Below are 136,236 nucleotides of genomic sequence, written 5' to 3' on the forward strand. Positions count from 1 at the left end.
GCGCAGGCTCAGTAGTTGTGGTGCACGGGCTTAGTTTCTCCGCGGCATGTGGGATCTTCCCGGACCAGGGCTCAAACCCCTGTCCCCTCCATTGGCAGGCGGATTCTTAACCACTGCGCCACCAGGGAAACCCGGAGGCACTTTTTAAAATCATGGAATATTAGGGTTGGGAAAGTCTTATAAGTCTTGCCTTTCATCAGTTTGATTCAGGTCAACAAATACCTACTGAGCACCTCTCTGTGCCAAGCTCTCTGCTGGGAATCAGTAGTGTGAGAGGAGCCTGGCAGGGAGGGCAGTGTGCACCCCAATCATCAGGATGTGGACGCCGAGGGAGAGCTGCTGTGATGGAGGCGAGTCACAGGCACTATGAGGCCCCAAAGGAGAAAGTCACTGCTTGAGAGGGGAGTTCTCAGGGGAAAGGGAGGATGTTTTACCCCAGGGAGAGGGAATAGATGATCTGTGGTGTGTGTTCATAAGGGGCTGGACTTGAATGGGGCATGTGCATCTGCCTTTACAATGCCTCTGTGTGCCTCACAGACCCAGATTCATAGCAAAACCCCCAGACAGCCCTTCTTAAACCTGTGATGGCAGGTGAAGGGCTGGGAAATCTGGAATCCTAGATCCAAGGACAAAGGCCAGGATGCTGGGCGGGCTGCATTCCCAACTCGGTAGCATCTCGGAAGGCCGACACATGAAAAGGAAACCAGGAAAAAGGACTCTTCATTTGCTGAATCCCCCAAAATGATTATGGCCTGCCATTTAGTATAACCATGCTTTGATTTTAAATGTCTTGCTTTCTTGCAATAATGCACGCCTATCAAAAGAAACAAGTTGGAGACTGGTTACAAAATGAAAAAAGATGCTATTTGGATAATTAAGAGGGAACAGAAGAGAACAGACTTGATTAAGCACTAATTGGGTCCAAGGCTATTCTAAACACTTGATTCATATGATCTCATTTTATCACAACACAAAGGTAAGGTATAATATTCCCCATTTTACAGTTTCCGTGAGCAAACAGAGATTCAGAGAGGTTAAGTGCCTTGCCTAAAGTTGCACAGATTAATAGTGACAGAGCCAGAATTCACACTTGGGTTTGAGTGCCACCTTCTCTGGCTAGAATTACCGCAAAGAAACGGAAATGCATGATGCGTGTGAGGCCTGGTTATTTCACGGCCACATAAAAAAGGACAAACACCCCAGGGAGGAGAGGGTGACAGCTTAGTGTGACTTCAGGGGACCTATAGCTGGTTCTATGAACAGGTCTCTTCTGGCCAGAAGCTCCATGCTTCTCCATGAGCCTGCCCTTCCTCACGGTCACATAAGAATACCCCTGTCTTTCTGCTGTCCTGCCTCCAAGTGTTCCCATCTTGACCTCTCCTTTTAGATCATCCTCCAGGCTTCTAAACAGATTCTCTTTTCTGTTGATTTAAAAATAATATTATTAATAATAATGATATTATTAATAATATTATTTTAAAGGCTTTGATTCTAGGCCTATAGCATACAATTATCCTTAACTGGGCTGCATGATAATTGGTGATGATTCACTTATTGGCAATTAGGGAGTGTCCTTACATGCCTGCAAGCTTGGAAAATATTCCCTGAGAGCCTTTCCTGGTTTCCAAGTCCATTTATTATCCTGGCGTTCTCCCCCAGCCCTTTACTCCCTCTGTCCTCCCTGGTGTGTGCCTTGCTCAGATCAAAGAACTTAGGGATGTTTCAATCAGCCAGCGTCCCACAGCTGCCCTGCATCTTAGTCAGTGCTCTGATGGATTTCTGCACTCTCTTTGCTCATGAGAACTGCCAGTTCAGTGCCTTTTTAGGAAAAGATCCCTCAGCAGGAAAGCAGGAGACCTGGAGAGGTTTCCATCCGAGGCCCTGCATATTAAATAGGGCTTGGGAGGAGATGAGCCAACATGATTGAGGAGCTGGGAGAAGAGGGGAAGGAGCAGAGATTCAAGCACGTAAAAAAGGTGGCAGAAAGCTGATAAGGGAGGAAAATCCAGATCAAGGCTGTCTTAAAGGAAGCCAGCCTTGGAGGGAGACAGACTCGGAAGAATGATTTCACCCTGCGTGGAGAAGGTGGTGGTGGGTATATTTTCCAAAGATGGGTGCAGCAAAGTCTTCCACCTCTCCTCAACCCCCACACTCTTCTAGAACCTTGCCACTCCCTCATCAAGAAGTGGGGCCTAATTCCCTTGCCCTTGACATTAAGTGAGCTTTTGTGACTTTGAATTAGCAGCTCACCCTTGAAGTGATGCTACGTGAGACTTCAGAGGCTTGGCCATAAAAGACATCCATATTCCACCCGTGGTCCTCACTCGTGAAGCCTTCAGCCCTCTGGAATATTTTGAATGCCCCGAGGCCTCCATGCTGTGAGAAAGCCTAAACTAGGCCACATGGAGAGGCCACACAGAGGCCCTGACAGCACATGAAGAGACAGAGGTGCCTGGCCAGCTGCCTGCTGCTTCAGCCCAGGCTCTCTGAGCTCCGGCCACTGTCTGACCGTAACCACATAAGAGACTCAAGCCAGAAACGCCCAGGTGAACTTTTCCCAAGCTCCTCACCTATAGAGATCACGGCAGGTTACAAAATGATTAATGCCTTAAGGCGCTAAATAGTGGGGTGATTTGTTACAAAGCATTCGATAGCTGGAACAGTGGTTCGGGCCAAGTTTGGATTAGACAGGAAATGAAGTGGGGAGGTGAAGTCATTGCAAATCATTTCAGGAAAGAAACGTTTGCCTGCCTTTCCTGGACCTTTCCATAAAATAAATTGATAGAATCCTCAGCAGCCTATGACTTCAAAATGATGCTAACCTTCTTTATCACAGCCAGATGGTGACGGACCAAGCTCCAGCAGCTTGATCACTGGCTATCAGCAACCTGTGGTTCAACCTGCTACTTCTAGGCGTCCCAGAGGGGTGTCCTCTTGGTCTTGCTAACAATGCTGCAGTTCCTACCCTCCACTGCCCCACTTCCTGCCCCAGCCCCCACTCTTCCTGGTCAGGAATCACTGCCCACAAGGCCATCTGATAACCATCAATATCAAACACCAAGGTGCAGGCCAAGGGCATACCCTCAGTGGTTCTGGGGCAGAGGCAAGGTGACAAGTCCGCCCCACAGCCAGCTCCCTGCTGTACTCCCTGGACCCTAAGGCAATTGTGCTTGGATCCAGGGTCTTAAAAGCTCTCACTTGAGCAGCTACAGTCTTGAATCCCTTTCTCTATCATGGTTCAAAGAACAGGTGCCATAACATTCCTCCTGTAGTCCTTCTGTTTCCTTCAGCCCATCCCCCAAATAAAACTCATCCCTCCTCCCCTCATTACAGATCAAAAGCTCTTATGTATCCAAAGAGATGCTGGGTGGGAGCAGAGTGTTTTTTTAGACATTGAAGCCCTGAGCAGCCCACCAAAACTGCTCTCTTAACTGGAATCATCTCAACCAATGCCCTCATCTCCACAGTGTACATCAGACCTTTGATGAGCCAGAAATTAAGAAAAGGACTATTTAAATTGCATTTCAGTGAAACAAGGGTGAAGGAATGGAGACACAAAAGCTGCTAGCAGTAAAACTCTTTCAGTTACAGGAATCTTTCCTAGCAGATGTTGTGGGAGCATTATTGCAAGTTTCATTCTGGACTTGAGCAGACACCAGTGCCATTATGGGAACATATAACAGCAGAGTTATTTGCAAAACACTTTGACTTAAAAATGCACTTGGGGGCTTCCCTGGTGGCACAGTGGTTAAGAATCTGCCTGCTAATGGAGGGGACAAGGGTTTGAGCCCTGGTCCGGGAAGATCCCACAAGCCACGGAGCAACTAAGCCCGTGTGCCACAACTACTGGGCCTCTGCTCTAGAGACCGCGAGCCACAACTACTGAGCCCGTGTGCCACAACTACTGAAGCCCACGCGCCTAGAGCCCGTGCTCTGCAACAAGAGAAGCCACTGCAATGAGAAGCCCGTGCGCCTCAACGAAGAGTAGCCCCCGCTCGCCACAACTAGAGAAAGCCTGCACACAGCAACGAAGACCCAACACAGCCAAAAATAAAAATAAATAAATGAAATTTAAAAAACAAATGTACTTAGGACTTCCCTGGTGGCGCAGTGGTTAAGAATCCGTCTGCCAATGCAGGGGAAACGGATTGGAGCCCTGGTCTGGGAGGATCCCACATGCCGCAGAGCAACTAATCCCGTGCACCACAACTACTAAGCCTGTGCTCTAGAGCCGGCGAGCCACAACTACTGAGCCCATGCGCCCAGAGCCCGTGCTCAGAAACAAGAGAAGCCACCACAATGAGAAGCCCGCGCACCACAATGAAGAGTAGCCCCTGCTTGCTGCAACTAGAGAAAGCCTGCACACAGCAACAAAGACCCAATGCAGCCAAAAATAAATTAATTAATTTTAAAAATAAATAAAAATGCACTTAAATTATGCCATGCAGACGGAGATGACTTTATACCACAGGCTGGAAATCGGCTAAGAGCTGGTTACCTGAGACAAGGTCTACATGATTAGTTGAAACCATTAGTAGAAAGGTATTTCCACCTGGGCACTGGGGGCAGTCTGAAAGGACTGGACATTTTTATAACTATGCAGAACAGAATCTGAGCTGAAATCTGCAGCTGTTTCCCTACTTAGAGTGTCCAGAGAAAACATTAATGTTGAGGAAACTACTTCTTGAGAACTTATGAAAATTAAAGACTTGGTAAAAAAAAAAAAAAGAAAAAGAACAGAAAAGATATAGCTTTAAAGATTCTGAGACAAGGAAAGACATGCGCCGTGTTAGAGCAAGTCAATGGAAAAGGAATTGAAATGGAAACGTTGAGGCAGAAACAACTGCCATCCCAGCATGCAAATGAGATCTTATCAGAGATTCTCCCAAGAAGCAGAGTATTCAACAGAGCTTATACTCATGGCCACTCAGATAATACTTTCCCCAGCCACATTTGCCTTGAGGTTTTTTTAGGGAATCACCAAAATGTCCCAACTGACAGCAGTATGACAGCAGTACATCACCCCAGAAGAGAGATCTGTCTGACCCACCATCTCGTGCCTCCCTGCCAGGGAAATGATACCCTTCTTTGGCTGTGCCCTCCTTTCCCTCTGTCTTCCACGACTCAAAGCTCAATTAATCTCAATTGTCTCACAGTGGCAGACACATGGCTGCAAAACCAGTCACTTGTCCAACAAACCCAGTTTTACTCTGGTATCCACCCTCCACTGCGGTAGTTAGAAGATCTGTGGGGTTTGAGTTCAGCCTTACCCCCAGGAGTGAGTCCTAATTAGTCTAAGCCCAAGTTGGTTGTACCATTACCTTGCCTGTGCTTAGTTTAGACAGGAACATATGATAAAACAATTCTAATGAGATATTAGTGAGAGTTTATGGGGGTGGCTTTTGGGAACTATTTCTTTGAGGAAAAGAGACACACAGGAGGAGATGCTGCTCCCTTTTGAACGACAACCAAGTGGAAAGGGGAAGAAGGTCTGGAGCCACCCAGACGGCAGATGGTCGTGGTGTGTGACGAACTCCTCCATATAACCCCTCAAATCCATGAAGTTTCCAAACTCAGGAGATGTTGAGAAAGATTGGGTTTCCTGTGGAAAACGAGTGATGGGGCTAAAGTTCACATCGGGGTTTGATGTGAGGCAACACACAGACATGGAATGTGGGGAAAGAGAGCAGCATCAAGGAAAATGTTTTTTTAAAAAAACATTAGGGATCAGAATTTGCAGAAACGATGAGGAAAACTCTGAATTACCTAATCCACTACACAGGATGTTTAAGTCAAATGTGCCAAATCTCCAAGGGGCAGGAAGGCCCCATGGGACATTCAGATCACGCACAGTCTTGAGTTAAGCATCATGCCCAGAATGACACAGTCAGTAAGAGATGAGCTGGATCCCAAGCCCATTCTAACTCAGATCCATCAAAGTAAAGAAACATGTCTTCCATGTTATTTTTTAAACTACTGGTATTGCCACAATATCGTCTGCTACTTTTATTATCACTGGCAATAATTCAGCTACATTCATTATACTTTCACCCATATTAATCAAGAGTCTAGGGAATTCCCTGGCGGTCCAGTGGTTAGGATTCTGTGGTCTCACTGCCAAGGGCCTAGGTTTGATCCCCGTTTGGGGAACTAAGATCTCGCATGCCGCGAGGCACGGCCAAAACAAAAAGAGAGTCTATTACATATGTAAGGTATTCAACGTTTGGGTTCTCCCTCTCTGATTTCTCGCCAAAGGAGCTGTACTCCCCAGGAATGAGAACCGAATGGGAAATAAAGTACTACTGCATGAATACAGAGCAAGAGCCTGACAACGAGGGGGCCCAGGGGCCCTGGTTGGCCTGGAACGTGCCCTGTTTGTGACTCTTTTCCCAAGGTCAATATTAATAACCTCCCCTTTCATTCTCAAAATGCCTGACTTGGATGATGGATTATATGGTGTCCCAAACGACAGCCTCAGGGACAAGCTGGTTTGGAGAAAGCAGTTCAGGTTAGTGGTCACTAAGTGTGGTCCCTGATTCTCACTCACCTCCCAAGCCCTGAATCTCAGGTACCTGCATCTGCAGCTTCCAGCCTCAAGTGGAGAAAGTGGACCAGAAAGGGAGGCAGACCTTGCCAGGTGTGAGGTCTGCGTGGAACAGAAAGTGAAAGAGGACAGCTGGGCCTGCCCTGAGAAAACAGGTTTTTCTTTGTCATACTCATCGCCCGGAGACGGAAAGGGCAAGAGGAAGTTCACTAATGTGCCCACACTTCTAACACCCAGTGAGCCTGCCCACCAGTAAAACTTGGCCCAATGGATGTCTCAGGCTCTGACCAACCATTCTGCCAATACTTCCTCACTTGGGAGGAGCTAGATGGGGAGACAGCTTAGGAAGACCCCCCTCTCCCTGTGACAGGTATAGAGTCCTGCGAGGGTGCATTCAAGATAGAATAAGGCAGGTTCCTGTACCCTAGAAGCATCTATGGTGCAGCCAGGAAGTCGGAGGTGTAGATCATATCTCATTATTTTACACATTGAAGACCTCTTGGTGCTGTATCTCTTCGCTGGGCTTCCTGACTCTATGGACATCATGCCGTTTATCTGGGGAGGGAAGGCTTGCGCACAAGCACCCAAAGTGTGAGGTGGACAGTGGGAAGAGGCCTAAGGGAGATTCAGACCCTGCTCTGGGTGCTTAGAGGTAGAGATGTCTGACGAGAAACCCTGGCAGACTTCACAGAAAGAAAGGCTCATGTAGACTTGAAAGAGAGGGCAGGGCTTCAATGCATGGAATTGGAAAAGGGGGTTGTTCTAGACCGACTTTTTTGGTAGCAAGGGAAAAACCCAACTCAGAATACTTCATGAAAAGAGTTCTCCTACAGGAAGTACATGGACTAAACTGAAAATGGGAGACTTGGTAACTGAAACAATTCTAGGGACCTGTCCTTTTCTCAACAAATTTCTTCCTTTGCAGATTTTCTGTTTTCCCCTCTAAGCCTTCCGACTCCACTCTGTCACATTTTTTTCTTTAACAGACACAGAGCATGGACTGGGTGCCAGGCACTGTTCTAAGGGCTTTAAACAATATTAACTCATGGAACACTCCTAGCAACCCTCAGAGGCAGGCTCTATTTTCATCTCTTTTGTATAAATGAGAAATGGGGCACAGAAAGGTTCAATGACTTGGCCAAGGACACACAGCCCATGGGTGGTGGAGCCAGGACTGGAAACCAGGCAGGCCAGCCCCAGATTCTGCTCACACCCGCTGTACTCTGCTGCCTCCTGGTTGGCCCAATGGCAGCTGATACCCAGTCTGGTCAATAGCCCAGGATGTGGTCTGATAGCAAATGGCTTCCCAGCAGTGTAACAGTTATTAGTTGTGCCAGTCAGATTTCCCTAGCTGCCAAGTATGAACAGAAAAGGCCAGTGAATGGAGAGGAGAGAGGAGGGCAGGCCCCATGCAAGCACCCAGATCCCAGGTGGAGATTCACAGCTCCTCCTGCTGTGGTCCCAGAGGTACTTATAAGGATTCTGGCCTCAGTAGACCCAGTTCCATGGTTTTCCCAGGACTGGATCTTGGGTTTCCCTGGCTTTCTGAGCTCATGAATCCTTGCAGTAACTATACTTTCCCTTAGTTGACGTCATTGGAGGGAGTTTGCTTTTCTTAGAATCCAGAAAGCCCCACCTCTCCCCCTACCCTGTGAGGCAGTCGAACCAGAAGAAGGACACTGGTCCTGGCTTGGTTATCCACTCGCTGGCTGAACCGAGCAAGTCACTTCCTCCTTCTCTCTGCCTGGTGGGCTATAACTGCACAAATGCTAAGATTTTCATGTGTGGTTCATTGGGATGGGATACGGGTGGAAGGGGTGCAGTGGCTCATATTATGTCTCAGGCATGTGAAAAATATGGGGAGAGAGAGGATAACTGTAAGACTGTTGCTGAACACCATTCATGCTTTAGAGAGAAAAAATAATAGACTGAGGGCAAGTATTAAGTTCAAAATGTGAAAGCCAGAGGGCCTCGTTGGCAGTGGTTAAGGCAATCCTCATCTCCTGTAACCAAAGGGCAGACCAAGCTGAGGAGCAGCCTTAGGCTCTAACTATAAGAATAGCAGAACTTCAGAGAAGTTGATTTCTCCACCTAGTCAAAGCTCTGGTAGGGAAGGAGTGGGACTCTGAGGCCCGGGATGGGAATATCTAGGTAGAGGTACTTGGAAAACTTGACCTCTGATTCTCCTGAAGCCTCTGTGCCTGCAGGGGTGGCTCACTGCCCCTTGATAGAAGTACCTCTCCTTGCTCGGTGACTGTGCAGAAGCTTCAGATGAGACAGAGGCCACACAAGACAATGTCTGCCCTCCTCAGAACCTGCCCCACCTCCCCTCCTGGCCACCAGACGTACAACTAGGGTTAACTTTTAGCCTTGCTTGAATCTTAGCATAGCTAGTTTGTTGGGATGGGGAAGTTCTGGCCACGCTAAGGAAGGAGACAGATTGTGTTGAAGGAGCTGAAGTTCTCGCCTAATATGTACGAGCAGGATCTGGGAGAATATGCCTGGAAGGAGATCCTCTTGGTGCTGGATCAAGGGGGCCAGAATCTAAACTAAATAAGGAAGAGTTTGTTGATATGAGCACACTCTCCCATGACACAGGATTTAACACCCAGAGAAGGTCCTAGGAGCTTGTCCTGATACTCTGCTGAGATTAAGACAGGCTGGGACCTGGGACCTGGGATCTGGGACCCTTTGCTGCAGTGCTTGCACCTGGACAAATGTCTCCTCAAGCAACAGAATATAAAAAAACTAAGAGGGACTAAAAATAACTGCGTGCATGCCCAGTTGGGGCAAATTATGAAAAACAAGATACAAAAAGACCAAAAACCCAACTGCTGCTTCTGAAGAGCCGGGAGCATAAACAGGGTATAGGGAGCAAAAGCAGGGTATTATCATGCACTCAACACCACCAAAAGGGTGAGCAAACCACTTAAGTCACCCCTCCTGCCTGATCCCTGGACATACCACATATAAGGAACCAGCTCGCTCCCCCCTTGGGGAGCAAGCAAGGGAACCCGTTACCTGTTTTCACTCCCCCCTGCTGCAGCAGGGGCCCCAATAAAGTCTTGCCTGAATTTTTTGTCTGGCCTCTTATCAACTTCTATTTATTAAGGAGGCCAAGAACCCTGGTTGGTAACAAGATGACCCTTGGAAGCTTGGAAAAAGCAATACCTAATACATTAAATTAAGTTGGAATGCCAAAACTACCAGGGAAGACTCTAGGGAAATGGATCAAAAGATTCAAAAAGTGGGCAGCTAGAATGGGATTAATGTATAAGACTGAAAGACCCCCTAGCTAATTGTGTTCCTTGGGAGGGCCTGGAGGTCACTCCATTTACCAAAGCAGTGCCTTGGTAAGGGGGCACCAGAATTGTTGAAAATCTCAGAGCTGGTTGTCTGCCACAGGCAGGGGATAAATGTAAGAGGAACTATTACAGAACTGGGCTCCTATTAGTAACTATGAGGATGCAGGGATCTAGGGATAGCTGAGGTCAGTGACAACACATAACCATCAGAGTCAAGGTGGGAGTAATTACCATAATGGATGACAATTTTGAAATAGCAGCCAGGGGTGCCCAACCTGCACAGATCTATGGATATGGATAATATGAGATGATGCTCCTAGTGGCAAAATAGATGGGCATCTAACAAGGGTATTGATTCATACACAAAATCAAGAGTGATCAGGATGAACAGAAGGCCAAGTTTAGATACGTCAATATACAGTCACAATCCTTTGCTCAATTTCCAGACTTGAGCCAGCTCTTAGACCCAGAACCCGTCATTTGAAGGAGATGCCAGGTCTCTATGAGGGAGAACCCTGCAAAATTATGCCAACTGAATACAGGAATGAACCCCCGAGTCCTTCCCCAAAGGAACCCATGGATATTTACTCAGGTAATACACAATGGGAAAAGGGAAATGCCCAGATCTTTTGGCACCAAAGAGCCATCATGCTCCCCCTATGAGACTGAGGCTTGTAGGGGGTCAGTTAATAAATGGAGCTCCAGCCCAGGTTCATCTCACAGTGGGTCCAGTGGGTCCTTGGACTTATCCAGTGGTCATTTCTCCAGCTCCCAATTGTTTAATTGCAATGGATTTACTTGAAAATAAATCCTCTCATTGATTCCTTGATCAGTAGAATAAGAGCAATAAGAGCTATGTTTCGTAGCAAAGACTAAGTGAAAGCTCCTAAAACCATATCCTCTCCTGACAAGGCAGTAAGTCACAAACGATATCATGCTTCAGGGGGATGACAGAGATCAGGTCACCCACAAAGACGAAGGTCGTCCCCAATCTATCCCCATTTAATTCGACAGCCTGGCCTCTGCAAAAGCCAGCCTGGCCTCTGACCACAGTCTGATGGCAGTAGTCTACCACAAAATTACTTAACAGTAGTCATATTGCTGCTGCTAAACCTGATATGGTACCTTTATTTGAGCAGATTAACATAGCCTCTGGTAAGGGGTGTGGCAAATGCATTGTGTTCCATACAGATCAGTTTACGTTCACCTGGGACAGACAACAGTGTAGACTCAAGGTTTTGCCCTAGGGCTATGTTAATTCACCTCTGCCACAATAGAGCCTAAAGGGACCTAGACTAGCTAGATATTCCTGAGAACACCATATTGATCTACTCTATAGATGACATTATATAAATTGGACCAGATGTGCAAGATTAATGGCAAGTACCTTGGATGCACAGTCACTACAAAGAATGGGTCATACAAAGACTCGAGGGTGCAATGGTTCTGGGACACAGGGAGACATTCTGTTCAAAGTAAAAGATAAAATTTTGTCCTTTGATCTTCTACCTGTGTGAAAGTAGCACAATACTGCATATGCCTCTCAGTTTTGGAGGTAGCATTTTGAGAAAAATGCTATGATCCATCTTTGGGGTGAAAGATGAAAACTGACGGTTATGAGTGGGGCGCAGAGCAAGAAAGGGCCCTGCAGTAGGTCCTGGCTATAATATATACTTGCAGCCCTGCTTCATGGGCCATGTGACCCATAAAATCCCATGCTGCTAGAGGTATCTGAGGTAGAAAAAGATGTTATGCAGAGCCTCTGTGTGCCTCAACAAGAGATGCACAGCACAGACCCATGGGGTTCTGGATCAAGGTCATACAATTGCAGGAAAGAACTACATGCCACTCAAAAAGAAGCACCAATCATATTACTGCACCCAGGTAGGGACTGACCAAATAGCCATGTGGCAGGACTGGCCATCACGAGCTGGGTAGTGTCAGACCCACCAATTCACTAAATGGGCAGGCCTAGGAACAATCCTTCATACGATGGAAGTGTGACATCCAGGATCAGGCATAAACTGGGTTGAAGGGGAAAACTAAGCTGTGTGACCAGGTGGCACGGACTTTCAGGCCACCCATCACTGTTGCACAGATGTCTCTCCCTCAGCTCACCCCTTTGGCCCCATGAGGGGTCGCTATGGCCAGCTGAGAGACAGGAAAAGGCCTGAGCTTGGCTGCTGGGTGATGAACTCAGTGCGTGGGTACCATACGGAAGGTACTGCTGCCGTGCTAACACAAGGAAAGAAAAGACAGGAGAGAAAGGGAGTGTCCCTGATGGGCAGGGCCTTGGGCAAAGGGCACCTGGTCATCCATCCACCTTGCTTGAGGTACGAATGTACACAGATGCATGAGAGGTGAAGAAAGCCTTGGCCAGTTGATCAGAGGCCTGGGAGGAGCAAGACTGGAAGATCAGGAACAAAGAAGTCCCAGGAAAGGCATATGGTGGAGACAATTTGTGAAGGCACAAATTGTGAGGATTTCTGTGCCACCTGTTAGTGACCATCATAAAGATCTGCTCCAGAAGAGGCACTAAATTATTAAGTGAACAGGATGACTTGGCAAGTAGATGAGTCAGTCTCTGCCCCTGACCATCCAGTGTTTGCACCGTGAGCTCATGAACGGAGTAGCCATGTGGTGGAGGTGGAGTCTGCAGGTGGGCCACTAGCATGGGCGTCCACTTAACAGGCTCACCTAGCTCTTATCACCGCTACTGTTCCTACCCGCCAGCAACAGACACCACTGAGACCCCACCACGACAAGCCCCATCACACTTCCATCTATTCCCTCCCTTGTACAATGAGGGTTATACTTAGCAGTTCCCATGGCCTCCGGCATTACTAGCTAATGATTGTCTTCACCAGCCAGAGATTCTACACTCAGTGGTAATTACAAACTGCAAGTTATTTCTACAGAGGCCTGCTCAGTGCAGCTCACTTTGTTTTTAAATAAATAAATTTATTTATTTATTTATTCATTTTTGGCTGTGTTGGGTCTTCGTTGCTGTGCATGGGCTTTCTCTAGTTGCAGTGAGTGGGGGCTACTCTTTGTTGCAGTGTGTGGGCTTCTCATTGCAGTGGCTTCTCTTGTTGCAGAGCACCAGCTCTAGGTGCGCAGGTTTCAGTAATTGTGGCACGTGGGCTCTAGAGCACAGGCTCAGTAGTTGTGGCGCATGGGCTTAGTTGCTCCACGGCATGTGGAATTTTCCTGGACCAGGGCTCAAACCCGTGTCCCCTGCATTGGCAGGCAGATTCTTTTTTTTTTTTTTTTGGCTGCATTGGGTCTTCGTTATTGCACGCAGGGCTTTCTTTAGCTGCATCGAGCAGGGACTACTCTTCGTTGCAGTGCGCGGGCTCCTCATTGCTGTGGCTTCTCGTTGAGGAGCATGGGCTGTAGGCGTGCGGGCTTCAGTAGTCGTGGCACGCAGGCTCAGTCGTTGTGGCTTGTGGGCTCTAGAGCACAGGCTCAGTAGTTGTGATGCACGGGCTTAGTTGCTCCGCAGCATGTGGAATCTTCCTGGACCAGGGCTCGAACCTGTGTCCCCTACATTTGGCAGGTGGATTCTTAAGCAGTGTGTCACCAGGGAAGTCCCCCAGCTCACTTTTTAAAAGGACAGGAAATTGTCTGCTCTCCAGGGGTGTCTGGGAAAATACCAACATGGTGGAATTAGGGGTCCTTTCATTTTACCATATTCTGAAATGGTACCTTTTGAGGAGTGTTTGTGTGACTGTGACTTAATTTCCTGAAATGCGCCTAGCAGGGCCTCAAATGGCTCTGTATTCCCCCTGCAGAGTGGAGTCCCAAGATCCTGATCTTCATTTTCCTGGAAGGCAGAGGGGAGCTAATTGTAGTGAGAGCCCCAGTACCTGGTACCTGGTATACTCACACACGCATCACCCCGGCCTTGGGACAACTCCACAGAAGACAGATTTTCCCTGTGTTACTGGGAGGACTTGAAGCGACTCGCCCAGGGTCATCGGCTCCTGTGGGCCAGATTTTGCCAAATCCCCCAACTGCAGAGCCACTGGCCACGGCCTGGTTCTGCTAGCAGTGTCCTCCGGCCACCTTTGGTTTGGGCGTAGATACCCATTTATAGTGTCATCACTCCTGTGTCTCACATTTAGAAGCCTAGGGTTTAGGGGTTGCTTCTCTTTCTTTCAGTAGGTGAATCCCCATTTGAAGCCCCTCTCGAAAATGGACCAAATGAACCTGCTCAGAACTGAACCTCTACTTCCCCAGCCCCAGACCCTTAGATTTGGAGTTCTGTTTAAAAGAAGTGCATGTCCCTAGGGCTGATGAGAACGCTGGCCTTGGGACTTCCACAGTGAAAGGCAGGAGATCGGATGCAACACAGATGCTCCTGGCTCCTAAGCAGGTGGGGTCACTCTGGCCAGTTAACCCCTTCTGGGGGTGGCTCTGAGCCAGCAGCCCAGGGCTGGGCACATGGAGAGATGCCTGGACAGGGTCTATTCCCACCAGGCTTCTATCAGCATGTCCAGCCATCACACTGCCAGTGGAGGAGGAAGTGATGCCAGCATACGAGAGGGAAGACACTGGGACTCAGAGCCCCCTGCCCTCCCTGCCAACCCCATGCACCCATTCAACAGATGGAGCTCAAGTAACCTGCCCCATGTCACCCAGCTGAGGCTAAAGAGCAGGGAAATGGGAGGAAGGATGCCTGAATCCTAAACAAGATCCTAAAACAAGCACTTGGTGGCCTGAGTCTCTGGGGTGGGAGATATCCTGGGGCCCTAAATCCAGCTCCTAGTACAGAGCTACTCTTTGTAGGTCTTCAATAAGTGGTTAGCGGAATGAAAGAGGCCTTGAACCCTTGTGGCCAGGGCTCCTGTTCCCACAGACTTCATATTAAGCCCCCTTGTCCCTCTTTTCCTTTCCAGATTCCTCAGCCCCTGGGGGCAGCCCTCCACCCTAAGAGAAACCAAGAGAGGGATGAGTCAGAACATTCCTCCCCTGCCAACTCGCCCTGCTGCATGGGATCCGAATCAGCCAACACCCATTCCAAACACACTGGTTACACCGGCCAGCCACCACCCTCATGTTGATACACACCCAGCTCTGCCTTTAAGGGTGGCACCCGGCTTGCTGTTCCTTGGAGGCCCACACCCTCTCTGCAGCTTTACCCTCTACTTTAAAACTCCCACAGAAACACAGAAAGAGATGATCCTGGCCCCTGGGAAGCACCTCCAGTTCTCAGGAGTCAGGTAAGTGAGGACTGGTTTGTACTTCGCATAATTCTGAAAGGACTGGGGGCCGCTGTTTAAAATGAGAAACAGACAAGTCCACTATTACTGCCAGGAATGAAACCACAGTAACAGTGTAATGAAGTCCCTGTGTGTTTACTTGGCAGGGGGCAGGAATTTCTTGTATCAGAAATCCTGATTTAGGAGGAGTACTGCCACTTACACAGAAATCTTGCTCAGAGCCTCCTAGCAGGCAAGGGGAAAAGTGATTTATTATCACTTTTACTATCACTCTAATTATCAAACAAAAGAAAGTCTACCATATCTTCTCAGGGACCCAGACTCTTGGCAAATTTTTCTAACCCAGAGAGAGCCTTCAGAAAAGTAAGCATGAAGGGAAAGAAAGGAAAACAAACTTACTCCCAGCTTTGACACCTTGACTACTAAATGCTAACCAATTATCACCTGGAGAGAGCACTGAATAAGCATGGGCAGTAGCATTCATTGAAAGTTTTACAAAATATGCCAAGTTACCTTCCCTGTGCAGTTTTAAAATCAGTTATGAATCCTGCAAAAAATGCAAGTTTCTGACCCCAACCGTAGACCTATAGAACTGGAATTTCTGAAGGGAGGGACCCAAGAATCTGCACTTCCCTTGTATTCCCCATGCAGTTCTTGAGCACCCTGAAATTGGATAAATGATTTAGAGCTTCCTTACACTTGGAAAGTGCATTCCAATTTGGACCAAAGAGTAGTTCCTCTTCCCCTACTACTACAGCTTCGAGCAGCAAAACATGGCCCCACTGCCAGGACCATGCCGGCTATAATGAAACGAGACGTCTGTAAGCCAAGGCTGCCTACTTGAGCTCCCCACTCCCAGCCCTGCCCTGCTGTATTAGTCCAGGTCCTCTGAGATATAGATGCCAAGAGGGATTAAACATGCAAGGATTTTATCAGAGGAAATGCATGTGTGACAAGAAATAGAGAGGGAACAGAGGAGGCTACAAGGTGAGCCTGACCCCAAGTAGGGTTACCAGATTTAGCAAATAAATAGCCAGTATGCCCAGGTAAATATGAATTTCAGATAAACAACAAAACTTTTTTAGTATCAGCATATCTCATGCAGGACTGGGGACATACTTATACAAGAATTGTTTGTTGTTTGTCTGAAATTCACATTCACCTGGGTGTCCTGTATTTTATCTGGCAGTCCTAACTCTGAGCAAAGGAGAAAGGTAGGTTGAGTGGGAACATCCTAGATTGCTGTGCTGTCTAAGGAGGTTCAGCAAAGCTACTGGGGAGTCCTTGAGCTAAAGTTAGGGGACATCCGAAGAGTCTCCCCAAAACGGGCTGGCCTTAGTATCCCTTTTGCACTCAGTATTGATGGGTCATGGGAAGTGCCATGGCCTCAGCACAAATGAGGGGGCAGATTCAGGATCCAGGATCTGTGGCCCTGGGTTGGTTAAGCTCCCTTTTGTTGGAGGTCTTCAAGGCACATGCTCACAGCTGCCACACCCCAATACAAAGCCCAGAGTGGCAGAGGGGTCAGCAGCAGCTGCCACTGGACACCTGTCTTCCAGCCCCGGCTCAACTTCTTTGAAATGAGGTCACGAAAAAACATCTCTGCCCCAGTTCCCTCCCCCTCCCTCCCCACCCCGCCTCGCAGGTGCACTGGAAAGAGAAATGGATGATGTGGTCAAGTACTTCTTCATCCTCAGATCAAAGGGTGGGTGTGTGCTGAGTGGATCAGGCATCAGACAGGCTCAGATCTCTCATGGGGACTGGGACACTCTGCCTCAGCCCCACAGAGACTCCTCCCTAGCATCCTTGGCAGATGTGACCACACTGAACACCCCTTTCCCACAAAGGTCAAATCACAGGTCTTAGAGCAACTCACATCCGTCTCTGGGAAAGCAGAACGGAGATGCCTAGAGAATAAGAGAAGAGATTTGGAGGGAAGAACCATGAGTATTACAGGTCTGGGGAAGGGTGGGTACAGCAACAGGTGGGAGAGAGCCTCCCCAACCCCAGGGGCAGAATTACACAGGGGCCTTCACCACCCAGGGATTGAGGACAGCAGTCTCCAAGCACACCTGCAAGGTGGGGAGCAGCTGTATAACAATGCAGTGGTTGTAAAACATGTCCCTAAATTCTTTGATATTTCTCCGTCTAAAAGGCACTTCCCCTTCCATTGAGCATGGCTATACTTAGTGATTTGCTCCTAACAAATAAGATATGGCAGAAGTGACGGTGCGTGATGGTGTGTAAGACAGGGAAATAAAAGACATCGTGGCTTCCTCCTTGCTCTCTCTTGGACTGCCTGCTCTGGGGGAAGCCAGCTGCCATTTCGGGGTATACTCTAACAGCCCTATGAAAAGCCCAGTGGTAAGGAACTGAGGCCTCCAGTCATCAGCAGTGTGAGTGAGTCTGCTTGGTATTGGATCCTCCAGCCCCAGTTGAGCCTTCAGATGACTGCAGCCCCAGCCAACAGATTGAGTACAACCCCACGACAGACCCTGAGTCAGAACCACCCAGCTAAGCTGCTGCCAGATTCCAGGCCCACAGAAATGGTGAGATAATAAATGTTTGTTGTTCTAAGCCACTAAGTTTTGGAGTGATTTGTTATGCAGCATTAGGTAGTAAATATAAGCACTGCAGTCGCAAGTTCAAATCCCAGCTCCACTTAACACTTCTGTGTCCTTGGACAAGGTATCTAAGCCCTCAGTTCCCTCTGGCTGCCCCCAAACAGCAGAGTAAAGCCTCTGCCTGATCCCCACATCCCAGAGAGAGCGCCAACCTGGAGTCAGATCTGGCCAGGTGCCTAAGGGCAGGCAGGCGGCCTTCCCAGAGGCTGGCCAGTTCTCTTGGGGAAAGGAACTCAATCACATTTCCTTCCAAACATCTTCTGTCTTACACCTGACAAAGGCTTCCAGACTTAAAAGTCAAGATTTTGTTAACTTTGTTCTTTGGCAAGGGAATGGGTCCTGGTCCCAGCAGCCTGGGCTTCAGAAAGCACTTAGAGCACAAGCGAGGAAATTCAAGATTGCACAAATCTCCTCCAATCCTTCCCCCAGCTTCTGCAGGCTCTGCCCCTTGGGGCTGGTCCCTGAGACTCTCAGGAGATTGCACTGGAGCTGCCTCACCCTTACAGAGAGCTGGAAGGGCCTGGGAGCTCTGCATCCCCCCACTCCCCAGCAGCCTGTGACCAAGAACTCTCTACATGAGAGGACAAATGCCAGCTCCTTTGCCTCCAGCTCCCAGGGCTCCCTGATGCCCAGGATCAGGCTGAGGCTGTGCTTCACCTGAACTCTCTCCCTTGGGCAGAGGGAGGGTGGGGTTGGGGGAGTGTCTCTTTCACCTCCCTCTCCTGCTTTCCCCACTGCCTGACCAGGTTCTCCTGAGAACACTGCCTTCAGAAACTGCTGGCATCAAGTCCTTGGCCAGGTTCTAGAAGAATCTGACCTGAGACTGTGAAAACACAGGACCTTCCAAGAGTCATGCAAGAGTTACCATCACTGGACACACACTTATGAGTTGGGCTGTGCCCTCCATCTTCAGAGCCAGATGTCAACAGGAGTATTTTGGGTGCCAAGTCACATCTGGAGAAACTGGGAATTCAGGAGATTAAGAGACTGGCCCAAGCCTCATGGCAAAGAAAAGTGTTGGGACTCAGTCTCAGATCTGTTCCTCCAAGGCCACACTCCTGGCTGTACCTCTCTGCCACCGCGATCTAGGCTGGTTAGGAGGTGCTTCTACTTGTCTTTTTTTTTTTTTTTTTTTTTTTTTTTTTTTTTTTTTTTTTTTTTTTGCGGTACGCAGGCTTCTCACTGTTGTGGCCTCTCCCGTTGCGGAGCACAGGCTCCAGACGCGCAGGCTCAGCGGCCATGGCTCACGGGCCCAGCCGCTCCGCGGCATGTGGGATCTTCCCGGACCGGGGCACGAACCCGCATCCCCTGCATCGGCAGGCAGACTCTCAACCACCGCACCACCAGGGAAGCCCTACTTGTTTGTCTTTTTAACCCAGAAACACAGACCCACTTACCCAATTACCACTAAGACCACACATGTTCCAAAGAAGAGGCAGCCCTCAAAGCTCACCCATCAATGGCAGTGCCAGGATTCCAACCCAGAGTGGTTGGTTCCATCCCAGGCAGAGTTCTGGAGGCAACGCTGCAATGGAGCCTGGTGTAAAAATGTGGCTGGTGGTGACGGTGGATGGTTGAACACTGCCCCACAGGTCCTGGCAAGGCAGAGACATGCACTTTCAAAGGAAGCCAGAAGTCCCAGTTTTAGACTCCCAAAGGAAATGTTCTCAGCTGGAGGCACTGGAGATGACTTGGGGGATGAGCTAAGACTTCTGTCACCGGGTCTCCCCAGGCCATCCTGGTCCATCCCGTTCTCATCTCCATGACCTCTCTCCCACTTTGTGCTCCAGTGACCCTGAACACACAGAGCTGCTCCACCCCTCTGGGCCTTGGCTAGGGCTGTTCCCCTTGCCTGCAGAGCCCTCGCCATGCTTCTCTCTGTAAACAAATCTTAAACCATCTATTATATGGGTGGCAGTGGGTCATAGTGGTTAGGGGCTTGGGATCAGGTTCTGAGATCCTGTGGCCTGGGCTCTGTTCCAGGCTGTGCTGCTGAAAAATGTGTGAATGTGGGCGAGTTATTCAGCTTCTCTACAGCTCTCGTCATAAAGTCCTGGGTAGATGCAATGTAGACAGGGCTCTCGAGACACAGAGTAGACTCCTAATGTTTAATCGTAGTTGATACGGCCTGACTCACTGTACCTCACCTAGAGTGGCAGAATGTGCTTTGGGAGACAAAGACTAGACGGTGTTGGCGTTAACCGCTCAGACTGCCTCCAGCTGACAGCCTCTTCACGGACAGTGTTGGGTTCAAACCCCAGCTCCTCCCTTTCCAGCTAAGTGACTTTGGGCGTCTCTGACTTACTTCCTAGGGTGGTTGGGACGACAGGTAAGTGCTTTGGACAGCAAAATGCAAGTGCCATACAAATGGCAGATGTTAGTGCCAAACCGGTGCTTCCTGGAGATGAAAAACAGGCAAAAGTATGGCTTTCTAATGGTGAAGTCTCAAGCACAGGCAGCCTAGAATAGGAGCTGCCTTTAGAAGCAGGCGACCTGCAAGTTCTGGGGGATCCAGCTTGGGCAGTCTCACATAAAGCTGATTCTGGGCTCAGCCAAAGCACCATCAGTCCTAAAGGCAGAGAACCCTGTAGAAGTTGGGCATTCAGAATGAAGAGTTCTGGGTAAAATAAAGCTTTCATTCAGGAAAAGCTGAGTGTGGAACTATGCCAGACACTTACATGTTTTGTAGTGGCTCATTTACACTTATGACAACTTTGCAAGGCAGATGTCATTATACCCATTTTATAGATGAGGAAACTGAAGCTCAGAGGTGTGGCAACCTGCCCAAAGGTACACAGTCCATTAACGGTGGTGCCAGGATTGCAACCCAGAGTACCTGGTTTCAAAGTGAAAATAACTGTCGCCTATTGCATGTTACAATCTTCCTCTCCTATATTATCTTATTTGACCTTAACATCAACCTCTGAGATAAATAAATCCCTGGCCCAGGTCCAGCTCATAGTGGTGTATCCCTGGAGCCAACTGGTGGTCATTTCTCTAGTCCTCCAATGTGTAATGTGAGTGGATGTACTTGGGAGTAAAATCCCTCCTTGATTCCTTGGCCTGTGGGATGGGAGCTACCATGGTGGAAAAGGCCATATGGAAGCTTCTGAAACTGCCCCTACGCACGTCACATCCCTAGGAGAATGGTGGAGACTAGTGCTCTCTTAGTATCCTAAGAGATATAAGGATCGTAGTTCCCTATCTAAGTCAGAGGGTCCTGGAAGATGGCAGTGAACTATCTCAAACTTAATTAGCTAGTAGCCCCAACTGCTGTTAGCAAATGTGCTATCTTTGCTACAGCAGATGAACAAGACTTTGTATACATGGTATGTAGCTATTAACCTAGCAAATCCATTTTATATTTCCTTCCGTCCTGTATCAGAAAAGGGGATCAGAAAAAATTCACTTTCACTTGGGATGGACAGCAGTACACACTGATGGACCTGCCAAGGGCTATGTTACCTCTCCTGCCCTCTGTCATAGCATAGTCCAAAGGGATCTGTCTCACCTGTATATCCTCCAGAGCACCCTTGGTCCACTGCATTGAGGAGATCATGTCATCAGAACAGAGTGTTGAGGGCTCCCCTGGTGGCGCAGTGGTTGACAGTCTGCCTGCCGATGCAGGGGACACGGGTTCATGCCCTGGTCCAGGAAGATCCCACATGCTGCGGAGCGGCTGGGCCCGTGAGCCATGGCCACTGAGCCTGTGCATCCGGAGCTTGTGCTCCGCAACGGGAGAGGCCGCAACAGTGAGAGGCCTGCGTACCGCAAAAAAAAAAAAAAAAAAAGAGAGAGAGAACAGAGGATTGAGAAGTGACGGGTATGTTAGACACTTTAACAAGTGGGTGGGAGATAAATCCTAGGAGGACTCAGGCACCCACCAGACTGTGCAAGTATTTAGGGGTCCAGTGGTGTGGGGGCATGACGGAACATGCCCTCCGACATCAAGAACACATTGGAGAATTAATGGAGAGGGTGCCCTGAGAGGATGGGGTGCCATCCTCCAAGAGGCACTGTATACTCTGCCATCCTAAGTCAGTGGGCATTGTATGGGGCTGTGTCCCCATCAGGGGGAGATACACAGTCTGAAAACCAAGTGGGAAGAGCCAGAGTGGCTCCAATTACTGTCACTTCTGGGAACCCAGATGGAGAATTTCAAGCCCCATCCCCAAACTGTGAGTTTAGAAATCCTGGTTTCTAGAGGAGGAAATGCTTCCACTGGTGACAGAGTGAGAATTCCATCAAACCCCAAGCTTCCCAGTCACTTTGGGCTCCTCTTGCCAAGAGACCAGCAGGAAAGGAGAGGAGTAACCTTCCTGGCATGGGTAATAGACCCTGGTCGTCAGGAGACAGTCAAGTTGCTGATACACAAGGCGGGCAGGAAAGAATATGTTTGGCACCCAAGTGGTTCACTGGGATGGCTCTTGGTTCTCCTGTACCCAATTTCAACAGGAAATAAACAAATGCATGGACCAAGAAGGACCTGGTGATGAGGGGAGCAGACCTCTCAAGGATGAGGGTCTCAGTTACCCCATCCAAGCCACCTAACCAGTGGAGGTGCTAGCTCAGGGTATGGGGATACGAGGATGGTGGTAGAGGAGAGGATGATGGGTATCAGTTACACCCTCAAGACCAGCTGCAGGGAGGAAGGAGCTGAATTCCATCCCTCTAAGCTTCCCCCTGTAAGAGTCCCCTGGAAAAGAGGTCCAGTGGAATCCGGAGGAGCTGCTTCTCAAAACTTATCATATGAAACTAGTGAATCTGAGTAGTGCGAGGGACAGTGGACACTGTGTGAACCACCCAGATACCTCCTCCCTCAAGGACTGGAATCTCACTCCTCTGCCTGCTGATGGCTCCCTCTGAGTCTCTCTGGGACTTGCCTTCTGCTGCAGAGAATCCCCTTGCCCAAGGCCGAGCTCTGTTCACAAGGGCAGCCTGCATTCAGTACCTGGTCACTGTGGCCCAGCAACCTCTTCCCCATCCAGGTCAACTTGGAAGACCTCGGAGGAACCCAGAGCTCTCCACAGGCTGGACTGAGGTCTTTGTCAAGACTGAATCATGTTCAACCTTGCCCTCTGGCCAGGTCTGCTCTCTTTATCTCCTAGAGGTCTTGATCCCAAGAGCTCTCTCCCACAAGCCTGGATTTTGCAGATGAAACTATGCCAAATCTGTTTCCCTGGGGAGCTGACTTGAGACAGGGATCCTCGTTCAGTGAGCCTCCGCTGAAGGCTTTGGAGTATGAATCTCACCCCAAACTCAGGGGAGCAAGAAGTAGGATTTTATTTTTCTATAACTGAACCCAACTTCCACAGAAGCCTCATTCTGCTGAGGTTCTGTATGCTTCCCCTGGTGTGAAGTCCAAGTTCAGAGGGTAACATTGGACTGAGGCCCCTTGAGAACCCTCCAGAAGTTCCATCCTCAACAGCCCCCTCAACTCTGCCCCCGCCTGGGGAGTCCTCTCCAGCCTCCTCCCTCCCTCCCTCCCAAACCCTTCTCTCTGCCCCAAATCTTTTCAGTCAAAAGTTGTGAACCGAGGTGGGGCAAATGTGGCCCATGGAATTAGCTTGAATTCTAAAATTTTAAATTAATCAGCAATAATTACAGATTAAGAAATCCCACATAAAAACCCATATTTTTCTGCTTCTCAGGAAAGATTAGATGATCTGTCCTTCAGTTCCCCTGGTAACAACTCGCTGAAGCAAGAAGGAGCTGCCCCCTTTGGTAGACCAGTTGGCTGTGGTCCTTCCTGTGGTCTAGCTGGCCTCCAGCCTGCTTCTCTCAGCCTCCTCACCTGCCTGGTGCCAGGGCTTTTGTCTTTGCTGCCCCTGGGCCTCCTTAAGGACTCAGGACGGCAGCTTTGGGAATTAAGCCTGCTTTTCACTTCTCTTGCCGAGGAAATGGTGGGGAAGAGGTTGGTGGTGGTGAGAGGGAAATGCCAAGAGAGAAAGTTCCTTGAGCTGGGTCATGAAGGCTGGGTAGCAGTTGGAAAGTATTGATAGAAAGAAGAGAGGGCATCCCAGCAGATGAACCCACCTGGGCAAAGGCTGTCCCCACTGGGACAGAGTGAGGGGACCTGTCTGATTAAAGCATGGGATTGAGTTTATGGAGCAGTGGGGGAAAGGCTGGATGGGAAAATAGGGGCAGATGACAGACAGCAACCTTGACCCACCCAGATCTCAAGCCTGTGGGCAGCCAGAGGCAAAAAATTCATGGCTTCTCCAAGTGTTCTGTGTTTCTGAACAACATAAACGGGAAGCAAGTGGGTTCACACCAAACTATCCTCTGCACCCAGGTCTGCACCAACCCGAAAGGCAATTCAGCTCTACCAACAATTCTGGCTAATGTTTAGTTCAAGGCTCTGTGTCAGGCACAAGGAAGAGTGGGGTACAAGGAAGGCCAACAGTGGTGGTTAGAAAACATATGTGCAAGCTCTTGAACATTCCTCACATCAAACGGCGAATTCCAACTCCCCTTCCCTTGTATTTGGGTCACCTTTAGTTACGCGATTCTATTCGGTAAAATACAGTGGGGGTGACACTGTGTGGCTTCTGAGGCCAGGTCATAAAAGGAATACAACTTCCTCCTGTCTGGCTCTCTCTCTCTCTCTCTCTGTCTCTCTACCACCCTGCTGTGAGGAGGCCCAGGCCATACAGAAGGAGGCCAACTGTGGGTCAACAGCCACAGCTGTGGTCCCACCCAAAGCCAGTATCAACCACCAGAGTGTGACTGAGAGTCCTTCAGACAATTCTTGCCCTGCCCCAGCTATCACCATAAAGGTGAGCAAAACATAAGTTTCGGGATGGTTTGCCGTGCAGTAACAGGTAAGTGGGCACAAATACTCAGACCCAGTCCTCGGGGGACAGACAAGCCCATCTCAGGACAACACGCAGCCAAGGACAATATCTGGCACATCCTAAATGCTCCCTTAGCTGCCAGATGTTTATTCTGTTTGTTTTCAGATGGAACAAGTCAGTTCTGAACTGGGTTTCACACACTGTGGACACACAGACTGATGGATGTGCAGTCCAGGCAGGGGCAGGGAAGGAAGGTCCTGCAGGGGTGAAGGCATTAGTGCCACACCTTGGAGTATGAGGAAGAGAATTTCAGGAGCAAAGGGCAGTACAGATCACAGACACTGGGAGCTGGAAGGGGCCTTGGAGCCCCCAGTCAATCCCGGGATCCTTGGTTCAGGACTGGTGGTGAGGACCCCAGAACCCACGTCTCCAGGGCCCTATTCTGGGTGCCTCCTCCCCTCTGCAGGCTGCCTGCATGCTGTTTCAGCCTGGGCATCCATGACCACAGTTCTCTCCCTGACAGGTGTGAGGGCTTTGTTTGTTAGCTGGACCTGGTCAGTGAACTGATTGTTTTAACTGTGTGCTCTGCACTCCTTATCTCTTTTTTTTTTTTTTTTTTTTTTTTTTTGCGGTTCGCGGGCCTCTCACTGCTGTGGAGCACAGGCTCCGGATGCGCAGGCTCACGGGCCCAGCTGCTCCGTGGCATGTGGGAGCTTCCCAGACCGGAGCACGAACCCATGTCCCCTGCATCCGCAGGCGGACTCCCAACCACTGTGCCACCGGGGAAGCCCCCTTATCTCTTATGCTTATCTCATTCCCCACCTTGACCCCTACAGGGCCCAGCAATTTCTATTACCTACTCAGTGCTTCATCAGCCCTGGAGTAAATAACTCAGGCTTCATCAGGCCCTCATTGATGAACACTTTCCTCTTGTCCTCCTGCCAACATCGGGGCTGGGTCTCCACCCGCCTTCCCTGTGAGATTGTGGCTTAGCAGGTACAACTTGAGAACCAACTTCCCAGATGAACAGCTATTTATCGTGTTTTTTAAGTTACAAAGGCAAGGTAACTACATTACAGAAAATGTTAGAAAATCAAGAAGAAAAATTATTCACGATTCCACCACCCCGTCCTGCCAGCTCATCAAGCTCATCTTTGTGTATTTTCCCCCCAAACCTACACCTTTTTTTTTTTTTAAACCTGTTAGAGTCATATTTTACATTTAATTATGAATCCTGAGTTTTCCATTTAATGTTGTAGCACATACTTTTGTCATAAGTTTCTTTCCTAATGAACACGTAGCAGCATCGACCAGCTGAACCACATTACTCCACTGTTTGGCATTTAGGTGGTTTCCAGCTTTTCCCCCCCGCAGTAAACTTCTTCCTGCCTAGAGATTTGCCCCAAAGCAGAATTAGTTTCCAGGGCAGATTCCTGGAAGAGAAATGACTGGGTCAGAGGTGTGGAATTGTATGGTTTTGGATATGCATCCCTCGTCAAATTATCACAGTGACTTTTAAAAATCTTGAATTGTGACTATTATAGTTGATGCTGTTGTTATTATGAACATATTAGTAGACCAATGTAGAAAATCTGGAAATGTTGAAAGAAGCAAATCAAAATCACCCATATTTCACCCAGCTAAAGATAATCATTATCAGTAACATATTGGTATATTCCTTTACTATATTTGTTTTTCTTTATGTAACTTTAGGGTTTTTTTGGTTTGTTTCAGTGCATGTGTGAATTAACATAATTCTAATGATACTCGAAATAAACTGGAGGTTACAATTTTACTTGACATTACAGCTAAGCATTTTCCAGTTTATTGTACACTCTTCATAAATACCAAGTTTAAGAAATACATAATTTCCCACTGGATAGATGTATCCTCATTTACTTGCCCATTATCCTATTTGGGGACACTTAAGCTGATACCAAATTTTGGCTTCTAAAAACATTTGTCACGAATAAATTTGCAGATTATGATTTAAAAAGCAATTTGTAAGTGAGGGAAATCGAAAAATTATGGAAACTCATGACAGAAGAGCTGACTAATTGGTCCTGATTGTGGAAAAGATTAATTTTAAAACTTTCCTATCTAAAAAAAAAAAAAAAGGTTCTGAAGAACCTAGGGGCAGGACAGGAATAAAGACACAGACGTAGAAAATGGACTTGAGGACACGGGGAGTGGGAAGGGTAAGCTGGGATGAACTGAAAGAGTGGCATGGACATATAGACACTACCAAATGTAAAATAGATAGCTAGTGGGAAGGAGCCACATAGCGCAGGGAGATCAGCTCGGTGCTTTCTGACCACCTAGAGGGGTGGGATAGGGAGGGTGGGAGGGAGACGCAAGAGGGAGGACATATGGGGATATATGTATATGTGTAACTGATTTACTTTGTTATAAAGCAGAAACTAACACACCATTGTAAAGCAATTATACTCCAATAAAGATGTTAAAAAAAAAAAACTTTCCTAGACTCATGACTGGAATTTAAATAACCAGGGGTGTTTTTGTTTTGTTTCATTTTTGACAATCAAAGCAAACCCAGAGGAAAGAACAGTGATTGGGAGTCGGGACACCTGGTTTTCTGATGGCTTTGCCTCTTGCTGTGTGACCTTGGGCAAGTCACACAGCCCCTCGGGACTGGATAAAATGAGCAAACTAGATGGTGCTGGCCCTGGTGCCCTCAACCCGGGCTGGTTCTCTGTCCTGCACCCACACCTTTGTAAACCGCACCTTCCTTGCTCACCAGGTTTGAGTTGCCACCTGTTTCCTGCCCCCTGAGTAACAGAGCAGCCTGGGGACATGCATTGTATAGTCTGCAGGCTTCAGGGTGGGCTGGCAGCAGTGCCCTAGAGCAGAAGCGTTTGATTAACCATTGAAAACGACTAGGGACTCCCCCAGTGGTCCAGTGGTTAAGACTCTGCGCTCCCGATGCTCCCGGGTTCAATCCCTGGTCAGGGAACTAGATCCCGCATGATGCGACTAAAGATCCCGCGTGCCACAACTAAAAGATCCTGCATGCTGCATCTAAGACCCGGCACAGCCAAATACATAAATAAATATTTTTTTTTAATTTTTTTTGAAAAGAATAATCTAGTGAAGTGGTTTAAAACAAAATGAAACAATTGATGTTGCTTCCTATGTACAGACACACTAAGATAATCGAGACTCTTGTTAGGATGAAAGAAAAAAAATCCCGAGGGCTAGAACAAGGTGATAATATGCTACTATTTGTATAAAAATAAAATATAGAGCCAGATACACATATGAAAAATATATATGGAGCTCGGGACCCAGAGAGCAGCAAAGGGCTACACAATGACCAGTGGCAATCACGAAAAGTGTGGATGCTTGTTCCCCAGATAATCACTTTATTTTACACATGGGTAAGAGTTTGCTCACTGAAGAGGCCACCTGGTGAATGACACAGACATGGTTGGATGAAGTGAAGCCAGTTTCCCCAAACACTTCCTGGGCCCCCAGGCTGACCTGTGGCTGAGACCTCACCCGCCACCCCATCACCCCTGACCCCTGCTCAGCCCCATCAACAGACCAGCAAGGACTGAGCCCTCAGAAGCCAAAAAGAGAGATGGAAGAAGAGCGAAGGGACAGGGATACAGAGGGAAGGGAGTGAGAAAAAGAAAGAGTGGCCATCTTCTGAACAACCAGGAAGATCTTGGCAAAGTTCTGATGATGTTCCATTTAGAATGAGCCTTTAAAAAATGATATTCTTTAAAGCAGCCTGCCTCTCGGATGTCTTTCTGTCTCTTAGCAACTCAGAAAGGCAAAGGACTGTCCTGCCTGGGATGGAACCTGAGGTCCCAGATGGCCCCGCCTCCAGTCCCAGCTCTGTCCTTCCAGCACAGCAACAGGTGGCCAGACCCTGACAGCCACCAGCCTCCAGGAGCGCTGGGCACCAGAACCCCCGAGAGCTCATCCCCTGAAATGAGCCACTCCAACAACCTGACAAGGCATTGAAGCGAAGCCGCTGAAAGTGTGAAGGCCCTGGGAGGGACGATAAGAAGGAGCAGAGTCAATATTTCCAGATGTCTTTTTTCTTATCTGTCGGGATTAATCTTTGGTGACAGAGCAATTAAATTGGATGGAACCCGTGGGGGAATGAATATGAAGCAAGACGCCCTGAATAATAAGGGAAGGAGGAGGAAACTGCGGAGATTGCATAGAGTGGACAGAGTCCTGCCCAAGGCGACGCACATGGCAGCAGGCAGCGGGGACCCTGGAAGACAACCAGTCGCCTGGGGCCTGAATGCCACTCACTGCTTTTGAATCTTCAGGCTGTTATTTTGCCAGGTTCCTCTGTTCTAGAGGCTGGGCTGGTTGGAAGAGAATCACTTTCTTGCTCTCTCCTCTCCACCTTCTGGCTGGGGTCAGTAACTCCGAGCAGCAGGCCAAGGCCAGCTTGACCACAGGCTGTGATTTATTACAGGAAATTTCTCTTCTGCCCTCCTACCAACTGCCTCCTGCCACCATTAGTACCCAAGCTAGTCAGTGTCTCCAAGCCTTTTTTATTCCTGAAAAATGACCCAGGAACCAAAGATAAAAATGTTGTCTTTCTAGTAATAGCCGATGTTTTAGACTAGCTTGCCAGGTGCCAGGCCCCGGGTTCAGTGCTTTACGTGTAATATCCCATCTGGTCCTCACAACAACCCTATCAAGTAGATGCAATTATTTATCCCCAGTTTACTGGTGAGGAAATGGACACAGAGAGGTTAACTGACTTGCCCAAGATCACACAGCAGGCTAGATTTCAAGCCAGGCAGTCTAGGAATGTGTTTCCTTAAGGACAATAGTGCACCTCATTAATGATAAAGCTGATCAGAGTACAGAGCTTAGATCTGTGGCCAAGGGACTCCTTAATACCTCACTCTTAAGTTAAACTGGCCTAGCCAATCAGTCACGGCTGGCCGTGCCAGAAGCGGGTGGGGAGTGGGCCCTGGGGCACATCTCAGAGAGGAAGCAGAGGACATCTGTACCCCAAACTGAAGAATACCTAAAATCAAGGAGGCAGGTCATCCAAGTAGGAAGAGGTGGGGTTTGAGGACCTGGCAGGCTGAGTTTCTTAATTCAGTTTCCACTTTTCAATGGTTCTGAAGAATATCTATAGATGTGCCGTGAATACTGTATGTCCTCAAATCTCAAATACCATCAGTGTATCTGACACCATTATTGCAGGTACCTCTAAGAAGAAACATACTATTTTCTTATCTAATGATCTGTAAGATGCAACCCAACTTCAAAAATGTTAATATGTGAGAAAAAAAAATGAGTGTCTCTGAGTCAATGAAATACGGTAAAAGGTTTCAAGGTGAAATAGGCTTGAGAAACCTTTGAGTTAATCAGGCCTCTTTATTGCCACTCTTGTCAGACCTTTTATTATGCTCATGTGAGCTCTGAGTCTCTAAGAAGGGGTAAGGAATGAGCGTTTTCCGCATGCATTGGTCCAAAGAACCTTTTCTACCAGAGTGTCCCAGAGAAAGGGCGATCTGTAGCACCAACTCAGAAAAACCTACTTTAAGGAAGAGAGGAGCATGTGGGAACTGAGCCCCAAACCCAGGAGTATTTAAATCTGAAGAGAAAAACATCAAACAGACATTGGAAGAAAAACCTCGGAAGAAGACTTTGGGAGGGAACTGAGGTGAGGGCAAGGGAAGAAGAGATGAGAGAAACATAGGAGGTTGACTCTTAAAAAGAAATCCAAGCTCCACCCTAAATGAGAGGAATTGTAACTTTCCATCACCTAATGTGGGACTGGGCCTAGTGACCCCCTTCCAGAGAGTCCTGTATGGAAAAGTGGGGGCAGGGAGAGAAACCTGATGAGCACCACCCCAGCCACTGATCAAGATTAATATCAACAGTGATAAGTCATGTTGATAGTTTGCACTCTTGATGAGATGTGATGAAAATGTCATTACCTTGAGGTCTTCCTCCCCCAAACTCATAATCCCAGTCTAATCATGAGAGAAACATCAGACAAATCCCAATAGAGGGGCATCTTACTATATACCTGACTAGACTCCTCAACACTGTCAAGATCATCAAAAACAAGGAAAGGGAGAGAGACTGTATCAGCCAAGAGGAGCCTAAGAGACATGATAACTAATTGTAATGTGGGATCCTGGATCCTTAGTGAAAACTAGGGATGTCTGAATATGGACTTTAGTTAATAATAATGTGTTGGTATTGCTTCATTAATTGTAACACACGTACCACACTAATATAAGATATTAATAGGGGAAACTGTCGTGGGGGGTACATGGGAATTCGCCATACTATCTGCTCAATTTTTCTGCGAATCTAAAACTGTTCTAAAAAATAAAGCCTATTAATAAAAGAAAAGAAAGAAGGAAAGAATCCAAAGAGACAATTATCTGTCCTGTGGGGAAAAAAAGAAAGGGTAATGTTGCTTGAATTTAACTGGAAATCACCCATCCTGACACGGACATTTTGTGGTTCAGGCAAATCTTCCAGCTGATTTGTCAGGAGTCCATGGAGGAAAATGAACTAGAGGGTGGTCATGAACATGACCATGTTTTCTGATCCCCAAATCCATTCAGGTGACCTGAAGATGGGAATCAGGACTCTTGCAGAAAATCTAAGATAGACAGTTGGGTGTATTTATTACTCAAGTGGAAAAGAAACAGAAAGCCTACCAATATAGTAGTGGAAGACTTCAACCTGGCTGAGAACAGCTGCAGAAATGTGATGAGAATGGGGAAAAGCAAATTAACATTTAAGAAAGGGAATTGGTTTGGGTTCTCAAGTATTTAACCCAACTAGACCTTGTTCCTGGTAAATGCTCAATAAATATATATTGCTTACTGTTGGTTTCATTCCTCCACAAATATTTTTGAAATAGTTGTAAACACTGAGCTAAGGTCTGGGGAGATCACCCAGATAAATAAAATGGGGTTCTTGCCAGCCACTTAACCAGAAACTCTGTGTTTCATCAACTGCAAGGCACATATCTTAAAAACTTTTAACATCTCTGTAACTGGGGCACATCTCATAGTCGTTGCCCACCAGTGGCAGCGCGGCCATCATGACTGGACACACTCACACTTGACCATCACTGTTCATAATGCATCACCTTCCGTTGCATTATATGCATGGTTGGTTCTACGCATACGGGGTCTAACTATCATTTAAAATATCGTCAAAAAGATGACAATATAATTCACCGTGGAAACAAACAGTTGGCATGGGCACAGGAAGGCATGGAAACAGGGCAGTGGGACACAAATGTAACAGCCCAGTAGCAATTATCTGCCTTTAGAGGAATGACTACAATTCCGTATTTTCTTGCAAAGCTATAACCAAGTGCTTACAGGACTTAAGAAAGGACCTAGAAGAAATAGAATTCCATTAAGCTGTTTTGTCACTGAGAAGTGTGCAAAAGGATGGCAGACCACACAGCAAGCAACAACGCAAGGGAGTGTAGAGGAAACTGAGTGCCAGGGATTGATGAAGGCAATGTGACACCTGAACCACAAAAGCCGGTGTGAGCGATGCCCCTGCAACAAGGGCTGCCCAAACATCCATCCGCCAGCAACCGCTGACTTTGACTGAACTTCTACAATTCAGCCGAGGAAAGAATAAAACTATGAGGTTAGTGGAAAAGGAAAACACTACCTTGGTATTCTATGGCTGGCAATGTGCCATAGGTGAATTCTCAGCATTTTTTCTTTCTTGGTTGTACAGAAACAATAATGTTTCTTACCATGGGTGCTATCTTTGATTTGCTGAAATCTATTATCTGTATTGAAGGAAGAAAAGGAACTGTCTTCATGTAGGAAAGGTTACCTGCATGATAATGTTAGTCCTGAGGAATCTAAAGGTATCAGAATTGAGGTAACACAGTGGGCATCAGTAGTTGCTAACGTTACAAAAAGGAGACAATTGGTGCCTCCTGACAGAAGCCCACAGCCCCACCCGTGCAGTGGCCCTGCTGAAAAAATCAAGCATGAGGCAGATGAGGCCTCGAGATCCAGTTTAAAGGAACCGCAGAGGGCAAAGGAATAGGATAAACGGCCCAGTTTCTTCAACAAATAAATCTTGAGAAACAATTAAGAGACAGGGGAATCTACTGATTAAAATGAATTTGAAAGACATACCATGAACTTAATGGTTCACTTCCAAGGAACAGAGCAGGGAAAGGGGGAGATAGTAACTTTAGGACGGAGAAGCCAAGAGACACCACTTATCCCAGAAATGAAGGTGAGCATCACCAGTGGTGTCCTGTGGATGTCACCCACCCCTGATGGGATGTGATGAAGTGCTCTGCCTCTGTGCTGTCCTTACCAAAATCCATATCCCCAGTCTAATCATGAGACAAATATCAGACAAACCCAGACTGGGGAACCCTCTAGAGGATACCCGGCCAGCACTCCTGAAGACTGTCAAGGTCATGAAAAATGAAAAACTGAGAAAACGTCACAGAGCAGAGGAGTCTAAGAAGACATGATGACTAAATGCAATGTGGTATCCAAGATGGAATCTTGTAACAGAAAAAGGATATTAGTGCGGAAACTGGTGAAATCCAAGTAAAGTCTAGAGTTTAGTTAATAGTAAAGTACCAGTGTCAATTTCTTAGTTTTGACCAATCTCTCATGTTATGGAAGATATTAACATTAGAGGTACCTGGGTGAAGAGTACATGGGATGTCTCTGTACTGACTTTGCCACTTTTCTGTAAATATAAAATTATTCCAAACTAAACAGGTTATTTTATTTTAAAAAAAGGCATACCAGGGCTTCCTTGGTGGCGCAGTGGTTGAGAGTCTGCCTGCCGATGCAGGGGACACGGGTTTGTGCCCCAGTCCGGGAGGATCCCACATGTCACAGAGCGGCTGGGCCCGTGAGCCATGGCCGCTGAGCCTGTGCTTCCAGAGCCTGTGCTCTGCAACGGGAGAGGCCACAACAGTGAGAGGCCCGCGTACCACAAAAAAAAGAAAAAAGAAAAAAAAAAAGGCATACCAATTGCAATACAGGAAGGATGTTTTGATTTTGATTCAAACAACTATTAAAAATGATTTTAATGAGACAACTGTAAATTTGAACACTGACTAGATATTTGATGTTATTAAGGCATCATGATCCATTTACTTGTAGGTGTGGTGACGGTTTTGTTGTTACCATATATCAAGCAATTTTGCTCTGGGTACATAAATAAAAGGACTGAAAGGAGGGATTCAGATAGATACTTGTACACCCATGTTCATAGCAGCATTATTCACTATAACTAAAAGGTGAAAACAATCCAAATGTCCATTGATGGATGAACGGATAAACAAAATGTGGTATATCCATACAATGGAATATTATTCAGCCTTAAAAAGGAAGGAAATTCTGACACATGCTACAAAATGGATAAACCTTGGAGACATTATGCTAAGTGAAATAAGCCAGACACAAAAAGACAAATATTTTATGTTTTCATTTATATGAGATACCTAAAATAATAAAGTCATAGAGACAGAAAGTAGAATAATGGTTGCTCAGGGGACGGGGTGTGGTGGTGGTGAAGGGAGAATGGAGAGAGGTTGTTTAATGAATACAGAGTTTCAGTTTGGGAAGATCAGGAAGTTCCGGAGGTGGATGGTGATGGTTACACAACAAGTGCAACCTGAGCCACCTGAGGATATGGATTGGATTGGATTCTCAGCCCATTAAGTTAGCCCTGTCTTTGCCCGTCCAGCTCCCAAGCCAGTTCTGGACTAGGGAAGTCTCAGAACCTCAGCCCACACCCCTTCCCCATCCTCTCCTTCTTCTGAAACCATCTTCCTGTCACCAGGCCTGGTGTGACCATGGGGAGGGGCATTGGCCATTCTGAGGAGAAACATTTCAGCAGAGCAGTGGGGGTGGAAGCCAAGCTGCCAAGGTCAGAGGCAGGTGGTAGTGTGGTGAGTGGGTGGTGGGCATGAGGATGCCGGCAGAGTTGGACCAGGTTTTTTTTTTTTTTTTTTTGCGGTACGCGGGCCTCTCACTGTTGTGGTCTCTCCCATTGTGGAGCACAGGCTCCAGATGTGCAGGCTCAGTGGCCATGGCTCACGGGCCCAGCCGCTCCACGGTATGCAGGCATGCGGGATCTTCCCAGACCGGGGCATGAACCCGTGTCCCCTGCATTGGCAGGTGGACTCTCAACCACTGCGCCACCAGGGAAGCCCTGGACCAGGTTTTTTTAGGAAGGAGAGCTCACAGACTCCTGGCTGGACACCTGGCTTCCGCTCTGAAGGTCACTTGCTATGTGACTTGACGGTGTCACATCCCATCTCTGTGACTCCATCCAACAGGAGGTGACAACCAGATGAGCTCCAAGGCTCCAGCTCAGTGGTTATGACTCAGTTCCCTCTCCTGGGGGAAGAACATCTCTGAAGGCATTCTAAAGACCGTTTTCCTCCCACACTCCAAGTGAAAATATAGGAAAGAAAGAAACAAGGCTGGCAAGCACAGGCCTGACATGGGTATGGGTCATATCCGAGGGCGGTGCTCTCCAGGGAGGGCAGGGTCTGGCTTTCTTCACCCTGCGGGCAAGAGACTTACAGGGAGCTGGCTGCACAGGCTTAAAAAGGGAGGAGAGGAGAGCTCTGTCTCCTGCTTCACGTTTCCCCTTTCCTCCCCTGTCATTTTACCGTGACCTCCTAGGTGCCATGATTTGGGGAGGTGATTAAGTGCGGATTCCTGGGCTTCAGGTAACTTTGGGGTGAGCACAGAAGGTGCTTGGCGGCCTGCTGGCGAGTTCCTGAGTCACGCAGATGCACGTTCACACAGCCCTGGTCCGCAGCATGACTAGTTGCTCCTTGAGGATTTTCCTTGTCTTACTCATCCCAGGACTGAAATTGTACCACATGGTTCCCCCTTGGGCAAATTACTTGGCAAACTGGGCTTCCCTGGTGGTGCAGTGGATAAGAATCTGCCTGCCAATGCAGGGCACACGGGTTCGAGCCCTGGTCTGGGAAGATCCCACATGCCATGGAGCAATGAAGCCCATGCGCCACAACTACTGAGCCTGCACTCTAGAGTCTGCGAGCCACAACTACTGAAGCCCGCGTGCCTGGAGCCCGTGCTCTGCAATGAGAAGCCACCGCAATGAGAAGCGTGCGCACCGCAACGAACAGTAGCCCCCACTCGCTGCAACTAGAGAAAGCCTGAGCACAGCAACAAAGATCCACCACAGCCAAAAATAAATAAATTAAATAAATTAATTTTTAAAAATTACTTGGCAAACTAGGAACACCTATCTCATCCCCAGACCACAGCCAACTCCTCTGTTTCAAGGCTCACAAAGGGGCCTCTGCCCAAACTGTGACTGGGAGGTTTTCTCCTTGAAACAGTGGTTGGCATTACAGTGACAGTAAGGGCTGTTTGTGCACCGAAAGAATCTCCCCGTTGTTAACTTGCTTAATCCCCTGGAAAGCAAAGTCTCAGAGAAGCTGCCTGATGCAGACAGATGTTCTTTCCACCCCTCTGTTCAAACCAGATGAAGTCCTGGCCCACCAGACACTGGCCAGTCCCACAAGGCCAGGGTCTCTGCCAGACACCTGGCATGGGCCACAATGGCCTCTTTCTGGAAGCCAGGGGCCCACCCCTTTTTAAAATGAACACTTGCCATTCATCTTTTCAGGGTCCCAAGTTACAAGGAGCTCCCCAGGCTCAGCTGGCTGGGTTAGCAGGGCCATCCACGCATTCATTGGCTTGATGAATCCATTCATTCCCCAACTATCTGCTGAGCAGTGACTACGTACCAAGCACTGTTTTCAGCACTGGGAACATCCAGATGAGTAAAGTCGAGACAACTTCCTGTCCTGGGGAACTGACGCTTTCGTGCTTGAATGAGATCATGAAGAAGTTGGTCTCCAGACCTCTCTTTCCAGAGTCCTCCCCTCCACCCCCACCAAGCTGATACCCTCTCCTTTCATACCAACCCCCATAGCAAAGGCAATCTCAGCCACCTTTATTATGCATTCACTATGTGCCAAGCATTGTGCTAAACCTGTTACATGTATTATCTCATTAATCTCTACAGCACTTTCTGAAGGACGTCCTCTCATAGCCCCAATTTGCAGGTGAGGAAACTGAGGCATATATAGAGTTGCACAAGCTGGTAGGTTGCAGAGCCTGTATTTGAATCCAGGACATCTGACTGCAGAATCGCATTGTTAGTCATTGAGCCATTCCACCTCTCTCATTTAGGTCAAATTCCTTTTTGCAGTGAATCACTTGGGGCTGCTTTCCCTTAACATTCCATGGCACCGGAAAAATATCCTGTGCTTGCCTAAGGATGAGGTTCCATTACAAGGGACTGGAAGCCCCAAATCACAGAAGCTTAAAAAGAAGTTTATTCCTCAGGGCTGCTGTGTCACTCCACGGTGCCAGCTCCTTGTCTCCGGTTGCTCAGCCACGTGTGGCCCGAGTGCATCTGAAGAGCATGGGTATGCTGAGGTGTGGAGTAGGCACATCTTGGCCAAACACTGTTATTATTTGAGGATCTCATCAACAAATGTAATGACTCCATTTGATTTTATTCTGTGCAATGGTTCGCTCGGGAGGGACTTCCACAATCCTTGGCCATACATTTTACAGCTTGACTCAATCTGGTCTCCAGTTTCTCTAAGCCTAGTGCACATCAACCTGGAAATTCCTTACCTCTCCCTTGAGCTGGATCTTCTGCTTCTTGTGTCCAGAGGCGAATACATCATAAAGATAAGAAAGCTCAAATATCACTGTGCAGCCCTTCCAAAGGCATGTGCTCATCTGGTCATGTTTCCTGTAAAATTTGCAAAGGCATGTATTTCAACTGCAAAAAGAGTTTTCCCCCACCTCCCCTCTATCCCACCTCCCCTGATGCAATGCAGGATTGAGTGGCTATGGGCATTTTGGGATCTGGCTAAGGAGAAGTTGAATTGGAGATACATTTAATTGGGGGTTGCTAGGATATCTTTACATGATGCACTATCACTTTCCTGTTGTTGCTTGCCCTCATGCTGTAGTAGCGGCTTCCAGGAATACTCCTCCCACCCACTGGGCTGACTCATCAGGTGAGGTGACCAAAAGGAGCAAGGTCAGAGATGGTATTATATTATGAATGTGTCCTACAGTGCCCAACCAGAAGTATGTGGATAGTGGAGGAGGAGGAATCAAAGAAGCTAGTCTGGAAAATTCTTCCAATTATCAAAACTAAAATTTGAAGCAGAACATGCAGTTCTCATCATGTCTTATCAAAAATGAAGGTTTCTATTTTCTGTCAGAAATAAATGGATAATGCAGCATATAAAATTATAAATGTCCCACACTATTTTGGTCTTTAATAAGAATCACACATATAGAATTTGTAAGAATTCCTGTATTTGTAGGGCACAACACTGTAGTGTTTCTATAAACACTGAGTATTTCTGTGTGAATTCACATGTCTAAGGTGTGTCAACAAATAAAGATTCCATCTTACCTTATCTGATACATCTTAATGAAATCTGGAAGTTCCAGAACAGATAGTACACACATCAGTGAAGCAAAATGAACTGAAGAAATGAATGAATGAATGATATAGAGCTGTACCAGTGAGTTAATTGTGAAGACATCACTTTTTTTTTTTTTTGTGACATTTGGGGTATTTTTCAATTTTTTCAAGTTTGTGATTTGTTGTCATTTCTTTACTTATTCTAAATAAATAATCATTTTCCCCACTTGATTTTCTATTTGTAATTCTGTATTCTTTTTCCTAAGGTCATTAAGTTCAGCCCCACACACCTGCATTCACTCCTCTCTGTGTCTCATGCATTTCTTGTTTTAATAGAACACATCCTCCAGTATTTTCCTGAGAAAGGTGTGTGGGAGTTTGTTGTTTGGAGGTTGTGTTGGTTTTGTTTTTGTTTTAGATTTTGAATGTCTAAATCAGAACCTTACCACTTAACTGGTAATTTGGGTGGGTATAGAATTCTTAGTTGGAAGTTATTATACCTTCAGAATTTTGAAGGTATTGCTTCATTGTCTTCCAGCTTCTAGTGTTGCTGTTGGGAAATGCAAAGCCATTTTGATTTTCATTTCTTCTCATGAGACCCTGGAAATTATCTGGAAATCATAAAATGTTCTCTTTGTTCATAGGTTCCTGAAATTTCACTGTGATGTACCTTGATGTGAGCCTATTTTATCCATTGTGCTGGATGCTCCATGAGTCTTTAAATCTGAAAACTCATGTCATTCGGGCCTGGGAAATTTCTTGAATTATATTATTGATGATGTCGTCTCTATTTCATCTGCTCTCTCTTTCTAGGAAACCCATTATTCAGATGTTGGATCTCCAGAACTGGACCTCTAATTACCTTAATTTTTCTCTCCTATTTTTTATCTTTATCTTTTTGCTTTACTTTCTGGGAAATCTTCCAACTTTTCTATTTATTTTTTAATGTCTACTATAGTTTTAAAATTTTTCTAAGAACTCTTCTGTGGGTCCCTGAATATTCATTTTTTATAAAATCCTGTTCCTACTGCATAGATACAATGTTATCTGCTACCTTTTTTTTTTTTATCTGCTACCTTTCTAAAGAAGTTAGTAATTGTTTTGCTTTGATTTGTTTGTTTTATTCTCCTTATATAGTCTCTCTGCTCCAAGTTGCTTTTTTCTGTTTAGTTAGTTGGTTGATTTTGACTCTATCATGTTAGATGCTTTCCTCAGATGTCTTGAAATCCTACCACCTGGTCATATTTAAATGTGAGAGATCAAAAAGCTGAATTGGTGGGGCTTACCAACTGGAAACAACATTGTAGCAATATGGTCAGCCTATTGATGGGGATAAACATCTGTATCTTTAGGTCTTTCCCCTTGAGCTGGTCAGATTCTCCAGAAGAAGACTCTATCTCCAGAATGGACTGAGACTATTGCAATCTGGGAGGCAAGTTGGGGTCTGGCGGCTAGGGAGCTCAGCATAGAGAATGCATATGTTCCTTTTATCTACCTATTTTTCAGAATGTTTCCTAGGCCTTCAGCTATGCCTGGCACTCCTCAGCCCAGTTCCCTCAGTTTTAACCTCTTCAGAAAACAACGCTTCAGACTTCTGCTGAGGGACAGTTGCCCAGCCAGAAGGAATGGAGTACAGTTTCCAGAGAGCTAACTATAGTGTTTTTCAAACAGCTTTCTCCCGGGCTTCATTGTTTTAGCCTCTCCTTCACCCTCCCATTCCAGAATACCTTGTGCTGCCAGTTCCTTAGGGTTGGTTTATTGTTTTGTTTTGTTTTGTTTTTGTTTCTTTTTGAGAATTCTATCATATAAATCATGCTACTTCTCAATTTTCCCCATTACTGGCTTACAGTTACCACTTGTCCATCTGCTTTCCATCTTCCAAGAGGATCCTGCTGTTGTCTTCTGTCTGTTCTCCCTGTCTTTGTTATCTTATGTCTTTTTTTTTTTTAATTCCTGTTTTGTAGTTTTTGTAGGGTTTCCAGAGGGGTCAAAATTAGATAGAATAGTCTGTTTTAAAACTCATCTTTCAATGTCATTTTTCTCTGGCAACAGACTGCAGCTGCCTGGATTTCTGCCAGTTCAGAAATAACCTTTTAAAATTGACTCCTTCCATTCAGCCAAGTTTGTAAAGACAAGACATTTCCAAAATTTGGCAATGCTTTGATTACACTCTACTCCAAGAACCAAGCTATTACCTCAAGACATCTTGAATTCAACTATGTAGCTGGGTTGTCATGCAAAGGATGCTGAAGTGCCTCCCCACTTTCCTCATCTCTTTCTCTTTGCTGCCATTATCTGGAAGCATCACTAATCCTTCACATCTGAGAATTATTGACTCATGTCATTTACAGAAAGTTAGTTTCACCCTCCCAGGGAGACCAGTTAAGCAAACTTCAGAAAATTATACAGTAAAGAAATGACTTGTTCCTTAGGCTTAAAGTTGTCACAAAATATTTCCAGTATTTTCAATTCAACACGTTGCCATTATCATCATCATCATCATCATATGTGGAAAACAACGGTGTTATGGATGCTAGGAAAAGATGCTGGGGTATATATGCCTGCTTAGAATTAGGAAAACAGACAAAATCTGCTTTACTCTCCTGTTACCATAAACATATTTGAAAGATGTTTAGATTTTCTGAAAATTTCTTTCTCTTGATGAAGCTGCCCTCAATTCCTTGGGGAGCACCAAAAGCTTTCCTACTTTTCTCATCCTCTTCCTTCCTTCTAGGCCTCAGTTTCCCCATCTGTCTGCCTGAGGCAGAAAGTGAACTGGAAGGTAAACTCTGATGTTCCCCCCAGCTCACAGTCCAGGCCCTGCCATAGATGGAAGGGTGGGGGGCAGTCATGTCCGCAGCCTGGACATCCCTGCCTCCCTCGTGGACTGTGGGCAGAGTTTGCTTTATTCTCATCATTGAAGATACACATAAGGAGGGGATGAAGCTCCTAAGAGATGGTTTCTCAGCCCTGCTCCCAATGAGTATAGGGACAGCCTGGAGAAGCTCAGTTCCCCCAAGAATCAAACAAAAGTGGGAGCTGAACATAGACCAATGCTTTTTCATGTGTTCTTCTTCCAGGTTGTTCTGGGTGACCCTGGCCCAGCCTCTGGCTGCCCACTGGCACAGACAGACCCAGGGGGGCCCTTGGAGTCATTCTGGCAGAACCTTGGTCTGCTAGCTGAGAGTCCCTGAACCATCCACTGCCTCTCCTTGTGGCCCTGTGACCCTGGACATGGTGTGTGGTCTGCAGGGGGTAAGGAGAATCTATAGGACCTCGGAAACCAGAGAAAGATGGCACACCAGCAGCTGGGAGGAGGAAAAGATACCCAGCGCCACTGATTTACAGCCCAACGACTGGAGTAAATGCCTCACGCTAGTACCATACATACTATTCACAACTCAAGGAAGGGGCCTCTGTGGACCTGTTCAGGTTTCTTCTCTTGGCCCTCTGCAGCCTCATGCATTTATTCACTCATTCATTCACTCTTCAAAAATGTAACAAAGCAACCCCGTTTGTGGAAACCCCTTCAGGGGCTATCAAATCCTGCCTCCATAAATTACTAACTGGCCTGGTGACCTTGGGCAGGTTGAGTGACTCAGTACATGTTTCAACTGTTACATGGAAGGGTTGCTATGAGCACTAGAAATACTGTCTGTGAAGTGCCTGGAGTTGGCTTCAGGCTCACAGTTTTGCAAAGAATAGCTGTAGCACCGGCGTTAAAGTCCAGCAAGCCTCCAGCCCCAATGAGGAAGCACAGGCAGAAGCCAGGACTTGATGATCCACAGACATGATCCCCCGGAAAAATGCGCGGCACAGTAGCCTCCTTTGTCGCCCGGAAAGTAAAACGAGGCCTGACTGGGTTCCCCAAGGGCGACCTTCGCGCCTGTAGACAAAGCCTTGAGAGAGGCGCCAGCTAGGCCTCGGAAGGTGGCTACAGGTCCCACTGCTCTGGACGAGAGAGGCGGGTGTAGAGGCAGGAAGGGGAGGAGGAAAGGAAGGAGGGGACTGACCCAGCCAGCTAGGGCTCCCGCGGCGCTAGGCGGAGCCAGGGCCAGTCCGGCCCGCGCTCAGGTGAGCGAGACGGGACGGAACTAACAGAAGCCCGTGCCAGGGTCGGGCCCGCGCCCGCCGCTCCGAATCACGGGCTACATTCGCTTTCCCCGCCGAGACCGAGGCGCCACGGAGCCATGGCCGGCCTGAACTGCAGGGTCACGGTCGGACTGTTGGGGGTCCTGCTGCTGGGCGCTGCGCGCCTGGCCCGCGGATGGGGTGAGTGCGGCGCTGCCTGTGCGCGGAGCGCTGAGGGGGCACTGGGCTTTGAGGGTCTACACCGCCCGCCACGGTGGGGCGGGGGCGTTGCGGGCGGGGGGCACAGACGTCTGGGGCCCCCCGGAAGCCCGGCTCCGGGGCGTGCCGCGTCGGGAGTGCTGGCCGTACCCTCCTGCATTCCGCGCGACCTCGCCCAGGGCTCAGACCACGGCAAGTGGAGGTGTCCCGGAGCGGGGAGCACCGCGGTGGTCGGGGCCACAAGCCGGGCACCGTCAGAGAAGGAGAGAGGGGCGCGCGGACGCCGGGCCCAGGGAACCTCGCTGAGGTGGCGCGCCGCGCGCTCGGGGGCTCTACCTGGATTATTGATGGCGCCGGGCTGGGCGTGAGGAGGGAACTTCACTCCCTGGCGCACCCTCTACCTCAGCGCCTGGGCCAGAGAGACGGGGCGAGAAAACGGTGGTTTGGCGCCACAACATCCCACCTTTTTTCTCACCTTTTCCCCTGTCCGTCCGCTCCTTTCTCGCTCTCCCGAAGTTTAGGAACATTTATCCAAAAATGAAAGCACTTCTGTGCCGCGGAGGCTGTGCACGCCCCCGCCCCTCGCACCTGTGCGTAGTGGACTTGGACAGCGGAAGAGGGTCGGCAGAGGGGGCGGTCCACAGTTGTGTGGGAATTCCGAGTTCCGGTGGGGGGCAGGGACCGCCACATCCCAGCTACCTGGGCCTACGAGGAGGTGCCCTGTGGGCCCTGGAAGCATTAAAACCGTACTGGTCTCTTCATGTAAGAACTTGATTTGAGGCCTTTCCTGAGACTAGTACAACTTTTGTGTTTTTAAAAGAGCTATCCAGGAAGCGATTTGGGTTTTTGATTACCCTTTGCTGCATCTAAGGGGACGTTTGTGTTTGGCAGGCAGGTATATTAGAGGAAATTAAGTTAAAGAATCAATCTAAGCAGATGAGTTGAACTTGGGCGTTCCGGCAATTGCCATCATGACAAATCCGAGACTGGAAAGCTTCCTGGTTCTTTTCTCCAACAGCAGTGAGGTGACATATTGCTGCACAGAAGATGGGACGTTGAAAATATTTACTGTGTTTATTGTAATTTGGACTGTTTTCAAGATTCCCTTGAAGAAAAAGTCCGTTTAATAATAAAGAGTAGGGGCTTCCCTGGTGGCGCAGTGGTTGAGAGTCCGCCTGCCGATGCAGGGGACATGGGTTCGTGCCCCGGTCCGGGAGGATCCCACATGCCGCGGAGCGGCTGGGCCCGTGAGCCATGGCCGCTGAGCCTGCGCTCTGCAACGGGAGAGGCCTCAACAGTGAGATGCCCGCGTACCGCAAAAAAAAAAAAAAAAAAAAAAGAATAAAGAGTAATTTAGCTAATGAAAGTAGGTGTAAATGTATGTGTGAGGAAAAATAGTGTGCCCATCACACTTGAGAGCTGTCTTGAAACTCTGGGAATTGTCTGAGATGTTTCCGGTTGTCTGTGATAACAGTTGAGAACTCCTCCAGTAAGAGTATGGTGTAAATCAAGGCATCAGTGCATTACTGACAACTATGACAGCTTATCCTGAACTGGCTTGTATTACATGTCTGATTCCTCCCTGTGGCCTGGAGAGGTTGCCGTTTTGGTCTCCGGTGAGTCCAGTGGAGTCTGTTCTTTCCAGAAAGTTCTTGACTGTTGGAGCCGTGTCTCTTGGTTCATTGTATAGATACAGGGAAGCCCAAGAACTTTCCTATTTTACCTTCTTAAATCTTTCCTGTGGTCTTAGGAAGTGGACCTGTGAGGCCATATCTCTGGGCTGAACTAAAGGTTATCCCTTTGTGGTTGGAGCAGTCACAGAGTACATTTGCTTTGCCCAAAGTCTTGGGGTTGATCTAACTGGTGGAGGCCTTCGAGAAGTTAGTAGAGTCTGTCCTGGAAAGATGGAGAGAACCAGAGAGCCTAGCACAGTGGATTTATTTTATAAATCCCTGAACTCTCTTAAGACTCTGCAGAGTGAAAATGATGTTGGTGTCACTGCAGAGATGAAGAGTAAAGGAAAGTTTGCATCTTGGTGAGGTGTGTTTGTTTGAGTTTGGTATTCCCACCAGCTCTCCCACTTTTAAGAATGAAAGACTGGTTAAGTTAAAATGGCCTTGTTAAAAAAAAAAAAAAAAAAACAAAAAACAAAAAAAAAAACCTCAACTTAGGGACTTCCCCGGTGGTGCAGTGGTTAAGAATCTGCCTGCCAATGCAGGCGACACAGATTTGAGCCCTGGTTCTGGAAGATCCCACATGCCACGGAGCAACTAAGCCCGTGCTCCACAACTACTGAGCCCATGTGCCACAACTACTGAAGCCCACGAGCCTAGGGCCCGTGCTCTGCAACAAGAGAAGCCACTGCAATGAGAAGCCCACCCACTGCAACGAAGAGCAGCTGCCGCTCACCACAACTAGAGAAAGCCTGTGCACAGCAACGAAGACCCAACACAGTCAAAAATAAATAAATTTATTTATTTTTTTAAAAAGTTTAGTCTAAGAGATTCAAGTAGGATAGCATTTAAAAAAAAAAGAAAAAGAAAGAAAGAAAAAAAACCCTCAACTTAGTGGCTTTCCAAGAACCACTCAGGTACCAGAGTCTGGGTCAGTGACCCCATTCTTGCCGCCATGATTTCTTGCCAAAAATATGAGTAGGCATTAAATGACGTGTTCACTCACCCTGGGTGAGTGTGTGTGTTCATCATTCTTCAGATGCAAATGTGTAAGTGGCAGAACTGATGAGTCCTCCCCCCACTCTAACCCCCACACCCACACAGACTGTTTCTCTGCTGGCTGTAGACATGTGCCCGGGTGCTGACCCATCAGCCTCAGGGGTCACTTCATATGTTACCGTTTTGTCTGCGATGACTGTACCCTGCCCCCCCACATTCTTCTAGGGGTTCTCCCAGGCTATCAATGTGGCAAAAGGAAGTTGAAATTATTTAAATGTTTTAAGTAATATATATATATAATTATTGTAGAAAAATTGGCAGCAAATATAACAAAATATCTGTGAGCAAACCACCTTGGTCATTTTGGTGCACAATTTGAGTGTGTGTGTGTAAAACCAAAAATGGGACCATCCCTTTGTATAGCTTTAACTAGTCCCCTATTGGTGGACATTTAGATTGCTTTCAATTTTTCCTACTAAAAATAGAACATGTCCAGAGTTTCCCTTGTGGCGCAGTGGTTGAGAATCCACCTGCCAATGCAGGGGACACGGGTTCGATCCCTGGTCCGGGAAAATCCCACATTGCTGCGGAGCAACTAAGCCCGTGTGCCACAACTACCGAGCTTGTGCTCTAGAGCCCGTGAGCCACAACTACTGAGCCTGCGTGCTGCAACTACTGAAGCCCGTGCGCCTAGAGCCCCTGCTCCACAACGAGAGAAACCACTGCAATGAGAAGTCCACGCACCACAATGAAGAGTAGTCCCCACTCACTGCAACTAGAGGAAGCCCACGTGCAACAATGAAGACCCAACGCAGCCAAAAATAAATAAAATAAATATATATATATATTTTAAAAGCTTTAAAAAAAATAGAACATGTCCAACAATAGGGGTCTGTTCAGTGAAAAGACATTAAAAATTATATAGCACAGATTCTATAATGACATGAAGTGATATTATCTTTGCATTGCTAAGGTTATAAAATAGTGTCAACTGGATTATCCCATTTTGATATATCTGAGAATGTGTTCCTGTGGCTCTATTCTGCACATTCTTGACTATTTGCTCCAACTAAAATTCTGGAAATAGAATTGCTGGGATGAAGAGTGGAGAAGAGGTTAAGGTTTTGGATACACATGTCCATGTTGCCCTGTGGTAGCTTGTCCTGTTGTTCTGGTGTACCTTCCTGCCAACAGAGTATGAATGCCCTTTTCCCACACTCCCTGGGCTGTCATCATTGTTGTTTCACTAGCAACTATGGGAGAAGCATTCCTCCCTCTAGCTCAGCAAGCAGGGTCTGAACGGTATTGACGGGTATTCAAGAATCTTAGGAGTGCCCCAGCTAGGTGGTGCTAATAGTACAGCAGCACTTTTTTTTTTTGCTAAAAACAAAAACCCAGAACTGAGTCCCTTGGCTTATAACACAAGCCTCACCTTCGATTTTGCTCAGTGGTGCTGACTTTGGATGGAGGAGAAGGGGAGTTTGCCGGTCAGAAGGATCCATGATTGAGGTCAAGATGGGTGGGACAATGGGGCGTGATATGGGGGAGCCATAGCTAAGGCTCTCCACCTGGGTGATTAAGAAAAGTTCACACCCCTTAATTATCATTCTAAATTATAAAAATTATTCCACAATCAAATTATTTCAAACCACTTCCTACAACCTTGTAATTAGCCCATCACCTTCTCCTGGGCAGCTGGCAACATTTTAGAGAAACCAGCAAGGAGAGCCAAGTCCCCTTCCTCACCTCTTTGTAGCCTTGGGTTTGTATTCAGTACACAAGTTTTTTGTTTCTTTGTTGTTGTTTTTTTTATTAATTACTAACTACTACTTGTAATACCTAACACATATCGAGCTTCTGCTCTGTGCCAGCCACTCTTCTGAGTATTTTACGTGTAAGCATCTCCCACTTAACATCAGTAATTCATCCCTAAAAACCAGACATACTGCATGAAAACACTAACTGATGCCCTACATCTCATTATTTCATGTGGGACAAACTATAAAAACCCACTGCACAAAACCCCAACCCCCAACAGTTTCCAAAAGCATAATGAAACACCAGAAGATACCCATATATAATTAACAACCAATTCTATTAAATGTAAAATGCATGACATCCCTTATGGATTGTCAGACCGTTTACTGTATGTGGCTCTTCACAGACAGTTGCTTTGTGTGTAATAACTTCCTGCACCCCTTTTGTTGGCAGTCGTGGCGTCTCCACCAGATCCTCGCATTCTGCCTATTTTGTTTGCAACATACATTTTTTTCAAATGTTGTATTGTGTTTGGAGATGTAAATATACATATTTCCTAAATAGACATTGGCCAAAAATAACTGTGATAGATGACATAATGTTTGAGTAATAAAAACTCAGCTGTTTCCTCTTGTGAAAATGTAAATCCAGGAGGCATTCTTGAGTAGACCTGCTAGTCATTTAGCTCTCCAGCCTCAAGCAAGTACTCCTATAAGCCCTTAATAGAGGGGCACAGAAAGGTGAAGTAACTTGCCCAGGGCTACCCAACAAGTATGTAGTGATGCTGAGATGGTAGCCCAGGTAGCCTGACTTCGGAACTCAGCTGCTGTCACCAGTGTGCCATGCCCCCCGTGCACAGTGGGACTCCTAAGGACAGCATTTGCTGGTCATCTTAGAGACAGTGTCTGCACTCCAGACATTTTCTTTCATTTTTTGAAAAATCAGCCAACACTTACTGAGGGCTGTGTTCATATTTGTTCTAGGAATGTGTGTTTTTTGTTTTTAAAATGTTTTTTTTGAGTTCACATTGGTTTATAACATTGTATAAGTTTCATGTGTACAGCATTGTATTTCAACTTATGTATACCCTATGGCGTGCTCATTACACGTCTGTCACCGTGCAGTTGATCCCATTTTCCACATTTGTGCCCCCCAACCCCCGACCCCGTCCCTTCCCCTTTGGTAACCACTACTCTGTTCTTTGAATCTACATGGTTTTTTTTGTTTGGTTTGTTCATTTATTTTGGTTTTTGTTTGTTTGTTTTTTATGTTCCACATATATGTGAAATCATACAGTATTTGACTTTCTCCATCTGATAGCATAATACCCTCAAGGTTCATCCATGTTATCGCAAATGGCAAGATTTCATCTTTTTATGGCTGAGTAATATTTCATTGTTTGTGTCTGTGTGTGTGTATCTATCTATCTATCTATACATATATATCATATCTTCTTTATCCATTCTTCCATCAGTGGGCATTTAGGTTGTTTGCATATGTTAACTATTATAAATAATGCTGCTATGAATATCTGGGTACATGTGTCTTTTAGAATTAGTGTGTTTGTATCTTTGGATAAATACCCAGAAGTGGGATAGCTGGATCATATGGTAATGTGTATATGTTTTTAATATGTAAACAATATAAAAACTGTACTTAGAAAAAGAATTACCTGTACATGGTAACAAAATTTCAAATAGTACAAAATGATCTGTGGCGGGGAGAGGGGAGTATGTCCCCTTCTACCTCTGGCCCCAGGCCTCCTCCCAGAGGCAGCTGTGGTTTCTTGTGCATTGTTCCTGAGCATGTACAAGTTTACAAATATACATACCTCCCTTCTTTACACAAAAAGGAGCACAAATATAGTATATAGTATAGGATGCATCCCATATGCGTCTTGATTTTTTTCATGTAGCAATCCATCTTGGTTCTAACTCCATACCAGAACATACGGAGCTGCCATGCTTTTTGACAGCTGCATAATATTCCTTGTCGTGGGAGCATCATGTTATATTTAACCAGCCACTTGTTAATGGATTGTTTCCAGTCTTCTGTTGCTATGAACAGAGCCTCACTGACCATCTTTACAGCTGACTTTTTTGGGTATATGGACAAGTTTATCTGTAAGTGAAATTCCTGGATGAGGAGTTACTGGGTCAAAGCATTTGTACAGAAAATGTCAAATAGAAGAAAGTGAGTAATAGGGGAAGCAGCTTGCCCAAGAGCCCAGCTAATAGGTGGTAGTGCCATCTGTAAATCTGGGCAGTCTCGTTTCAGAGTACAGGCTCTTAACCACCCCAGGCTGCAATTTACTCCTTTCTTTATTCTTTCCAGTTGAAACTAATCATAAACTTTAGGCAAGGGAAATATTTTGAATTTCCTTTCAAATATTTACTTTCAGTTCCGTGATCAGAATGCCATGAGCACTGTGTATTGAGAAGGCTGAAGACGGGCTTGCACTCTGATAGCTCCTCATGTTTGCATTGAGGACTGATTAATTCTTTGTGACTTTTTACGTTGATAAGTCTAATAGTTAATGTGTAACACCCTTTGAGCTGCTATAACACAGACCCAGATGTGTCTAATGGCTCAAACGCAATAGATGTTTATTTCTTACTCACAGAAGGTCCTAAACAGGGGATCTCCTCCAAGCAGCGATATGGGGACCCAGGCTCCTTCCACTTTCTGACTCCACCATCTTCAAGAAGTGTGGCTTCTGTGTTCATCCATATCAAACTGATAGAAGATAAAAGAGCAGGAGGGGGTCTTACATGGAGGGTTTTATGGTCCAGGAATGGAATTTGTTTCATATCAATTCTGCTGCCACTCTGTTGACTAGAACTCAGTGGCATGGCTCTATCCAACTGAAAGGGAGACTGAAATGTAGTATAGATGGGAACCCAGGAAGAAGTCATCGTTGTCGCGGGCAGAGTGGTAGGAGTACCAGACTTAAGGGTCAGGACACCTGGTTCTAACTTCAGGTCTTGTCAACAGTTAGCCTTATGACTCGGGAAAAGTTGCCCTGTCTCCTTAGGCCTCAGTTTTCCAGTCTTTCATGTAGGGGCTTGGACCGTGCGGAGGAACCACCAGCCCTAATGTCTTACGAGCTGATTTACATCAGAGCTGATTTGTGGATCTTCTAGAGACCCCCGAGCTATTGGAAGAGCTCAGGCAGGGTCATATCCAATCCCCATTAGGAAAGTGGCTGGAATGGTGCTTGGCACATAGCAGGCACTTAATAAATATCTGTGGAATAAACAAATGGATAATCCAGGTCAAGGCCAGTTCCTTCTAGGAGGGGGTACGAGCTTATAGACGTTAGATGACTTCTTCAAGTCACTGTGAGAAGGTGGCAAGAGCAAGAAGGTCTAAAGCCCAGATCTTCTGGCTCCAAATCTGATGCAAATCAGACAGAAGAGGAGGAGAGACGCACAGTCCCAGTGACTGCGGGTGTGGACTGGCAAAACTAGAAAGTAGAAAAAAGAAAGTGTGGATTGACAGATGGAGCCACAGCTTTCTGTGTCCCTTCAGGGTGTGGAAGACACCTCCTTGGTGGTCTGGGTTCTCTTCCTCACCCCAGGGCCCAGGATCTTCATTCTGTCGAACATGCTTATAAGTCTCTGCTGGTCCACTTCCAGGAGGAAGTAGATGGGGGTGTGGGTGGGTTTTCGGGAATGCAACCCCACTCCTGGATACTTGCAAGGGAAAAACTAGAAAATTATGGCGATACAGCGAAAGAAGCAAGGTGTAAAGTAGTGTGTGTATGTACAGTGTGACTCTAGTCATAGGAAAAAAGACTGGAAGGAAGAAGTTACACCAGAAGTATCTGGCCTACAGTGTAGCCAGCAGAGCCCTCCTGCGTGAAGGATGGTTTGCTGGTAGCCGTGATGATCATGACAAGGACTTTGTATTGTCCTGCACATTCTCCCATGTGAACCACGTTGCTTCACAATATCCCAGCTTGGTTCATTTGGTTTGGATTTCTCTAAACAGTAATACTGAATTTGTGATAGAATACAGTAGAAAATCAGAATTTGTTTTATAGACATATACTTCACAAACTTTTATAAAATTTAAAGTTCTTTCTTCAGTTACTGTACTTAAAAAATAATCTGCACTTTTCAGTTCTCTCCCGAGTACAGCCCAAGCCAAGGGCACCCCTGAGAGCCTTGTTAGTCTGACTTTGCCAGGGAGAGGCTGTGCTCTTGGACGGGCCGTCCATTCTGCCAGATGGAAATGCAGCTCAACAATATACTATGAGGCCATTAACCACCTCACCCTAGACTGTGAACATCTTTAAATAATAAATTCGGAAATATTTTGAAAAAACAAATTACAACTGTTCCACGAGCACAAATGGTATAACTTTCTTTGTTTTAAGCGAAGTGCAAATATTCCCTACCCTCAATGGCAGACAACCAAAGCATTCTGGGGGAAATGTGCCACTTCTGTAAAAACTTATGGGTACCTACGTGCTGTCTTTGGCTGGGACAATAAGACAGTCTCCAGAATTGAGTTCATCAACTTTCTGCATCCAAAAATTACACAGAGTTCAAGTCAGGCTGTTGTTTTTGTTTTGGGGTCTGCCCACTTGGCCATCTCCAAGTAATGTCACACAATGCTTGGAGCCCTGAGGAGACTTCTCAACACTTGACAATTTGTGGTCCAGCTGAGAGCTGGGCTAGGATGGTGTATGTCCAGGCACGTGCCAAATTCCTTCAAGCGGATGCTTTATCTTCCATCATTGGGCTGGTGGTGGGGACATCAGGCTATTTCAAACAAGGATGTTTGGCTAAAACATTTTTTAACCTGAGAACAACTCACAAACATTTGGTGAGAGGTCCCAGGACATCATGGAGGATGCAGAGATGGTGAGATGAAGCCCCTGAGCGTGAAGGGCATCTCCTGGACCCAGACAGACGCCTAACTCCGGTGCACAGTGGCAAGCCGGCCATGGAGGAGAGTCCAAGAGCCAGCAGCACAGAGGGTGAAGTTATCAAATGCTGCTCCTCCTGCTAGAAGTCTACGCTATGCTGGAGGCCCCAGGCAGCTGGGGACACTGTCTCGGGAGGACTTAGCCTGTGGTGATGGGCTGTCTTTACCACCAACCGCCCTGCTGACAAGTCTTACTGGAGTGGGGCCCTGGAGTATCTTCGAGGCATAGACCCAATGAAAATAACGTCTGTAAATCACTCAGCACAGTGTCCAGCCTCGAACAGATTCCTCACTTAATAATTGTTATTACTTTGATCATTTGAGTTGAGCCCAAGAAGAACATTGAAATTTTCAGCAGCAGACAACATGGACCAAACTGCCAGGCCGTTGTCTGTGTAACCAGGTTGCTTTTGGGAGACATTTTGGTTGTTTCAGCCTCTGCTACTACATACTATGCTTCAGCCACTATCCCAGTGCGGTCAGCTTTGGGCCCTTATGAGGAAGGGGAAGCTCCTAGAATCGAAGCTGCTGGATTAAAAACTGCAAGAAATTGTTCTCAATGACACTAGAACATGTTTTTAAAAATTGTTTGCAGGTGAGCACCAGCGCACGCCAGTGCGTGCGTGCATGCACACACGCACACGCACAAACACACACATTTCCTTTTAGCCAAGGAACTGACCATACCGGTTTTATGTAACTTAAACATCAGGCCCAATTACACATGAGAAGTGAAAAGAACTTCCTAGTGGGCTTCCGAAGATTACAGCTGTCCTTGTGAGCAGGTGTCATAAACCGAGACTGGGCTGGAGTGTGCCAGGCCATACAACCAGAGCTGGATATTCTGTGGAGTCTGGCAGGGCCCCTGCTTTCATCCCTGCTGAGAGGTGGAGGATTGCCCAACTGCCCTGAAGTTGCTGACAGTCTTATCAGGCACTTCAGCCCTGGGCTGTCAGGAGCAAGTTCTCAACTTATCACAACAAAGAAGACATTTTTTTCAAATTGTAGACAGTGCTTGGGTCATTTTGCAGAAGCCCATCCCAACACAATGCAGCCAAACCCTTGAAATAACATCTTCCAGCCTCCCTAGTCTCTGCTTCTGTGGGAATACAATTCCAGTTCCAGCCAGGAACCGTGGGACACCAAGGAAGGTATGTCCCACTGGCACCTTGAAACTCCAGATAAGCATCTTCTTCTTCCCCTGGTTACTGGAGACTGGAAACAAGCCAAATGTCCATGATTAGAAGACTGGTTAAATTAATGATGGTACATCCAAACAGTGGAATGCTACACAGCCATTTAAAAGAATGGGGTGGCTCTCGGTGTACAGACATGGCATAACCCCCCCAGATATATTCTTGAGGGGAAAACAAGATTCAGAACAGTGAGGATGGTATGCCACCCTTTGGCAAAGTGAAATGAAATAACATAGGGGTGCCTTATAGAGATATGCTTGCATATTTTACTTTGTGCTTCATGTATTTTTTATCTAAAAGTAAAATATATTTTTCAACTTTATTGAAATATAATGTACATACCATAAAATTCACCACTCAACTGCACTGTTTGATGAGTGCTGTCAGGTGGTACAACGTTTCAGTCACCCTGCAAAGTTCCTCCAGACCCCTTTGCAGGCAGAGGCCCTGCCCTTTGGCCCCTGGAAACCATTGAATTGCCTTCTATCACCACAGTTTTGTCTTAAAAATAGTTTTAAATTAAAAAAAAAAATTTAAAGCCAACTATGGGTATAGCAATGATTCTGTCTTCAAAAAAGTCTACAGATGCTTCCTGCAAGAATTTGGTGTATAGAAGGGATGGAGTAGAAATATTAAGTCACTGGGAATCAAGGAACTAATGACCAAAACTGCCTTCTCCACCTGGAGCAGCTTTTCTTGAAAAACAATTTGCTGCATTTCCCACCCCCCCCCCCCCCCCATCCACTGTTAGGGCCTAGCACTGAGCAGGCCTAGAGAATCTGATTTTTGCCTAGACTGTCTTGAAAAGATCTAGCCTAGTCTTGGGTTATTTGGTAACAGATTCCATTCATTCCCCAGATGTTGGAGGCCCCTTGTGCTGGATGCTGGACATTGAGAGGTAGAAAACCCTAGTCCCTTGCTCTCTGGGGGCTCACCACCCAGAAGGGATTCAAACATGTAAACCAGGAGCTACCAATGGGTGGCCTGAGGGCCTTGGCCCAGTTCTGTTTGATGTGTTTTGAAAAAAGCTGAATTACAATATATTTAGTAGAGCATGTACCCTCTGATTCAATAAAGACCCTCCTCACTGTGTTGGCTTTTCTCATTTATATTACCTGCCTAGGCCCTGAAAGCATTTGAGTTTGAGACAATATGCAGTGTGGTAAGTACAGCAAAAGATGTATGTATGAGAACTGCAATAAAGGTTGAGGATGGAGAATACCTTCCACAGGCAGGAAAAGAGAAGGAGGAGGACAGGTGTTCTGGTGTCTGAGGTCTGTGGAACATCATAGCAAAACCCTAAGATAGGCCCTGGAACAGAAGTATGGCTGTGTCATTCATCACCAGTAATCCCATAGTGTTGTTTTGATATTTTAAAAGTGTTGGGTCATTTGTAGAGATGTGGATGGACCTAGAGACTGTCATACAGAGTGAAGTAATCCAGAAAGAGAAAAGCAAATATTGTATATTAACGCATGTATGTAGAATCTAGAAAAATGATAGAAATGAACTGGTTTGCAATGCAGAAATAGAGACACAGATGTAGAGAACGAATGTACGGACACCAAGGGCTGGGATGAATTGGGGGATTGGGATTGACATATATACACTAATATGTATAAAATAAATAACTAATAAGAACCTGCTGTATAGCACGGGGAACTCCACTTCGCTGTACAGTAGAATCTTAACACAACACTGTGAAACAACTATACCCCAGTAAAAAAAATAAATAAATAAAATAAGAGTGTTCTCCCACCATCTCTGAAAAGACAGCTTGCAAAGTGATCCTCTATCTGGAAAAATGTAATGAAGAGTAATCCTTCAATTTATGATTCATGACTGGAGACCAGCCATAGGCGCGAAGCAGAATGTAGTTTGAATGATGATTAAATGCCTCATTACTCTGGGATTTTCTAACTGAGTTTTGTTCCCATCCTCCTCTTCCTTCCTTGGCAATAGCACTTAGCAGCAGGACCAACTCCTGCTGTGAGGAAGGAATACGGGTCATGAAAGGGAAAGTGCTCTGAACCACAGCCTCTCTCCCTTTCAGGAATAACCATCTACTTTTTCTTCCACCTGCAGACACAATGTGCCTCCTCAAAACCCGTAGCTCAGCATTCTTGGTCCTTCAACTCAGTTTTTCAACCTCCCTGAATTTATGGCATAATTATCTTAAGATCATTAGCTAGTGCCACCACTGGCACTGTCCAGGTGCCAATAGCGGCCATCTTAGCTGATGTAACACCCTCCATAATGATCATCCTTGTTGATATAATTTCGTCCGTGATGGCTGAACACCTATAATGTCCATTCTAACTGATTTAACGCCTCCCATGTTAATACCTTCTGTAACGGCAATTCTCGTGGACATACACCTTCCGTAACAACTGTCCTTGTTGACATAGTACCTTCCATAATGGCCCTCGTCATTGACATGACACCTCCTGGGGGCTGTCCTGACCCCTCTGGATGAAGAAAGCATGTGTCTTTCTGGCCCCAGATATCTCCTAGAGTGTGCAGGCTTCCTTTGCTGACCTGTTTTACCATGGGGTTACGTGGTTTGCTGGAGGAATCACTGTACTGACTGGCCCATGGTCGTTTGAGAGAGCTTCATTCAAAGACTTACTCTCCAAGTCAGGCTATGTGGATGGATCACCCCCACCCCCACCCCTGTCTTTAAGGTTGCTGGAAACAATGGTAACTAGACTTATCATGATGATCATTTCATGACGCATGTAAGTCAAATCATTACATTGTACACCTTAAACTTACAATGCTGTATGTCAATTATATCTCAATAAAACTGGAAGAAAAAAATTTAAATAAAAATATTAAAAGATTGCTGGAGATAACAACAACAAAAGGTACTAACCCCTACTCCCTAAAACAAGAGGTTTAAACAGAAGGATGTATTCCCAGTTGACTGCAGCCCTGGCCCCTGGGATAGGGCTGGCCCACACTCCCCAGTCCTGTCCCCCTAAGTGATCAGGAGGTTGGGTCTCTGCAGTCAAGAAGCAGTTAGACATAGGGCTTCCCTGGTGGCGCAGTGGTTAAGAATCCACCTGCCAATGCAGGGGACATGGGTTCGAGCCCTGGTCCGGGAGGATCCCACATGCCGCGGAGCAACTAAGCCTGTGTGCCCCAACTACTGAAGCCCGTGTGCCACAACTACTGAAGCCTGTGTGCCTAGAGCTTGTGCTCCGCAACAAAAGAAGCCACCGCAATGAGAAGCCCTCCGCACCGCAACAAAGAGCAGCCCCTGCTCGTGCAACTAGAGAAAGCCCACGCACAGCAACGGAAGACCCAACGCAGCCAAAAATAAATAAATTAATTAAATAAATCTATAAAAAAAAGAAGAAGCAGTTAGGCCTGATGAGTATAGATTCTTATTTAACCATCTCCCTGCTAGCTTTTTATCAGAGAAACTTGAACAGCTAATCTCTGATGGCAAGGTGAGACCATTGGCAAAGGACTCAGGGAACACTAAAGAAATGGGAATTTCAGTAACTTCTGAACTTCTGGCAGACGGAGAAGGGGAAGGGCCCTCATTCTGTTCGTGTCCCTGAGCCCACATACAGATGGGTTTTTTAACTCTGCTCCTTTGGTTCTTCCCCATCTGTCCTTGTGATCCTCAGTGACTTTCAAGTTCATCATGACTCACACTTCAAGGTCTGGCAAAATGAATCTTTTTAACATTTCATAAAATGTTAATGTGATTTACACTGGCCCTGTGGCAATTTAGCATATCATCCTGACTTATTTGCAGTGGTCATAAACTCAGTTATATTTGTTGTTTAATTCTGCAATTCCCACATGCAAAGTCTCTTATTATGCAGATTTCTCTACTTCTGTGAGCCTCCTTTGAAATCATCCCTCCACGCAGTACAATTCCATTCCATGTGGAGTGAAATGTTAAAGTCCGGGTCTTATCGTGGCAAGAAGCCTTAAAATGGCCACAGTCCCAGAGGGGTTTGTACATAGATGTGTTCATTTGCTCCAGATTGTGGCCCAGACAGGGCCCATGACCTCGTTATGCATCTCTAACATACATCTCCAATATGGCATGTGTCTTTGATCATAAAAGGGAAAGATACAACAGAAGGTTTGGATGGCTCCCTGCAAACCCATCACCACTTTTAAAAGTAATTCAAAACACAAGCCCTGCAGACAGTTGATCGCTAGTGTCCACTTTGGAGAATCATTCAGTTACTTTAGAAAATTAACTTGCATCATTGCATATAAATTTCTTTCCTAGGGAGTTTGGGAATTAAGAGTAGGGAGTGAATGGATGGACACAACGGTCCCTGTTTTGATAAACTATTCCAACAAGTCAGATTGACTAAGAATGCCCATGGTTCCTTTTATTTAAAATTGCTCTTTGAACTTTATTGTCCTCTATGATTGTTCTCAGAGCTATGGAAATAGTAAACTATTTTAAAGGGAACCATGGGTCTCTCACTGAAGGGGTGAGAACATGATGTCCTTTGACTTCTGAAGTCCGTGGATGTGACTCCCCGAAGCTGGGCCCAGCCTTGTGCATCTCTGTATGCTGGCACCCGGCCTGGAGAGCAGCTCACCATTACCTTGAGTCATGTGGCCCAAGTCAGCCTTCATTGCAATCGCAGCACCAAGTTGTCTTCAGGCCTTCCGCTTCCGTTGTGCGTGCCCTGGTCCTCCTCCTGCGCCTTCTTCCCTGCCCTGACCCCTGCCCCGCCAGTGCAGGCCTGGGTCCCAGTTCACCCTGATGCAAGGTTGCACTTGGTCACCCCCAGGCACTTTATTTATAACTGTAGTCGATGTTCAATCCTTTCTGGTGTGTTAACTGACTGTTGCAGTGTTTTTAGTGTATGGGCTTAAAATGTGGCCCTGTCCTTTAAAGAGCCTATGAAGCTCTCGTGTTGGAATGGCAAGCTAGTTCTTCACTTGGGAGGTGCACATGCTATTTGGGGCTGGGGCATGGGATGATCCCCCGTCCTGTCACCTCCTGTTCCTCCATACTTCCAGCAATAGCCTGAAGAATTCCCCCAGCTTGGCCTAGTCCCCACACTCAACTTCTCTGTGGGGATGCTGTGTGGGCAACCATCAGCCCACTTCCCTTTACTTCCGAGAAAGAGAATGAAAAAAGATTTGCCCTGCTACCGCAAGAGGCTGCTTTTCCCAAGCCAGCCAGGGGAGTAAGGTGGGTGGAGTGGGGAGGGGAACAGGGTTATGGGGGAGCATTGGTGTGCCTTCTCAATCAGGTCCTGCCTGATCTCCAAACCAATGAACGAGCAGCTTTACAGCTCAGATACCTGGAAGGACAGGTGGGAGTCTTTTTCCAGGAGGAGGTATTTCCTGCCAAGCCAACCAGAGGTCTGGGTTGGGATTCTTGCAGCCCAAGTAAAGGGGAAGAAAATTCAGGAGATGGGGTTTGGGGAATTCTCCTAAACATAGGTGTGATTTCGCCCATGAATCTCACTGACAGTGGCCTTGAGAAGTGAGCCCCTCGGGCAGGGGCTTCTGGGGGATGCTTTCCTTCCAAGACCTGGCACTAGCCGTTTATACCCAGTGCTTTGTTCCAGAATTATGGCTGCTTTCCTTCTGCCACCAACTTGCCTCCCATGCCCACAGTCCCCAGGCAAGGCTCACAAAGCTACAGAGCCATCGACGGCCCAACACGCCAGGTTCCCTTTCTCAGGTCCTTGCCTAGAGATGCTGCCAAAAAAATCACACAAAAGAAAAACCAGGCCCCAAACATTTTGAATTCCGGGGAACTTTAAATCTTCAGTTTAAATTCAAACCACATTTTCAAATTATTTTTAAACGAAGCACCTATTTAAACAAAGTGCATTTTAAACAAATACCTTTCCCTTTTGATATCCTGGAGATTCCCTAGAGAGCCAGCAGCTGGGAAATGTTTTATTCCTTTTCGAGTGACTGTTGATGATAATAGGCCAGTCTCATCACAAGGCTCCTGGCCATGTGTGGACTTCCCTGGGCAGGGCCGGCTCTGCTGACGAGCCATTTTTCATGTGCTCGTCTCCAGTGTCAGACTGCTCGGGCACAAATCTGGCCCTGCCTCTTACTAATCATACATGCCTGGGCAAGTTACTTGACCTCTCTGAGCCTCGGTTTCGTCATCTTTAAAATGTGGATTAACATTAGAACCTGCTCTGTGGGGTGGCTGTGGGCATTTATAAATTCTTATCAAGTGCAAGCACGGACCCTGCACATACTAAGTACTCAGTGTTATTATTAAGACTGGCCTGGTATCTAGACTCCAAAGGCTTCTCATCCAAGAAAGGGAGATTGGTTTCTGAAACAGCAGCTTGCCTTGTGGTTCTCTTTGATGTGAATGTGGGAAATTAACTATTTCCAGGCAGGCAGAAGGCTGGTCTTCCTGCCATTGGTGAGACTTTCCCCTCGGTTTACCAGTCTGTAAACAGACCTGATCAAAGAGATTTAGCGTGTCTACACATTTATTCCTCCACAGCCTGCAGGCCTTGCTGCCCCAGGTCCACTGGATTAATGACACTATGACTTTGGTAGTGTGAGAGTCCGGCACTCCCTCGTCACAGCAGGCCCCATTCAGATGGGTTATGTTGGTGCTGATGCTCAGGCCCTCCGTGTCAGCCAACAACTCCAAGTACTTCATAACAATGGCAGCACTTCCTCCCCTTCTGCTGGTTGATTCCACCAGCTTTGGCAACTTACGGGAGGGCAGCTCAGTGTGGTACCCTGGGGGGTAGGGAGGGCAAGTGTGCTGAGGTCAAACCAGAATCTCCCAGCTGCCTCCTGAGCTCAGCAAACAGGGACTTGAGGTCACTTCCTGAGCCTCAAAGGCATGCTGGAGTCACATGAGTCAGCACATGTAGAAGGACCTTAACAGTCGGTGGGCAGGGCCAGGCCAGGGCAGGGGAGGTGTGGAAAATTTAAGGAAGCACTCACACTTGCATAATCCTGAGTGTGATGAAGTTTGCCCCTAGGCACCTTACCTGCCTCGCCCTGAGTCCAGCCCAGCCAGCCAGGACTCTGGGCTTTAGATTGAGAGCCTAGTTGCTGCTACAGTTGTTTCCCTACTTAACACCCTTCAACAGCGCCCCAGCAGTACTGCCCCAGTAGCAGTAGTTGTAATGTGCTCTCTATCATTACTAATATCAACAATAACAGCTAACATCGATTGACTACCTGGCAGCGTTCTAAGCACTTCATAGGTACTAACTCACTTAGTCCTTACGAGAATTCCATTATTACCCCCGTTTGCAGGTAAGGAAAGTAAGGCACAGAGAAGCTAAGGAATATGCCCAACAGGACACAGCTGGTAAGTGGTACCAAGCCAGGAATTGATCCCAGGTAGTCAGATTCTAGACTCTAAGCTCTTCACCACTACACAAAGCTGCTAAGATATGCTGGTCCCACTGGGTGAAGCCCAAACTCCATGGCAGCAACCAAGCCCCTTCCTGGCCTGGCCCCTTCCCCTGTCTCCAGCCTCCTCTACCCACATTTCCTTGCCCTCTGGCCAAACCAAACTCCCTGGAGTGGCTATAAGGAAGCTGTCGCCTTCACACCTGTGACTTTGTCGCTGCCGTTCTCTCTACCTATCCTTCTGACACCTGTTTCTCTATAGGCAAACTCCTTATTCATTTTTCTAGACCCATCTTCAGTTTCCTCCGTGAAATCTTCCTTGACCACCCCCAGACAGTTAATGGCTGACCTCAGCATCTTCAGAGTACCTTGACCTTTCTTGGTGCCCTCAAATTGCTGACTAACTGATGGGGTCTGATGGAGTAGACAGGCAAACGTACATTCAACTTCTGTGAATTCCGCAATTGCCTCCTGCAGGGAGTAGGCGGGAGAAATCATGCAAATGGTGTGAGTGTCCCCACGGGGTGGATGCAGGGTGGAAGGGTGAATTGCCAGCCCTTCTGCTGGTGTCCCTTCCTCCAGCTCTCATGATATGTGCATCCAGAATTTAACAAATTGGATTTTGCAAACCTGGTCCCTAAAATCAAATCAGTGCTTTATCTGGTGCTCAGTCTGAGAAGCAGGGATCTGCTCCGTGGGGGAGCAGACACCAGCCACAGCCCCATGGACTCCTTGAGAGAGCGATGTGGGTCTGCAGTGTGACGTCTTCCTGAGAGAGGACAGGGCTATTTCCCTGAAAGTGATTATCTCCTTATGGGCTTGCTTTGGAATCTGACTCCCACGCAGACTGTGACTGATCGGCCACGCTGATTCACAATCGTACTGCTTTGTTCCTGAGTCTGAGTCCTCGACATCCTGGGAATTCGTCCCATGGGTCTTCATATGTATTTCCTGGTGCCCAGGCTGTGTCCAGTCCCTGGCTGGGAGCTATTCTGCTCATCTTCGTTGGGCAGAGAGAGTGGATGAGGGCAGAGTGTCCCAGGAAACCACACCCAGCTTTGAGGCAGCAGGTTCTGACCCGTCTAAGAAACTGTAAATTCCATTTGTCAGTCTTTTAACCTGTATTGGACACATCTGGGAACAGATAACTTCCTGGTGAATCCCCTTCCTTGCATTTACTTCCCTTACAAAGACATAGGATGGCGGGGAAAAGGAATAACAGGACGTTTGTACAATATCCTGTGATATGCGAATAATGAATGGTGATTAAAACAATTGGAAATTCCCGCCCGAGAAGCCGCTGGTGAGGCAGAAACACCAGCAGAAACTAACCGAGGCATCCTAATAAAGAGAGGTCGGAAGGCAGGAGAGCTGAAGATGAGAGCTATGACTCATGTGCCCACGTGTGGTGCCTGCAAGCTCTCCAGCCCGACAGCCCATGCGCTGCTAATGTGAGGGTCACCTTGGATTTCTTTCAGCCTGTGAGATCTCAAAATCATGCCAGAATCTGGAGCTTTGGGTTTCTGGGAACTTGGGTAATAGGTCTTCCAAAACACCAGACCAATGAAATACCAAGTTCCTAGGGAAACAAAAGAAAGAGTTGCTGAAGAAGAAAACACCCATCCATTTTTTTAAAATTACAGTACATTTATCAAGCACTCAGATGTGCCAGCCCGACTGGAGGGGTAGGGATGGGGTGGCAGGAGGCTAAGATTTATTCTACAGTGTTGGAATTTTCAGTTTCAAGGGATGATTAATGGTGGTGAGTGGGGAAGAGGGGAAAAATGTGCAACCAAGATGTCATTCTCAAACTCTAAGCGTTTGTGATAAATAAGTTATAAGTGATTTTACTCAAGCAGTGGGGGGTCTCTCTGCTACTTTTATTACAGTAGAATAAGTGCCTCTAGTGGGGGCTCGGTAAGGAGGGTCCAGATTTCAAGTGTATACGTGGTCGAATCATTATCTTCTCATTCTGGCTCTCCCCCTCCAGCTGGTATATTTATCATTGAGAATGAGGAGGGATAGTTGAAAATGAAAGTCCAGTGGATGATGTAGCCGTGGCTGTGACCCTAGGAAACAGCATGTAATATAAATGGTCTCCTGCTGCAAAGGTGGATAAGCCCTTTAGTGTTCCCTGGGCTCTGAGCCAGGTGGGCATTCTCTGGTATGAGGCACTGAAGGAGAGATATGAACTGTGGCCTGATCGTAGAACATACTGGGTTGGTCATCTCAAAGTCAGAGCAAAGAAACATGGTAAAGTGTTAAAAGTCCACCCCCACGTGAGTCATTTAACCCTTACAAGGCTTCATCTGCTTTGTTTCCAAAAGGAGTTTGGATGAAAATCTGGGTTATTTAGACCCCAAATAAAAAATATAAACAACAGAAGTAGCATTAACAATTCAGGAAGGAAGAATTGGCATATTCAATCATTAGAGTCGGGACGATTGGTTTTCCATCTGGAAAAAAATAGACAAAAGGAATCCCTACCTCCCACCATAGAGGGGGAAAAAAAAAGTGGTTCCGATACAGATTCCCAGGTCCCATGTTGGGCCTACTGTAACTTAGAACTTCATCATTTTTAAAGCCCTCCACAGACCACTTAGAAACCACTAGTCTGGACTACTAACTCCCCGGGGGCAGGAACTCCAGGGCTTTTTTTGACATTAAATCTTTTGCACCCTGGATGATCCCTGGAACATAATATGAACCCGGAAAATGTTTGAATGAATAGAAGATTTCAGATTCTAAAAGAAAAAAAATGAATTTTTAAAAAAGATTGTACATTTTTCTTTGGCTGTCATTGATAATGGAATAGATTGTCATATATGCAGAATTATTTGGGATACTGACCTGGCTGAAAACAGGAGAGAAGAACTGAACGGAGAAATTTTAGTAAGATCAGCCTTTTCTTCTCAAAATCTAATTTACAGCTATTTGAAATTATTACACATACCTTGGGAGAAACTAGGCCCACCTCAAAATATTATTAAACCATATTTTAACTGTGGTCATGATTATTCCTTTTTTCATTTATTAAGTGCCATGTTGTGTAGAAATACAATCTTTCTAGCACAAGTTTTTTTCCCTTTTTTATTTATTAAGGTGTAACTTAAACATAATAAACTTCACCAATTTTAAGTGCACAGTTTTGCTGAATTGTGGCATTTGTGTACAACCTATAATCACCACCATGGTCAAGATACAGAATGGTTTTCTCATCCTGCAAAGTCTCCTCTGCCCCTTTGTATTCCATCCCCTGCCCCCACCTCCATCCTTAGGGAACCGCTGATCTGTTTAGGGTCTAACGCTCAATTAAAATAACAGTAATATATACACTACCAAACGTAAAATAGATAGCTAGTGGGAAGCAGCCGCATAGCACAGGGAGATCAGCTCGGTGCATTGTGACCACCTAGAGGGGTGGGATAAGGAGGGTGGGAAGGAGGGAGACGCAAGAGGGAAGAGATATGGGAACATATGTATATGTATAACTGATTCATTTTGTTATAAAGCAGGAACTAACATACCATTGTAAAGCAATTATACTCCAATAAAGATGTTAAAAAAAAAAATAACAGTAATCCGGACTTCCCTAGGGGGCCCGGGTTCAATCCCTGGTCAGGGAACGAAGATCCTGCAAGCCATGAGGTACAGCCAAAAATAAAGTAACAGTAATCATAATTGTAGAATCAGGAACTTTAAAATATTTTTGCCAAAGAGGAGAAATGACAAAGAAATTGGTAACCTAGCCAGCCAGGCTGCAACCCCGAGATGGATTACAGCTTCACTTGACAGTGAATTAGCCCCCCTGGAGACCCAGGGTTGGAGGCCACGGGAGAGCGTGCCGAGCCTTCAGAGACCCGGTACCCCAATAATTTTTTACAGATAACATGGTAAGACCTTTTTTATGATTACAGAAAGAGAACGCAAGGGTTGACATACTCAGCTCGGATATACATCTGACAATTGGGTTTCTGAACATGCATCTGGACTCATTTTTAATCTGGTATCTTAAAAGAACCCCTGGGCTTTCCGATCTTTCTCAGAAGATTCTTAGTGACCATGCTGCTTGAAGATGAAGCATTCAAGTAAAGAAACTTCTGCCTCAGAGGATGTTTTCTTTCTCTGAGGCTATTAATTAAAAAGCTCAGAGTCCCTGGTTCCCACCAAGATTTATAGCCCAAACTGAAACACAGGAATGGTAGTAAGTCTATGAGAAACTAAATGCGGCAAAGACAAGAATGTGGAGATTTTGTATGGTGCTCTTGGGAGGGTCATCAGTTCTGCTTCCATGTGGGCACCAGGCACTGTTTGGGTCCTGAGACTACCACTGAAAAAGACAGGCAAATTCCTGCTGCCTTCCTGTAGGCAGCAACTCGCATTCTGATACTGGGAGGTGGGAACAAATAACACGGATCCTCTCAGAGAAGAGAGCAGGGATGAAGGGAAAGCAGGTACAGGATGGCTGGGGTAGGGGTGGGGTGAGCATTTTGGGTAGCTGTTCGGGGAAGACTGCTCTGAGGAGGTGATCTTTGAGCTGAGACCCAAATAATAAAATGGAGCCAGCTATTGCTAGAGAAAGAGCATTTTAGAAATCAGGACCAGTACATGCAAAGGCCCTGAGGTTGGTATGTTCAAGAAAGAAGGCAAAGATGGCCCGAGCACAGTGACCAAGGTGGAGAGGGGTACAAGCTGAGGTTAGAGAGATAAGAAGTCTTGCTCCAAAAATGCAAACATGAGCCCTCTTGGAAACAAAGTCACGAAGCCAGCTGTGCTGGTGCCCCTGTGCTCTGAGAGATGTGTCACTGCTGGGCCATAGTTGAGAATGCTTACATTTGCAAAATCGCTTCTTATTTCCTCGGATACTGATGATAGATGAGCTGGCAGGGAAGGTAGAGCTTTTCTAGCCCAATCCCCTCATTTTACAAATGAGGGAACAGAGGCCCAAAGAGGGTAAAGTTCTTCCCTCATGACCCGGAGGAAATTTTTGCATTTCATTATCACAGGTTGAGAGATCAATTTCCACCCTATATAAAGAGCTGCTGGCTTGCCGCTCTGGTGCAGAGTGAATGGTGGGGGAGAGGGGAACAAGAGGAGGTTGACAAAAATCCAAACGTTTGATCGCACACAGCAGCTAGGCTGTGGGAACACAGGCACGCCCAGGCACTGAGTGGGAGGAGAAGTGAGTACAGCTCTCGAGCAGGCTAGTAGTTCTGGTAAAATGAAAGCACGAGGTTGGTCAAAAACTGGAAAGAACTCAAATGTCACTGAACAGGTGCCTGGATAAATAAATTGCAGTCTTTCCAGACAATGGAATACTACTCAGCAATAAAAGGGAGCAAACTGCTGATCCATGCAGTTGACTCTCAAACACGCTGAGCAGAAGCAGCCAGGTACGAGAGGGAGTAAGTAAGCACACCGTTTTGCAGGAAGGTCTAAGTTAGGCAAAGCTAATTTACAGTTTTCTGGGGCCAGGAGTGGAGCTCGACTGCAAAGGGCGCTGAGGGAACTTTTGGGGGTAATGGATATCTTTATATCTTGATTGTGGTGGTGTACGTGTGCACACACATTTGTCAAAACTCTTAAGTAGGTCCTTTTATAATGTATGTAAATTATATCAATAAACTTGATTCTAAAAATCTTTTAAAGGAAGGGAAAAAGTAAAGCTTTTGGTTAAATTGCTATTTACGGGCTAAACAATTACCAAGCACCTCCATGTACAAGGCGCCATAACAGGTGCTGACCAGCTGTTGGTGCAGAACACGGTGGGACAGAGGCACCGACGCCAGCCCCTCTCTGTGAACCCCATGATTCCCTCCGCCAGACAACTGGCCTCCCATCCTCTGCTCCCAGCCCATCAGCCACCCAGAGACCACAATCAGAACCCAAGTCAGGGAAGGGACCGTGGCTACTTAGAGGAAAAGTAGCTCTTCCTTTTGGTCTGAGAGGACCTAAAAATCCATAAAGCAAAAGGAAGGGGAAGGAGATTGGGCTTGTTTGTGAATCAGGGCCCCATCCCGACTGGTGTGCACCCACCCCTCTGTTTAGTAACCAACCTCCATCTCTCTTGCTTGATAATGTTTGTTCAAATAATTTTGCTGAGCCCCAGTCTGAGGTATTAGCATTGTTTGGCTTTAACTTTCCACGTTCATTGACACAATATGTTTGTATCTAATTTCTGCAAGTTTTCCCGGCCTCCACTACTGCATGTATGTGTGAACAGGGCATATGAAGTGGCCTGGGCAGGGGACAGCAGCTCTTTACAGATAAGCATGTCTCTCTACAGAAAGATGGTTTCTGTGTGTGGACTTTCACCTACAGTCATATTGTGAAGAGATGTGGCAGTTTCTCTCTATTTAATATTGCACAGATGGGTATCTGAAAACATACTGCTCCAGACACCTAGGATGTGGTGTAGTGTTTTTAATTTTTAGAAAAATTAATCAGCCAAATAAGAGATGCGTGTCAATGCCCAGCCCTCAGTGGCTGGGTTCTTGCCCACAGGTGAGGATAATACTTTCATTGTGTATCATCCCACTTCTCAGACCTGGGGGAAGGAACAAAGGGGTCAAGGAGGTCATCCTCCTGGACCAACTGAGGGGACGGCAGCAGGTTAGCAACCCTAAATCATCCTTTTCACTCCATTTTTCTTTCTTCCTTCAGAAACTTACGAGATTGCTCTGCCACATGGAAGCAACATTACAGTCCTCATAAAGCCTGGGGCCCCAACTCTGCCAGCGAACCGATGTGAGATCATTTCTAAAAGACAGGTAACCCCATTGTCCATCAAAGCCGGAGAGACAGCAGTCTTTTCCTTTAGCTGCCAGCATCCAGAGAATCACTTTGTTATCGAGATCCAGAAGAATATTGGTAAGTATGCACTCATGGACTGTTTGGCCTCCCTGCCTCTCTTTTACACGCTAAGCCAGCCTCTACTGCTAAGGAGGTGAGATCTGTTCTGAAACTCCACACTCTCTTTAGCTTTTATGTGGCCATTCACAGTTCTAAGTGCTTTACATGGTTTCAGTTTTTTAATCCTCAGAGCAGCCCTAGGAGAAGATCTCAAAGAAAGTAACTTGCCTAAGATGGCACAGCTGGTGTGTAGCAGCAAGATGGGAGCCCAAGTATTCTGGATCCAGAGTCTTTGCCTGTAACCACTATGCCACACTGTTTTGTAACAGAGCTACGGATTCTCAGGTGATGCTCTGTCTGATGTGCTAAAAACATCTGGCTGAGCAGGAGCAAAAGTCAAGGGAGTTGGAGGACAGAAGAATTGGAAGGTTGAGAAGATAAGAGTGGGGAAATGGGTCCACAAGGCACAATGGGAAAAAACAGCAGCTTTGCAGGCTGAGGGAGCTGGGTTTGACTTCAAGTGCCAGGGCTACTGATCATGTGGCCTGATCGCATGGCTTCATATGAGTTATTTAACTGCTCTGTGATTTAGTTTTCTGGTCTGTAATATAAGAATCATTGTACCAACCGATAGGGGTGTTTTGAGGAAGAAATAAATTATGGATTGAGAGTGCATGACACACCAGAATTCAACAAACTACAGATATCTGGTATTGTTAATCATAATTTGAGATAGAAGATTGACATAAGACACAATAATCAGGCAGAAAGAATTAAAGGTATACTTTCCCAATCATTTTAAGGTGGTATGCTAACTAGGAACTAACAGATATATCAGTAACAGTGAGAACACTATTTTGATCTAATCAAAGCCATGCTCAGAAAACTTCACCTTTAACTGAAAATAAATGAATTGGCAATAGATCATGGGAGAAGAAAAAGGATAAAATAAACCTTAAGAAGAAGGAATTCATAAAAATAAAAGGAGAAATTAAAGTACTTAAAAGCAGTTTTAGGGCTTCCCTGGTGGCGCAGTGGTTGAGAGTCCACCTGCCGATGCAGGGGACACAGGTTCGTGCCCTGGTCTGGGAAGATCCCACATGCCGCGGAGTGGCTGGGCCCGTGAGCCATGGCCGCTGAGCCTGCGCTTCCGGAGCCTGTGCTCCACAATGGGAGAGGCTACAACAGTGAGAGGCCCGCATATACCGCAAAAAACAAAACAAAACAAAACAAAACAAAAACAGTTTTAAAAACTGTGTTTGATAACTAAAACCAAGACCTGGTTCTGTGTAAAGACCAATTAAATAAACAAACTCTGACTAGTCTCCTGGAAAAAATAAAGAGAAATTACAGATATACAGCATTGAATGTATAAATGTGGGTTTAATGACATATACAAAGCAGATTGCTAAAATTGTAAGAGACTATGATAATAAATATGAAAATCTGAATGACAGGATGATTTTCAGGGAAAATTTAATGAGCCAGATTGACTCAAAGAAAGGGAGGAAACCTGAATAAGTAAATAACCAAGGAGGAGATTGGAAAAATTGTCCAGTGTGAAGGAGAACAGGGTTTGGGTTAGTTAGAGATGGTTTCATAGAGTAGTCCTATAAAACTCCAAGTAGCAGATAATTTCTATGATATTTAAACCATTCTAGAGGTAGGTTGACAAACCTTTTCTGTAAAAGACCAGAGAGTAAATATCTTAGGCATTATGTGCCAGATGATCTCTGTCACAACTCCTCAGCTCTGCCATTACAGCACAAAATCAACCATAGACAATAGGTAAACAAATGGGCAATGAATATCCCACATTTATTTATAAGAACAGGTGTTTGGCTTGATTTGGCCATTTGCCAAACCCTAGTCTAGAGCACTGAAAGAGGTAAAGGTTCACAGTTCATTTTATAAGGCTCTTACCACCCTGATGTCAAAATCTTCCACCACATAAAAAAGAAGACCACAGACCAATCTCTTATGAATATACATACATGCCAAAAAAATCCTAAGTAAAATATAAATACATCAAACCCAAAAAATTGCATTAAAAGACGAACACAAGAGCAGGAGAGCTTATTGGAAGATGGAAGTTTAACGTACTGCTCTGTGTGATTAGGTGAAAGGGAAGAAACTGCATTTGATCATCTTAATAGATGGTCTTAAATGTTTTTAATAAAATGCTCTTAGTAAACCAGAAATAGAGGGATGTTTTCTTAATCCAATAAATTGTATCTATCAAAAACTGATAACAGGGACTTCCCTGGTGGCACAGTGGTTAAGAATCCGCCTGCCAATGCAGGGACACGGGTTCGAGCCCTGGTCTGGGAAGATCCCATATGCCACAGAGCTACTGAGCCTGTGCTCTAGAGCCCGTGAGCCACAACTACTGAAGCCCGTGCACCTAGAGCCCATGCTCCGCAACAAGAGAAGCCACTGCAATGAGAAACCTGCATACCGCGACAAAGAATAGCCCCTGCTCGCCACAACCAGAGAAAGCCCGCACACAACGAAGACCCAGCGCAGCCAAAAATAAATAAATTAAAAAAAAAAAAAAGACTCCATGCTTCCACTGCAGGGGGCATGGGTTCGATCCCTGGTGGGGAAAGTTCTGCATGCCTTGCGGTGCGGCCAGGAAAAAAAAACTGATAGCAAATATATTTAACAGCCAGACATAGAAGTGTTACCAATAAATCAAGGAACAACATAAGGATTCTCACCATGCATGTTTTTGGTCACCATTATTCAAAAGTTCTAGTTAAGTATTTAATCTTAATAAATACATAGACTATATATGAAGCAAAATGTACAATCTTACTGAAAGACCAAAGAGAAGATGTAAATAAATGGAGAGATATACCATGTTACTTGATGAAAATCTCAGTATTTTTTAAGTGTCATTTCTCCCCCAGATTAATTTACGAGTTTAAGTCAATTACAATTAAAATCTCAATGAAGCTTTTACAGAGTTGAGAAGACTATTGATATACTTAAGAATTCAAAGGAATAGTGTGTTGCTATTAAAAGAATGAAGTAAATCTATGTATTTGACATAGAAAGATGCCCCAGGTCATTTTGTTCCATTGAAAACAATGCAGCTTTTAGTAGAATAGTTTGTATAGTTTAATCCCACTTTATTGAATACACATAATCATATGGAGCCCAAAGTCTGGGGGGTTAAACACCAAAATGCTAGCCTTATATTATTTCTATAGTGAGTAGGGGACGGGAACAGGTGACATTCATTGTCTTTTTTCTGTTCTTCTGTAGTGTCATTTTTTTTACAAGCATGCGTTACTTTTACAACCAATTAAGCCAAGAAAGTGACTGCCATCTTGAAAAAGGAGAAGGGTAATGGGACTTCCCTGGTGGTCCAGTGGTTAAGACTCGACCCTCCCAATGCAGGGTGCCCGGATTTGATCCCTGGTCAGGGAACTAGATCCCACATGCCACAACTAAGAGTTTGCATGCCGCAACAAAGATCCCACGTGCCGCAACTAAGACCCGGCGCAGCCAAATAAATAAATAAACATTATTTTTTAAAAAAAGGAAAAGGGTACCACAATCTTATCTCACAAGACACATCTCACAAGACCAGTCTCACAGACCACACACAGTTTACCATATAATAAAAACCGATGCTCACAATTTTTGAAAATGTTTTGAAAATAAAAATTTTAGATTATAAATCTAGACACTGGAATCAAGTTCAGTGTTCTGCTTGCCTCTTGTTTTTAAAAACCTTTCCTGAATAAACATTCTGAAAGTGTCAAAGTTTAGCCCCTCTGCAGTCATCCCTTCTTTTTTTTTAATTATTATTTTTTAAAATTTTATTTTATATTAGAGTATAACTGATTTACAATGTCATCCCTTCTTGAATGGCCCCGTTAAAGCTAATGAAAGTAGAAGTCTGTGCTGGGGAAAATGAGGTGTGAATCGCTTCAGAAATTACACTTCTCCATCCTCTGGTTAGGAATCATTTTAGTTATTTAACATTTTTGCACTGGACGGGGAGCAGAAAACTTGGAGACATGCCCATCATTTTGACTACTCTTACTTGTGTATCCATTCTGAAAACAAAGCTCTTAGCAACAAATTAAAAAGTGCTTGCACAACCTGACACCGCCAGGGTCTCATGGCTGGTGGCAGAGCCATGGCTGAGAGACGGGCCTTTTTGACTCCCGGTACTTGGTACGGAATTAAATCAGAGTCGCTTGGGTGGCCCAGGCATGTGTATTTTTTAAACGTCCTCCAAGTGAGTCTAGTGTGGAACCAGAGCTGTGAACCACTGCCTTAGTGGGGGTAAGTGATCCCACAAGAACACAGAACCCAGTAGGGAACATGGGAAGTGACTCGAGTTATGAAAGAGATGGCTTGATAGAAACAATGAAGTTTCCACGAGCTCCAAAAAACAGGTACTATCCTTACCTACACACAAAATATAATTTTAGCTGCATTTGTCACCTTGTTATCTAACCTTGTTTTATTGGTTAAACAACGCAGTGCATTGGCAAGAACGGAAGTCGACCAAACACAGCCTGGGCTTTTGTCCCAGGGGCGTGTGCACTGCGAGCACCACACGACTCACCCAGACTCCAGGGCTGCTTTGCAAAAATTAGAGTTTTGACGTGATGACCTCAGAGGTCCTAGACAGCTCTGAAATTCTCCCATAATTCTATTTCGAGTTGGCAGTAGTTTCAAATACTCCACTGGAGCAGCAATAAAGACTTGCAGATTATCATTACAGTGGCCAAAGTCCATTGCACTTTTCAGATTCCCTGCTGGAGACAACAAAATCCTCACTATTAGGCTGCCTGCTTTCTCTTCGTGCCTCCCTGATAGCAACGTTTCTCCCTTTGTTTTAAAAAGGCTTAGGAAACAAAGTACAGTACGTCAAAGGATGTCATTAAGTGTTAGCCTTTGGGAAAAAAAAATTCAACTGCAGTGGTAATGAAACACCAGCATTAAAGCCAGGAGGCAAGAAGACGACCTTGCCTCCAGGTTCCAGCCATTAAGGGGCTGTACATTCAGAGCGTACTCAGTCTGTTGATGAGTGTGTTGATGGAAAAACCAGTTTTAAAAGGTAGAGCTTGTCGCAGTACCCTAAAAATTGAGAAATCATGACTCTTTTGGTATAGAGGAAGTAGGATATGTATCCCAAAGCACAGGCTCCACTGCAAAGGGCCTCCCTCTGGCTTCCAGTAGGGCCTGGGCAGAGATCCACCAACTGGACTAGCTTAATCTGGAAAACAGTGCGGGTCCCCCCTCCCCGACCCGTGCTATCCCAAAAGTAGAGTGTTCCTATGACATTTTTCACAAGTCAAAATGGCGTTAAGTCAAAGAAGGAATTACCTTAGGACACATCTTGCTAACGGATGTGTAAAGTAATTTGAAATAAAGCACAAATGCTCACGGACAGAGTTCAGAGCTGTAGCAGCGTGATGCTGAGATGCTGTGTTGTTCCTGGGGAAGAAGCTTGGCGGTGCCACTCTCGGGGTACCCACTGCCTCTGTAATGGCTCCCTGCAAAACAAACACTGAATGCTCTTTACGCTTTCCACCTTTTTTCATAAATGCAAAAATTCTCTTTGGATTTATTTTGGTTAGGGGAAACAAGTACCAATGCAAGTCTTTCATAAAAGCAAAGTGGAATAAAGCGAACATTCAAAAAGCAGGGGAGGACTTCCCTAGTGGCACAGTGGTTGAGAATCCGCCTGCTGATGCAGGGGACGCGGGTTCGTGCCCCGGTCCGGGAGGATCCCACATGACGCGGAGCGGCTGGGCCCCTGAGCCATGGCCGCTGAGCCTGCGTATCCGGAGCCTGTGCTCCGCAACGGGAGAGGCCACAACAGTGAGAGGCCCGCGTACCGCAAAAAAAAAAAAAAAAAAAAAAAGCAGGGGAAACTTGTAGTTAGGAGGTGACTTGGGTCTGGTTCCCTAGAAGCAGAGCCTGACATGGGGATTCTTGTCTTTAAGTCATGAATCAAGAGAGTGCCCTGAGAAACCTGTGAAGAAGTGAGGAAAGCAGGGTAGAATGAGGACAGCAAGCAAAGATGTGGTTTTAGCTACAGGCTGATCTGGAGCTTGAGTGACAATTGCCAGGCTGTGTCATGTGAATCAAGGATGTCAGGCTTTTCACTCCTGGGTTGGCAGTGATTGGCTGTGGGTTGACACTCCCTGCTGGGATGGGAGTCAGGGGCAGGGAAACCTCTCAGGCTTTTCTGCCCCAAGGCAGCTCCCTCCAGCCAAGGCACTTCCCCAGAGAGGGATGCATCCGTGAGCCATTGGCAGCCAACTTTCATGTAGCCAGGAGATGGGTGGGCCCCCTAGAAAACCCCCCCTCCAAAGAGTTCACTACAGGGGCTGAGGAGGGGCAGTGAGTGGCCCAGTAGCGTTTGTGACCAGATTGTTTTGTGACTGTGTTTCAGACTGCATGTCAGGTCCATGTCCTTTTGGAGAGGTTCATCTTCAGCCCTCAATGTCAGTGTTGCCCACCCTCAACAGAACCTTCATCTGGGATGTCAAAGCTAACAAGAACATCGGTCTAGAACTGCAGTTCTCCCTCCCTCGCCTGAGGCAGATCGGGCTGGGGGAGAGCTGCCCGGACGGAGTCACTCACAGCATCAGCAGCCGCGTTGACACCAAGATGGTCAGGATCGGAACCTTCTGCAGCAACGGCACTGTGTCCCGGATCAAAATGCAAGAGGGAGTGAAAATGGCCTTGGCCCTCCCGTGGTTCCACAACAGAAAAGTCTCCGGCTTCAGCATCACAAACCAGTTGTCTATAAAACGTGAGCTCGCCATGCCCTCCCCTCTGTTTGCTGAGGTTGAAACCTACAAAATCACGCTTGCTCTCCATCAGAAATGGTCAGATGTTGGCAATTGTGTGATTCCATCTGAATACCTTAAAGGAAGTCCCACTCTTCTGTAAGCATGTGGGCCAGTCCTGGTGTGAACCCACCCTCCTCTGTTAAACAAACCAGGTGGTGACTCTTTTGTCCTTTGTATGTGAGGCTTGTTTTCAAGAAATGAAATGGGACTGGCTCTACAGACCTTAATGACTCTGTTTCTCATGTCTTTTTCCCGTCTTCTGTCTCTTTCACAGTTTCTAGAATTGTATCGGTATGCCAGATACAATTGTATCTGTATGCCAGAGCTGGCCCACAGCAGCTCATGAGTGCCAATTGTTAAGTGTCCTGGAATTTTGTGAGCTGGTATTAAACAGAGCCATTACTAAAAATAAAATTATATAAACTTACAATTAAATAAATTAGTTTAGGAACAAAGGTAATAAGTACTCAAAACTCATTACTTCCTAGTTAATACACTGCATTTTACTATTTTTGCTTTGAAGTTAGGTATGCCCATTGGGTCTGTATGGTGAAAATCCTATGTGATGGTGAGAGGGCTGTCCATCTCCTTCCAACTCCACGTTCATCCATCTCCTGTTGGTAGCCTGAAATCAGCTATAGTGGGAGTCTTTACACCAAGGAAGTGGGCAGACGCTACAAATTAAGGCTTTATTTTTTTTCCCCTGCTGGGTTGATTATTAAACATATACTCACATACCACTGATGTATCCTCATTCTCACTGTCTACCTTGAATTGAGTATAAACATGCCATATCCAGACCCAGTGCTCAGGACCTAAGACCCACTTTCACCTCTTCTCTAACCCCTGTCCCCCCACCCATGGATGACCAGGGCAGGGTCTAATCACCTCCTATTCTCTCGTTTGGGTTCCACCCGCAACAGGCCTGTGCATCATCGAATCTGTGTTTGAAGGTGAAGGCTCCGCCACCCTGATGTCTGCCAACTACCCGGACGGCTTCCCCGAGGATGAGCTCATGACATGGCAGTTCATCATCCCCGCGCACCTGCGGGCGAGCGTCTCCTTCCTCCACTTCAGTGTCTCCAACTGCGTGAAGAAGGAGGAGCGGGTTGAGTACTGCATCCCAGGCTCCACCACCAACCCCGAGGTGTTCAGGCTGAAGGACAAGCAGCCTGGGAACATAGCCGGGAACTTCAACCTCTCTCTGCAGGGCTGTGACCAAGATGCCCAAAATCCAGGCATCCTCCGGCTGCAGTTTCAAGTATTGGTCCAACATCCACAAAATGAAAGCAGTAAGCCCCACTTTCCTTACCCTCCCCCTCCTCCAGTGCCTTCTTTCCTTCCTGGGTAGTCTGCGTGGGCTGAGGTTCCCTTCCTACTTCTTGTCTGTGGCTCTGGCACACTTGGACTCTGGACCCTGTAAGACTTTCAGGAAGTGCGTTGCTAGGCAGTGAGACCAGGTCACTGGTGAATGCCGGGCATACTGTTCTACTTCAGCACAGTAAGAAGCTAAGATGATCTTGCATTCAGGGTGATAAGTTGCTTTTAATGAAGACATTGGAAGGTTACCTTCTAGAGCTCATGTCTTGACTGACCCTACAGTGTGGATCAGGATGTCACCAGCACCGTGAGCAGTGATGATAACACTTTTATTGTCTGAGTGCCAAGCCCTGCCCTAAGCACACCACTCACATGGTCTCAGCTAATCCTTATTACAGCCTTGCAGGGGAGACAGGAATTACCTTCATTTATTGATGAGAAACCAGAAGTTTCAGAAAGGTTATGGAACTAGCCCAATATCACACAGCTTGCCAGGAGCAGAACAATCTCAGAACCCAGAGCCTGTGCTTCTGGACCACGCAGAACCCCAGGTTCTGTGAGAATGAGGTTGTGTATCATTGTGTATCACTCAGTACACATTTACTGAGATGCCGTGACTACAGCGAGGCTATATGCCCAGGGCACAACACTGAAGGAGGCACCCGCTCTGAGGAGCTCCCTCTCACAGAGGCTCTCACCCTCAGGGTTGTGTCAGTTCAAGGTCAGTCCCCGAGAGTGAGCACCTCCTTAAAACTTACTCTCTGGGTGCCCTTGCCTCATGGAGAGGAGTGGCAGGGATCCTGAGAAAAAGGTACAGGATGAGTTCAGAGTGGCTATTCCTGGGGCTCATCTATGAGCTGGAGTGTGTGAGTTGTGACAGGTGGTCTTGAACCAGGACATCTGTGATGTGTGCTGACGATGGGTTCTGCCCACAGGGTTGATTCTCATCCTTGTTTTTAATATTATTTACTTCCGGGAAGTAGAACCAGGCAGAGAAATTGAGAATGTGAAATGGCATGGCTGATAAATACCTGAAAAGTGACCATGTGGGATCCACTCCCAGGGTTGCCCATCTGACACCGTCTTGGGAGCGCCCACTCGGTACCCACCTGGAGCCCGGCTCCTCAGGAAGCCTCAGTTCCTTCATATCTCGACCCAAGATTCCTTCTAATTCACAATAACCGTGTACAAGGCATAACTTTATATATACATGTGTGTATGTGCATGTGTGTCCACTGACACATTTTGATGACTCTATGTCACAATTTTATCAGAATGTTGAAAACAGCCATGAAGGGATTCAGAAATGGAGTGGCTTTGAGTCTTAGAAGACGCAGGGATTTGTTTATCATCTCAGTCGCGGTGACGTGCTCCTGATTAATTCTGTTTCCTGTAACATCAGCTGGGTTGATTTCTAAATATAATCAAATTGTTAAGCATGCTATTACCAGCATCAAGAAGGCTGTGGCTTCAGTTCTGAGGTAGATAGTGGTTAACCGCACTGTAGAGGTGTTTAGCACTGTCAAGGCTTTACATCAAGCATGGTTCGCATTTTTCTAGGCAAGTGAGTTAACTTGGCCAGCAGAAGTATCTTTAGGCGATGCTGGAGTCCCTGAGAGCTCTGATTTCTGGACATCTCCATCTTGGTCCTCTGAATCCCAACGTGGACCCTAAGTTTCAAGAGATTGCCCAAGGCTGCCAACCCTGTGCACTCACACGTTTGTCTGGTTCTGTAAATATGTGTGGACAGCTTGTTTTGCAGGCAGCATGGCCCAGTGGTTAAAGGCACTTACTCTGGAATTGGCCTGCGTGGATTCGAAATCCTGATTCCCCTACTTACTGTGTGAGCCTGGGCGAGTCACTTAACTCCTGTATGACTCAGTTTATCTTCAAGTAGAGATAAGAGGACTGTCCTCGTAGAGGTGTTGTGAGGAGCGATGAGGTGGCAGTGCCTGGCAGACAGTAAGCGCTCTTTAAATGTTATCCTGCAAGGCTCTAGGTCAAGGAAGGGATACAAAGTTGAAAAAGACACAGCACTGGTCCTTAGATGTTAGCCTGTAATCCAGAAGACAGATGAGACTTATAGGATGCAGGAGATCACTTCCCAGAAGGAGTTTCTTCTTTTTATTTTCTTTTCATATCTTGTTGATCTTATTTTAATAATTGCAATCTGGGTACCCTATTGGTGTAACATTTGGTGTCTGCGTGGGTGGCCATTTCTCCACGGGCTCCTCTGGGGATGCAGCGGATAGTTGTAGGTGCCCAGGACTCTATACGCTGTGCATCACTGGCATGGACGGAGTTCTCCAGGGTGGGGCCTCGGTTCTGCGTCAGCCGATTCTGTCATTTTCATTCACTGTCTTCATCAGCTGGTGGTAACAAATGCTGTTGGTCTGGTTTCTCTCTTGTACTTTCTTGCACAGATGATGGATGTTTCAGAGGAAATTTTGGCGGGCATCTCTACCCACTTGGCTCTCTTCCACAACTTGGCACTGTCTCTGCACTTGTATTGGCAGGGGTCGTCCCCTCCGTCCTTCCCTCAGTGCTTGTGGTCGGCTATTCCCTGCTTGTGGTTGGTTGTTCTGTGCTTGTAGTTGGTTGTTCCCCAACGGTGGTTGGTTGTTCTGTGCTAGGGGTGGTGGTTCCACGCTTGTGTTTGTTTTATACTTATGGTTGGTTGGTCCATAGCTGTGTTAAACTCCTAGGGTTTGCCAGCAACTTCAGCCACGCCGAAGCCTCCCAGTGATCTGCGCCAGGGTTCCTGATCTCCCTACATATACCTTCTCCTAGGCAGTGAGGAGCCACACTCTTCAGCTTTGTTTGGTCATCAGGTCACTGCTCCAGCCAGTGGTAGCCCTGGGATGGCTTAGTCATCACAAAACACCCCTCCTAACACCCTGGGGGGTGGTGAGAGGAGAGAGGCGGATGCACAAGGAAATTTCTGTGGGTGATGAATATATTCACTATCTTGATTATGTTGATGTATATACAGGTGTGTATATAGGTTCAAAACTAGGCAAATATACACCTTAGATATGCACAGATTACTGTAATTCAATTATTGCTCAGTAGAGCTGCTTAAAAATTATGTTCTCTGTAAGAAAACAAACAATGTCGGAAAGAAAAGAACAATTTTTGGTGAGGGAGAGTAGTTTATTACTGACATTGTTTAGAAATCCTAGAGCATAGTGGCAATAAAAACAAGCCTGGATTTACTCAGATTTATTATTGTTTTAAAATTCTCTGTTCCCCTTTATTCCCTCACAGGGAATGAAATATCCCCACTGCCCTGACCTGGATAGGCCACTGCATGACTCCAAGTCACTTAGCAAGAAGGTGTCCTAATCTATGTGGGACTTGTGGCCTCCAGACACTGTTACGGAGGCTGGGGTTGGTGATTTTTCTGTACGGCGAGTTTTTGTCCCTTCAGAGGGTCTTTAGTTGTTTACAGCATAAGGTAGGTTACAACACACACCACTAAGAGGTAGATGGCTGGAAGCAAATCATTTGTGTGCCTTTTTGGTGGGTGCCCTGCCACCCTATACACATCATGCCTCTCCTCTGGGCCCCCTCTCCCCAGCCCCAGCAGTAGTGCTGAGCCCTTTTTCCTCCTTGCACAGGAGATAAAGTGTTAAGGGGGAATTTGTCTCAGGTGCTCACTGCTCACCCAGTCCTTATTCCCAATGTCTGGCTGACTTTGGACATTGAAGGACCCAGTCTGGTCCTCCACCTCGAAGGACCCCACCTCCATTCCTTGTCACACACCTGCCTCTTCCTTTCTTTCCTCCCCATCAGCAGAGAACTTGCAGAGACACACACTCATCCCCTGGATGAAGGAGCCTTTCACAAACTGTCAATTTTGTGTTAACCCTCCCTGTTAAAGATTCATTCTCTGTGGTTGGCTAGCTGGGCCATTGGAGACCAGCAGATAGTTCTGGAGTCCCTGGCTTTGCTCTGCAGTTACTGTCTGTACCAGTCGTTACTTGGAGTGGTGGATTTTTCTTGGGTCTCTTGGTCCTGCTCTGGCTGATTTTGATTCATTTTCTTATTCAGACTGTGGCAAGAGACTAATATTGTTGGAGTCTTACTCTCAGGTTTTCTCAAACCCCCTTGAAAGGGTCTTTTTACCTTCATGGCTTTCTTTTGCACCTGGAAAGGCAACAGGGTGAGCCCAGAGTGGCTTTGGTTTGGGGGAGGAGGATGGTGACTGAGTGGGAACGGAGGCTTCATGAGAAGGGGTGTGCATTGAGAAGGGGATTTGTACCCAGCAAGGACAAGTTCAGAGGCTTAGCGGGGGAGTCTTTAGGAAAAAGCAGAGCATGAAGAAGGCATTCTGACATTGCCACTGTCTCTGAACTTGGGTTGACAGGGGCTCTTCTTTCATTCCTTTCTTTGGTGCTGGGAGTGAGTCGTTGTACATGTGTGTGCAGGTCCCCTTGGTCATAGCAGAGCCTCCCATTGCCTACCCAGGGAGACTGCCCTTCTTCTATGTCAATGACCCCTGGACAGTGAGGCTCCACACCCTTCAGTTTTGCTAGGTCAGCAAACACTATCCCCAGCCAGTGGTGTCTAAGAGTAGGCTTAGACTAGAGAAGGTGCCACTCTTGACACTTCCAGGGTGGGGCATGCTGGGAGGCCTCAAGATTGTGGCTGGAGAAAGGGAGTGTTTCCTCAACACCCTCTAAAGACGTGTCCCAAACCGACCTGCCACCCCTCCTCGTCTCCCCATGTTCAGTCCCTGTGGTGCACGTGGCAGGGAAAAGGGGATTCCTCCAAACAATTTCCCATGGCCACCCCCATTCAGTGGTTCATTCTGTTGTCTCCCTCCCCATCACTACCATGTCTCGTTTATCCATCTGAATGTCTGTGTCCCACTAAACTCCCAATCAGGCATCTTGTCTCATTCCTCTATTTTCCTGCACTCAGCACAGTTTCCAGCGCATTCCAGGCCCTCCATAAACACTGTCGCACTAATCTCAGGAGGCAGCCTCTTGTCCAAAGTGGCTTGAGAGCCAGATGTACTGCCCAAAGGCACAGCCCCTCAGAAGGGGCAAGGTAGATGGGACACAGTGGGAGCACCAGGAGCCTGGCTGCTGGGGGAAGCAGACAAGGACAAGAGCATCAAAAACAGAGTGGAGGCAGAGCTGGGAGGGTTTCTCAAGCCAAAGAGGGTGGCTGTCACAGCAACCATGCAAAGTCAGAGCCTCAGCAAGGGTGGAAGCAGCTGTCAGAGGCACCCTGACCCCTCAGCATGCACAGTAGGACCTGACTACAGTGGGCCCAGACTGAAAAAAAAACAAATTCTGAATGTGGGCAGCAGGCAGATGTTACCTTGTACCTGATTGTCTCTCCCCACACCCTACTCTCTACTCTCTCTCTCTGCTTTGCTGACGATATCAATTTAACTAAAGCTAGACCCAGAGGACTCCTGCAGAGAATATCTTTCCATGGCTTGAGCACAAGTGCCCTGTGTCTTAAGATGAGTACTGTACGAGCTGCCCTGGCTGATCTGGCCAGCTGTGACCAGATGTGTGAGCATGGATGGCTTACGTTGCCCAAAACGTGCAGTGCAGCGATGTCAGAGAATTTGATTTACATTTGTCTCCACCCAACACATCTTGTTTTTCAGTGCTCCATAACGCACTCTCATGTTTTTTTTTTTTGTTGTTTTTTTTTGCGGTACGCGAGCCTCTCACTGTTGTGGCCTCTCCCGTTGCGGAGCACAGGCTCCGGACGCGCAGGCTCAGCGGCCATGGCTCACGGGCCCAGCCACTCCACGGCATGTGGGATCCTCCCAGACCGGGGCACGAACCCGTGTCCCCTGCATCGGCAGGCGGACTCTCAACCACTGCGCCACCAGGGAAGCCCCTCTCATCTTTTTTGATGGTTCAATACTACCATGCCATACCTGGCATTATTACCACTCCATTACCTGGAGATAGAAAAAATAATTTTGGTCCTCTTGGAGTTTCATCTAATAGTCACCGTAGAGAGAGAACTTCTCTGTTGTCCCACACAGCCTGTCTCTCATTTTCTGATATTATTTCTAAAAGGTTCAAATGGCCCTGCTGATAACGATCATATGAGTTAATAGTAGTCTACCTGTCTATGTTACTCCCTGTAGTGGGAGCAGACTGCTAGCCTACTACCTTTTGCATCCTCTTCTAGCTTCTGGAAGATACGTTTACTTGCTCTGAAAATACCAGCAGACTGAGTGTATCTTCAATCCCTGTAGGTTCCTGGGTTAACATGATTCAAATAAGGTAGATGGATGTGTTTCCAGAATGTTATAGCAGATAGTTTCAGTAACTGATCTGGGTAAATGCTGGTTGTGGAAATAGTTGCATTGCTTCTTTTTCAGCTTTTATAACCCCCCAGAAGCAACCTGGAGCCCTTAACTAAATGTTGGCGTTGTTTTTGTTTTTTCTTGGGTAACTCCTGCTCTGTGAGTCTTTATTTACTTATTTTTGGCTGTGTTGGGTCTTCATTGCTGCATGCAGGCTTTCTCTAGTTGCGGCAAGGGGGGCTACTCTTCATTGCAGTGCACGGGCTTCTCACTACAGTGGCTTTTCTTGTTGCGGAGCATGGGCCCTAGGGCGCGCGGGCTTCAGTAGTTGTGGTGCGTGAGCTCAGTAGTTGTGGCTCGTGGGCGTAGTTGCTCCGCGGCATGTGGGATTTTCCCGGACCAGGGATCAAACCCATGTCCCCTGCATTGGCAGGAGGATTCTTAACCACTGCGCCACCAGGGAAGCCCCTCTGTGAGTCTTTAATTTGTCCTGGAAGAGTTGACACATTGTGGCCTCTGACTTATCCCCATGGATAAGTAAGAAATCTCAGGAGTTCCCTGGTGGCCTAGTGGTTAGGATTTGGCGTTCACTCCCTTGGCCTGGGTTCAGTCCCTGGTCGGGGAAGTAAGATCCTGCAAGACTCGAGGTGCGGCCAAAAATTTTTTTCTTTCAAGAGTGAGGCAAAGGGAATCTTAGGATGATGGTACAAGGGGACCCAAGACCATACCTGGGCCCCTTTAGATGTGAGCAGTTGAGAAGGCTCTGGAGAGACTTTTCAGAAAGATAACTTGATGATATACCTAATGTTCTCATAGGTATTGAAAGGAGATTTATACAAGTGGGGGAGAGTTTGGGTGTCAAATTACTGATAAGTACATAGAAACTAAGGAAATGATTTAAATGGCAATAACTAATTCTAGGGAAATAAAATCTTGTGCAAGAAAGAGAATCAATAGCATGGAAATAACGTAACTGTGTAAACACTGTGTTACTGTTGTTTACATAGGCATGATAATGTCAACACAGAATAATGATCTAACATTAAAAATATGATGGTACAGATTGGGAAGATGGGTGGATAGCAAGTGTACGGTTTGGATGTTTGCTGGGCATGTGTACTGTGGGTGTGTGTATGTTGTATACGAGGTGTGGTGTGTGGGCAGGGGGACATGAGTGTGGGTGAAGGAGAGGAAATCCTCATCTTCTTTTGTGGGAAACCAACAAATAATACCTGAAACAGGCTCCCCTGGTGGCGCAGTGGTTAAGAAATCAAGCCAATGCAGGGGACACAGGTTCGAGCCCTGGTGCAGGAAGATCCCACATGCTGTGGAGCAACTGAGCCCGTGCACCACAACCACTGAGCCTGCACTCTAGAGCCCACGAGCCACAGCTACTGAGCCTGCGTGCCTAGAGCCCGAGCTCCACAACAAGAGAAGCCACTGCGGTGGGAAGCCTGCGCACCGCAACGAAGAGTAGCCCCCGCACACCACAACTAGAGAAAGCCCGTGCGCAGCAATGATGACACAACACAGCCAAAAATAAATTAATTAATTAATTAATTTTTAAAAAAACCCTGAAACAGAAATATCTAGAAGCAGCAATAGAAGCATGTTGTTGGGTGCTGTGGATGTAAAGAGAACCTGCTAAAAGAGTTGAAAGTTGTTATTCTGGGGAGTGGTCACAGTGGGGAGGGAGTTTTGTTTTCATAACAAACCTTAGAAAACTATTTGATTTGTTAAACCAGTGGTTCTCAGCCAGGAGCAATTTGCCCCCCAAGGGACATGTGACGATGTCTGAAGACATTTCTGGTTGTTCTAATGGAGGGCCATAGGGGTGCTACTGGCATCTAGTGGGTGGAGGCTAGGGATGCTGCTAAACATCTTACAGTGCACAGGACAGCCCCACAACGAAGAATTACCCTGCCCCAAATGTCAATAGTGCCAAGCCAGAGAAACCCTGCTTTAAATTCTCTGCGTGCACTACTTTGATACTGTACAAATTAGGAAAGACGGAGGGGGTAGGGAGCCTCCTGCAACCTGTGATTGGACCTCGATAAGGGTGAGTGGGGTTTCAGAAGCAAAAGGGCTCCTAACACAGCCAGGGTAGGGGTAGGGAGGGTTTCCCAGAGGTAACAACGAAGATAATTTTTTTTTTTGGCGGTATGTGGTCCTCTCACTGCTATAGCCTCTCCCGTTGTGGAGCACAGGCTCCAGACGCGCAGGCTCAACGGCCACGGCTCATGGGCCCAGCCGCTCCGCGGCATGTGGGATCTTCCCGGACCAGGGCACGAACCCGTGTCCCCTGCATCGGCAGGCGGACTCTCAACCCCTGCGCCACCGGGGAAGCCCAACGAAGATAAATTGTAAAGGACAGTAAGATATGAGCTGAATGTGGGGCTAGGAGATTGAAAAGCTAACCATTTTCTAAATCAAATCATATTTAAGTTAACAACATTAGCATATATACTCCAGCTCTGGGTATGTCATCTCTCTGATTAAAGCACTATTAGAACTTACAGTAAAATTTACCTAGACATAAGCAATAAGAGCTAAAGAAAGGAGTCAGCAGATATGACAACCATAAGACATTTCCCTTATTTTGCTCCTAATTTGACACTGAGATCCCTGGCAGCCAGTTCAAAAGGAACAATTCTATTAAGTATATGGTTTCTGTTACCAGGAAGGCGGAAGCCTAGCAGACTCTCTTGGGAAACAGAGCTTTCCCAACTGGCACGGGACTTATTTATTCACTGGAGCTGCAGGCAGAGAGGCTAAGATACCTGGTAGACACATCAGCAACACCCATGACTTGCAAAGGCAGCACCACCTTGCATAGGCATCTTCCTAACTTGATGGCTTCTGTAAAAGCAGAACGAATGAAATTAAAAAGCAACTCAGTAAAAAGTGATTTCCAGGGGTTCATAGTGTAGAGCCTTCTGGGGATGACATTATAAAGTGAAATGACTCTTTTATAAAGTAGTCTGGTAATCCATTCTAAATAGTTGAAAAAATATTCCTATTCTCTCACCTAACAATCAGTTCTGGGATTTTATCCTGAGGAAACAGATAAAAACTAAACATGCACGTGTGCTTATTAGAATCTTTTACTTCTAGTGGCGCAATCATAGAAGTGACCTAAAAAAACAATAATTGGGCAGTTTTTCCAAATTATATAAGAAATACATACATACTTTCTAACTAAAAATTCAAACATCACAGACAAAGCTAAAATCCCCCCTGACCATCTGTATTGTCCCTACTTCCAGGCCCCCCTCCTAGGGTAACCACAATTATGGGTTTGTTATATTTCTCTCCAAATCTTTTTTCTCTTCACTTAAATATTAAGCACATACATACATAAGTATGTACATGTAGAAATCGCTATTTCATTTTACATAGAGACTTTATAATCAAATGGTGTCATAGTCTAAATATGGTTCTACAACTTGCTGTTTTACCTAATACTATATCTTGGAGATTCTTATATCAGTATATTTAGATCTCCCTCATTCTTTTTAACTGCTGCGTAATATTCCATTGGTGAAAGTTTCATGGTCTGTTTAACTATTCCAGTATTACTCCAGTCACTGTCACAGCGCTGACATACACCTGAGGGCATATATACGCATGTCACACTGCTGCGTTATAGGGGTGTAGGGTTTTTATTTTTATACCATACACTTTCTTTTAATTTGCTTTTCTCTGATTATAAGTAGTATTACAAGTGATATTAACAACACTTCATATTTTGGCTACTTGGACATTTATATTTCCTTTACTGTGAACTTCTCCATCATTCTTTGTAGAAAATATTTTCTCCCAGTGTGTCCCTTGTCCTTTAAACATTATTTATGGTACCTAAGTCAGAAAGATATTTTAATCTTTATTTATTTTTTTTTTTGCTTTTATACTTTGTGTTTATTCCACATTTATAAAGATATTCTCTTTGTTTTTATTTTGGTGACTGCTTTGAAGTACTAGTGTAATTTTATTCTTTTACTAATGGGAGAGACCATTCTCCTGGCCCAGCCTGTGGAATACTTCATCTTCTTGTCATTTATTTGAAATGGAGCATTTATTAGAGATTAAAGTATAATAGCTATGGTTCCATCCTGTCTGTGAATCTTGTATCCCTGCACTAATACCAGCTGTTGTTAATTACTCTTCATAGAGGGAGAATATTTAAATAGGTGATGCTAAATCTCCCTTAGATGACTAAGATTAATGAATATTTTAAAAGCTTAGTGAATATGAAAACTATATGGTAAAATAAGTGTATCTGCACAAAATAATGAAGTAAAATCTGAGTATAAAATTTTATATACACCATACTGTTAAATAGGCGCAAATATGCATGCATACGCACAAGGACTAAAATGAGTTTGAAGAAATGAAAGCAGTTACATAAGGATGGACAAAATGCAGTCCACTGACTTTCTTTTTTTTTTTTTTTTTTTTTTTTTTGCGGTATGCGGGCCTCTCACTGTTGCGGCCTCTCCCGCAGCGGAGCACAGGCTCCGGACGCGCAGGCCCAGCGGCCATGGCTCACGGGCCCAGCCGCTCCGCGGCATGTGGGATCTTCCTGGACCGGGGCATGAACCCGCGTACCCTGCATTGGCAGGCGGACTCTCAACCACTGCGCCACCAGGAAAGCCCTGACTTTCTTTTTAAATTTTGTTTCAAGCTATCGTAATGTTTTCTTAATAATAAAAAAATTTCCCAACGTCCCCCAGCCATGAGAGATTTTGTGCTCATTTTTGCCATCTCACGGGGCTCATCCTGATCCATTCTTCATGCCTGTTTTCTATTTGTGGTTCCAGATAAAACCTACGTGGTTGACTTGAGTAACGAGCAAGCCACGTCGCTGACCATCGAGCAACGGCCCAGCAAACTGAGCCGCAAATTTGTCCCCGGCTGCTTCGTGTGTCTGGACTCTCGGACCTGCAGCACCAACCTCACCCTGACAGCTGGCTCCAAACACAAGATCTCCTTCCTTTGTGATGATCTGACACGGCTGTGGATCAACGCCGAGAAAACCATAAGTACGCCCCTGCCCCTTCAGTGTGCTCCTCCCGGGCTGTGGGAGTTCTCCCCCCTCGCCCTGTCTTAGTGGGGTCCACTGGGTGGTTTGTAAACAGTATGATCAGAAATGCCCCCGGCAGTGAGGGTGAGCAAGGGCAACCAAGAAGCACAGAGCGAGGTGGAGACACACCCACTTTGAGACCAGCAGCCTCCGTGGGAACATGCATCTTTCAGAAGCAAGTGGCATCCCCCGTGTCCATGCTCACGTCTCCTCTGTCCAGCCTCCAGTCTCCCTCCTGTGAAATCCTCGTAGCCTTCCCCAGCCTCCCCCATGCGCATGCCCCCTGCTTCCACGCTCACTGCTCATTTGTCTTCTGTTGCATGAGACCAAGTCTTGAGCTCAAAAACTTTGGCTTCTTCCATTTTTTATCCCTTTAGCTACTAGCCATGCCCGACATGTGCTAGTCACATAGAAATGTTCAATCAGTGGAGGGCAGCATAACCAATAGTCACCTCCTTGCTGGGCCACCATCATCTCTGATGTGGATGCTCTTAGGGTCTCCACTGAGGCAGTAGCTAAAGCCGCGAGAGGCAAAGCAGCCAGTCCGAGGCCACCCCGTTAGGAAGCGGCAGAGCTGAAACGCCAGCTGAGATCTCCCCAACTCTGCTCCCAGCTCTAACCACTAGGCGAACTGCCTCCCCACAGGCAGGGACACTGGGCAGCAGGGCTGGGTGAAAGGAAAAACCTGTACCCTGCCCACGTGGCACTTAGCATCTAAGACACAGGTTGTCTTAGTTGAGAACTTGAGCAAACAAGAAGAGAAAATTTCAACCCTGAATACTCCCCAGAAGTTGTTCTGCCAGTTTAGTGGAGAGTAAGAATGCAAGAGCAGGAGGGAAGCTAGGAAACGGGCGTCAAGGAGGCAGGAGCGCAGGACAGAGCAGGAGAGGAGAGACCAAAGGGAAAAGCGAGAAAGCCTTGGGCTGACTTGAGAGCTGGAGAGGATGCACTTCCGGTTTCCTCCCAGCCTGGGTACCACGAACCCCTCTTTCGTAGGCTGCCTGGACCACCAGTACTGCCACAGGAAGAAGTCCTACTCGCTCCAGGTGCCGTGGTACATCCTCCAGCTGCCTGTGCAGCTGCACGACTTCTCCTGGAAGCTGCTGGTGCCCAAAGACAGCATCAGCCTGGCACTGGTGCCTGCCCAGAAGCTGCAGCAGCACACTCACGAGAGGGTTTGCAACACCAGCTTCAGCTACCTCGTGGCCAGTGCCGTTCCCGGCCAGGACCTTTACTTCGGCTCCTTCTGCTCTGGAGGCTCCATCGAGCAGATTCAGGTGAAGCAGAACGTCTCAGTGACCCTCCGTACCTCTGCCCCCAGCTTCCAGCAAGAGGCCTCCAGGCAGAGCCTGACCGTGTCCTTTGTCCCCCACTTTAAAGGTAAGGTGGTCTTTCACTCTCTCCCCATCTCGATGCCCTCTTAGCCTTTCTTATGGGGACACTTATCTTATTTTGGTTTTCTGATCGTGTCAATTGTCAATTTGAAGAGAAGGGATAGCTGAGTGGGCTGTTCCTTATACAAGATGATGAGTCCTAATCCTGACTTTACCATTAACCTAGTGTGGAAAATTCCAGGAGTTAGAAATAAGACTGTCTGACAGTGGGAGGTGATGGTTGGTAGGCAGCAGAACAAATAATCAGGTTCGAGGCTTTTTTGGAAGCAGGCAGGGCATAAATGAGAACTAACCAAATATTCCCAAGTCCTGGATTCTTGAAGTGGTAACATACAAATCCTTATGCAGATATTTTTATGATTCTGCTTTGACAATTCAGAACGCAGTTCGGAGGGCACAGAGGAAGGAATACTGGGAGAGAGATGAATCTCTAGAGCGTTCTCCTGCATGGGGGAGCAGACCCCTCCTGGGAGGCTAATGTATGATCTTCTCAGGCAGCAAGTGAGGTTTAAATTGGTCACAACGGTGAACTCTACATTGTTGATTTTAAAATTCACAGTCACCACTACAAGTTGCTAAGTTCATTTTTAAATTGACCAAGACCTTAATTCAAGGTTTACCCTGTAATTTTGTTCTCAGAGGCATGAGTGGGAGGGAAATGAATCTGGCCGTAAGATTAAGGTCATTCCAAGTTGCCTGGTATCTCCAAGGTTACCAGAGAAACTCCTTCTGGGGAGTCTTTGAAAATAAGACACACCATCCTCAGTGTGGAGTGTTGGGCTTTTATCTCACCTGAAGATAAGGAGTGGATTAGTTGACATGTCAGAGAACCTTTCAACTTTGCAACCAGAAAGAATTCTTCCCAGAACCTGAAGTTTTCTAAATCTCCAAAATAGAAATCAGTGTACACCAGTCCCACCATGGAGCAGGGCGTTGGATAGGTGTTAGCTCCATTGAGGGCATTTCTGAAAGGAAGCTGAGACAACCACCAGTTTGGCAAACTGGCCTGTTTTGTGTTTGTTTGTTTGGTTGGTTGTTTGGTTGGTTTTTTCAAAAGGCCCGAGAACCCAATCTGAGACTCTATTCCTTTGCTGACCAATATGGTAGCCACTGGCCACACGTGGCAATTTAAATTTAAATTAATAGTAAACAAAATTAAAAATTCAGGTCTTCAGTCACACCAAGCACGTTCCAAGTCTTCAACAGACACATGCAGCTGTGGCTACTCTCTTAGCCAGTGCAGATCCAGAGCCTCTCCATCATGGCAGGAAGCTCTGTAGTCTGGACAGTATAGCATCATCTCCTCCACCCTCCTATTCTCTCCATCCTGATTGAGTGAAACAACATCTGAGTGGATTCTCTTCCTTTTCCTGCAGAGGAAGGTGTTTTCACAGTGACCCTGGACACGAAAAGCAAGGTCTACCTGAGGACCCCTAACTGGGACAAGGGCCTACCATCCCTCACCTCCGTGTCCTGGAACATCAGCGTGCCCCAAGACCAGGTGGCCTGCCTGACCTTCCTCAAAGAGCGGACGGGCGTGGTCTGCCAGACAGGGCGTGCGTTCATGATCATCCAGGAGCAGCGGGCCCACACCGAGGAGATCTTCAGCCTGGAGGAGGAGGTGCTGCCCAAGCCAAGCTTCCGCTATCACAGCTTCTGGGTCAACATCTCCAACTGCAGCCCCATGAGCAAGAAGCAGCTGGACCTGCTTTTCTGGGTCTCGCTTACCCCAAGGACCATGGGTAAGGTCTTTCGGCGGTGGTGGTGGATAGCAGTTGGTAGCTGAGGGATCAGGAGCAAGACCGGAAGGCAAGTCAGAAAGCATGGATTTGAGTCCTGGCTGTCCATGTATCAGTCAGCTATTGTGTCAATAATACTGTATAACAAACCACCCCAGAACTCAGTGGCTTAAAAATAGCCATTTGTTATTGCTCACATGTTGGCTGGGCAGTTCTGAGCTGGGCTTGTCAGGGTTCATTCACTCAAGCACCTGTGGGCAGCTGCAGGTTGGTTAGAGGACTTTGTCAGTCTTGGCCGGGCACTCTCACATGCCTGGAGCCCAGCCAAGATCAGCCGTGATAACTGGGATTCCTTGGCTCTCCTCAGCATGGTCTCTTATCCTCCAAACTGGGGCCTGTTCTCATGGCAGAGGCAGAGAGATCCAAGAGAGGCTGGGGGAAAGCATGCAAGGTGTCCTGACGCTTAGGTTAGGAACTCATACCCTGTCCCTTTGACAGCATTGGTTTGGTCAGCCCAGATTCAAGGGGTGGACAGGTAGACTCCATCTCTTGATGGGAGGAGCTGCAGGATCACACAGTAAATAAAGGACATGGGTCAGGGCAGGGGAAGAATTAGGGCATTTTGGTAGTCAATCTACTATTAACCTCTTTCTGACATAGGGGAAGTCTCTTTACTCCTCTGATCTTCCTCTGCAGAGAATAGATGATTGTAACTACCCCATAAAATTATCACTGGGGATTCAGTGTTGGTGATTAAAACTGTGAGGACCTGGAAAGTGTGACACAGATACATGATGCTGGCATTTTTTATTTAGTCCAGTGAAACATTAGAATCCTTGAATGCCCTCAGTCGTGGGCCTCAGAGCCATGATGAGGATTTTGCCTTTATGCCCAAAGTGGTAGTATCCACTGAAGAGTTTCAGGCAATCTCTGGTGGGGCCGTGTTAGCCCTTGATTCCAAGATAGTCACAGAGCACCACAGAGTGTTGGAACCACGGAGGTTTTTTTCCCCAGCCCCTTCCCTTCTGGGTGGTCGGATAGACTGCGTGTCCACCCAAGGCCACACAGGTGGTTAGCAGCAAGAGAACCGACAGGGACCAGAAGCCACAAGTGAAAAGCTCGCCCACACTCTCAGATTAGCTCCTGAGTTTTCTTCCTCTCTTACATTCATTTTCTGTCATTTATTTCTAGTCCTATTTTCTCACGGTCTCACCTTTTGTTTTCTTATTGAACAAGCCAGAAATCCTAAATCCTGGTTTGGTGCAGGGCTCTCTCTCTGATATATTTCCTTTTACCTTTGTACAACTGTAGGAGAAGGACAGCACACATGAAACAACCCTCTCCTTAACTCCTTCACCTCTGACTTTTGACTCCCTGCTTTCTTCTACACCCCCTGCTCTTCTCTCCTCCAACATGGGCTGTGGCGATCAGGGGAGCACAGCTGGGATAGGCCAGGAGTAGCCTTTGGAATAGATCTGGTAGGTCCCCCAGTTTGTTTTAGTTATCTTTCACTGCATAACAAACTATTCCAAGATTTAGTGGCTTAGACAATAACCATTTTTTTTTTGCTCACAATTCCATGGGTCAGGAATTTGGATGGAGCACAGCAGGTGGCTCATCTCTGCTCTAAGATATGAGGGGCCTCAGCCAGATGCCTTGAATAGCTAGAGGGGGGCTGGGATGGTTCACCATTGCTCACTTTCAAGGCTGGGAGCCTTGGTTTGTCTTCCTCATGGAGTCTCCACATGGCTACTTGGGCTTCCTCACAGCATGGTCTCAGCATAGTCAGACTTCTTACATGGTGGCTGGCTTTTCCTCAGGAAGCGCAGGAAGCTGCCAGGTTTCTAAAAGGTTAGGTCCACACCAGCACAGCCCATATTCAAGAGGAAAGGAAACAGATTCCCCTTAAAGTGAGGAGCAGCATGTGCGTACGAGGAGGGAAGGAATGGATGGTAGCCATCTTTGAAGACTGTCTACTGGAGCTCATCACCAGCCTGACACCAAGTGTCTCCCCATTCTCCTCCCTTGTGTCTCTGTTCACAGACCTGACTGTCATCATCCTCGCGGTGGTGGGAGGTGGCGCCTTACTGCTGTTTGCCCTCGGACTCATCATTTGCTTTGTGAAAAAGAAGTAGGTGGAATTTCTCGAACTGTCTTCACCTGAGCTGACACCTCCTTACATCACACAGACCAGAGCTGTCATTAATTATTGACTTTTTTCCTTGCTTTCCATTTTCCCCCGCAAAGGTCAATGTTAAATAATATTGCCAGGGCGGGTACTTCCCTAGCGGTCCAGGGGTTAAGACTCCGTGCTTCCAGTGCAGGGGGCGCCGGTTCAATCCCTGGTCGGGGAACTAAGGTCCCACGTGCTATGCAGTGCGGCCAAAAAAATAAATATTGCAGGGGGTGAATTCCCTGGCAGTCCAGCAATTAGGACTCCAACCTTTCACTGCCGAGGGTGCGGGTTGGATCCCTGTTTGGGGAACTAAGATCCTGCAAGCCACCTGGCGTTGCCAAAAAAAGGAGAAGTGGAAAATAAATAATATTGCTGGATGTGAATTATGCGTGGAGGGGGAAAAAATCCCCTACCTAGTAGGAAAAAAAATACACATGCGGTGACATTTTAGCCTGCAGTTTTACGCAGCTGCCTCAGCATAAGTCCCCTGTGAATCATTTACTGTCTGCTCATTAGACCGTGGTCCTCACACGGGTGATCTTGGCAGGAAAACGCTCCCGTAGACCCTGCCAGACCAGGCCTGTGAACCCGCTCCCCCTGTCACCTTGAGGAAAACCACTCACGCTGCCCAGCTTGTTCTCCTCCAGTTTCTTAAACAAACTGTCTGTTTTATGCTTGTTTATTGGCCTCCAGACAAGCATCAAAAAGCCAGCCCTGTGGGCAAGAGGAAGGAAGACCCAGTTAACTGACTCAGTCTCACCTTCCACCCCCTCAGGATAACAGCTTCTGTTTTATGAGAGGAAAGTGCTGACCTTTTTAGACAGAGTACATGCTGCTGCCAGATTTCATCAGTTCTGCTCCTATTTCTAACTAAAGCCATGGGGGCGGGGGGAAGCTATTTCCCTTAGCAAAAAAACTAAAAAAAAAAAAAAATTTTTTTTATTAACTGGGGCCATGAGCAAACAATTGAAATTGCTGATCAGAAATGTCTCTACTGATGAGGGTGGGTTGGCAGGTTCAGGGGGAGGCGTCTTCTCTGTGAAATGTGATTGCACACATCTGGCATGAGGGAAAAGGACTTCTTTTAAAGAAACATCATTGTATCACTCCTCTCAGGAAACTTTCCTGTCTGGGGTGCACAGTATGTTCCACCCAGATGGGAAAGCATGGCATTAACACTGGGCCCCAGGTTCCTCATCAGGAGGGAATTGGACGAGGGGAGGGGCCAGCACTTGCCTCCATCCCTAAAGTGCCCCAGTCCCGGCCTGGGAATTACCAGCCCCTGCCTTGCTGTGGGGGAGGCCACTGGCTGGCAGGTTTGCATAAGGCTTGTCTGTCCCCAAGTTGGGTTGGGAGGGAGGACGGGTTCCTGCCATGAGAAGGAGGGCAGACAGTGCCGTTGAACTTGGTCATTAAGCATGTATTTCCTGAGGGTCTCCTAGGCCCTAGGAACCAGGAGAGATGCTGGGGATACACAAGACACAGTCTTTTCTCCTGCCGTCTATGGGGGCAGAGGGACTAAAGAAGCAGGCAAATAAGGAGGCGGTGTCAGGACAGTGTGAGAAGAGCTTGGTGGGGACAAGCAAGGTGTACTGTAGGAGCACATGGGCGGAGCATTGCTAAAAGGCTTCAGGCTGGAGGCCTTGCAGCCTGTCATCCTGGCCAGGGAACCCAGTGTTACAAGCTACATGTGCTAGATTTATTTTTATCTCAGAAAAGTACAGGTTCACAATTAGTGAACCGCCAGCCATGCATTATGTGGTCCATTATGCTAATTGAGCTACTGTCCTCCATTTGAATCTCTGGTCAGCTAAAAAGTCAGCATCCCCTGCTTTTCACTGGTGGAGATGGAGGGCGAGGCTTTGTTTTCCGAGGCAGGGAGTGCAAATGCCCATCCATGTCCAATACCAAAGAACATTACAAACCAAGCATTAATGGCGTTAGGGAGGAACCCGGGCACCCCAGCCTGACTTCTGTCTTCTTTGTAGCTCTTTCCTCTTTTGGAGGTTACTGCTGAAGGGACTGGATCCCTCTACTGATGCTGAGTCCTACTGTCCCCAACTCCAGCTAAAAACTAAGATACAACCTTCCTGAGTGTCGTATGCTATCATTTAGAAACCAGATGGTCATAGTTTGTGCTCATGCAAAACTGAGATGAAGCATTAGCTACAGGAAAGAACTCAGAGAGTCATAGAAGGTTGCCCTAGGTACACCCGTGCTTGATGTGGTTGGTTTGGGACACCACCTGTCTCTGCTAGGAAAGAGAGGTTGTCAGATGTCTCTACCTTTGGATACCACGCAGGTATCAAAGCAAACTCAGGCACAGAGGGTGTTAACAGTGCCCTCTCTAAACCACTCTCTGCTCCTGTTTCCACCTTAAAAACTGGAGACAGAAGCTGGTCCCTTTCTAACTGTTCGCTGAGGACAGCAGTTTCAGTTTCAAACGCTAAGCTATTTGAGGGACTTGGGGGAGACCCAGTCAGAACCCTGAATGATCTTCATTCCAGTAGGGATGTACAGTTGGTGAGCCTCTAAGATCGTTTTCTCTGACTCCTGTCTTGTTCCCTTCCTCAGTAGGAAAAAGAAGATCAACAAGGGCCCAGCTGTAGGTATCTACAATGGTAACGTCAATACCCAGGTGCCGATGCAGCCAAAAACGTTTCAGAAAAGACGGAAGGACAACGAATCCCACGTGTATGCCGAAATCGATGACACCATGGTGTATGGGCATCTCCTGCAGGATTCCAAAGGGTCCTTCCTCCAGCCAAAGGTGGACACCTACCGGCCCTTCCAGGGCCCCACAGGGGACTGCCCTCCCTCCCCACCCCGCATATGCTCCAGGGCTCCAACTGCAAAGTTGACCAAAGATGAGCCATCCTCTGGCTTCCTTTCTGAGTCTGAGAGCGAACCGTACACCTTCTCCTACCCCAACGACAGGAATATAAGCAATGGGAACACAGACCCTCCCTTGCTAGAAACCTACGAGAACATGGAGCCTGGGGAATAACTTGGACCCACCCCTAAGACTTGACATAAAGCAGGGCACTGAGATGCCCTTTAGGGTTCCCACCCAGAAATCCTGAAGAAGAGGAATTCTGTGGAAGGATAGCAGGAGGTTTTTCTGGATGCCACCAACTTCTGATTTCCAAGTGGACTCATTCCAGTGCTGAGACATTGAAAATGATGAATTGTGATCTGGATACAATCATCACAGTGAAAGTCCTTCTAAACTCAGGTTGGGTTGTAACCAGTCCATAATGAGAGGGGAGAGGCTGAATCACGCAGGACAGGGATGCAGTGAGCCCTGGATTTGGATTTGGATTTGGATTTGGATTTGGATTTAGACTTCTTCAGGTTGACAGTGCCAACCCCTAGGAGCCCACAGAGACCCGTGCTCTCACTGGGGTCCCCTGGGTGGAAATGTCAGTATGCTTTATTATATTTATTTGGTGGTCCTGTGTATTTAAGAAGTCAAATGTATAGCCATGCAGCTCTTTTCACCTGACGTAGTGACAGCTCACGCTAACTGGTTAGATGGCTGGGTTTTGACTTCTGCTGACCACTAGATAAACATGTGCTTGTCCCCTGGGAGGTGGGAATAATTTGCAGTCTGTCCAGCCAGAAAAGGGTGTGCGTGTTTGAGGGTACTGACGCACATCTGCTTTGATAAGAGACTTGCTGGTTCTCTTGCTCTGCGTGTGGTTATCCTACCACAGAAATCCATCTTGAGTCCCATTGTCCTTTGACCTAGAAGTAAGAGAAATTTCATGGAATTGCCATGTGTGGCTCTCCCAGCTGCAGCAATACTTCAGCATCTAAATAGAAATTTAGAGAGTATTTTCATCCTCTAAAAACATTGAAGGATACACCAAAGGGTGGCCGCCTGTATTAGTTTCCTAATGCTACTGCAACAAATTACCACAAGCACGGTGGCTTAAAAGAACGCAAATTTCCTATCTCAGGGCTCTGGAGATCAGAAGCACAAAATGGGTTTCACTGAGCTAAAATCCATGTGTCAGCAGAGCTGTGCTCCTTCTGGAGTCTCTAGGGGAGAATCCATCTCCTTGCCTTTTCCAGTTTGTAGAGGCTGCTCACATTCCTTGCGTCAGATGGTGGCAGTGTGACGCTCTTGCTTCCCTCTTTTACTGACAAGGACCTTTCACTTATAAAGCCCGGCCGGATAATCCAGAATTATCTCCCCATCTCAAGATCTTTAATTACACTGAAAAGTCCCTTCCGCCCTGTAAGGTAACATATCCACAGGTGCTGGGGATTAGGACATGGACCATTATTCTGCCTACCACACCTTTCCTGCCCCTGCAGGAGAGACTGGAGAATGATCCAGCCTACAGGTGTGTTTTTTTTAGCCTGCGCATCTTTTTAAAGAGTTAGTCACCAACATTTAAAATTATAAAATGTTTACATAAAATTCCGGATCAGAAGGTCTGGCCATGCTGCGGCTCACATTCTCACCGAGCAACAACCAGCTGGAGTTGAAACGCAGCTCATCTTTAGATGCGGCATCTGGTTCACCAGTTCACCGCAGGGCCCACCAACCCTGCCACCTCACACACTGAGGCTGAGGGTCTGCTGCTATTGGTCAACACCCTGCAGAGTTGCTTCTCATAATGAAATGGAAAGTTCAAGACTCATATCTCATGTGAAATAAGAAGACAATTCTTAAGGCTGATGGGTGCTTCAGGAAAGTTTCTTTTACACACAGCCCACATCCTTCATTTATACTAATTACCAGCCCAGCTCCTGTGGGCATTTGCCTTTGTGGCCCCTGTTCTCATCTGGGAGGAGAAGGATTGTGTTATGGCTTGTCAGTACAGTCCCAGGTCGATACTTCTGTGGCAAAACCTCCTTTAAAAAGTAGATGTAGGGCTTCCCTGGTGGCGCAGTGGTTAAAGAATCCGCCTGCCAATACAGGGTACATGGGTTCAAACCCTGGTCCAGGAGGATCCCACATGCCACAGAGCAACTAAGCCCGAGCACCACAACTACTGAGCCTGCACTCTAGAGCCCACGAGCCACAACTGCTGAACCTGCATGCCACAACTACTGAAGCCTACGCGCCCTAGAGCCCGTGCTCCGCAACAAGAGAAGCCATTGCAATGAGACGCCCGCTCACCATAACAAAGAGTAGCCCCCGCTCGCCGTAACTAGAGAAAGCCCGCGTGCAGCAACAAAGACCCAATGCAGCCAAATAAATAAATTTAAAAAAAATAAAATGAATTAACTTTAAAAAAAAAAAAGAAAAGTAGATGCAGGTCGTCGTGTTCAGTGACTTCACCTTGGAAATACACTGCCCAGACTTGTCCACCTGCTACTTTGCCTCCATGAAAAGGAGTTTTGCAATCTCCTAAATGGTGTGTTCCAGGGTTTTTTTTTAACTCTTTCCAGAAGGAAGAGTATGTTGGGGTTTTTTAAATTACGCCTTCGGTGCTGACAGTGACACCTTTACTTCTGAAAGGCTGGCTCTGCCCAGGGACCCTCAGCGTCGACCTGAGATGCTGGCAAACACCCTCCAGGAAGGGCCAGAGGAGGGCTGTGCCTTCCTTCCCTCTGCTGAAATTGTATCAATATTTAAAATCATCGTTGGGGCCCTGGCCCTCCATTCTCTGCCTTCTCTGACCTCCTGGCTGCTTCTGACAGTCACTCAGTCAGTGCTCTGAATCCCACCCTTAAAGCATGGCTGTCATCACACGCCACCTTTACTCATAAGGGCACCACGTGGCCATTTTCTTTTAACCGAGAGCTCAAAACTCCAGGCCAAGTTGCTGTCTTTCTGAGACCTCAGGTGGATTTAATGTTTCCCAAAGACATGCCTCCTTGAAGGGGCCAGCCCGACATACCCCTGGCTCTTTCCTTTAAAGCCCAGGCCCCACTTCTGTAAAATATTTCAGGGTCACTGAAAACCAAACACGTTTGTTGAAGCCTAGCCTGTGCCAGCACAGTATCCTCCACGCTGGGTCTGCTGATGCCGGGCTGCCCTCACGCCCATCCTCTGTGACAAAGCCCGACTCAGACAGGACTGGTTAATGCTGCAGTCATTTTGCACGGGAGGGCGATGTCTCAAGGAAGAGTCAAGGGGGAAAAGCATAAGTCCATGGAACATAACCTGGGTCAAGGTTGGGACTGATTTGTGTGGATCTGCAATGCTTAACTCAAAATAATTTATTTGTTGTATATACTTTTGAGGCAGCATTTTATTCATTTCCTACACTTTTTTAAATAAACAAATATACAGAAAAAAAGGCATCAGGTTGTTTAAATGCTTTGGCGACCTGTCCCCTGGTTCAGCTGAGGCCCTCATTTCCCAGGTTCAACATGGGCTCAGCAGATTCCATCTTCTCTATGTGTTTATGGTCCAGCAAGCTGGACTCCGGGCTGCCGATGAGTGACTGAGAGGCCAGAGTTTGTTCTGTTCTTGTTGAGGCAACCTGAGCCCCCTCTGTGTGACCCTCCCAATACCTGACCCCCACAGAGGCCACCCTTGCCACTGACTGCTCTACACCCAGTGCAGGTCACAAGCCACCAGAAAGGCAGTGGGAGAGGGAAGCTCCAAGCGGGTCCCCACCAACCTGCCATGCACTTGGAGGGGAGACCCAAGTACACGGAGGAGACCGGGCACTGCTGTGTAACAAACCACAGCAGACCTTAGTGACTTAAGAACAATCACATATTTTGCCACAAACCCACGTTGAGCAGGGATCAGCAGGGATGGCTTATCTCTGCTCCGTGTGGCCTTTCTGGAGCAGCTCAACTAGAATCCACTTTCAAAATGGTGCATCACACAGCCGGCAGGTTATTGCTGGCTGCCAGCTGGGAGCATTGATTCCTCATCATGTGGACCACTCACTCCACAGGGCTTCCTGGGCTTCTTCACAACACAGAGGCTCGCTTCCCAGGGCGAGTGTTCCCAGCATCAGGATGTCGGAGCTGCTAGTCCCTCAAGGCCTGGGCCTGGAAGCTGGCACAGTGTCACATCCATTCTAGCCTATGGGTGCGTCAGTCTCAGAGCCTCAGATTTAAGGGGATGCATATATTGCATCATAAGAGCAGTAAATTTGTAGAGAAGTGACAAGACAAAGGAAAAGTACTTCGAGCTTCTAGGAGTGAGTGGCAAATTGTGAAAAGGTAAATAAACGGGGGGAGTTAATGGAAAATACGGGTTTTCGCAAGGTGTGTTGTATAGATTTCTCTGCTGTCATCTCTGGGCTAAGAGTCTAGAGTTGTCTCTGGTGATTAAAGAATCAAACTGTCCTTCCCGGTAGAGAGGGAGAGGACAGAGAATTTTTCTTGTGTCCGTTTCTTCTTAATTGCCTTCAGCTCAAAATGATCCTTACACCAGGCTTGCATATTTTGGGGTGGGATACTCTGAATCCCTCATTCTCCCATTTGAAACATAAATAAGTTTCATATATTAAAAGTTGAATTGGCAGCTGTGCAGAGAGATTTGGGTTCGAAGTATTGAAATAAGAGATCTACAAAGGCGGAAGCGCCATAGATGGAACAAGAGGAAAAGAGCAAATCTAAGTATATTGCCCCATATCTTACTGAATCAGTCTCTTAGACGTGGGATAAGTCACTCTGGTGAAACAGTTGTGTTTCATTTCAGGAAATGGTACTGCAGGTGGGAGCAGGGTGCCCACTTAAGTTAAGCCTCTACATAGTGTGAGCAATCAGGCACTTAATGAGGGACATTTCTATAGAAAATGAAGGGGGGAAAGGGCTAATGGTTAGAATAAACTGTAACCTCAGGTTTTGAGTCCAGAAGGTAGTTAGAAGATTTCTAGATGTTGGGCTCAAAGCATGCATTTATTTATTTATTTATTTATCTTCCAGTTTTATTGAGATAATAATTAACATACAACACTTAGTTTAAGGTATACAGCATAATGATTTGACTGACATACATCATGGAATGGTTACCACAATAAGTTTAGTGAACATCCATCATTTCATATATATACAAACTTTTTTAAAATTTTTTTCTTGTGATGAGAACTCAGGATTTACTCTCTTAACTTTTGTATATAACATACAGCAGTGTTAAGTATATTAGTCATGCTGTACATTACATCCCTAGTACTTATTTATCTTATAACTGGAAGTTTGTACCTTTTGATCACCTTCATCCAACTCCCCCCTCCCCCACTCTCCTGCCTCGTTCCATAACTTTTTTTCTTTTTTTTAACATCTTTTTTGGAGTATAATTGCTTTATAATGTTGTGTTAGTTTCTGCTTTATAACAAAGTGAATCAGCTATACGTATACATATATCTCCATATCCCTTCTCTCTTGTGTCTCCCTCCCACCCTCCCTATCCCACCCCTCTAGGTGGTCACAAAGCACCGAGCTGATTTCCCTGTGCTATGTGGCTGCTTCCCACTAGCTATCTATTTTACATTTGGTAGTGTATATATGTCCATGCCACTCTCTCACTTCATCCCAGCTTACCCTTCCCCCTCCCCGTGTCCTCAAGTCCATTCTCTACGTCTGTGTCTTTATTCCTGTCCTGCCCCTAGGTTCTTCAGAACCATTCTTTTTTTTTTTTTAGATTCCATATATATGTGTTAGCGTACGGTATTTGTTTTTCTGACTTACTTCACTCTGTATTACAGACTCTAGGTCCATCTATCTCACTACACATAACTCAATTTTGTTTCTTTTTATGGCTGAGTAATATTCCATTGTATATATATGCCACATCTCAAAACATTTTTAGATGGTGGAGTGAGAATAGCAGCGCCAAGCCAACGAATTTCCTAGTTTGCAATCTGAATGTCTGGTGCTAGCATCTACATCAGCGTCACAGCCACAGATATTCCTCAGTGCAGAGCATGGAGGTGTCCAGCTGCACTTTGCAGGGTTCCTCCCCCTTCTGCTGCTCCTTCTCCTTTTTTTTAGACAGTCCTAATAAGGATCTGGACAGCCAGGTTTTAGTTCTCAGTGACACCAAGTTGGGAGGGGGAAAGGAAAAATGGAAATGTTAATTACTAAAACGTACAAATGTTAGGAGCCAGTTTACCAAGAGGTCAAAAAGCTCAGAGACAGTGGGCATGGCTAGAATTTGACAACCCACAAGAATACACTATATTTTTTCTATTGACACATAGCATTTCTCTCTATAATTATCCCCATTTCTATCAAAGATAATCAAAGAAAAAAAAAAGATAATCAAAGAATATTTTGTTTGAAAAATACAGTCTCATTAAATTGGGCCTAATCATTTACATACGTGCAACATGAGTAGTCACATTTATCCCCAGACTGAAGAGACCTCAGAATTACTAAGAGGCAGCTGTGAAGCACCACCTGTGTACCCTAACAGGCAACCTAACTTCTCTGAACCAAAATTTCCTCAACCGTAAAGTGTGAATCCTAATACCTATTGAACAAAGGTGATGGCCAGGGTGGGGAGAGATGATGTATATGAAAATGGCTGGATTTAGTAGCCACTCTTCATTACATCTGCGTTGAAGAGAAAAGAATATTGCCCATAGTCTGCTCATCTGGCTTGGTCTCATCTCCAGCAAGCTGGTTGTCTTTTCCTGTGAGCTGACAGTTCTCTAGCTAATTGTGTCAATTTCAAAGATGCTGTACACCTCGTTCTCTCCAAATTCATTTAGCTGTCAGCTCCAGCAAGCTGGCATATGATCCTACAGCATTTGTGCAGCCCTGGAAAGAGATGTTCCTGGGAGAAGCATTACAGCATGAGCCGTGTGGGCTCCACAGCCAAGGAACCGGGAACTGCGGGGTTTCATTTTCTAACATTATTGCAGTATGTTAAGATATTTGGCTGCCTGCGTCTGAGGCAGCCCTGGGTCTTTGGGCCTGCCTGACCAGGCGCCCAGACCAGAGACGGACCCCAACAAACACATGTGAGGGGTGCAGCATTCCCTATCACCTGAAGTAACCATAGCAACGGTTCAGTCTTTTCTCCCTGCTCCACCCCGACCCACAAAGGACACCTTTCCTCAATGACAAGAGGCTGGGCAAACAGTACCACTCCTTTAAAGATGGTCAGAAACTCATCACTTCTTCTCCAATGTAGAGCTAAGTCAGTGCCACTAAATAGCCTCTAAGCATTTGAAAAGTTTCAAACAGAAGTTTGAAAAAAAGCTTGTTAAACAGAAACTGTGGACAGTGTTTGCCTTCGTGGAAGGAAACTGTGACTGGGAAACTTTTCCTCCCCATATACCCTTTTGTAGCTTTTGAATTTGAACCATGCAAATGTACCTTATTTTAAAATAAAATGAAAACAAAAACTTGTCAAAACTCAAGATTCTTTGGTGGTTTTACTCTTCTCAGCCTCCTGTGTGTGCAGTTTTTCAGAGATTTTAAGCCTCCCTTCTCCCCTCCCCACCCCCCGGTGGTGAGACCAGTTTGGCCATATTTCACGCCCCTCTGGTCAGAGATACCAGGTTACTCCCAGAGAGGCTAAAGGCTGGAAAAGACTGGAAGGTGTGGTAGCTGCTCAAACACCCTAGAAGGCTCTTCCACAGCACCTCGGGGACTCCATTCCTCAATGCTGATACTCCCAGGCCAACAAGTCCTCCGGGGGTTGACAACCAGCCCTGGGAGAGGAGGTGTGGAACTCCCCCTTCGCCCATCTGGAAAGAGGAGTCCCGGCATCAGCTGGTGAAGTGACTTCAGCCCCTTCATTGCCCAGGATGTTCAGATCTGCCCTCTCCAGGATCCAGGCCGGAGGGACTAGAATCCACTCAGATATTAAGCCCAGGAACTAGGGTTGGGAGGGGGTTGGGTGGCTCCTTGGGGTTCAGGGAGAGAAGATCATTTTGTGATACTTAGTCTTTTGAAAGGAAAAAAATATTTTTAGCCAAAATCCAAGTCCATAGCCCTGTGGGAGTGAAAGAGTCATTATGGCTCAGACTTGGATTCAGTGTGTTCTTTGGACCCTGGGCTGGCTCACTGGGTCTCAGGATACCAGCAGGGGCCAAGTCCGTTGTTGTCGGTCCCTTTCTTTTCAAGAGACACTAATTGCTTAACAGCCTGCCAACTGCAGTGTCACCAGAGCTATCTGCAGGCTGAGCACTTTCCCCACCCTCCACCTGGGGGGTTGGGGGTGAACCTGCCCTCCAACCTCCTCCCAAGGCCACCCCCATCCAACCCCATCACTGGTTGCAGGCACCACCCAGGAGGCCCCTGCTGGTATCCTGAGACCCAGTGAGCCAGCTGATGGAAGGATAATTGGGAAATGTGTTCCTCAGAGGTGATCCTTTCCAATCAGGATTTAAATCTTCCTCACTTCCTCTTGAAAAGCAACCCGGTGATATTTCTGCAAATAACAGTCTCTTTGAGAAATAGTGGTAACATAAGTACTTCCAATAATGAAGATTAAAAACCCCTTATACCTTTGAAAAAATGTCTAGTGTCAAATCAGTCCACTATATCCAGGATGAAGTATTTTCAATTATGTTTTCCTTAAATAACATGTGTAATAAGCTCCTTTTGAGATAATAAAGCCTTTGTCTTTGGTGTTAAAAAAAATTAATCTATTTTCTCCAGGCCAGGGACATCAGTTTTTAAGATGAGAATTTACACTTGCTACAGATGCTGCAAGCAGACTTCTTGCACAAATAGATCAAGATGTTTCTGTTTGTCTTTAGATCCTTGCCAAGAGTTGAGCAATAATTGAACATGGCATCAGCTCTGCTTTGATCTTCATGAAGAATTTCAGTGTGGGTAGCACTCAACTGTGTGGTATTCATTCTGCTGTGTATCCAGTTATTTCAACGTACTCATTAAATACCTACTATGTGCAAGACAGTGTGCTAAGGCTGAGTGCTGGTGGAGAAGCTGCCAGGTAAATTGCTATGAGGGAGGGTTGGGACATGGGGTGGGGGAGGGGAGGAGATTACAAAACTTCCATGGCAACGTTTGCTCATTCATTCAAAAAGCATGGCACCAAACGAGGTGCTGGTTACCTCGATTCCATTAGATCCTTTCTTGAGTTGTTAAGACACTTCTAAACTGAAAGAGGAATGAATGTGGGGCTTGGCTGGAGAGGCGGTCATAAAATATGATGAGTTCTTTGCCAATTTGTATTCAATTTTCCCAATTCTGACCTTTTGTTTCTAGCCCTGCTCCCAAGGCAACAGACCAGGTTGCAAGTATTTAGCAAACAAGCTACATTAATCTATAAACTAATTAAAACATATTGTGATGATTTCTCAGCCACATTCTTTAACCCATAACCTTCATTTTGGATACTGGAAAAGAAAACTGTGCACTCTATTGTGGCCCTCAGGAACACTTAGGGCTGGAGCAGCTAGAAGGTAATAGACTCTGCACCTGTAAGACATAGGTCCTCTCAAGATTTACCCTTGATTCCAAACCTCTGCACAGAGGACTATTGTTTCTTTAGGAACAGCAACCTAATATTTTCTTGCCTGAAGGAGAGATGAAAACCATATTCAGGCTACTGAGGAATAAAAGGAACCAAACAGGCTCAGCTGGGGAGGGTGGCACCTTGGGGCTTCCTGGATCCAACTCACCATACCCAGAGTTTGGGATAGAGAAGGGTGGGCCCTTCTATGATGCTTTGGTCTCATCTCAAGTTTCTGAATTGCCATTTTCCAGGTCCCCTTTCCCAAGTTCTTTGAGGACCCAGAAAATTAGAAAGAGGGTTTTGAAGATCATGGCTGTGCTAGGGATGAGGTTCTGCGGAACAAACACTGTCCTCCTCTCTGAACAGCCGCCCTAAGATGCTAAATAACGGATGACATGAGGACAGAGGAAGGGAATCAATGAGCTTTGTCTCCTCAGTTGGTCAAATTCTTCCAGCAAATTCCTGTGAAAGGGCTCTTGTCACAGGGGACCATTAAATAAAGGACTGTTTATGCTCAGGGCGCCCCTTCCTCCCTAAGGTGTTCAAGGCCTGCCCCCAAAATGACAGCAACAACAAAAATCCCCACCCAAGGATCCTGGGTTACCTCAGCTCCTAATCCTTCCAGATCTTTCTAGTTTAAGAGCAAGTTCTCATCCTGGAGCTGTGAGGCAAGGGCCTGAGGCCAGACTCATCCCCCGCCTTCCTTCCAACCCATCTCCCAGGAAAGGATGAGGCCCATCTTGAGGCACATTTGTAAACCAGCTGTCCTGGCCTCCCGTCCTCCCTTCCCGTTTCTAAGACATGATTTTAAACTATGTTTAAAGCGGACCAGGTGAGGACAATTAGGGCAAAAAATACTCAGGCCTGAGGGGCCCAGAGGGTGAGAAAGACCCTTGAGGCCCAGAGGAGAGTTGAGGGAGCCCGAGGTCCAGAGAAGGAGGAGGCCCTGAGCAAGGTAGGGGGAGGGGAGGGCGAGGACGAGGCGAGGTGTTGCGAGTGGTGGGGGGGTGGGATCAGGAGGGCGGTTGGCCCAGTTAGCGTCCTGGTGGTGAGTCTGGACTGCCTCCGTCCAGGCCGCCTGCTGGTATCCTGAGACCCAGTGAGCCAGCTGAGAACCAGGAACCGCACTCTGTTCAGGGTGGAACAGCACGGAGGAAGCCAAGAGCTCTGCCTCACCAGCCTGCAAGGAACCTTCCCCATAGCTTCTGGGTACGGGTGACGAACCTTGGACCCTCATCAGAGCACAGAAGGCCGTGAAAGCCAGGTTTAGGGCCACCAGCGTGTGAGTAAGGAAACTGCAGGATCCCCAGTCGAGGGCATAGGCAGGTCATCCGTGAGACTGTGCCAAGGGCGTTTCTGGTTAACATTTTCACCACTGAGGGCAAGAAAGGTTGCTCCATCTCGCTTAAGGCCCCCCTTTACCTTTGGAGCTTGCGTTTCCCCACCTGGGGCCTAGATCCTCCCCTAGGTAAAGCACACGGCTAAAAGTGGCAGCCGTGTGGTAGAACAGGTGGCTTAAAGGCCATCTGGCTGGCGGCACCATTCCACACAGGCAGCCTCCCCGCAGCTCAAGCTGACTTGGCTCAGGTAGGATGCATAGAAAACCTTCTGCCCACCTTTCGATTTCTTCTCTTTGAGATCACAGTTCCTTTAGTCTAGTCCCTCCTAGAAGCATGAATTTTCCTAACTGGTGCCCTCTACTTCGGCCCACAAGTTGAAAGTTGAGCCGTTAACTTTGGCCTTTTAAGTCTCTGGAAGGCGACGATCATTATTGGTCTGTTTTTGCTCCTGAAAGACATGTGCGTTTCTTTCTTTCTTTTTTTTAATTTATTTTTTATTGAAGTATAGTTGATATACAAAATTATATATTATAGGCATACAATATAGTGATTCACAATTTTTTAAGGTTATACTCCATTTATAATTATCATAAAATATTGGCTATATTCCCCATGTTGTACAATATATCCTTGTAGCTTATTTTACACCTAATAGTTGGTACCTCTTTCTCTCCTACCCCTATATTTCCCCTCCCCCCTTCCCTCTCCCCACTGGTAACCACTGGTTTGTACTCTATATCTGTGAGTCTGCTTGCTCTTTTTTTTTTTTTTTTGTCTGCACCATGTGGCTTGTGGGATTTTAGTGCCCCGACCAGGGATTGAATCTGGGCCCTCAGCAGTAAGAGCACAGAGTCCTAACGATGGGACCACAAGGGAATTCCCTGCTTCTTTTTTGTTATATTCGTTTGTTGTATTTTTTTAGATTTCACATATAAGGGATATCATTTGTCTTTGTATTTATATTTGTCTAGTATTTGTCTTTCTCTGACTTATTTAGCATAATACCTTCTAGGTCCATCCATGTTGCTGTAAATGGCAAAATTTCTTTTTTGATAGCTGAGTAGTATTCCATTGTATTTATATACCACATCTTCTTTATCCATTCATCTGTTGATAGACACTTAGGTTGCTTCCATATCTTGGCAATTGTAAACAATACTGCTGTGAACATTGGGGTGCATGTATCTTTTCAAATTCGTGTTTTCATTTTTCCTTGATATATACCCAGGAGTGGAATTGCAGGGTCATAAAATAGTTCTGTTTTTCGTTTTTTGCGAAACCTCCATACTGTTTTCCACAGTGGCTACACCAATTTGCCAGCAGTGCACGAGTGTTCCCTTTTCTCCACATCCTCGCTGACATTTGTTATTTGTATTCTTTTTGATGATAGCCATTCTCACAGGTGTCCTGTGCGTTTCTAAACTGATGACTGCTCAGACATCAGACTTAACTTTGCAGCCCTGTGAAGGTTCAATGTATTTCCACTTGTGTATGATTTGTTCAAGGGCACAGAGCGAGTTAGAATTGGAACCCTAGTCAGGAGATTCATCTACACCTCGACTCTTTGTACTGAGACCTTTTTTCTCATCATTGTCTTGTCTTTCATTTCTTCTCTTTTTCTTTCATTGGCTGGATCCAGCACCTGTGGACCACCTGTCTATGCCCTGTAGCCGAAGACCACTAGGAACAAAGTTGGATTTACTGATTTGCTGCAGTGAAGGAGGCTGTGTACATGCATAGATGAGGAGTCATGGGGCCTCTTAGCACAAGGGACTTGTAATAGAACTTGCGCTTGTGTTAAGTGATGTGGGGGAAGTTTTAAGGAAGCAGGGGTTTGCTCTGGATTGGATGTTATCAGGAAGCGGGATCGATTCTATGCTCAGGAATTTCAGTTTTTATATAGAAGGTGAGACAAAGGCAGCAGAGCTAAAGCCATGGTTGGTGAAGGGACAGCTGTCATTTGTGTTAGCTGGGGCTGGGTGATTTCTGTGGTTTGCACAGTGGCTTCGTATTTGTCTGTGCTCAGACATGACTACAGAATGGTGTTTGTCAGCCTTGTCTGAGGTTGGTGATCTGTGAGACTGGCTCTGTTCGACAGCAGAATGTTGTAGCCTTGCTCTGAGTGCCTGATGGTAGGGACTGTTTTTCTCTTTGTCATTACAAAGGCCAACCCTTGATCCTCAAGTTCCAACCTTCTTTATATCCTAGTCTCATATCTTCATGGTGGGATAGAGGTTCTCACATTTGAAGAGGAAGAGGAGGAGGGATGGACGAGAAGGAGGAGAGAGATTTCCTTGGGGGTGGGGGGTGAAATAGTATCTTAGCTTAGAGGATTCATATCTTTGTCACCTGAATGCATCCAGGGTTCCATTCCTCTACCTGGAAAGAATGATATTCCAAAGCCATGTTGAGGGGGCAGGGGAAGGAATTAGGGTAACATTGGTGTGCAGGTGTCCCATGAATTATTGGAGGAAGTTCCGGGTAGTGGGGCGGGGAAGGCAATAAGAAGTGGCCGTTCTTAGTACTGAAATCCTCACTTAGAAAGAGTGGATATATGTGTATGTATAACTGACTCACTTTGCTGTACAGCAGAAACTAACACAACATTGTAAATCAACTATACTCCAATTAAAAAATTAATTAAAAAAAGAAATATAATCCACTCTTCTAGGAAACATAGACAGGATGATTGTACATCCCAATTTTCTGGTACACCCCTGATTTTAAGTAATATAACTATTTGATTACCTCAGATACAGTTTGGCTACATATTACATTGCTCTATATAATTTTTTTTTTTTAGTGGAATTAGGGGAATCCATTACATGTCAGATCCTCTGAGAAGCAGACAGGAAAATAGGATTTGAAGTGCAAGAGATCGATTGGGGGAAACACCTGTGAAGGCTCAAGAGCCGCAGTCTGAAGAGAGCCCTCTGCAGTACAGGTCTGACCCTGTGTAAAGAGAGGGGGGAAGAAGGACTGGGTAGGAAGAACCTCAGACCACAGCACAGTTCTGAGAAAATCGTGGCCAGGCCTCTGGGGAATCCCCAGGCTAAACTTTCCCCTTAGAGGGGTCACCTCTCTGGCGGGAATAGTTCCGTGCTGGTGCCCCTGCCGAGCTCAGTCACTGCCCAGAGGCAGCCAGCGAAAGACTGGCGCCTGTAACCCCGGGTGGCAGCCAAGGTTGTCAGTCAGCTCCTGCTCTTGGCGGCAGGTTCTGTTAGAGCCATCTGAGCAGCACCCTCGATGGCCATATGTTTCTTCCTTCACCAATACCTTTTTTTTTTTTTTTTTTTTGAGTCATTGAAACAGGTCAACTCCTCCTAGAAGCAGGAGCCGAGACAGGATTAGACATGCAAGAGATTTGTTAAGGGAAATGCCTGTAAAGGATAAAAGGGGTAAGAGAGGAGGGGGAAAAACCTATACAAGTGTGACTTAAACTGTAGAGTGCTGGCGAATAAATACGTTCATAGACGTGTTTTGTTTTGTTTTAAGCCTCTGTTAAGTCATATGTCCTGAATTTTGGCTTGGGAAATACGGTTTCCTTATAAGTCGTGTAAAGTAAATGATGATACTGGAATTTAGGAAGTGCCAACAAGGTGACGGAGGTAGAGCAGAAGACGTGTGCCTTCCGCAAGTTCACCTGAGGCCGCGTGGACCTCGACCAGCTACTGGACACGGCCTGCGCGCAGCTGACGCAGCCGTACGGCCCGGGTCAGCGGCGGCGGCCGCACTACGTCCTGCGGAGGAAGCAGCCCTCGAGTGGCTGCTGAAGCGCCTGCGCGAGGCCGAGAAGGCGGTGCCTCCCACGGAGGAGCCTGAGGTGGTGGAGATGGGCAGCGCGGCGTGATCATCTTGCCCAAAATGGTGGGCAGCCTGGAGGGCGTCTACAACGGCAAGACCTTCATCCTGATGAAAACCAACCCTGAGATGACTGGCCACTACCTAGGCAAGTTCTCATCACCTACAAGCCTGTAGCACGCCCTGCCGGGCACGGGGGCCACGCACTCCTCCCGTTTCGTTCTCCTGAAGTAGCGGGCTGGCCAATAAAGGCACAGACTTCTCTCTACAGAAGAGAAAGAAAGAAATTGGAATTTAAAGCATCAAACAAACAAGGTCTGGCTCAACTGCTATTTTATTTTCATGGCTTCTTTCTGTGAGGGCTTTCCAGGTACCCTCTCCCTTACTGCTTCTCAGCTTCTCGACAGGGTGTGGTTTTGCCCCGCAGGGGACATTTGGCGATGTCTGCAGGTATTTTGGGCTGTTACAGCTGGAGCCCATGTTGCAGGAGAGTAGGCTCTCCTCTCTTTGCAGAAAGAATTCAGAGAGGAGACAGGTCAAGAAAGCAAAGCGAGGATTTATTTAAGGGATGGTAGGCTCTCAGAGCTGAGTAGCTGCGCTGGTTTCTTGGCAAGCCCGTTATGTGGGGTGTAGAAATGAAGGGGTGGGATATTCATTGGCGAGGGGGTAAGGGAGGGAGGGGGGAGGGGGAAGGAAGGGAGGGGTTTGGGGTCATATTCCCTGATTTTCATGCTAGCTCCACCTTGCTGAGGGGAGGAGGAATTTTTGTCCTTATTTAGTCTTTTTTTCTTGAATTTTAGTTTATTTTTTTATACAGCAGGTTCTTATTAGTTATCTGTTTTATGCGTATTAGTGTATATATGTCAATCCCAATCTCCCACCACCACCACCACCACCACCCCTTGTCCTTATTTAGTCTTGATCGGAAGTGTCATGGCCTCGGTGCTTGATGGGAACTTCTTATCTGTAAAGTTTTATTGTAATGAGAGCATAATGAGCAAAAGGTTACGTTCGGACGCCAGAGATTCCCGCCTTTCCACACCTTTCTTTGCCTCCAGAACACTTATCACACCAAAATGTGTGGTTTCCTGTCAGTCCAGAGGTTCCCGCTTTTCTTTGTCTGCCAGAGGAGCCCCCCGACCCCCACTGTTGTTTACACGATGTATGGTTTCCTGCCATTTGGTCCATGTCCCCGTTTCTCTGTTCCCATCTAGCTATCTGCCTGCTCTAACATTCCCACTTCAAGGAGTCTGAACCCTTAAAATCCTTTAAGGGGCAAAGGGTTGATGGTCCATCTTCTGTAACTGCTTCGAGTGAGCACGGGCATTGTCCCTACCTGTGGGTCCAGAGCTCCTTGCTGTCTGTCAGAGATAGGGATCTCGGGGTTGTTTACAGTGGTGGAGATGGAGAGTGGGGAGTAGATCCAGTGGCTGGTGGCAGTCCTCATCTTCAGGTGAGATGGGTTGAAATCCCTGCCACATCGTCATTTGAAGTTGGAGTTTTCTGAAGCCATGAGTTTTTTTCCCTCGACACCTCAGGTTTCGATACAGCAGCTGTAACAGGGAGAAGTTGGAGTATATCTGAATACAGTTATTACTTATATTAAACATTAGTCTGGAATATTGTCCAGTCCCTATGCTGGCCTTCTCTTGTGTATTGTTAACTATTATTGAATATTATGCTTTTATTGTGAGTTTTATTTATTGCAGTCACTAGGTTCTTCCACCAGGTAGTGATGTTCCCCACATGTTGGATATTGGCAGTCTGGTTGGTGACTGTCACCCAACTGTGATTACTAAAAGGTAGAGTGTGATTGTACTGTGTTTCATTAAGCCATCCTAATTCTTGTCCCTGAATGCTAACAGCAGTAAATGACAGAGGCTAGCTTTACCTAAAAGATGAAATACCCTTCCCTCTGATTTGGAGGAGGGTGTCTGTTCCAGAGAGTTTGGCCTCTAGTTGGTTCCTGCCCCAGTCCTTCCTTACCGCACTGGGTGGTAAATGAGAACCCAGAATATTTTGCTGTTAGCGCCACCATGTCCTTCAAGGAGGCAGGGAGTCCCAAAAGATGTAGGTCCTTTGGGGAGGTACAGCTGCGGGGGCAGATCCGACAGTCAGATGAGTTATTAACTTTAGCAATGGCATTTATGGTGTCTGAGAGTGGATGTTTGTAAGCTGAAGCTGTGCCAATGTGAATAACAAAGAAGACCACTAGGATGGGTGTGGTTAAAGGGGACATGATTTCATGAGAAGCAAAAGAGCAGAGAAACTTGGAGAGTTTACTGGAAAGGGAGGGTATTGATGCCTGCAAGGGAAGTTATTAGCCTCCTTTAAGGTGATTTTTACAGGAGTGACAAACTTTGTTTTCCCTGGGATTCCCTGATCCCAGACCTGTGGATCTGTAAGGTTTTTTGTTTTTTGTTTTTTTAATTTGCGGGGAATATTTTGTGCTGTCCATAATGCATAACCCAGCCAAAAATAGGCCTTGGTTTTGGTTTTCAGGGAGAGTAAGAGTTACCCCCAAGGCTGAGAGAAAATCCCTTCCCAATAAATGGGCTGGGGCATTTAGGCATGACAAGAAACTTGTGTGACAAGGGTCTTTCCCCAGGTGCGAGTTAGAGGGGTGGTGAAATGTTCTAGATTTGGTCTTCCTTCTACCCCAACAATAGAGCAGGTTTCAGGGGCAAGGGGCCCAGCATGAGAAGTCAGGACAGAGTAAGTAGCCCTGTGTTCACTAGAAACTGGACAAGCTTACGTGCCACGTTAGTGGTCACCCACTGATGACTGTGTTCCTCCCGTGCGATGATGACTGTCTTCTTGGGAGCCTTGGGAGGTCCCAGGTCCCGTCAATCAACCACTGCCATGACCGGCATGGGGGAATTTCCTCACTCCCTTCAGAGCTGGGGGCAGTTCCCTCCTCCACTGGCACATCTTCTTACAGAGTGGGCATGGTGTCTTGGGTGAAGGCTGGGATGTGTTTCTGGGGCATTCCTTGCTCTAGTGTTTGGGGCTCCCACAGCTAAAACAGGCTCCCTTTCCTGGCGGGGGGGGGTCTTCTGGGAGTACTTTTGGGGTGACCAGGAGGTCTTGTCATGACAGCTGCCAAATGCCTGGCTTGCTGTCGTTCCTTTCTTAAGTCACGCCGTTCCTTCCTTTCTTGCTCAGCTTGGTCTCTATTGTTAAAGACACTAAAGGCTGTGTCATTTAGAATGTTGAGAGGGGTTTGGGGCCCCATGGCAAGCTTTTGAAGCTTCCAATGGATTTCAGGGGCTGATTGGCTAATGAAGTGGGTTGCAAATACAATGTGTTCCTCAAACGTGTATGGGTCCACATTCGTATACTTTCTAGGGGCATCTACCAGTCAGGCCTGAAATAAGGCTGGATTTTCATCTTGGCCTTGGGTGATCTCTTTAACCTTATCATAGTTAACAGGTTTAATTATGCATCGCTTCATCCCTTCAATGAGGCAAAGGGCCATGTGGTCCCTTCTAGTGATACCAGCCTGGCCTGGTTTATAGTCCCAATTGGGATCCATTAGAGGCACTGCCATCATGCCCACAGGGTATTGTTGTGGTTGGACAACATGTAATCCATCAACGCGTTTCAGCCTGTGCCCAAATACGGGTCTTTTCCTCAGTGGTGCAGCAGTGGGAAAGGACAATATTTAGGTCCTTCCACGTGAAGTCAAAGGAGAGAGTCAGTCCCTGGAATTCTTTGGGGAACTGGCTAGGGTCCTCCCAGAATCTGCCCGAACGAGTACAGCACTGGTTGAGGTCAGACAAAGAAGGTGTACTACTTCTTGAAGCAGGCAAAGAAGCTCCAGCTGCACTTCTGGTACAGAAGGGTAAAGAGACTTATAGGGCAGGAGAGGGGCTGAAGGTGGTTAAAGAGCATTGGGGCTTGGGTTTTCTATCTGGGGCACCTGTTCCTCCAGAGATGCCACTAGAGAGGGCTTTCATAGCCTGAATGGGTCCCAGCTGGCAAGGTTCCCTAACGTAGGACTTGCATAACTCCAGGTTCTCTCTTAGGGCCATAAAAGCCTGAACGTAAGGAACTTCTGTCCATTTTCCCTGCCTTTTGCAAAAATGTCAAACTGTAGGATGGTATTACAGTTGAGGCTTCTATTCTCGGACCAGGCCTCATCGTCCTCAAGTTTATATTGGGGCCAGGCTGTTTCATAAAAGAAAACAAGCTTTTTGCATTTTAAAGAATCTAGAGAAAACTTATTCCAGTGACTCAGAATGCACTGGAGGGGTGAGTTCTTGGAGATGGAGGAGGTGTTTCCCATCGTTCCTTCAGGTAGAGGCTGCTCCTATAACAGAGAGGAGCACTAGAGTTAGAAGGGCCTGTAGGGACCCCCTCAGGCAGGAGTGGTTCCAGGTGTCCCCTTCCACTTAGTCCTGTCAACTCTAGCCAAAAAGGGGGTTAGCTACTCCCCCATATGGCAGTCCTGCTGGCCCCAGCGTCCTGGGGCCTTGTCCTATCCTGGCGTCCATGGAACCCAGGAGGAGCGACCTTCCTGAAGGCTTCTCTGTAGATTCTATGGCAGTATTAATCCCTGTGTTCCAGGGTATGTCCCCCTGGAATGGACATCCTCGTGGTTCTAGGACCTATTTAGTCAGGGAACCATCTTTTCTCTAAAAGGGTGGTAAGTTTCCAAAAACAGGCACTGGCCATTAAGGATCCCTCAAGCCTGCGGAGGCAAGCACAGCAGACCCGCCCCTACAGGACAATGCAGGAGTGGGGACGGGAGGGACCGTGGAGGGGGCCTGCGGAATGCTGGGTGGAGAAGAATGGCGGCCTGAGGCATCCTTCTACCACCATGGGTCCCCCTTCCCAACACCCCTGGGTACACCCACAGACCACCCACAGAGTGAGGGAACTCCTGAAGGAACTCAGCTGCCATGGCCAGGGCGCAAACTCTAAGTAAGGCTGTATTTTATATTTCCACACAATTGAACCTGATGATGGTTAATTAAGTGGTGGATAAGGCAAACCCAAAGGACGTAAAGGTCCTATGGTTGGGGTCCCTAGCTGCTTGTGAGAAGGGCCAGAAAGTTTTCCTGACATGCCTTGCACAATGAGAAGTGCAGGACCTAGCGACAAGGTTGGAAAATGCCTGACAGATTTCTTTCCCCCATTTCCAGCAGAGTAAGGTGGAAAAGTAAGAGTGAGATAGGGACACAGAGAGGAGACAAGGATAGTGAGGTATAGGTGGACCAGTAATAAGCCTATAAGGGTAACTGCGAGGAGGGGGCAGGGTTATGCTTTTATTTTTATTTTTATTCTTACTCTTTTAAAATATTTATTTATTTAGGCTGCGCCAGGTCTTAGTTGTGGCATGCAGGCTCTTTAGTTGTGGCATGCGGACTTCTTAGTTGCAGCATGCATGCAGGATCTAGTTCCCTGACCAGGGATCGAACCCGAGCCCCCTGCCCTGGGAGCTCGGAGTCTTACCCACTGGACCACCAGGAAAGTCCCAGGGTTATGCTTTTAACTGTGTGCCTAAAACATTGCGTGGAAATTGTCTTGAGGTGGGCAGACAGACCCACCGTCTCTGTAGTCCATTGCACGACCCACTCATCCTCTGAAGGGAGATTTCTTGTGGTGAGCATCTTAGTGGCTTTTACGGCTTGACCCCACCACTGGGGCAGTAGGTCTGAAAATGCGACAGACAATAAGAAAGCAAAAGAGAGAGAGAGAGTGAGGGAGAGAGAGTTGAGAGAGAGTAATGGCAGGAAGTAAGGCAGCGCCTCTCAAGCTCAAGAGAGGGGAGAGGCTGAGGCAAGTCTCCTGGCTGTTGCTCGCCAAAGATCGGGGAGTAGGTTCTTGTCTTATGGCAGAAAGAATTCAGAGACAGACAGGGAGGTCAAGAAAGCAAAGTGAGGATTTATTTAATTGATAGCACATTCTCAAAAGGAGAGTGGTCAGTCTCAGGTGAGTAGCTGTGCTGAGTTTCTTTGGCAAGCAGGTTATATGGGGGTGTAGAAATGAAGGGGCAGAATATACACTGGGGAGGGAGGGGTCTGGGGTTGTAGCCCCTGATATTCATCCCAGCTCCACCTTGTGGAGAGGAGGAGGGAATTTTGTCCTTATTTAGTCTTGATCAGAAGTGTCATGGCCTCGGTGCATTATGGAAACTTCTTATCTGCAAGGCTAATTTTATTGTAATGAGAGCATAATGAGCAAAAGGTTACCTTCAGACAGCAAAGATTCCCACCTTTCTTTGCCTGCTTCCAGGACACTTATCACCCCAAAATGTATGGTTCTCCGTCAGTCCGGAGGTTCCTGCTTTTCTTTGCACAAGGACCCCTGTTGACTACAAGATGTTTGGTTTCCTGCCATTTGGCCCGTGCCCCCCTTTCTCTGTTCCTATCTAGCTATCTGCCTGCTCCAACACTGGTACTGCTGGCACCTAGTGGGTAGAGGTCAGGTATATTGCTAAATATTTACAATGCACTGGACAGCCCCCATGACAAAGAATTATATGGCCCAAAATGTCAGTAGTGCCAAGGGTGAGAAACTCTGCCCTGTTGATCCTCTCCATCCTTTTGCAAGGAAGCTGGCAGCATGGGTAACTTAAATGGGCTGAGTGGGTAGACCCCAGGGACTGGAACCTCCTGGATGGACTAGCCCCAGAGCAATAGTAATATGTACAGTCATCTCCTAACAGTAGACCATTCGTAGCACTCAGGCATTCTGAAGAAGAGCAACCAGAGCGTCTTTCCTATTTAAATAGCAAGTTTTTGATTAATGAACGCCCCAGACCTCCAGTAGCTTTCCAAAGACATAACTAAAACACACAAAATCTCTTATATAAGTTGTAGAAACTCTCATGTTAGAAAGTAAGATGCTTTAAAACTTGATCCTAAGCAACATGCTTTATATTCAGTCACATCTGAGAGAGAGATGTACCCACGCCTGCCCTGACATTCTGTCAGTGGTATTTAGAATGTAACTTGACACTTTCCTAGCCCATCTTGCTTAAAATCTACTGAGTTTGGGGGGCTGTCAATAGAAATTTTTCTTTTAAACATTGAGTTTGCTTTTTCTCCTCCCAATCGTCCTCTAACTCTCTGTGTTTTGTGTCCCAGCCAATATGACAAGCAGCACTAAGGGAATTCTGGAGCACAGTGGACATGAGAAGGGGCTTTACATTGAGAGAATGAAAACCTAGATTCCCATCTGTGTTCACTTAGTTTTTACTGAGCATCAGAGAGGCAGGTAACTCTGTCCTCAACTGTAGGGCATGGACATAAAAGTGACAGCACAGCGTTAGGTGTACTTATGCCCCCCTTCCAAGCTCCACCCACCTCCACCCTCTTGTATGCCCTAGTCTGACCTGACTGCATTGCCTGGTCCTACTGCAAGCTGCCTTTCAGCTGGATTCACCCAGTGAAAAGCACCTGCAAAGTCAGGAGGGTGGGATGTTTCTCCCAGTCCCCTCTGTGCTTGCATTTTCTGTCTGTGGCTGTGTCTCTCCACACAGAGATCTCTTCCCATGTGTACCTGCTTCATGGCTCCAGATGCACTATTTGCTCCCCTGGCCCTTCTGCCGTGTGCCTTCTGTCGTGGCTAGCCTTAGAATGCCCTGCCATCCCTTGCTCGTTTGCTGATAGCACCCCATCTCTGTAAATACAGGAGTCCGCACTTCGCACAGTAGTTTTGGGACTGTAAAAATGACCGTGCAAAACAACCTTAATAATCAGTGGGAAAAAAATATGATTATTCTGTGACATTTCAAAACGTTTGTCAAAACACTAAAGCCCTCTTACTATTGGTAAGAGAAAAAGTAGTAAAAATTAATATTAAATAAACTAATTTGAAGCATTAGAAACATTGAGGATAGAAAGTATTTCTTTGTAAAAATCTTACCAAGAACGCTTTGAACAGTGCTTGCCTGCTCCTCCTTGTTGTATATCTTGATAGAGAGTGAACATCTTTCCTCTGCCTTGGCAAATTGACATACTCTAAGTCTGGATCAGCTGCCACTATTTTATCCTTTTTACTTTCAGTGTCACAGAATACCTTTGAGAGTTCCTTTAAAACCAGCAGGTTTTTGCTGGCATCACTTCCTCTGGGCCATCTTCATCACTCCCATCATTTTCTTCACTTATTCATTTATGTATTAAGTTCACCTTCCCTAAGTTCCTCCAGCTGCATATCGAGTCTCCAATGGCAGCAGTGTCAACACTCCCATAGTCAGCCCTTTCTTCTGTAACTCCGTCAATATGCTCTTCAAATTTTACTTCCAGTATTATCACTTTGCATTTCCTTGCTGCATTTTCATCTTTATTAGCCAGTTCCCTTTTTCAGTTAACCATTTTGTAAAAAGTCACATGGATTTATCACTGGGAAACAAGGAAGCAACACAACCACACACTTTTCTGTCTGTGCATGAATTGAGTAACAGATGTCCAGTGACCAGTCACCAACAGGCTTTGAAAGAGGTGACATGATTGGTCATGATCATGCTGTGCATTTGTTATGTACATAGTGATTTGTGGACTGATGAGCTAGCCGTCCAATTGTACTTTAGCAACTGCAGCTTTATACAATTGCTCACAGTTCATATACAAATGTAACTGAAATTTTAACCATCTTGTTGGGGGACTGGTGTTACTTAACTAAAATAATTGAAATTTATTGATCATTGAAATTCATGCATATCAGAGCTGTGCAAAACAACGACTGCCTGTACCCCTTTCGTTATAGTCCTTTGAATTACCTGAGTTGGATTCTGCTTCCTGCTGGTACCGTAACTGACTGCATCTAACTCCTCAGAGGAGCGGAAAAGAAAAAGCTTCACAGAATTCAGCCAAGGTCTGTCAAGATATGCCCTGTGGCTTTTGCCTCAGGACCAGCAATAATGATTCTACCATCCAGGTGTAGGCAGGCAGGAAGGCACCTGGGGTGTAATAGCCTTCTAGGTCCAGGCTCCTCAAGAAAAGGACTGGCCTATGAGACGACTGATCCAAAACTAAGGCTGAGATGGCCATGCCTAGAAACTAGGAACTTGTTGAAAGGAATGAAGGCTTGACCCAGCTACACAATTGAAAGTAAGCTTCCCTTACTGAAAGACCCACGGCAGCAAGTTTTTGGGAACCGCATGAATGAATCACCATTCCTCCTTCAAGATCTCTTAATTCTCCTGCCGCCTAGCCTCTAGTTCCCTCCCACGTTCAGGCTTTGGATCTGCAATGGCTCTATGGCACAAACTGCTGGTCACCTACCACTTGCCCCTTCTTCCTTAATAAAGTTTAATTTTATTTGGGGTATAGAGGAAGCTACCTAAAGGGTTTTACTTCTCAGCCTTCCTTGCCGATAGACATTTGACAAAGTTCTGACCTATGAGATAAAAGAAAAAGAAAAGGCTCTTTAAAGAAGCTGACTGGACCTTTTTTGTCCATTCTCCTTTTGCTTTTACTTGATGTGGATATAATGTGGATAATAATGGTTGGAGCACCAGCAGCCATCATGGACCATGAAGTGACCTCAAAGATGAAAAGCCCCCACTAGAACAGTAGGGTGGGAAAATAAAAGGAACGTTGTGTCCCCTATGACCATAGTGATGCCATACCAGTGTTAGACTACCTGCCTCTAGACTTCTGTCTTGTTTAAGGCTCTTTTATTTTGGATTTTCATTATATGCAACAAAATCTAATCCTAACTGATAAACATTCGTACTGAAATTAACTTACTATATCAAGTCCTTCAAGATGAACCTCTACTTCCTGTCAAAATCAATATAGAACAGTAACCAAACTGATTGTAGCCAATCCTGGTTACTGTGCAGGGTACCACTGTCCAATGCTTAGAATGGTAGGAAATTCAGACTGAGGCAGACCATGGGGAGAGATAGTCTGGAACTGATGGATTTCTTTCAAAATCTTAACCTAAGATTAGGTAGCTTCACCTAAGTCAGTAGTTCTCAATCACTATAGCTTGGAATCACCTGGAAAGCTTTAACTACTCCCAGTGCCTGGTCCCACTCCCCACAGATTCTGATTGATTTAATCAGTCTACAGTGAAGCCTGGCTCTTGGGTTTGGTTTTTTTCTTTAAGTACCTCAGGTGGTTCTAATGTCTGGCTGGGGTTGAGAACCACTGACCTAACCTTCAGTTTGACCTGGTCCGTATTAGTTCAGCTCCAACTACATTGCCAGACTATCTTTCTAAGAGAATTGTCTTTTCAGTATGATATTAGGTCACAGTTGAGCTCACTGTGGCTTTTCCTACCCAGGTAAAAGTCATGGCTTTTCATCATCTTTTACATACGGCAGTCTTATTTCCAAAGCTCTTTTTAATACAGTACTGCTTTCTCATGGTCTTCAAAATTGTGGGCCAAGCAGTGGGCAAGAGGCTTTACGTATATTTAGTCTTCACAACAGTGGTGTGAGAGGGGCATCATGCCCTCTCTACAGATGGGGAAACAGCCCCAGAGATTCGTCCTAAGCTGGGTCACCACCGTCCCCAAGGGATGGTTTTCTGCTCTCACCTCCGAGGGCACATCCTCTCATCACCCCAGAAAGTTGAACTGGTTTCTGGAAGCAGAGTGGGTGACAGCTTAACAGATATGGATTCCAGGCCCTTCTCTGATGCCTTCTCCCATGGCCTTGGAGAGAATAATTCAGAGGGGATTGGAAGAGACTGCAGTAACCACAGTTAAGGCAGCCATGGTTGGTGAACATGAGAGGCTAAGAAGTTTGTCTCCATCCATGTCTATGAGCTTGGCTCTGATGCTCTGTTCTCCCATTTCAAGCCATGCAATCAAAGAAACCACAGCTCAGAGATTGTGACTCTCCCACAGTCCCAGAACTAGAAAGTGGCAGAGCTGGAATCCAAATCCAGGGTTTCTTCCTGACCCTATTTCACTACCAATGAGTAACTTCAACCTGGTGTAAGGTTTCCCTGATGAAACTTGGTGATGAACTGGAGGAAACACTAGTTTTCCAGTTTGTCTCTGACCTAGCTATTTGGCTTGTCTGTCCTATTCTAAAAGACATTTTCCTACGACTACTGCACAGTTGTTTTCCCAACAATGCGAAACAGGAGAGCTACTCTTCGGGGCAAAAACCAGCCCCATCCCTCTGTTTCTGAGCTCCTTAAAATGCCAGGTCCCTCAGCAAGCAGGTGAACACCTCAAGAACAGGACCCAGGTCTCATGGCCCAGCTCCTGGCAGAGTGCTTGGCACATGGAAGGCACTCAGTACTTACTAGGTGGCTGTTTGGAGAAATGGTTTGCACAAAGCTGTTTCTACTAACGAAGTGAGACTCTTGGGCTCATTGTCTTGCAAGCTGCTTGACCTTGGCTGGTCACTTAACCTCCCTGGGCCTCGGTCTTTTCATCTGGAGATTGCATTGATCTCTGAGATGTTTCTCCCCTGGCTGTGTTCTCACAGTGTATGAAATAGCAGTACATTCTAGTGGAGAAGATGGTTAGTTTCTTCGTAGATTGTGTCATGATTTTTAGCCTGAAAGAGACACTCATAAACCATGCTTTTCATGAGTCACCCATGAAAGCAGGTAAAGCAGAATCTAACGTTAAGCTTCAGAAATAGCCCTGCAAAATCTGGGTGGAAAATGTGTTTTTACAGGATTCGCTAGCAGCAATCTCAAATACACACCAATGCACATCACCATCAACTCCTTTTCACAAAACTTTCACAATCACATCATGAATTATCTGAAAACTTTCTTCAAGATTCAGGAAGAACTGAATGTATATAGTAGATGGCACATGGGCCTTGGAACTCAACAGACCTGTGCTGGAAGTCCAGCCCCATCCATGGATGTTCTTAGAAAAATTATCCTCTCTGTACTCCATTTTCCTCAGCTGTAAGATAGGCTTAATAATACCTCTCTCCTAGGTTATTATGAATATGAAATGAGGTAATTCCTGGGTTGTTGTCAGGACATAGTAAGGGGCTTGTGGGTCAGTGCCCAGCACACATCAGGAATGCACACATTGCTCATTTTCTTTGTTTTTATTAATATCTCCACTGCCTCTCAGCAAAGCCAAAATCAAAAGAAGAATGTGCCTAGAGGTTTAAGGCATCCAGGACACATTAATGCTTTCAGTTGAAGCAAATATGTGTACGTGTGTGGGAGGGAAGTTCGCGTTCCAGGGGCCGACTCTGACCAAAGTTTGAACCAGCCTTCTCTGCTGTATAGCTAGCTAGTGGTTACGCAGGAAAGGCTATGGTTTAGGGAGGCTGGGAGAGATGTGGCGGGAAATGGGAACCAGGAAGGATATTATTTTTAAGGGTCAAGGAGGAGCCTTGGGCCTAGTAGCAGCAGAACAGGAGAGGTGATCTGAGACTTCCTCAGCAAGTAAAATCACCAGAAGTCCTGATGACTTGGATCTCAAGCATGACAGACACTGAGGCACCTGTGATGAGTGACTGGTAAGGTGGGGACCTCCCATGGAGATGGTGATCTCAGGAAGAGAAGCAGACTTGAGTGGGAGATGCCAGGTTCTCTTTTGAAACATGTTAACTTAGGTGCCTAAGGACTCCTAGGTGGCGGTGTCCACCAGGCATCTGAATTTGTACCTGTTTGGGATTTAAGAGAGAGAGAGCAGGGCCCACGATCGCTGCAGAAAGTAAAGCCTCAGGGGACGGGGGCTTGTTTGGGCAAGGAAACAACCACCAAACAGCTTTCTTTTCTGGAGAGAATTCTACAAAAGACATTCCCGAGGATAGTTGGGCAGAATCCTGGACTCAAGAGGCTTAAGAGGTCATCTAAGCTAAACCTCATTTTGCAGGTGACGAAATTGGGGGCCAACATGCCCCACAGGCCTTCTCCAGGATCCCATAGCAAGGGCCACCATTACCAGCCCCAGGTCTCTCAGGGCACCCCCTTCTCCACACTGGGGGGTCTCCATCTGTACTTCCTCCCCTTGACTCTCCCTTCCCTTGGCTGGGATGAGCTAGGCTGAGGAAGGTGGTAGGAACAGCCAAATGCAAAAGGACTAGGAATAGGAATGGCAGTGGTGATGGGACAGGGTGGAGAGAGCAAGGCTCAGTTGGAGCCTGAGCACATGGCTCCAGCACACTGGTTAAGGGCCAACAAGCAGACAGAGAAAGACCCGTCCAGAACCCACTGTCTCACATGATTAAATAGGAATCTCTTAATCAGATGGATGGATTTTTCTTTCATTGGTTCATGTATCCTAGAGTGAAGCGGGGCTCAGCATCAGTATTACTCCAGTCTTGTTCAGATAAGTAGGCTGGTGTCACTGAAAAGAGTGATGTCACTTAATACTTGAACTTCTCCTAAGGTACAGGTCAAAAGCACTCTGTCATCAGAATGTATTTTTCATGGTCTGTGAGCATTAGGCTCTTCTCCAAGGCTGTTGAAGGCAAAGAACTGGAGACAACTGAACTTGCAAAAGGAGTTTTTACCCAGTCTTTTGCCTCCTTACAGCAGTATTTCAAATTATCCCTTTGTTGTGCATCCTCAGAGTTTTTTACACACCAGGGCAACGCACAGTAAAGAGGGAAATGGATGGTTGTGAAAGAGGGCTCTACCATCAGCTCTAGTAAAGAGTAATGGAGAAGCTGAAGATGTAGAAACCAGTTCCCTTGAAGATCTAGAAACCAATGCCTTATCATTGTTTATATACGCCTTGGAAAATTCAAATTTTGTAGCCAGGGCCAGGAATAGTGAGGTGAGTGAGACACTCCCTGGGGTACAAAATTTAAGGAAGTACCTAAAAGCTCAGTAATTATGATAAAAAATATTTGAACACAATGTTTTAAAAAATAAAAATTAATGCAGGGCTTCCCTGGTGGTGCAGTGGTTCAGAGTCCGCCTGCCGATTAAGGGGACACGGGTTCGTGCCCTGGTCCGGGAAGATCCCACATGCCGCGGAGCGGCTGGGCCCGTGAGCCATGGCCACTGAGCCTGCGCGTCCGGAGCCTGTGCTCCACAACGGGAGAGGCCACAACAGTGAGAGGCCCACGTACCGCAAAAAAAAAAAAAAAATTAATGCAAAAAATCTGTGATAAAAAAACACATCAAAGCTTAAAGACAGGATCCCAGGACAGGTGTACCCCAGCTTGAAGTCCACAAGTCTCAATGTCTCAAGTGTAAGAGCATTCCCGGCTGATTAAAGATGGGTAACGATTCTCTTGCTCATACTTCCACCTGCTGCTGGAAGCAGGCAATGCCACGGTGGCACCTCTCCACCAGGACCCATGCTCACATGCAGAGGCCTGGTGCCCTCTTGTGGGCATCCACCCAATGCAGGGAACTTCACAAAATCCGTGGCCACCTACATCCTGCTAGATAGCTGAGTGGGGTAAAAAGAACCCAGGATTCAGAGCTGCCAGACCGAGATTTGCATCGCATTTTTGCTTCTCACTTACTAGGCCGTCTTGAAAAAAATCACGTTACTGTTCTGAGCCTCAGTTTCTGCACCTATAATGGATCTCATCCATCATTACCTCTTCCTATAACTGTGGAATTACACGAGATGCTTTCTGTGACAATGCCAAGCAGGCTGTCTGGCACAAAGTACGCACACAGTTCATTGTAAGCTACCTACTTCAGCCCAGCCCACTCCCCTTGATCAAATCAAGCTATCATCAATTTATTACTGAAGGCAAGACACGCTAGAAGACAACCAGGGAGAAAAGATGTGGCAAAGTCCACACAGTGGATGATGCCATGGCTGATGTGATAGGGAAGACCTCCCCTAAGGGTGTCACTAGAGCTGGGCCTACATGGTTGGATGGGCCAGGTCACACCAGGAGCTAGCCAATAGCCTCTGGGGGTCACTAGGCCACTTCTCTGATGTTTTATCTCAGGGAAGGTCCAGTAACGTGAGACAAGTATCACGGTGGTGGATGGTGGAAAGGCCAAGGCCCTTGTAATCCTGGCGCTGCTGCTTACTAGCAGTGTGACCAATGGAAGTCACTTAACTTCCCTTAGCCTCAACTTCCTTTTCTACAAAACTGGGATAATAACACGCCTGTCCTGGGTGGAGTGCCTGCGAGTCTGTGGGCTCAATAAGTAGTAGCTGGTATTGCTAGGGTGGAACTTTCTGTGAGGAGCGGGAAGGAGGGGGACACACCAGTCAGGCAATGTTGGCCAGTGTCATATTTGGCTCCTGAACCAGCTCCCTTGTTGGGCAAGAAGGCGGATGCAAATATCCCCCACGGGCAGCCTGTGCTCTCACCCCGACAGGACTCAGCATGTCAGTGCACCGCAGAAATGAATCCCTAACAGGAGGGTGTCAGGTGGGAGTGTCCCTCCTCTGGAGTTGTGGAGGGGATGCTGGATTCCAACACGAGGAAGTGGAGTCTGCAGTAAGAAGACTGGAAATCTGAATAAGGCCTGTAACTTAGATAACAACATAGTAACAGTGTTTATTTCCCGACCTTGATAACAGTGCTCTGCTTCCGTGAGAAAATGTCCTTGCTTTCAGGAAACACACTGAAATATTTAGGGGTAAAGGGGCGTCACGTCTGCATTTCACTGTCAAACGGTTCAGGAAAAAATAGAAGGATAAGCAAATATGGGAAAACATTAGTATTTGTGGAATCTGGATGAAGGGTATACGGGAATTCTTGCAACTTTTCTGTAAGTGGGAAATCCAATGAAATATAAAGTTATTTAATTTTAAAAAGGCAGCAGCAGTCAGTGGTTCCCTCGTCCCCCCCCCCTTCTTTTCCTCCTCCCCCTCCTCTGCGCCCAGCTCGCCATCCTTCACCACCTCCCTACTCGCCTCCTTCTAAGCGACCTCTCCCTGGGCTCCCGGCCGGGCTCCTGGACTCCCCACCCCTTGGACCCAGCACAGACCGCAGCCACTCTCTGCCAAGCTGCACCCACTTTATTTGCAAGAGGAGGCCCCCGGCGCGCGGGGGCAGGGATGCGGGGCGGGAAGGTCCCACGGCCCCTCTTCCGGGGCTCACGATCCCACCCTCCCCTGGCCCCGCCCCCGGACTCTGCCCCCGCCCTCGCCCGTCTCGGCCCGCTAGACGATGGCGAACTGGCAGACGTAGGGCAAGTTGTCCCGGCAGCGCTTGTCGAACCACTTGCCGTTGGCCGCACCGGCCAGGGCAGCGCAGTTCTCGACCTTGCCGCCGTCGGGCTGGGCGGTGATCTCTGTCTCCCAGTTCTTGTAGGTGATATGGCCGCCAGTCATGTCCACCCAGGTGCCTTCGGCCGCCATGTCATTGAAGCCCAGCCAGACCTCGGCCTCGCTGCCCACACTCTGGCTCAGGTACTCGTACAGGGCGTCGTTCTCGGAGCCCGTATGCGGGGTGCCCAGGGTGCCCCCTCGCGAGATGCAGTCCTCGCTCGCCTCGTGGAAGGTCTTCGCCTGGACGAAGGCTAGAAAGCACTTCATGTGCACCTTGGTACCCTTCAGGCAGACTGGGGGGGGAGGGGAGGAAATGGACGTCACCTAAGGCGGAGCCAAGAGCCAACCGCTAGGGGTAGTCACACCATCCTCCATCCCATCCCTGTACATCCTGTCCTCCCTGGACAGGCTCCAGACCCAGGCCAGAGGGCCGTGCTGTGGTGGGCACTGATGCACATCTCAGATCCCCATTTAAGAGGTGGTGGAGCCCCTGCTGCTGGGAGTGAGGTCAGCCCCCTCAGCTGCATTCGGCCCCTCCGTCAAGGTCACATCCCTCTCCTGGGTGCCCCATCCAGTGCCCAGGGGAACAGGTAGGGTCATCTCTCCCCCAAGCAGGATAATTCTGAAGGGGCCTTTTAGCTTGGAGCCTCCACAGGGTGGCAGAGGCGGGCCTTGGGCCTGTGCTGCTACTCTGCTCCCCCTCTGCCCAATCTGCTTCCAACACCTCCCTCCCTTCACAGTTGGGACCCCGGGCTCTCCCTAATAAATGAGCTCCATCTCAGAATGGGCTTCCCGGGGAGCCCAGGCGGAGCCACCTGCTCTGATCTTCCTCCAGCCCCACCCTCCCTAAGATCAAGAAACTGCAGGGCCAGGGCACATCCCTGCCCAGAACCTAGACCACACTCCAGGTACCCGGGACCCCAAAGCCCTGACCCAGGGGCCCAAGCAAGCTCCCAGAGTCTGCCAGGGGCCTCTTCTGGGGCGGCGACTGGGAGGACGGAGCTGAGACGGGCAAGCCCCCGGGACAGAAGAGATGGCCCAGGTGGTGGGCCAGGGGCTAGCTCTCTCAGGCATGGAACTCGAGTCCAAGATTCTAAATTTGAATCTGGTCTCAAAGGTTGTGATGAAGGTATATATTTGGTCAGCTTAGGAGCATAGAATGTTTTTACTTAGCAGTTTGGTTTTTTTTTTAATATTTATTTATTTATTTGGCTGCACCGGGTCTTAGTTGTGGCACACGGGATCTTCGTGCAGCGTGCGGGATCTAGTTCCCTGACCAGGGATCGAACCCAAGCCCCCTGCATTGGAAGCGTGGAGTCTTAACCACTGGACCACCAGGGAAGTCCCAGCAGTTTGTTCTTCAGCTGGGTTTGTAACTTAAATGTTTAGGCAGTTGGGGTACATGCCTCCATTTGTCCTCTTGCTGCTGACCCCAGAAGTGTTAGGGGCAGGTCTGCACTCCACCCCACCCCCATCCCCTCACTCACTCACCCTCTCACTCAGTTGCTTTCACTTAACACATATCTCCATGTCCCCGTGAGCACCTGACACTCCTGGAACTCTGAACTCCAGGCCTACAGCATCACAGAGGTGTCTTTACTCACAGATGCCGTCCCAAGGCAGCCAGCCCTACCGCGTGCTATCCTGCAGCTCATCCTAGCCAGGTTTCATTGCCCTTCCCAGCCTGGCGCCACACTGCCTTTCCTTCCTGCTGGGGACTCTGACACGCCACCAAGACCCCCTTGGGGTGAAGGATTGACTACCCCAGCTGCTGGGAGTGCTGCTGGGAGACAACTCTTAACTCTCAGCCCCTTTGGGGATTGCATCAGCGGAAGACAGCCCCCTTCCCCATGGTATGCCCCCTTCCCAGAGCAGCCTGTACCCAGTGACTGGCCCATGAGCCCTCTTGCCCCAACTCAGGACAGCTCTGAAGGGCCCTCCCGTCGTCAGGGCTCCCTCTGCAGTTGGCTGAGGCTTTCGTTGAGATGCGCAGGGCACTCTTCCCACTCCTGCGTCCTTCTGTCTCTTCCCTTCCCCAGGTGCTGATCCTGGGTGTGCTCCCTAATAAACCTCCTGCAGGCTAAACTCCACCTCGGGGCCGCTTCTTGGGAACCCCACCTGCAACACTCCCTCCAACATAGTTAGTCCTCAATAAGTATCAGTTCTCAGTGCCTTACCACTGACATTTTGTCACTCTGGCCTATTCATGATCCCATTGATTTTTTTTTTTTTTTTTTTGCGGTACACGGGCCTCTCACTGTTGTGGCCTCTCTCGTTGCGGAGCACAGGCTCCGGATGCACAGGCTCAGCGGCCATGGCTCACGGGCCCAGCCGCTCCGCGGCATGTGGGATCTTCCCGGACCGGGACACAAACCCGTGTCCCCTGCATCGGCAGGCGGACTCCCAACCACTTAGCCACCAGGGAAGCCCGATCCCGTTGATTCTTGGCTGGTCTTCCATAGCTTTGCTCCTACCGTGCCCTGTGTTTGGAATCCTTTTTCTTCCTACACGTGCGGGTTCCAGTGAATACATTGATTTCATGAATATATTGAGGCTCCCAGAGCAGGACCCCGGCTGGGTCACCTCTGCCTCCTTGTGCCTGGCAGAGGCTCGCTGGGGGGAGGACCTCATGTGTGTTTGCTGATTGGGGGAGGGAAGGGGCAGATGGCGGGAGGGGAGGGTTGCTCCCCTAAGCCTTGATTCTCTCAACTCTTCAGTTAGGTCAGGAGTGCTTTGTGTGGGGTTATTGACAAGGTGATTTGCAGGTAGTGGTAGTAAAGGAGAGGGTGATGAGAGGGAGAAGGTCCCCAAGGAGGCCAGGAGCCCATGAACCTCCTAGGACTCAGCAGACGTGGAGGGGGTGTTTAGTTCTCCATATGCCATGGACTCTGCACGGGGAGGTCCCCACCACATCACCCACCTCAGGAGGCAAGTGGCATCTGGGTTGCATGGTCTTGGCACAAGCACAAAGCTTAGACATGAGACCTTAGAGCTTGCCCTGCAAGTCCACCCCCAGCCCTTCGACTTTACAGATGAGGAAACTGAGGCCCTGAACAGCACTGTGCTCATTTTAGACATTCCCCCGTGTGTTAAGTATTATTGTTAGTCTGTATTCTGTGTTCTCCAGGGCAAGGTCACGAAGAAGTAGGTGAGTTTGAGATGTGTGGAAAATAGAGACAATATGAAAGGAACTTGGTGGAGAGAAAGAGAACAGGTTGCCCAGGCAGGCTGGCCAGGCAGTGCTAGGGCAGGTGGCTACGAGCTGTGTCCCCGGGCTCCGCAGCCGTGTATCTTGTCCATCCTGGTTTAGCTGGTTCGTGCAGGGCCAGGAAGACCGAAGCCCACCTTTCCTCGCACCCAGCATGCACCAGGCAGGCTGCTTCCATTCCCATCCTAAACTGCAGTAACTAGCCAGGTGGGCGTGGCAAAACCAGAACCTCTCTGTGCCTCAGTTCCCCTCTTTAAAATAGGGGTGATAAATCCTGCCTCAGCATAATGACGATGATGAAGAGTGGCAGCCTCAGCAAAGCTGCTGACACAGGGAATGAAGCTCACGCCCTGTAGGGCTGTGGGGGCTGGCTGAGCGGAGGGTCTCCCGGGGTTCATTAGGGTTGCCTCTGCTCCACGAGCGCTGCAGGGCTCGCACTTCCAGTGGGCGGTAATGGATTCTTGTGGGAGAGCTTGTTGTCCTTTTGGTACACTGCTGCTTCCACATGTCAGGGGATCTTCCTGAGAGAAGCAGGCTGAGGAAGGGGCTCTGTGAATCCAGTGCCCTGGACTACAGGGGCCAGCCAGGGCCCTGGTGCTGGCTCGAGGCTACAGGTGGGTTGCTGGCTGCTGGCCTGAGGCCCTCTGTCTGATGTACCCCTGCCCAGAGAGGCCGCCACGTGCACTCACCCGTCTGCAGGGCCTGCTGCTCTTTCAACAGGGCCACCTCCTGGGCCAGGCTGTCCAGCTGGGTCTTGAGCTCCTCAAGCATCTTCGGGCTCACGGCATCTAGGATGAAGTCAGAAGGAAGTGGGGACAATCACGAACACGTGAGAAAGGCAGTAGGGAGTGGGGCAGGGCAGGGACTGGGAGGGGTGGACCACTGTCAGCCACAAGGGGACGAGGGAAACGACTCCCCTCGACCTTGATGTCTTGGCATACTCTCTCTCTCCCTGTCCCCGCCGGTGGTAGTCTTAAGTGATCGCTCATGATTTTCCTTCTGCCGGGGGACCATCCTTCTCTTGCTCTTGCTAAAGTGAGACCTGTACCGCATTGTTCAGGAGAGTTGCCGGGATCAGATGGGGTTGGGGTTTGCAGGAGCAGGGTGGAGGGTGCAGACAGCTCCTTCGGTGACACCCAACCACCCTCCCAGCTCTAGAGGAGAACAGAGCACAGGAAGCAGGGCCAGGGGCCCTTGAGACCTCCCAGATTCACTTCCCCAGGCTGGACGAACAAGACACGGACCAAGCAGGGCAGGCACTCGGCCTGGGGCTGCGTGGAGCAGCACAGGTGAACGTGTGTACAGGCTCTGAGGTTGCATGCATGTGGGTGACCTGGGCAAGTTCCACAGCCTCCCTGAATCCACTGTCCTCATCTGTAAAACGGGATGATAATAGCCCCACCTCCAAGGACTCTGAAGAAGAATAAAGACTAAGAGAAATGAAGCATGTGACCAGCGCTGGGCTCATTGTCAGCCCTGTGACGTGGGTAATGTGTCTTTTCTATACCACCACCAATTCACAGACGGGAAACTGAGGCCAGACCGAAGCAACTCGCCTGAACTGGCAGAGCCAGCAGCCCGAACCCGAGTCCGCACGGCTGCAAGCTTGTTCTCCCCACGTCCGCGATGGCAGCAGGTTTCCTAATGTGAGCCTTCCTGAGCACAAAGGCCCATTCGGAGCCAGTTATTCATGAGAGGCAGATGTGAAATGTCTTCCTCTGCATGTGTAAGTTGAGAGCTAAGTGGGTGGACCCCAGTCTTTCTGAAATCCCAGGAGCTTCAGGAAAGGCTGAGCTCAGCTTGGGTAGAGGGTGGGGAAGCGCTTCCATGGTCCGTTTGGCTGTGCCTGCGTAAAGTCCACGGTATGAGGGGTGAAGTCAGACCTTTGTCCACCCCAGATTCCTTTGCAGGGGAATCACAGGAAACGTGAGCAAGAAACATACTGGCATATATAGAAATTCATGATGTGACTTACCAAGTATGAGGAAATTAACACCCAGATGAGCAAGGCAAAACAGGGAGTGTTTGGGGCTGGCAAACTAGCCTGACTGGGTCATGTGTGCCTCACAGTGGGCCTCTGCCTCAGTGGTTCACAGCAGCTCTGTACTCAGCCCCGTGATGTACCAGCACAGGGCACCGCATAAAGTTGTGAAAGTTGGGTACTGCACAAGGGCACTCAGCTGAGGGGACAGGCGGGGGCCCATGTCCAGCCTCTAAGCCTTGCCCTGGCTGTGCTGCTTGACCACACCAGAGAAAGGGATGCTCTTCTATAATTTGTCAGCTCAGAGCGGGGAGCCTTTTGTGATTTGCACCAAGGTGCCCGAGTGTACGAGGGGCCCTCCAGGGACTGGCCAAGGACCAAGGTGCTAACAGAACTCCACTGAGGAAGGCGTAGGGGTTGGGTGTTTCTACAGCTCTGGGCTAGGAGTCGCAGCCCTTGTGCTGCCCCTCACTACCTCTGAGCCTCAGATTCCTGATGCATGTTATTGAAATGGATGCCCTCAAGTCCCTGTTCTAAGAGTCTGTGACCCCCTGTGAGGCCATCCTCCCCACCTGAGCTCCTCTGCCAGGTGTGGCCACATGGCCTCTGGAGCTCCAGCCACCTAAGCTCTCCCTGCCTCACGTCTGGCTGACCCCCATACAGCTGGCTCAGGCCACACCCCACACCAGGGGCAGATGAGCTCCCAGAAGCAGCCTGGGCTCTCCCCCTTCTCACCCCACCCGGGGGGCCAGCATGGGGGCATAGCACATTCTGTCCTCTCCTCCCCTCATCCATCCTGCCAGCTTGTTCTCCACCACTCAGCGGGCACTGAGGGGTCTCCTTGGGCACGACTGTCCCTCCTCCGGACACCCTCCCCCACTTTTGTGCACTGGCCCCTGACTAGGTTGTTCCTTTGATTCCCAGTCCTGGCTGCTCCCAGGAATCACTGGAGACTGGTGGGAAAGGCAGATGCTGGGGACCATTCCAGGCCCATGATCCAGCATTTCTGGGGGTGGGTCCCAGGTGCCTGGATTTTAATGTATTTCCCAGATGATGCTGATGATGCCTGAGGGAGAACCACCGTGGTTCGCAAATTGTTTCACATCTTAAGAGCAGGGATGCTAATGGTCTGCTAGAGTGTTCAGCACGTATACTGGCCCCTACCTGGAGAAAGAGCTCTGTAAGCGTGTGTGGTGTAGGTGGGCAGCAGGTCGAAGGAAGGAAAACCAAGCTGCAGTGGGTTTCAGCAAGAGGCAGGGCTGGACAGGACACTCCACTCTTGCTCTGTCAGCTGTTCTGCGGGCCTCCTCCTGGACCTCCATGGGCCACCTCCGTGGGGACCACATGGAGCTAGGGTTCAAGTGTGACAGCTGAAGAGGACCAGGGCATTGTCTGGTTTGACCTTCTTGTCCATATGATCAAATACATGATTTACATGATTAAATAAATACATACTAAATCTTTGGTAAACTTGAGAAATTAACAACTATTTTCCACATTCAAAAATTCTGTTATTTGCCTTTGGAACTGTGTATCCTTTACAAAGAACATCCTTGGTGGCAATTTCAGCTAATGTTCGTGGACACACCATGCATGCTGTGAGTCTTCTTTTTTTTTTTAATGAACATTTTGTAAAAGGTAATATAGCCATATAACTTTAAAAAACCCAAACAGTTCAGAACGTCAAAGTCTCCTTCCCAATCAAGTCTGCCCTTAGCTCCCTAGTTTTTCTTCCCAGAGGTAATCACTGTTACTAACTCTTGTGGATCCTTCCAGAAAATTCTATGCATATACAAGTAAATATATTTTTTTATATAAGTCCCTTTTTCAAAACCAATGTCAGCATAGTATCCATTCAAAGTATTGAATTTTTTGTTGTTTACTTTATGAACTGAACCTTGGGGATTATTTCCTATCAGCACCCAGATCCACCCATTCTGTGTTGCAGGCCTGTGGGTCTCCATGGTCCTAATGTGCCCTTATGTACATTGTCCGTGACCCATGGGCAGCTGTCCATTTAGAAGAGGCTCAGAGAGGGGCCTGAGGGCGGCGCATGCCCCTCTGCCTCACCTTTTCTGTGCTCTTGGCCCCAGCCACCTGTTTCTCTGCTTAATAAGCACTCTCATCCCCTGGAACTCTCTCTCCTCCCCTTGGAGCCCTGTCGGGGGTGACAGCCCCGATCATTGCCATGGCATTTCACTAATGTTGTCTCAAAACAGCCCGCGGTGACCTCACTGCAGGCAGGGCTCCAAGGGCAGGCCTTGCTGAGGCCAAGGCGACCCAAGGACACCCCAAACCCAGAGGCAACAGAGGGAGAGCAAAGCTGCCTCCACTATCCGAGTTTGGGTTTGAACATTTTTATTTCCTCGAGGCTGTGATACACTATAGAACTAAGAATTAACTTGTTCTTTCCCCGCCCCCGCCGTGCATCAAGTATATCCTACGTTCCAGACACTTCACATGTTTTCTATCATTAAATCCTCACAACCAGCGTTGTGAGCAAATGCCACAATCCCTATTTTACAGTTGAGAAACCTGAGGTTTGGAGATGCCAAGGCAAAGCCTGCCAACACTCCTGATGAGAGTCGGACATCTCCAGACTTCTGAGCCAAAGGTTTGATTTCTGTAAAATATTGGGGTGGTGGGGGAGTGGATGTCAGTTTAGGTGATCTGGAAGCTTCTTTCTGATTCTAAGAGCCAGTGACTCTTACAGTCTTGACAATTGCCCCTGCTGCTGGAGGACTCTCCCAGGTCCCAAGGGGTACTTCATTGAAGTTCGCTGGACTCATGGAGAAGGAAAGTGAAGGAGGGGAAGGAGAGTGAGGACCAGCAAAGGAGAGGGCGACCAGCTCCCTGGAGGATGGGGAGGGGCTCCACCCCCCTCCTTACCTTTCTTAACATTTGCAGCCTTCTTGACCTTGGAGGTAGGTGTCTCGGCAGTGACCTGGGTCAGGAGGGAGAAGAGGCAGAGGAGCAAGTAGGGCCCCCAAAGCTCCATGCTGCTGCACCGGCTGGGGCTGCTGCTGCCGCCTGCAGTGGACCTGGGTCAGAGAGCACTAGTGGCTGTGGCCTGGGCTGCACGTCTTAAGGCAACTGCCACGACGACCTCTGTCCAGGAAACCCTCCCAGAGTTGGCTGCGAGAGTGCCAAAAAAAAGCTTGCAAAAGGAGGAAGCCCTTGGGGCCACAGAGCCTCGCTGCCCGGGGAACACCCACCCAGCATCCTGGCCCCGCCTTCTAAAACAGAGTCATTATTTTCTAGGATTCTGAAAAATACACGCTAGTTGTCATAGCTCACATCTGCTGAGCAGTTACCTTGGGCAGGCGCTGGGTCATACTTTTCCCTGGCCTCGTGGAGGCCTCACACCAGCAATATGAGGGAAGTGCTGTCATTTCCCCATTTTACAGTTGAGGAAACTGAGGCTCAGTGAGTTTAAGGGAACCCAAGCTACCCAGCTGTAAGGGGCAGTGCCAGTATTTGACCCCAAGTGGGGTGACTCCAGAATGGTCCCACAGTGATGTCTCCTTACAGAGTGCACTGGGGCTGACTGCTGGATTGTCTAGAATGTTTGCTGTGATTCTTTTGTGGTCTGTCTCTATGCACTTGATGTATCTTTGGTTAAAAATACAAGGGAGTCCTCTCCTTTTTTCACTTTCTCTTTCTCAACTATCCTGTCTGAAGCAGAGGTGACCACGGTGGGAGAGGGGCAGCTATGGTGCCCCAGAGTGGTGTCAGAGATGGAGCAGGGAGAAAAGAATGTCCCCATGAGGAGCAGTGTGGTGTGGGGTGTCAGGGTGCAGCAGGGTGGAGGGGGGCACCCCCAGGGGAACAGAGGTCCTACATGGAGTGTTGGAGTCCAGGTGAGGAGAAGAGGTGGTCCGCATGGGAGAGCGGGTGGTGGCAGAGGTGAGAGAGTGGTTACATACAGGGGCACCCATCGAATAAGTACATTTATTAAAGACCGTAAGAGCCAGGTTTCTCATTGTCAGAAAAGGGAGGTACAAATACAGAGAGAAAACTAGAATGAATCCTATGGTGTAGGATTAAAATTGGAGCTATCGGTGTGCAGTTGTGGACTTTGACACCTAAAGAGGAATCTATAAATGTCAGTAGAAATGTGCACATCAGTCTGCCAGCTGTCTGGGTGGAGCAGAATTGCCTCCAAAGCCTCGAGCACTCCTGGCATCCAAGTGCCACCTTCTATAATAAATACAGCTTTCCACTAAAAGGAACCAGAGCACCTTGGAGAAATGGCTGATTTCAGGGCTGGGGCAGGAAAAGTAGAAAATGAGCCCAGAACAAGTTGTTTTGCCAGAAAGCAAGGAATTGTTTAAAGAAGGATGGGAACGTGCTAGGACACAGAGCCAGCTTGAAGGAGCTTCTTGGGGCCAAAATCAGGGACAGTTTGAACATCAAAACAGTGACAGTAACAGCAAAACAGGAAATCATGAGCATACACAGATATAAATAAGCGAATACACGGGAAGTCTGATGAGCAACGGGGTATTTTCATCATCTCAGATTACTTGCCCACAAAATACTTATTAATTACAAAGAGGAAAGAGTCACCTCGCAGTGGAGAAGCCTGGAAGATGTCACTTGAATGAGGTGACCAAAGTAAGCATCGTCAGTAACGGGCCAAAGGGAGAGCCTGCAGCACCTGAGCGCCTGATGGGCTGAGGTGAGGAGAATGCGGCATCGCCTCCGTGAGACTCCTGCCGAGGAAACACCACACTAGCCCAGCCGAGGGGCTTCTACAAAACAACTGCCCAGCAGCGTTCAGAACTGTTAGGGACGTGTCTGAGGAACTGTTTCAGACTGAAGGGGATTGCAGGCACAGAGCAACAAACACAACGTGTTTGGACCAGACCCTTCCGCTCTCATGGACGCCCTTGGGACAACTGGAGAAACTTGGTGGGTCTGAGGAGCACGTGGCAGGGATGTACCCCTTGGATGTCACTGTCCAGTTTGGATGGTGTGTTGTGACTATGGAGGAGAGCGGCCTTGTCAATAGGAAACATGCACTAAAGCACAACCTTTGGGCATCAGGTCGACAACTCACTTGAAAATGGCTCAGGGGAAAAATATTCTTTGTACTGTAGTTGCAGATTTTCTGTGAGCTTTAGATTGTTCCAAAAGAAAATGCAGTGCTATGAAATTCAGGCTTTTCTTCCAGGGACCCCGCCTTGCCCCATCTGATTTGGGGAGGGATGTGCCTGCAGCCCAGCCTGGCTGACCTCCCCCCTGTGGTCCCCAAGGGCAGGAGCCTGGGGCAGGCAGCAGGCACTCTGTTGGCCCTTTCTGTCAGGGGCCATCCCTCACATTCTCAAGAGTGGGAGAGGGTTTTATATGCACAGCTGGCCCCTCAGTGGGATGGTTTAGGGCTGAGGATTATGCAACCTAACAGGCGGGGAGCCTCGCTTCCTGGAAATTTGGGTGGGTAGCGCATAGCAAGAGAAAATTAAAATTTTTTTTTCTTTTTGAAACTCCATTGCTTTTTTTTTTTTTTTTTTTCCAGTACGCAGGCCTCTCACTGTTGTGGAGCACAGGCTCCGGACGCGCAGCCCCAGCGGCCATGGCCCACGGGCCCAGCCGCTC

General features: G+C 47.2%; 2 protein-coding genes and 1 pseudogene across 2 annotated transcripts; 2 read left to right on the forward strand and 1 right to left on the reverse strand.

Moving 5' to 3' along the window:
* The first annotated feature begins 42,140 nt into the window (after nt 1–42,140).
* CDCP1 (CUB domain containing protein 1) lies at nt 42,141–94,865 on the forward strand. Its single transcript, XM_065885672.1, has 9 exons — nt 42,141–42,252; nt 66,842–67,048; nt 73,458–73,820; nt 74,784–75,152; nt 86,287–86,508; nt 87,546–87,929; nt 89,320–89,685; nt 91,726–91,813; nt 94,436–94,865. The coding sequence occupies exons 1-9, from the start codon at nt 42,171–42,173 to the stop codon at nt 94,863–94,865; spliced, it is 2,511 nt and encodes an 836-aa protein (XP_065741744.1). The 5' UTR covers nt 42,141–42,170.
* Nucleotides 94,866–108,935: 14,070 nt separating this feature from the next.
* LOC136129564 (small ribosomal subunit protein uS19 pseudogene) lies at nt 108,936–109,594 on the forward strand (annotated as a pseudogene).
* A 15,589-nt stretch (nt 109,595–125,183) lies between these two features.
* Nucleotides 125,184–133,794, reverse strand: CLEC3B (C-type lectin domain family 3 member B). Its single transcript, XM_065886213.1, has 3 exons — nt 133,528–133,794; nt 129,347–129,445; nt 125,184–125,742 (listed from the first exon to the last, which is right to left on the reverse strand). The coding sequence occupies exons 1-3, from the start codon at nt 133,634–133,636 to the stop codon at nt 125,342–125,344; spliced, it is 609 nt and encodes a 202-aa protein (XP_065742285.1). The 5' UTR covers nt 133,637–133,794; the 3' UTR covers nt 125,184–125,341.
* Nucleotides 133,795–136,236: the final 2,442 nt, after the last annotated feature.

Source organism: Phocoena phocoena, chromosome 10, assembly GCF_963924675.1.
Source record: "Phocoena phocoena chromosome 10, mPhoPho1.1, whole genome shotgun sequence".
NCBI lineage: Eukaryota > Metazoa > Chordata > Mammalia > Artiodactyla > Phocoenidae > Phocoena > Phocoena phocoena.

Excerpts from the sequence above, each read along its gene's own strand:
- CDCP1 (XM_065885672.1), top strand. The coding sequence starts at position 42,171 with ATGGCCGGCCTGAACTGCAGGGTCACGGTCGGACTGTTGGGGGTCCTG. Across the intron at positions 42,253-66,841 it reads GCGCCTGGCCCGCGGATGGG|AAACTTACGAGATTGCTCTG; the intron begins GTGAGTGCGGCG and ends TTCTTCCTTCAG. Across the intron at positions 67,049-73,457 it reads CGAGATCCAGAAGAATATTG|ACTGCATGTCAGGTCCATGT; the intron begins GTAAGTATGCAC and ends ACTGTGTTTCAG.
- CLEC3B (XM_065886213.1), bottom strand. The coding sequence starts at position 133,636 with ATGGAGCTTTGGGGGCCCTACTTGCTCCTCTGCCTCTTCTCCCTCCTG. Across the intron at positions 129,446-133,527 it reads GGCTGCAAATGTTAAGAAAG|ATGCCGTGAGCCCGAAGATG; the intron begins GTAAGGAGGGGG and ends ACTTCATCCTAG. Across the intron at positions 125,743-129,346 it reads GCAGCAGGCCCTGCAGACGG|TCTGCCTGAAGGGTACCAAG; the intron begins GTGAGTGCACGT and ends CTCCCCCCCCAG.